Below are 144,179 nucleotides of genomic sequence, written 5' to 3'. Positions count from 1 at the left end.
ATAAAGAAGGTACCACCCAATATCCTTTTTGAAAATCAAATTGATGTTTTACATTTTATATGTTTTCCTATTTTGAAAAAAACTTTAAATCATCAACACCAGATTTCAGAGAGAAATACCACACATAATGTTTTTTTGAACACAATTCATGATTGCAATAACACCAGTGGGAAACAATGCACCATTTTACATTGGTCAATGCATTGGATCCATTTTAGTGCTTTGAGTACCATTGTACAAAGCGATCTCAGCGCTAAGGTGATCGTAACTCCCAGACTTTCACATAGACTTATGACAGACTTAGCACGAAGGTTGTTTTGTACAACGGCACCCTGGTGTCACAAAATACAGGCACATGCACTCTCATTGGCCACATTAATATATGTTACTGAAAAAAAATGTAACATCAATTTTTATGTATAATACCTGAAATTTTCTAGAATTATGTGTAATACCCAATTCATTCAGTTATTGTACATAATAACAGAAATTTTCATGTATTATATATGATATCTGATAATTATCAGGTATTATATATATTAACTGATGGTATGCTAAGGTTGGTCACCATTAAAACATATAATCAGTTTTTACGAATACAAGGGTAACGCTATTTTTCAGGGCATTATTATTTGCAGAAGCCCGAGGTCTTCCATTAACTGCCCGATGAAGGCGGGCAGTTGAAATGACCGAGCGCTTCTGCAAATGATAATGCCCTGAAAAAAGAGGGTTACCGTTATTATAGCTAAAATGGATGGAATTTGTTATCAAATAAAAACAAACAACAATATCGGTTTTGAAACACCTATCCCTACCCTACGACATCACCCAACAACAGGCGTGATAATGGCTCATCGTCAAGGAATATGAGGGCATTATCAAGTTACAGTTGCCCGCTGACTTCTGATAACATGCGGGCGGTTTAATGATAATTCTGTCCATTTTAGCGATAATAGTATATAGTGAAGCTAACTATTGTGGTACATTGCTGTGTTAATAAGGAGACTGTGAAGATCCGGGGTAGAATAGGTCTTCAGCAACCCATGCTTGCCATAAAAGGCGACTATGCTTGTCGTAAGAGGCGACTAACTGGATCGGGTGGTCAGACTCGCTGACTTGGTTGATGCATCTCATCGATCTCACTTGCATGGATCGATGCTCATGATATTCATCACTGATTTGTCTGGTCCAGACTCAATTAATTACAGACCGCCGTCATATAGCTGGAATATTGCTGAGTGCAGCGTTAAACAACAAACATAATATAAGGAATAAAAAGGACTTGTTAACTGTAACATTTAGATGACAAGGATGTCAACTTAGACCTGAAACACTTGAAAAGCAACAGTGATCAAGACTTATTATTATTTCATATTTAATAATAATCATAAGGATATGTAATATATGTTTTTTACCGATTTATCAGTCTTCTGTGAACATAACAAACCACATTTAATTCTTCTATACTTCTCACTTTTTATAGAGATATTTTTTTATCATTCCTTGAACTGATTCTCAAAATATGTCAAGTGTATATTTAAATAGGACATATCTGATTCTCCCTATCCAAAGTTGAGTGAGTTTTTATGTCTGAAAGAAAGTCACACTTCAAAAGCTTATTTCCTTCAAACAGCAACACAAATTAATGGAGAAAGACATTTCACCATGATGTGTAAATAACTAGCATGAACTACACCAATAAGAGATGATATGAATTTGACCGTGTGATGAAACTAATCTTTGAAAGCCTTAAAAAACACCAGTAAACTTAAAATCATCAAAGAAAATAGAGGAGTTTTGAGTCCCGTGTGTCTACAGAATCACAATGTGATACTAAATAACGTGATTAGTTACATTTGAGTACAGAGAGCCTTTATTCAAAACGTGACAATATGATAACAGGTTAATCAATGGCCTCCATGTTGGTACTGAAAGTGTTTATTTTGGAACCTCCTGAAGACCACGCCTCCTCTTGTTCCCCCAAACTAATCAGCTAATGATTGGACAACCTAATCATCCACATGGCATGGATCTTCATAAACTGGCTTATAGCCGTATTACCATAATGGCAAAAGACTGCCAAAGTGTTGGCGCCAAGATCCCATTGGATTAAGCTCCATTAGGTGTCTTGTGCTACATAACACTATCAGGAAATTTCCATGTGGAACGATGTTATAGCTACCAAATATTGGCACTGGCGGTGCCCCCGAGTTGTGGGCCATGTAGATATTTGCAAATATCATCTGACCACGAAATATTAGTAGTCTCAAATAAAGGCGCCTCCAGGAAAAGCAGAATGATTCATGAATGGCTATTTATTACCAAAGGCTAACAGTAATTGATTATACTAACAAATCCTTTATAACATAAACTATTGATAGTTCTACATATGAACCCTTGGGGACATGCACAATGAATCATGAAAGAATATCTATCACTTCTGACTGATAAAAATAAAGAGGTGCAGCAATTGCATGATGAACTAGCATGGTAGAGCACTTCTTGCCATAATCCCATCAACTTAAGACTATATGGTAAGAGAGTGATTCATGAACAAATATTTGTGATTGTTCTGTAAAGTTTGTAATGAAAGATATTGTTCCTCTTTTGACTTGAGGTCAGGTCAGGTTGCGATAAGTACTGGCATTTACTCTGTGTTATATGAGGTCAATGTTAATGGCTGACTTTCATGGTGACCTTGACCTTATTGTATTGGGTAGCAAAGGGAGTCATCATCTGACATCCCTGTGTTGGTTTATTGGCTGCTGCAACAGATTCCACTCTGTTGGCACCACTGAAGCAACAACAGTACATAAAGTATCATACTTCTCAGAGTCATGTCAAATATTTCATGGTTCTACTGAAAGATAAACAGTGACACAAAGTGAGGTCGGGTGAAATGGGGTTTAACATCTCTGCGTTCACGATTATTGCACTTTATAACGATGTGCATACTTGCGTGTGTATGTGTGTGTGTGGCTTACAGTAATAGTCAAGGCTAATGTCGGTTTTATAGTGCAAGCCCACTGAGATATCATGCCATAGTTTTAACATGAATACCCCACTCAGACACAGCATACTGACTCCGAGCCGACCAGTCCTTGTTATATCCCCTTATCCTGAACGCCAGGGAAGTACCATCTTTAAACAGGGATTTATCCATATATGATCAGAGACAGATATTCTGCTCTAAGTATGCAGCAAATGTCATTAAAAATTTCCCATTTGGAATTAAAAAATTCCCATTTCATGTTAAAATGTATTAATATTTATAACTAATAAGTAATCATATGGCTTTGTCGAAGTAACCTGTATTTACTTAGAGCAAGACCAAAAATAGGAGCAAGTTTTAATACTACATTTTATATTATTGCATTAAATGCAATCTCAAAATACCTCTGGATATAAGAAAGTATTAACTTTCAAAAAATCCCATTTTTGAAGAAAATAATGATTTTTCGGAATTTGTCTGCCAGGGGAACATCGTAATGAATCCAAGATACATGCCTGTTAAATGTCTTTTGATATGACACATCAGGGAATCGAACCACCAACCTGCTTCTGAGCTGCCCACGACAGAGGCTCTATCCACGAGACCACAGAGGCAGCCAATAGTGACAAGGTACCTGAAAACCCTAATAACTATGGGCTCATTTCCGTATGATGTAAGGATGTGACCTTTAAGAGAATCTGCAAAATGTAATATAGAGCACAGCAGCTGGTTTATAATAGTCTGTATCAGGCAAACAAGTGGTTGATGGCATGAGAATCACTCCGCACTGTCAGAGAATAAACACACACAATCAACCAGTTTACACATATTACACCTATCCTCAATTTCAAAGTATGGGACAATGGGGATCTATTCAATTTGAGTGAGTGTGTATGGTTTTACCCCGCTTTTAGCAATATTCCAGCAATATCACGGCGGGGGACACCAGAAATGGGCTTCACACATTGACCACAGGTTTCGAAATCCAACTCAGGTCTTCAGCGTGACAAGCGAATGCTTTAACCACAAGGCTACCCGACCGCCCCTCTATTCAATTTGAAGACCCATGGGGTAAAAATGTGAATTTCAATGTATCTGACTGTTCATAGTCGCACAAAATATCAAGACTTGTTTGTCGCTGAGAGACTGGAGTAGTTGTGTCCTGCTTTGACATGTGAATGTCTTGAAGAGGCTACAATGCAGACTGGGATAGAGCTGATCACAAGATTAGGGTCAACCTGACTGGAAGATCAAGCAGATTAGTTCGGTATAATGGTTCCATGAATAGTGTGATCATAGCAAGAAAATCTGTGATTATCTCTTTAGGTGGGACTACAGGCCAGCATATTTGTCTTTGAAGGTGACACAAATATGATTAATGGAAGCTGAACAACACATCCTCTAATATACTGAAACAATATGTCGTAGTCGAACCTCTTTGACCACTTCACACATCAGGACAACATTCTACAAAGACCGTGGCATACGTACAGAATTGTCAAATCTGCTTGACCATCTCACACATCAGGACAACATTCTACAAAGACCCTGGGAAAGTTCAGCAGTGTCAAATCTCCTTGACCACCTCACACATCAGGACAACATTCTACAAAGACACTGGCATAATTACAGCATTGTTAAATATCCTTGACAACCTCACACATCAGGACAACATTCTGCAAAGACCCTGGCAAAAGTTCAGCATTGTCAAATCTCCTTGACTACCTCACACATCAGGACAACATTCTACAAAGACCCTGGCATAATTACAGCATTGTTAAATATCCTTGACAACCTCACACATCAGGACAACATTCTGCAAAGACCCTGGCAAAAGTACAGCATTGTCAAATCTGCTTGACCACCTCACACATCAGGACAACATTCTACAAAGACACTGGCATAAGTACAGCATTGTCAAATCTGCTTGACCACCTCACACGTCAGGACAACATTCTACAAAGACCCTGGCATAAGTAAAGCATTGTCAAATCTGCTTGACCACCTCACACGTCAGGACAACATTCTACAAAGACACTGGCATAAGTACAGCATTGTCAAATCTGCTTGACCACCTCACACGTCAGGACAACATTCTACAAAGACCCTGGCATAAGTAAAGCATTGTCAAATCTCCTTGACCACCTCACACATCAGGACAACATTCTACAAAGACCCTGGCATAAGTACAGCATTGTCAAATCTCCTTGACCACCTCACACATCAGAACAACATTCTACAAAGACCCTGGCATAAGTACAGCATTGTCAAATCTCCTTGACCACCTCACACATCAGAACAACATTCCACAAAGACCCTGGCATAAGTACAGCATTGTTAAATATCCTTGACAACCTCACACATCCGGACAACATTCTGCAAAGACCCTGGCAAAAGTTCAGCATTGTCAAATCTCCTTGACTACCTCACACATCAGGACAACATTCTACAAAGACCCTGGCAACACAGCAGGGCTCAGACCATGTCTTTTCCCAGTCAATAACAAGGAGCTGCTTGGTTTGAAATGTTTCAAACTTCCTTCCATTAAACATTTTCTTGCATTTGTATTTACATGGTAGAATGTAGCCATGTGCCCCCTGCCCACAGAACACTACTCAGGTGAATCTCAGCAACAATGGCAGCAGAGAGATTGTGGATAGGTGATAGCACGTGGCAAGGTTGATGACTGAGACTTTCCATAGCCTCAGCCTGGTCCTGAATCACGTCCTAAACCAGCTGGTGTCTCCTCAGGTAGGTGACGTTCGAAATGTTCACAAAGTGGGGAGGTGAGTGGTGCTGGTTTGAAAACAATTAGTTTCATAAAATACACGAAATAACCAATTTAAAAAAAATCAGGCTCCCCTCAGAAATTAAATGGTTGGCCACATGTATTGAAGGCCTGCATGGGGTACTCACATTCTAGGAGGCACGCTGGAATTGATGGTTTAACGACACTTACCTGAAAAATAAGAAAAATGTAATGTAATATCAATTTTATACCACTGAAAACAGTTAACATACAATTGATACAGTACACAGAGAGACACATCATGTATAAATTTCAACCCCTTCATCCACAAACACAAGATGTCCAGGCTGCTCTGTGACCTCACCAGGGGCAGGAAGGGACAGTTGTAGATTTGAAATTATGTGATTTGGGAGACAGGAGTTGAAATCCATATACCCTAAATCTCTATGAACAACCAACTTCTGAATGTCAATCAAAGAATATTTGTGGACATACAAATAAAACTAGTTGACATACAATTGAACATATTGGTAGATATAGCATTCAATATGGTTGACATACAATCGAATATGGTAGATATATTATTGATATGGTTGCCATACAATTGAATATAGTCAACATACAGTTCAATATGGTTGACATACAATTTGATATGGTAGATATATTATTGATATGGTTGACATACAATTTGATATGGTAGATATATTATTGATATGGTTGCCATACAACTAAATATGGTCAACATAAAGTTGAATATGGCAGATATAAAAAAAGGTTGAACCCCAAAATAGATTTTTTGTCGACCATGCTGGTTGTCAAGAAAACAAGATGTGTTGTGAAAAACAAATTAATTGTTTGGCGCCTTTCATAGAATTTGTTTCCACATTTTGAAGCATTGACTGAAAAATTAATCCTGCTGTCTCTGACATACAGTTTAATATGGCAGATATACATTGAGATAAAGTTGACAAACAACTGAATACAGTCAACATACAATAAAATAGTGTGTTATATTTGGGTGAGATTTGGGTGAGAAATTTGGTTTACCCCAAAAATATATTGGCCATGCAGGATGTTTTGTGAAAAACAAATTTATTGTTTGGCTGCCCTTTTACAGAATTTGTTTCCATGTTTTGGACAGTAACTGAAATAAATATCCTGTTTCTGACAAAAATCCCAGGTCTGCCCCCAGAACACTAAATGGTGGACCCCTGGTACCACCTCACTCTGCTACAACTGCTGCACTCTGGATGCTGCCCACGACAACATGGTCCCTGTACAGTATGTACAACAACGTAAATAAACTGACAGGCGCTATCTGGAAATATACATCCACCTAATGGCTGATAAGGAGGCTCACAGAATCAATATACTCTGATAGTCACAAGAGCAAGGAGCATTCATTTCACATATGTCACGTAAATATCATACAGTCTAGTTATATTGGGAAGTAGTTTATTCTGTGAGTATCTGTCTATCACATGCCAGTATCAATCAATACAACCTTAGTGCATTTCATCCATCTATCCATTCATCCATCTTCAGTGAAACCTGATAATCTGGACACAGTTAATCCAACCCCATCTTATGTATGTAAAAATGTATTTTACTCCTAACCCCTAACCATTCCATTTTGTGGATGATTTCACAGAAAATGCTACCATCTGGATTGATGGGGTATGCATACGGATGTTGAATACTGTTATGCAATAAATGTCAAATATAACACACACACACACACACACACACACACACACACACACACACACACACACACACACACACACACACACACACACACACACACACACACACCATTGACTGTAGTAGTCAGCATCAAGTCATCATGCAGTCTTAAACACACACACACACACACACACACACACACACACACACACACACACACACACACACACACACACACACACACACACACACACACACCATTGACTGTAGTAGTCAGCATCAAGTCATCATGCAGTCTTAAACACACACACACACACACACACACACACACACACACACACACACACACATACACACACACACACACACACACACACACCATTGACTGTAGTAGTCAGCACCAAGTCAGCATCCAGTCTTAAACCTTTTCTAGAGAAATCAGTGGATTTTCCAACATCAAAGACATTCGTTTAATCTGGATATCTGATTCCACCTTCAGAGACATTGAATATTTAATCTCTTAATTCCTCTTCATAAATTCAAATAAAAATTGTCATTAGTTATGGGGAAATGTATACCTTAACTCTTAATTCTTCTTTATATATATCAATAAAGACAGCCCAGAGTATCTCGAGATGGTCTGTTTCAAATTTAAATTCCTCTTTATAAATTCCAATAACCTTTCTCAGAACGGTGTGGATTTCACATTGCTCGATACAGAGACTAGCATTGAATGTCCGGAGCAAATTACTGCCTTATAGCTCTGACAATGCATGTATACTGTTACAAATGTCCAGGAAATCCGGCCATGCATCACACTAATGAAACACCACAATCCAGGCTTACATTATACTCAATCAACGCGCATTACTATACACAGCATCACCAAGCTTGAAATAGACGCTTGTTCATTTCATGTACATTTCAGTTTTTGTCCAGTTTTTCTGGTATGGTAATTAATTTTGTTTCTTGATATTTGAGCTGATTAACGTCTCTCTGATATTCAGATGACAGGAAATCTACTGATGAATCAGCCCAATGCATCTCCTGTATGTCGCTGTACATTGCTGCCAATCACAAGGCACAGCACTGTTATAGCACTGTAGTAGTCTGTGGAGTCGGTGTATATTGCACGTACATACCAGGAAGTGACCATGTCCCTGAAGGTGATTGGATCAACACCAGCTGATTATCAATATATATATTTATGCTTCTTTCATATCAATTCATCTTCCATTTCATACTTTTTATCGTTTCCATATTTTGATGCAGATTATCAGCCTAAATTCTTATTGAACAAAAATGTAGCTATTTGAAAACAAATATTTAGAAAGTGAAAACCGTTTAAAAAGTATAATTACCTAAGTTTAAATCTTCCATGAAAAACTTGAGAAATTTTCCTTATTTCTTTCCCCACAAAACAATGACATTTTTATGTCACAAAAGAACAACAATCTCAGTCTGCAAATTACTTGATTGATCTTAAATGGTTTTAAGTGTAGTCTTAAAGGTAACAAGAAAAGTAGTAGTAGTAGTAGTACGTGTAGTAGTAATAGTAGTAGTAGTAGTAGTAGTTTGTTTGTTGTTCAACAGCACACTCAACAATATTCCAGCTATAAGATGGCTGTAGTCGTAGAAGTAGTAGAAGTAGTAGTAGAAGTAGGAGTAGTAGTAGTAGTAGTTTGTTGTTCAACAGCACACTCAACAATATTCCAGCTATAAGACGGCTGTAGTAGTAGAAGTAGTAGAAGTAGTAGTAGAAGTAGGAGTAGTAGTAGTAGTAGTTTGTTGTTTAACAGCACACTCAACACTGTTCCAGCTATAAGACGGCTGTAGTAGTAGAAGTAGTAGAAGTAGTAGAAGTAGGAGTAGTAGTAGAAGTAGTTTGTTGTTTAACAGCACACTCAACACTGTTCCAGCTATAAGACGGCTGTAGTAGTAGAAGTAGTAGAAGTAGTAGAAGTAGGAGTAGTAGTAGAAGTAGTTTGTTGTTCAACAGCACACTCAACAATATTCCAGCTATAAGATGGCTGTAGTAGTAGAAGTAGTAGAAGTAGTAGTAGAAGTAGGAGTAGTAGTAGAAGTAGTTTGTTGTTTAACAGCACACTCAACAATATTCCAGCTATAAGACGGCTGTAGTAGTAGAAGTAGTAGAAGTAGGAGGAGGAGTAGAAGTAGGAGTAGTAGTAGAAGTAGTAGTAGAAGTAGTAGAAGTAGTAGTAGAAGTAGGAGTAGTAGTAGAAGTAGTTTGTTGTTTAACAGCCTACTCAACAATATTCCAGCTATAAGATGGCTGTAGTAGTAGAAGTAGTAGAAGTAGTAGTAGAAGTAGGAGTAGTAGTAGAAGTAGTTTGTTTGTTGTTTAACAGCACACTCAACAATATTCCAGCTATAAGACGGCTGTAGTAGTAGAAGTAGTAGAAGTAGGAGGAGGAGTAGAAGTAGTTTGTTGTTCAACAGCACACTCAACAATATTCCAGCTATAAGACGGCTGTAGTAGTAGAAGTAGTAGAAGTAGGAGGAGGAGTAGAAGTAGTTTGTTGTTCAACAGCACACTCAACAATATTCCAGCTTTATGACAGTGGTAGTAGTAGAAGTAGTTGTAGTATCAATAGTAGTGGGAGAACAAGTAGCAGTTGTTTTTCATTATCATGAGATGTCTATAGTGCTGATGTCTAGATCAATAAATATTAATTAACAATATCTGTACACAGATACAAACAAGATATTGGTTATCAAATATTGATGAAGGGGAAGATGAATGACTGGTTGGCATCTCGATCCTCTCTACATTGTGTATATTTAGGAACATACATGTACTTCTAAAGATACCTAACTGTGGAACCATATACTCACAAGATTCCGGGTTGAATAGGTCTTCAGCAACCCATGCTTGCCGTAAAAGGTGACTATGCTTGTTGTAAGAGGCAATTAACGGGATCGGATGGTAAGGCTCGCTGACTTGGTTGATGCATGTCATCGATCCCCATTGCGTGGATCGATGCTCATGATATTAATCACTGGATTGTCTGGTCCAGACTCGGATTATTTACAGACCGCGGTCATATAGCTGGAATATTGCTGAGTGCGGCGTTAAACAACCAACCAACCAACCAACCACAACATCAGGTCACCATAAATACAAATGTGTGGGTGGGTGGGTCGGCGGGCGGGTTGGTGAGCGGGTGAGTGAGTGAGTGAGTGACCAAATGAGTGAGTGAGTGAGTGAGTGACCAAATGAGTGCGTGAGTGAGTGAGGGAACAAATGTGTGAGTGAGTGAGTGACCAAATGAGTGAACAAATGTGTGAGTGAGTGAGTGCTGCTTGAAATAATATTTCAGTTCCAATAGTATATAAGCATGTAGATATAGTCATTTGGCCTTGTGGTTAAAGTATTTGTTCATCACAGCAATGATCTGATTCTGATCTCCTTGCTGTGACGTCACTGGAATATTGTTAAAAGTAAGTGAGTGAGTGAGTGAGTGAGTGAGTGAGTGAGTGAGTGAGTGAGTGTTGAACAGTATTCCAGTTATTTCACAGCCTGATATGACAGGAAATCCCAAATTCATGCAGGTCTCAGACATATACAACTTGGGTGAAACCCACAAGCATGGATGTGGTGCTGACAAACCAAGGATCATAATCAGGATGCTTCTGGGATGCAAATCAATACTTGGGTACATCAGACATATGGGCCAATTATTCATATTCATTCATAACTTTCTCTTGTTTTTAATAAAATGCTCCTGGCGACCGTGTGTCATACATTGACATGGATCGTTGTTCATGCTATCATCCACTTGCCCAGGCCTGATGACTGAAGGCAGGCAGCTGTGATACCTGGAATCGTGCTGTGACATAAAACAACATTCACTCGCTCACTGCATAAAGTCATTCTTTCAGTATTCCGTTTTTCTTTCTCCATATTTCTAATTACCACAATGTCTTTAGGAATTTTTGCATTTCTCGTATTATTTTAGAATAACCTTGGGTTCTTATGAAATGCCTTTACTTAAGTTTTTCACACTACCTTACAAAAAGACTGTGAAATTCCTGAACTTCTAAGAAATTCCTTCAATCTTTAACTGCTCTAGTGAGAGAGAATGTACCGTATTCGACATAATAAGCGCCCTGGGCGCTCTCAAAATTAGAAATAGGGGGCTCTTACAAGAATATTATTTTGGTGGAAAAAAAAGAGTTGAAAGATCGTAAAATTCATGGTTTATGCTGACAGCCAGAAATGTTTATATACGACAGATATATGTTTCAAGATTTTTATTTCCCATTATTAAGGATGCATATAACACACGTATTATACACGAATAAATAAGTCTTGTGAACATAGATCAATCTGAAAGGGTGCTAATTGGGATTGTTCACAAGCCAATATATTAGCAAATATCGCCGTGGGCGCTTATTAGAACGGGGCGCTTATTACGTCGAATACGGTATTTCCTTCTTTACTGCGACTGACATGTCTTAACCCGCCTTTCCTTTGATGGGTTCCTCTCTGTCTTTAGCTGCATGCACCTCTGAGGAAATTTGCCTTTGACTGTAAACTGGTACATAAGAAAGGAGAGACCTATGAGCTACCCCCTGAAATGATAGCTGCTGATTGCATGCAGGTCATTTCAATGCCACTCCACAGCTCGCAGCGGGAACAGTCCCAACTGTTGCATAAAGATGATTCAGCACAGGAGGCCATATTCTTGATAAATGTTCTGATCCTGTTCTTGAAGTGACCCCAGAGTATGTCACAAGATCATGTCATCCTGTGTCATGCTGTGTCATGCTGTGTCATGATATATCATCCCATGTCAAATATTCCACTCATGGTTTCATATCCTTAAAATGAAAACAGTCAGCTGTTTATTTTTTTGTTTGTTATTTGTTTCCTGGCAAATAGTACAAGCAGACAGGAAACAACATCACAACAGTTGTAAGTGAAAAAGAATTATAACCAAATTTCTGAATCATTTTGTTAACTTCAAAGCTTGAGTGAGTGAGTGAGTGAGTGAGTGAGTGAGTGAGTGAGTGAGTGAGTGAGTGAGTGAGTGAGATGGGTTCTACGCCACTTTTAGCAATATTCCAGCAATAACACCACCAGAATGGACTTCAATCATTCTATCCATGGGGAATAGAACCTAGGTCTTCAGCATAACAAGCAAACGCCTTAAACGCAAGGCTACCCTACCAAAACATTGAAGACATTTACGAAAATTTGATTCCCATTTTTTAGATAACAATCAAACTTTATATATTTATACTGTTTAAGAATCTTTTTATATTTTCTAATAGGATCATAATATCATGAACTCACTGAAATATACCTCGCTTCAAAGTTAACCTATAATGAATTTATTAGTAATGAACGTTATATTTAATTACACCTACTGCGAAGCCTTCCACTTTATATATTAACTCCATTAATCTAACATCACAAACAACTCAACAAGAACAAGCCATAAAATCTCTCCACAGACACGCGGCAGCTCATCGCCACCGTCTGCCACCAAGAAGACAGGAGTTATCTCCCTTCATCCATCACACTATCAACACGAAAACTTCATCCTTCACCACCAATCAGCTGTGATGGCTTGCTACAGGTGTGAGTCAACTAGTTGGAGGGAAACAGGCAAGGCAATTTCCTGTGGTCAGATTTCTTTTCTTTTTTTCTGATTCATATGCGGCCATTTTGTCTCAAATGCAAACAGATGGGACACGCAATTTAGCCTCTAGGCTTGCTTGTCAGACGCAGTGGAATGAGAAAAGAGTAAAATTTATTTTTCGTGCAGGAAAAATTGGCATATTCATTGAATTTAACACATTGGTAATGTTCCACGAAACAAAATATACAAAAGTGTACAAAACCCGTTAAATAATGCAAAGCTCTAGGCTTAGAATGCGATACTTAATAATTACTTACAAACAACATGCAGACTTTGTTTCAGATCCAGTCAATATTTCAAACACTAAACATACGTTTAAATTTCACAAAAGTTTGAGATAAGTTTAGAAAATTTAATCTTAGCACTGAATGAATCTCGGGTTTTTTTAATTTTCTTCATGAATTTTATAATTTATATAAGTAAAATTACAACCTCAATTCAAGACAACAATTTGAAATTTGAAGTTTTAACAAATAATTACCGTAGATTCAAAGAACACGTGTGTACAGCTGCTTGCTGTTTCCGGTTTAGTTAATGAGAAAATACACAAGGTAATCTTAATCTCTGCATATAAAACAATGCCTAGCAGAACAAAAAATACAATTTAATCAGTAAATCAACATGTCTGCTGATTTTTTTATATCAAATTTCAAATTTGTACTGACCAAGTTTCTTATCACCGGTTTGTTTACTGGAATTCACTGGAGGCTTACGGAGCGATTTTTTCTGTGCATAAAATTGGAACTTTTTTTTCTCCAAAATACTGTGTGTGCATTATACTTGGATGCGCACTATACTCAAGAAAATATGATACTAAAGTACTTACTATATGGGAAAACAATGGATTACTTTTTATGCAAGAGGTGTATTTATTGTGTTTTGTTTTACTGAGTTTCACACATTCATAATGATCTCACGAAACTTACAAAACTATTAAACGTAAACTAGGACGTTTCATTTTCCGCCTTACTGGTCCTGTTTAGTTCTTACTGGCATTTGTATACTTGACCAGTCTCTTTGTCAAACCCTCTCTGTCTTGAACTGAACATATCTTCCAGAAAAATCAGTTGTTAAATTATCTTAATAAAAATATAATAAAAAGGAGCCCAGGGACTCAGTAATCTAGACTTGCCAAACATTATAGACTTGCATGGGCTGTATTGGATATATTTGTATGACAGACTAGGCTTCAACAACACGTTAGGAATCAAACCTGGGCCTTCAGCATGACAAGGGAGAGCTTTAACCAGAAGGCTACCTCAAAAGTGTTAAAAATCCTAGATTAACTTAGTATTAAAACTTGATTACATACCTTTCTTATATCTGCCTTGGATGCCATTTTGTCCTCCAACAGCACCAAAGGTATCCTTGTGTTTTTATTTCTTAATGCACAAATCCTCCCCTTAGCAGTTACAAACACAGGATCTTTTTTCTCAGATGTCACACTTTATCTGAAAACCCCTACCAGCCACTTCTATCCTTATATCAATTGTCCACACACAGTGACAGCATCACAAACAAGCTCACGGAAATGATTTCACTCCAAAAACTTTTACGATGTAAATTTCCCTCAATGAAAGCCTCACAGATGTCTCACAAAAAATCAATTGATAACAAAATCAGTGACAAATATATCCAAGTTGGAGAAATCCCACTGAGACATATCATCCTTTCTCCAGCATTAGGAGCTGTCAATCAACGGTGGACAGATGTTGATATCGACATGCAACAGGCACTTGATTGACACTTGATAAAGTCAGTGACAGCTATCTATCACTAATTGACACTCTTGTCCTTGTTCCACCCTTGACAAAATATCAGTGAAGATGAACACATCTATCCAATTTGCTTCCCAAAAAATGCGCAAAAATAATTGACACCCAGGTCTTGTCAGCTGAGTGGTATAAACACCACCCCAGGTAGAGCTGATCGCTGCTACTCTATTTCTGAGGGGTTGTAAACAAACCCTTAAGACCTCTTACTGCAACACTGGCCGGTGTGGCGTGTTGGGTCAGATGGAATGGTATTACTTTCATATGGATGTGGTTTACCGTGTTGATCTGGATTATGAAATGTACGCCAGCACGGCTAAGTTCCCCCATGTGCAGTGTAGTGGTAATATGAAATTGACATGAGGCCGTGTGTGCATTCATAATCATGTGTATTTCTGTCATTATGAGTGAGTGAGTGATTTAGAAGATAAACATACAGTGTTTTCAATGTAGAGCCAGTTCACCTGTAGATTTAACCTCGCTAAATTGAATTTGGAACCCTGTTTACATATTTACCGTATTCGATGTAATAAGCGCCCAGGGCGCTTTCAAAATTAGAAATAGGGGGCTCTTATTAGGATATTATTTTGGTGGGAAAAAAACAGAGTTGAAAGGTAAATTTCGTGGTTTATGCTGACAGCCTGAAATGTTTATATACGACAGATATATTTTTCCAGAATTTAATTGCCCATAATTAAGGGTGCATATAACACATGAGTGCGTATTATAAGCGAACAAATAATTCATGTGTACATTGATCAATCGGAAGGGGTGCTACTTGGGATCGTTCACTAGCCAATATATTAACAAATATCACTGTGGGCCCTTATTAGAGCGGGGCGCTTATTACGTTGAATACGGTATCTCCATTCTACCATGACTAAATAAAACAAGAACTCTGTCATAAAGAATGATATTCGTAGTGACTGCAAAAATCTGTTTCATAAAATCCAATAATCATTATCATGATACTGAAAGAACTGTGAAACCTCTAGTCTTTCACTTGACAATAAAATCAAATCCCTTTTCAATTCCAAAATTATTCACTAAATTCAAAAGAATAATAATATAAATTCAAGCAGAACAAAATTCAGTTATATCAATATTTCCCTTTCTTTGAAGCTGAGCCATTTTCATTCCACATGTTCCATATGGAGGTCAAGGTCAGTTTCACTGAAATGTACAATGGCATCGTAATCTATATGCAAAGAGCAAACTACCCCAGCTGTTAGAAATCAGGACTAATGGTCTTCTCCATGGGCTCTAATGTAATCTTCAAACACAAATATGTCAATATCACAACTGGTAACATTTGGCCTAAATATGTATTCCAGACTGGGTACTGTCCACTGAACTACATACTGGGGCAGTATTGATATACATTACAGAGGAATGTATAAAGTGGTACCCATAGAAGAAGCAGGTGAGGTGAAATGGGGTTTAGCGTCACGTCCAAGATTACTGCGCTTATAAAGCAACGTGGGTATACGTGTGCATGTGGTTGCTTGTGCTAGTACTGACTAATGCTGATTTATAGTGCTAGCCCACTTAGATACCATGCCGCAGTTTAAAATGAATACCCCACTCAGACACAGTATACTGACTCCGAGCCAACAAGTCCTTGTTTTAGCCCCTTAATGTAGAGCGCCAGGCAGGGTAACAACAAGTACCACCTTTTTACATCTTTTGGTATGATGCCGTCGGGGATCGAACCCCGGACCTTCCTCTCTCCAGGCGGACGCTCTACCACTAGACCACGGAGGCGGTAAGAAGGAGAAGAAGAAGAATGTGGAAACCTCTCCTTCTGATGGAAATGCTGTGTATGCAAAGTGAAATTACTCCATAACCATACTGTTGTCTACATCTAGTGAGTGAATCTTGTTTAATACTGCAGTGAACAATATTCAAGCTTTATCATGACGGCCTGGAAATAATGGACCAGACAAACCAGAGACTGGAAGTTTGAACACAATGCACACTGCTGAGGTATGACGACATCAGCCCGGTCACTCACTTACTCACTCACTCAACGACCCACCCACCCACTTACTCACTCACTCACTCACCCACCCACCAACCCACTCACTCACTCACTCACTCACTCACTCACTCACACCAGAAACCTATGATTGTGGGTTCGAATCCCGGTTCGCCTTGAATATGTTTCTAAGTTTGTCAGCACCATGACCGTGCTCGTGGGTTTCACCGAAGTGGTAAACGTCTGAGACCTGCATCACTTTTGGCTGTCCTCCCACATTAAGCTGACATGCCATGATATAACTGGAATACTGTTAAAAGCAGTGTTAAACCCAACTCACTCACTCACTCACTCCAGCAGCTGATGCGATTCTCAAGTTAACATTACAAGCAGGGTTAGCCCATCATCCAGATACACCAGGTTAGGTCCGTCCACTGAACAGATGAGGTACAGACTGGTGTTCTTCCTCCCACATTAAGCTGACACACCGCGATATATCTGGAATACTGTTAAAAGCGGCATTAAGCCCAACTCACTCACTCATTGTCATTGCTGTTCTACCCCCCCAACCTCAGCCTGCCGAGGGGGCACCAACGCAGGTACACGTAGAGTGAAATACCACCTCCATCTGACGTTCATCTGCAGCAACTGGTTCAGTCAGTGTGACCCAGGTCGATACAAGATGTATACCACACCAAACTGTATCCTTCATCAACTTGCAGACATTGTTCCAGACGGTATTTCAAATATACTCTTCCCTTTCAACGTCCAGTGTTGATATTAAAGGTTTGTGCTTGCTGTCTATAGGATGTTTGTATAACCTACTGAACGTATACACCAGATGACCTGACGAAGGTGTACTCAAGAAATATGTGGTCCGGCAGAGGGGTGGATGGCTAGCAAACATTGTTCTTTAAGAAGAAGATTTACGGTACCATCCTTAACTAACAATTAACTACCTATACCTACATTCATAATGCATATAACATTGTCATCCCTGGAACCTTGTAATGAGCATTTCCAATTACAAAATGTAGCCATGTACTTTAGAACATAATAGATGTTTCACGGTATTCTAATCAGTTGCACCAATATTTGTTGAAACTAATTGCCACTGTGGTCAAGATTAGTCTTGGGTGAGTGAGTGAACAGTATTCCAGTTATTTCACAGCATGATATGACTGGAAATTCCTCTCTACATTGTGTATACGTATGAAAATTCTTCTAAAGATACCTAACTGTAGAACCATATACTCACAACATCAGGCCACCATAAATACAAATATGAGTGAGTGAGTGAGTGAGTGAGTGAGTGAGTGAGTGAGGGAGGGAGGGAGGGAGGGAGGGAGGGAGGGAGCGAGCGAGTAAACAGTATTCCAGTTATTTCACAGCATGATTTGACAGGAAATTCCTCGCTACATTGTGTATACGTATGAACATTCTTCTAAAGATACCTAACTGTGGAACCATATATACACAACATCAGGCCACCATAAATACAAATATGAGTGAGTGAGTGAGTGAGTGAGTGAGTGAGTGAGTGAGTGAGTGAGTGAGTGAGTATTTTTTCAATATGACAATGAGTAATGTGTGCAGTTATTACATATATTTTTTTAAAGAAAAAGCCATGATACAATATATCAAAGTTCAAATCTGGTTGAAACAAAACAAAATCCTGGCCATGACCTCATAAATTCACGTCAAATCAGAAACTTGAAACATTCTCTTGACTCCGCAACAACATTATCCAGGAACACATGCTTCTGCCCCTCTGAATGTCAAACACCTATATCACATAATGCCACTTTATCTATACCGAAATCCTAGGTCCAGTTAAACTTCCTTTGGTCTGTTCAACTGAACAGGAGGCATCCCATCCAAGAAGACACAGTTATGATGGTGCTGTTAAACCACGCCATCTCAGTGATCACTTTCACTTACCTCATGACACTGACAACTGTTGCTGAATGATATACTCAAGTTTTAGCTTAATCATCAAAAAAAGCATCTTGACACTCAAGGCTGATTGATTCATACACCTGTGTTTTGCTTCAAAGAAATCTTGCCTTTGTCTGTCGACCACTAAACAGGTGCTATGTCCATCATGATATGTTCTCCCATATGGGTGTTTTACAAAGTTCAAAGATCACTTTTTCTCCAACACAAATTAATGTTTCAACATTCATGATTGTGGTGAATTTCAGAGTCAGTTGTCAGGAAGGTAGTACAAGCCTTTAGGAAAGGAGTATCATATATTTTGTTTATGTAAGTAATGCAAATATAAATACATACACAATTATGCATTTTAGGTATTGATATGCTTGTTGAAGTAATTACGTATTTTTCAATCTCACATTACAATATTTATAATAAGTGAGAAATTATTGCTAAATGCCACATCAGCAATCTTGCAGCTTTTTGCGGTGAGAAAATGTCACGGAAAAAAACATAATAAAAGTGATGCTGAAAATCACATTCAAGGGTAATAACTGACTGTTCCGATAAAAATCTATCTCATATATATAATAATGATGATGATAATAATAATGATGTTTGTGATTAAAGATGGAATTAATAATATATGAGTGAGTTGGGTTTTGTTCCAATCTAGCCAAGGTGCATGGACACAAATGCTTTCCATCACTTCATACTTATTATGATGATAATAATGACAATGAATACAATATGTAGAATATTGGTGGGCAAAGACAATAATGTTCCTGCCTCTTATGAATAAAATATTCATAGTTGTCCTGCTGGAAGCTGCATAAATATAAAACCAGTTGAACTAAAACCCTAAACTTTGACACTTGCTTACCTCTGCTTCTTCTTTGTTTTTGCGAACATTTTTAAGTCGGACTTGCAATTTGGCAAGAATTGCTGCTTTCTGGAACACATTCATCATGGTCTTTGGTAAATCCACAAAACTTCTAGATTTCACTTTCCGTGAAACAATTGTCAAGCTGTTCGACAATCCTTGGGGTTCTATCACCTGACTTCAGCCAGTATGATTATAAATCTATATTCAGGTGATATCACATGTATCAAAAACATCAGATACATAAACAACGCCAGTCACTCAATGTTGTTAACATGTAATCAAAATCCAAACTGATGGTTATCCAGATAGTATCTTTGAGTAATACGCAGCCCAGCTTGAACAGGATCCAGTCTGATGCTTGTACACTGAGATGTAACCGACGATGTTTATCAAAATATCAAAAATAACAACTTCAGCATCTCATATTGGTAGTGTTAATTACGGCACTAGTCGTCAATATCACTTCCTCCTCCTTGTAAATTTCTCACATGTCGACATGAAACCAATATCCATTTCCGTGAAATACAATCAAGATTTAATCCGATGTAGCAGAAAGGAAAAACGAAGGAAACGTTTTAATCCGTAATTCCACTTCAGGTTTTGCGAATGTTGAAATGTCTGTTGTAATTAATGCCATGGATAGTAATTAATTTCATCAGATTGAAAATGGGAGTGAAATGTACGCTGGCCACTTTCAGTGCTGGTTTATCTTCATCAATCTCAAGCATCTACTTTGAAATAAAGTCTTGCTTAAGACCAGGCACCAAAGAGATGTTGGTACTGGCTCAAAATCCCATAAAAGAAGAGTCCTTTGAGTTCTGAAAATAGCCACACTAAAGTTGACCGTTTCTCAAATCATTTGATCTCCTGCGATTCTTTCACAGCAAAATTCAACAAATGTGAAACTCTACAAATAAACTGAATAAAAATGTTTAAAAGACATTTTCTCAACACAATTTAATCCTTATACGAGCTTTGTTTTCTCCCATGTGAAAAATATCCTGTTTCTAACACGCCCAATTGATAAAAGTGTTTTCATATTGCTTTCGTCTGTAAAAACCAGTGCGTTTGTGACATATGTCTATTTCGCCAATGACATTGTCAGTTTCAAGATGATAAAGAATACGATCGGTTCATTACTATTATTATGCTACAAGGATTTAGAATATGCAATCTGTTATGTAATACATTTGTAACTCATTTCTTTACGAGAAGTTCCATTCTTTTCTGATGATTAATTATGAAATGTATAACATTTAACTCAAAACAATAAAAATTTCATTCATCCATTCCTTATATGGAAGCAACACTCCTTTACATATCAATGTAGAAGTCATATCTACATAGTTAAAAAAACATGTACAAAATATTGCAAAATTATTCTTCATAAACATTTTTACAAACTTAGACAATTTCTTCAGAACTTTACATATTTAAAGGGGGTCTATGCCATGGCTAATTAGCAGTCCAAGGAAATTTGATTTAAACCCTAAAAGACACTCAATGTTTGTCTTATAAATCAAATTTGATCACGATATCAATCTAGCAGTTTAATTAAACAAAGTCTAAATTCATACATTGATGCATTAGACCTAGGAAATAAATGTGGAATTTAAAAAGCAATTTACTGTAAAACAATTATTAAAAGTCACTATTACACATACAGATCATACACTTTTTGTACATTTCCACCAAATTTTTATTCTTTCATATCTCAGCTCATCCTAAGACAGGAAATTTGGGGGAAAAAATTCTTGAATCTACTACATGATAATTCCCTTGATCTTTTGCTGAGCTCAGTTCACTTCATACAACTTTAATCAGTAAACCCACAATCCAAAATCTTGTAAATAGACAAGGAACAAGTTCCAGAAAAAGAAACAACTTTAAGATAAGAATTTCCTGATACTTGAAAAAATACAAAGAAATAAACAGTTGATGTTCATAAACTTTCTTTTTGAAGTCGCATTAGTCATTATAAATCAAGAGTAATTTGAAAAGTTGTTATTTTCATGAAATGGAAATAAAATCATGCAGTGACCCTCTGAGTGAGATTGCGAAATTTATCAAACTTGGTTCTTTTCACACAAAAAGATAGTATCATTAAATCACTCACAAATCTGTCAAGATTCCATCAAATAGAACACATCCGACAGAGTAATCCCATAATGCACCAGCACTCACAGACACGTTGATAGCAAGAGAAATTGATTAGACCACTTCCTGGTTAAAAAATCCTCTTAATGACTTTCCACGGAACCATTAAACACACCTTAGAGTCAAATTGTAACTTATACAAATCTCAACAGACATTTTCAAAGTTTCAGCTTCTAGAAAAATCCTGAAAACCTGAATGAGATTTTGATATTCACCATGATCCAAACACACATTTGTAGATCTTCAACGTAACTGTTCTTTATGCTATTGTCTCAAAACATAAATAAAAAAACACAGCACTCTGATAAAATCCTACACCAGAACCTGTTACCAGTTCCTTGCCCAACACTGAAAAATATTTTCGAAAACTTATCAGGTAATACCAACTTCTCAAATTCAGTCCAGACCATCAAATTAGAATTTCCATTCATGCGAAATAAAAAAAATCCATAAGAAACAATATCCTCTTCAGAAACATCCACCTGTCCTGTATAACTTCCATGAACGCTTCAACATCGCCAAGTCTTCTCTGCTGCCTAGCTCGACCCACCTCCCTATCTGTGAGGGAAACGGTAAAGACACACGCCTCTTCTTTTTACTCATCAAATGTCGAGCATGGACCATTACCTTCCTCATCCCGACTGTTTAGAATAAAAGACGAGGCAGAAAAAGCATGTGATGACATTTCCAATAAAAAACTTCACCAGAAATAACAGAGGATGGTTGAGCGTCCTATCAACACACCTGTGCAGGATTAGATATGCTGAGCTTAATTTCATGTGCAAATAATCAACGTCAGTTTGAGAAAGGTATTTTTTGTGCTGTACATTTTTTTCGGTTCGTCATGTGAACACTGCTTCAATTTGGTTTCAGATTAGTTTCAAATTAAGTTATATTAAATGAAAGTGTAAATTATATTTTGAAATTCAGTTTGGACTGGACATTTTTTAATATGGTTTTCAAATTTTCATTTTTTCTCAGATCAAATACATTATGCTGAGGACAAATAGAAGGATTAAGACAAAATTGACATTATCAATCATAACTAAAGCAATTGTTTTCTGCAGTGGCCTTTGAAATGCACTTGAAAACATTTTCTCTTGTGAAGCATTGATTATTCTTTTCATTATGCAACTGAGTCTCAAAATTGAACAGTTGGTCGAGAAATTTGTATATCAAGCAATTTCTTCAAGATTGAATTCCGTGAAATTATTGGGACATGTGAATCTTATTCAGATGTGAAAGGGGAATAATCTAAATGCAATACAATGTCTTCAGGATGATGTCTTGCATGGATGTAATTGATTTGTTTTATTCAATAGTTTTTTCCAGCAGTATAATAAAAAACTGTGCTAACAAAAAACAAAAATTCTTTCCAAAGGAACACAACTACTAGAACATTAAAACTTTTCTTAAAACATTATTTTTGGAATTTGTTTTAAACATTGACATTTCAACATTCTGAAGTCTTATTTTGGACGTGGAAAGAGTATGCAGTGCATTGGCTGTGCATTAATATCAAGTCACTTATAATATACCGTATTCGACGTAATAAGCGCCCCGCTCTAATAAGCGCCCACGGTGACATTTGCTGATATATTGGCTGGGGAACAATTCCAATTAGCACCCCTTCCGATTGATCAATGTACACAAGACTAATTTATTCGCCTATAATAAGCACTCGTGTGCTATATGCACCCTTAATTATGGGCAATAAAATTCTGGAAAAATATATCTGTCGTACATAAACATTTCAGGCTGTGGGCATAACCATGAAATTTATCTTTCAACTCTGTTTTTTTTTCACCAAAATAATATTCTAATAAGAGCCCACTATTTATAATTTTGAGAGCGCCCTGGGCGCTTATTATGTCGAATACGGTAAATAGTGGGACTTCACAGTGAAGGTTTGCTGTATCCATGGTGACTCAAGCGTGGATTGGCTGATCAAAATGTCTGACAAGTTGGAGTTATCCATCAAGTCTATCAAGTAAGTTTCTGCAAACACATTTGGCTGACAATGAGACAAAGCCAACAGAGATCCATCTTCCCGAGGCAAGGGCATTAACTGACTATAAAAGTCCAGTTTCCACCCTTGCCGGACAAGGCTGGAATTTCCAGACTCGATCGTAGCGCCACCAGTGGCTATTATGAGTTATGTCCCTTCTATGTTCCTCCTATTGACCAATCAAATTCCATCTCTCATAGAACACTTGCATTTGCTTCAAACAAAATGGCAGTGCCCAGTGAAGATGATCTGCTCGATGATCAAGATCTATATTGTAATAAAACGATGATGTCACTTGATTGTGATGTCTTGGTATTCGATGACTTCACAATGGCCTGCAAACCATTGTGCTGCCATTTATATTGAAGCAATATCTCCTAGGAGATTCTGCTTGAACTGACCCAAGGCATATCTGCGGAAGCTATCTCACAAGTCTTTGAAATTACTCCCAAATTTGTCAATGAGTGAGTGAGTTGGGTTTTATGCCACTTTAAACAGTGTTGTACTTACAGCCTGGTGTGTCAACTCACTATTGGAGGAGTCAATGAGTGTGTTTTTATTATCTGCTGACGTGTTACTTGACTCCATTTGCACAACATATGTTGCTTGCACAGAACCCTGCCTGTTTCGATACATTCAAACGGCTTAGTCAGAATAGATCATGACACATACAAACACTTTCATCCCATGTTTTGGATGATAAAGGTGACACCCTGACACCTTGAGAAACCCTGATGCCTGGTCCGCCCAGTGTATTTTGGTTCACTCATCTAGTCTTGGTGACTAGTCGGCGTAATCTTAGGTGGTGGTAGTGAATTAAGAATTGTTGGTTGTTTGTTGTTTAACCGCACACACAGCAATATTCCAGTTATTTGATGTCAGTCTGTAAATAATCTCGCCTTGACCAGACAACCCAGTGATTGATAGCATGAGCATCCATCCACGCAACTGGGTTACGATGACATGCATCAACCTAGTCAGCGGGCCTGACCACCCGATCCCGTTAGTCACCTCTTATGACAAGCATGGGTTGCTGAAGACCTATTCATTCTTCACAGGTCGAATAAAGAATTGACTTCAATCAGTTTTGAACTTATTGTGGTATGAATGGAAAAAACAGTGTGAACACAGATTTCAATTATATAAAGTTATTAACACAGTAACATATTGATGTTATTTCTGATCTAAATATGTCAACAACAATAACTTCCCAGGCTGCTTATTTGATCATGAACACACAAAAACTGCAGACAACAAAGATCTTTACAACTTAATGCAACACAAGCCTCGGCCATTCTATTATCAACCACACAAGAAAAAGTAGTCCATTATTTGGCACGTCCTACTTTTATTTTTTTTATGGAAATATAAATGCAAAAACAGTTGCATGATTAGCCAATCAAATGAAACAGAATCACTTGAGTTTAACGTCATGTTCAAGATTACTGCACTTATAGAGTGACATGCATGCATGTGTGCCTGTGTGTGTGTGTGTGTGTGTGCAAGTGTCCATGTGTGTGTGTGTGTGTGTGTGTGTGTGTGTGTGTGTGTGTGTGTGTGTGTGTGTGTGTGTGTGTGTGTGTGTGTGTGTGTGTGTGTGTGTGTGTGTGTGTGTGTGTGTGTGCATGTGATAAACAGTAGGTACACAGCTAGTCATCTGTAAGAACAATACTTTGATAACAGGTTGTAATATGTTAGGTGAGAGCTTGATAATTTCCTTCCACAGACGTTAACAACAAACATGGCCGACTCCATGTTCCAAATCCCACGACAACTGGGCTCACAAAAGACTTATACACCATGACAGCACGGCAACAAGGAAAGGCTTTGCGTAACCATCAAGGACCCTGTACCGGTCCTTCTCATGGTGTAACATTTATACTAAGTTTTCATGTAATTATAGAACAGCAAGTGATATATATATTAGGATCCAGGGAAAATGCAGATACAAAATATTAGTTTCAATCATAGCTTTTAGATAAAAACTAGCCAAAGAAACAAGAACCCATCCCCCAGACATACTACTTAATAAGACAAAAGTTATGTCTACATAGTTTAATAGATTGTCTTGAACTATTTGCAAGTGTTTTAACTGTCAGATGACACCAGAAAGCGGATTTCAGTTCTAGTTGCCCACTCTTGTTAAAGTCTTCAGTCCATCGACATATTCGGTCAGCACTTTTTCCAACGTTGTTAGCAATTGCTTTATGTCCCAGTACCATTGATCACAACTTAATAACAAGTAAATAAATGTGAAGGTTTGTTATAAAAGCACTTGCTGTGGATGCAATTATTACAAGAAAACTTAGGATAAATGTTACATCATGACACCTCCTAAAATATGCACAGAGGAATTTCCGAAACAATCCCAATCCTGGCTGAGTCATGTGTGTTGTGTGCATTCATCTGCAGTGTCAGGCTGGATATAAACTTCCTCACAATCTGGACTCCATTGTGTGAAGAGTTGGACAAATGCTGAAGTGCATGCTGGGATAGGCATGATGACACGATGATCATCGCTATCCTGTGATCTGGTTGGATTTGTCGCAGATGTTAAAGATTGAATTTGACCACCCATGTGAATGGTATTTTTGTCATTTATCTAAGAAAAGGTGGGACTGAGATTTTTCTTCCATGAGTGCACCAAAAAGGTTGCCCCTCCCAAAAGTGCTCAAGTTTTTAATTGACCTTCTCTGAGAAAGTAAAAAGTAATTTTATAAGAAAATCAAATAAATATTATTCAAATTTAAAACACATCCCTTCCTTAAACCCCATCCCTGAGCCACGGGCACCAGGGGCCCGTAGGGAGTCATTTACGGTGACACAATGACAATGGCTGGGTTCTAATCCCAGATTCTCAAAATTATGATCCTTGGTCTATTTGTTTGTTCAACACTGCACTCAGCAAGATTCCAGCTATATGAGTATGGACCAGACAGTCCAGTGATTGATATTATCAGCATCGATCCACGAAATTGGGACACAAGGACATGCAATCAACCAAGCCACCAAGCCTCGCCACCTGATCCATAGGTTGCTGGGTAGACTTGCACAAGTTTCTAAGACAATAATTATTAGTTTAAATCATAATTTCTAAATTATGTAAATTATAAGAGCAAGTGATCCCTGTCCACATATCTAGACTTGCCTATTGGGAGGATAGAATAGGTACACATCCATTGACTTTGCTTTCAGTGCAGCCTTGGAGCAAGGCTAGTTGCTAGGGACCAACTCCAACTCAGAATCCATGCGTTCCTTGGTCTGTGAGTAACCTGCTTATCTGTGAGATTAATCAAGATGGTAAATGTCTGTGATCTGCGCCACTTTGAGCTCCCCATTAAAACTGTTGTGCAGCACTATTACTGAAATATTGTTCAGGGCGGTATAGCCCCATGATACAACTAGAACACACTCACTCACTCACTCAAGGCAATGTCAAACCAAACTCCTTGTCCCTTAACCTCTATTGCTGACCCCTATTCCCTGACCCCTAAATAACTGACAGGCCCCACACGGTACTTCAGTTTTATGCAACATTTAACTGAGTATTATTCATGACATAAAACAGTTCACTGATATATGTTTCATTCCTGTGTGTAAATGACATAGCTTTGATTAGAAATATTTATTTCCTCATGTTTATTTGAACATGACTGCAATTCAAGTGAAACATGGAACTGATGTCCACAATGGAAGATGGCCGCCTCCGTGGTCTAGTGATAAAGCATCCGCCCAGAGAACAAAAGTTCCAGGGTTCCTGGTCACATCATACCAAAAGACGTTCATAGATGTTACTTGTTGTTACCCTGCCTGGCACTCAGTATTAAGGGGCTAAAACAAGGACTGGTCTCTCTCTCTCTCTGCATGCAAGTATGAGTGTGTGTGTGAGCATGTGTGTCTGCTTGTACTTATCTGGACTATTGCTGACTTTCATCGTGGTTGCCCACCGCAAAACATGCTGCAGTTTAACACGGATACCCAACTCATTATATTGAATTCGAGCCAACCAGTCCTTGTTTTATCACCTTAATACTGAGCGCCATTCAGGGTAACAACAAGTACCATCTTTGAACATCTTTTGGTATGAACAGGGCTTGAACCACCGGCCTTCCGCTAAATTTGTTAAGTAAACCTCTGATCAATGATTCAACACTAAGTCATGGATCCTGTAATCTTACTATTCCAAATATCCAGAAAAAAATTACTCTCTGTAATGTATATTTATTTTCCGTGAAATCTGGTAATGTATAAAACCTAGGAAACTGCATCAGCCATCTATACACCTCGTTCTCAGTACATGAGTGATCAAGTGTTGTGATAATGAAATACATACTTGTTCATTTCCTACAATAACTTTATTCTCCATAAACTTAACCAGGTGAGCAACACGTGGCTCTCGTCAATGGCAGCTTATAGGCAGCCCCACCAAACACAGCCTGTGGATAACCTCAAACAGTCCTTTATGATTATAACATCCATCGAATAATGTTCCCCACCAGAATGTTGAAAGCTGAAGTGCTTACTGATATCAACAGGTTCACCATTGTGGAGTTATCAATACCCCTGTTTTCAGAGTGTAGGATATGAAGCCACTTTATAGTGGTGTCATATACAGCGTCTGACATCCGATTCAACCTGATTACATCTGAACTAGACCCGTGAAGATCCGGAGTAGAATAGGTCTTCCTCAACCCATGCTTGCCGTAAAAGGCAACTATGCTTGTCTTAAGAGGCAGCTAACAGGATCGGATGGTCAGGCTTGCTGACTTGGTTGATGCATTTCATCGTATTCCAATTGCGTGGATCAATGTTCATGATATCAATCACTGGATTGTCTGGTCCAGACTCGATTATTTACAGACCGGCGTCATAAAGCTGGAATACTGCTGAGTGTGGCATTAACAAAAAACAAACAAACAACATCTAAACTAACCATCAAACCCAATTTATGGATAACAACTTCTTTATTTTACTGTAACGATGATGTCTCCAAAACCGAAACGTCGCCATGACAGTAAAATAAAGAAGTTGTTCTCCAAAACTTGTGTCTACTTTGTTATCCATCACCTTCTAAGAAATGTCTATCAAACAATTTAACCATCAGTCAACAAAAAGCAAATATACCACATTATACCTTTATTCATTGTTTTCACTCATGTCTTTACTAATAAAGTCTTTACTCAATGTACCTTTACTCAAAGACAACTGGGAGTTCAACACATCCAGTTTGACACATCCAGTTTTTGAGGACCAGATTGGTCGACACAACCAGGGATTCAACACATCTGAGACAACAGGGTTTGTTTTTAGCCCTCTTGAACTTATTGTCCTGTTGTCTCATCCTATATTAATGTGTGCCCATTCCATATTGTCTCACTCTGTATTTTTCAGCATTCCTCCATACTCTTATCAGTTTGTGCTGAATCAGCTTTTAAGATTAAAACCAAACCTCTGTCACACCAGTCCCCTAATTTCTTGGACATGCCAGAAACCCATGATTGTGGGTTCAAATTCCAGTTTATCCAATTATAGCAATGTTAAATTAATTTATGCAGTACCGTGAAGATCCGGGGTAGAATAGGTCTTCAGTAATCCATGCTTGCCGTAAAAGGCGACTATGCTCGTCGTAAGAGGCGACTATGCTCGTCGTAAGAGGCGACTATAACGGCATTGGGTGGTCAGGCTTGCTGACTTGGTTGATACATGTCATGGTATCCGAATGGCATGTTTCTGTATACACATGTATACCCCAGGTACCTTTCTGTATACACATGTATACCCCAGGTACTTTTCTGTATACATATGTATAACCCAGGTACCTTTCTGTATACACATGTATAACCCAGGTACCTTTCTGTATACACATGTATAACCCAGGTACTTTTCTGTATACACATGTATAACCCAGGTACCTTTCTGTATACACATGTATACCCCAGGTACTTTTCTGTATACACATGTATACCCCAGATACCTTTCTGTATACACATGTATACCCCAGGTACCTTTCTGTATACACATGTATAACCCAGGTACATTTCTGTATACACACATATACCCCAGGTACTTTTCTGTATACACATGTATAACCCAGGTACCTTTCTGTATACACAGGTATACCAAAGGTACCTTTCTGTGTACACATGTATACCCCAGGTACCTTTCTGTATACACATGTATACCCCAGGTACCTTTCTGTATACACATGTATAACCCAGGTACATTTCTGTATACACACATATACCCCAGGTACTTTTCTGTATACACATGTATAACCCAGGTACCTTTCTGTATACACAGGTATACCAAAGGTACCTTTCTGTGTACACATGTATACCCCAGGTACCTTTCTGTACACACATGTATACCCCAGGTACCTTTCTGTATACACATGTATACCCCAGGTACCTTTCTGTATACATATGTATAACCCAGGTACCTTTCTGTATACACATGTTTAACCCAGGTACCTTTCTCTATACACATGTATACCCCAGGTACATTTCTGTATACACAAATGTCCCCCAGGTACCATTCTCTATAGAAAAATGTACCCTAGCATGGCAATATTAACAACGCTTAAGTCAGGATTCTGGGGGATTAAGGTGAACAACACCCTTGCAGCACATTGCACACACGACTGAGTTTACAGCCAAACTGGATTGGTTTCACTCATTGTGGAAATAGTATCATACCTGTGCCATACCAGGGTATATTTGTGTGTAGAGAGAGGTCAATGACCCCAACAGTAGATAATGACATCACGCTCATTGATGTTGACTTGCCCAATGTCAGCTTAATTCTCAACACAGTTCTTTCAAAGATGCTTCTTCTTAAAAGGTACCAGTGATTCAGTGATGATACCGCAGGCTCCAAAGATCATGTCAGTCCGTCAGTGACATAAGCCTCTGGTCTGAAGTCTGTGTCAACTAAAACACCCTATGGTATAAACTAATTCAAGACAATCATGTCATACTCACAACCTATATCACACAGTTCCAGGCATTTCTGCAGAAAAAGTATCAAAACTCTGCCGTAAAAATACCAAAATTCTGCGATAAAATTACCAAAAGTCTGCTGTAAAAACAGAACCATTTCCCCCTCGTAAATTAATACAAAGTTTTAACATGTCAACTTTATGTAGTCATAATACTACAAGAAAGTGAGAATTATTTATTTCGAATTTCGTTTTAATCTAGGATTCATTATTTGTATGTTTGAAACATATGTTAAATGTTTTAGCATCATTCAAGTACAAAATAAGATAGAGAAGCTTGAAAATAATGAAAACTATGGTAGAAGAAGGTAAATTCCATGATTTTTCTGCAGTTCTGAGGTAAGCCTTCTGTGTAAGTCTTCTGCGGTTAGTCATTTTCTGCAAATCTTTCCATAATCACGGAGTCACAGAATTTGTCTAGGGCAGATCACATATCGATAACATGGCTATTTCATTTCTCGTTCATCTCTGAAAACAGGGCAAAGTATTCAAGCACTTAAAGAAAAGCACTGAACTTATAATTTAAAAAATCCTCTCTGCACAGACTAATCAACATTTCTGATGCAAACAAAAAAATTGAAATAAATTTTACATCATACATCCCAAAACCAGGCACCTTACAGTTGTGTTATGAAAACAATAAGCAATAACGAGCAAGCGTTACAAAAACATGTTCTGTATTTTGGCCAGAGGAGCTTTGGGATGTTATTCCCAATCTAACCATCAGCTGATACGGCCAGTTGTTTCAACATGTGGCTATGATAGATTCAGTATTTGTGTTGTAAGAACAATCTAACTCGGTTTGTTATTCTATTTATTCACTACCACACCTTACCACCTTTTGGGCTGGACAAAATTCTCATGAACCATTGGATCAGATTTCAGTAATATTTATTTTCCAAAATAGGCACGAACATGATTCCACATCAAAAGCAGATTTAATGCAGAAAATATTTATATTTTATTTTCTGCCCATATTATATTCCATATAAAATGCCTCAATTTTCAAATAATGTTCATGTACATCAAATATGAGTTGCCCTTGTGTTAAAATATATATCAATATTAGAAGCAAAAAGGAAACAAACCGAATAAAAGAATTTTAGCAATTCAAATATGCCTTCAAATTAAGTTAAACAAAAGATTAAAAAGACCTCCCAAATGAAGTATTACAGGGGGTCTTTTCAAACGTGTGATTATTTATTTTACCGATATCCTCCCTTCCATCGTATAAATGTCCAGGTTGGAAGGAAAACACAGAAACGGCTTCCTGGTAATATTCACAACACAGAAGATGACTACACAAGTTTTAAAGGGTAATGGACTTCTCAGAGCAATAACCTAACAGGAATCTGCAGACAGAAAAACAGGAATCTGCAGACAAAAAATTCAGTTTCTTTCAAAAAGCTCCCCGCCCTTCGTCTGAAGAGGTTCATTTGCCTTGGTGTTGGGCGAAAGGGAAATCAGTAAGCAAAGTGTTAATCATCTGTATCACACCTGACAAACATTTGTTCCCTGATGGTGTCTTTGACATTTGCAGTGTTTCGTGCCAGGGAGACTAAACTGTTTTCCTAGACGGCCGAGTGCGCCTTGGTAAGATTTTATTTACTGATGACGGGGATACTGTTGACGTTCAGTTGGAATGTAGCAAAATATATGTAAATGTTTATTGTTGAAATCGTAAGCTGCAAAGGTGAGAAGACAACATTTATTTTTTCTGAGATGTTACCTGTATCACAAGGTGAAAGTGATGATGCCAGGGAGAGGTGGAAACGGAAGACACACAGTGTACACAACGTGTTGATACCTTTATCATAGGATGAGCTGTCTGGGGGAGGGGAGGTGTGTAGTGTAGGGGAGGGGTGGGGTGCTGTCTGGGGGAGGGGTGGGGTGCTATCAGGGGGAGGTGTGGGGTGCTGTCTGGGGGAGGTGTGGGGTGCTGTCTGGGGGAGGGGTGGGGTGTAGTCTAGGGGAGGGGTGGGGTACTGTCTGGGGGAGGGTGGGGTGTAGTCGGGGGAGGTGTGGGGTGCTGTCTGGGGGAGGGGTGGGGTGCTGTCTGGGGGAGGGGAAGTGTGCAATCTTGGGGAGGGGATGGGTGCTGTCTGGGGAGGGGTGGGGTGCTGTCTGGGGAGGGGATGGGTGCTGTCTGGGGAGGGGTGGGGTGCTGTTTGGGGAGGGGATGGGTGCTGACTGGGGGAGGGGTGGGGTCCTGTCTGGGGAGGGGTGGGGTGCTGTCTGGGGAGGGGAGGGGTGCTGACTGGGGAGGGGTGGGGTGCTGACAGGGGAGGGGAGCGGTGCTGACTGGGGGAGGGGAGGGGTGCTGTCTGGGGAGGGGAGGGGTGCTGACTGGGGGAGGGGAGGGGTGCTGTCTGGGGGAGGGGTGGGGTGCTGTCTTGGGAGGGGAGGGGTGCTGACAGGGTGAGGGGAGGGGTGCTGACTGGGGAGGGGTGGGGTGCTGTCTCGGGAGGGGGGGTGCTGTCTGTTTGAGGGGAGGGGTTTAGTCTGGGGGAGGGGAGGGGTGCTGTCTGGGGGAAGGGAGGGGTGCTGTCTGGGGAGGGGGTGGGGTGCTGTCTGGGGGAGGGGGTGGGGTGCAATGGTTGAGGGTTGAGGGTGAATGTGGAGGGTGAGGTTAAGGGTGAATGTGGAAGGTGAGGTTGAGGGTGAATGTGGAGGTTGAGGGTGAATGTGGAGGGTGAGGTTGAGGGTGAATGTGGAAGGTGAGGTTGAGGGTGAATGTGGAGGGTGGGATTGAGGGTGAATGTGGACGGTGAGGTTGAGGGTGAATGTGGAGGGTGAATGTGGAGGGTGAGGTTGAGGGTGAATGTGGAGGGTGAGGTTAAGGGTGAATGTTGAGGGTGAGGTTGAGGGTGAATGTGGAGGGTGAGGTTGAGGGTGGGGGAAACTCAGCTCCTGTCCAACTATACCAGTAGACAGACAGTGGCCAATGTCTTGTTGACTGCGATTGGCTGACAATGAAAAGTCTTGTTCTGTTTTGTTCTGAGGTATTAAATTTCAACATACAGTGGACTGTGTGAAGTTTGTCTGTGCAGTAAAATCACTCTGTGCTAAACATCAGCAGATCAGTTTGTCATAATGTTTATCTCCCATACAGGTAACATTTAAGGTGTAGACATCTCCAGGTACATTTACAACATAACTAAGGCCATTACACATGCACACCTACACCTGCATGGCACCAACTTGGACCACATGTTGGACCGACGCCAGTTGGCTAAACATGCCATACTGTGTAAACCAACTGGACAACCAATAGGCTGGTATGGTTGAATGCATAATTGAGAGCTATTACTACTTTGGGTGAATATTTCTAAGAATATTAGGCAGAAGAAACAGGAACCTAAATTAGACAACATAAAACCTTTAACATGAGCCAGGCTTTCATGATGAAACAGTCAAAGGGACATAACTCTGTGGTTCCTATCATACCAAGTGTGCCTTCCTGTTCACGGACAATCTTTTTCCTCCGTGAGAATGAGTTTCATTGAGGGAATCAAGATCAACCAACATGAAACATGAAGCAGAAATTTGCATTTGATGATAACACAAATAGACGTTGGCCATCCTACTGTCTTCTGGAGGGTGAAGATAATTTTTGTCTAGTTCACGCAGATTAGTCCACAAATCATTTAGAACTTTACATGATTTGAGGAGAAAATCACTAGACTTTACTTTCCAGATTTGTACTAGTCTTGGGACTAACAGACTAGAGGCCATCTTTTACCCTGATATATAATGTCTTCATATAATCAATTATACAACAATTCAGGTGGCAGTTGGGTAGCCAGTTGTTAAAGCAGAAACCTGGGTTCGATTCCCCACATGTTACATTGTGTGAAGGTCATTTATGGTGTCTCAAACTGTGATTTGACTTGAATATTGCTCAAAGCAGAGTAAAACCCCACTCACTCATTCATATCACTGCAAACAGCTGCAAGATTGCTGACTCAGAGTAAAGCAATACTCACTCACTTTTGTGTATAATAGAGTTGATCACCTTCCTGAGGCAAGGATGTAAACTGACTGAAAGAGTCCAGTTTCCACCCTTGCCGAACCAGGCTGGAATTATGGCTGGACTAACGAGTCTATGCATAGTTCAATCAAAATCGTTAAACGAAATCCGATTTGTAAACAACATGGATTTCAACATGCAGATTTCAGTCGAGGTAGGATTTGCAAACGATGTGTACTGTCAACTGGGCATCGACAGATATTTTGCAAATCTTCTCATCTCTTAAATCAAGGTGCTCACGTGATGTACTTCAGGGGGAAAGACCCGTTTTATCACAAAATAGATCTTGATCATCGATCAGATCATCTCGACTGGGTGCCGCCATTTTATTTGAAGCAAATGCATGTGAGAGGTGAAATCTGATTGGTCAATAGGAGAGGCATAGAAGCAACATAACACTGGTGGCGCTACGATCGAGCCCAGAAATTCCAGCCTAGTTTGGCAAGGGTGGAAACTGGACTTTTAGAGTCAGTCAACTCTTTTGCCTCGGGAAGTTGATTTTCAAGCATTGTATTCTCTGCACCTGATACTGTATGATTATGCAGAATCTGCCAGAACACACAGAGTGATTACATAGTCCAGTCAACTAATCAACTCTAACAACACACTTGGACCGTCTCTTTGGTCCAGTGGTAGAGTGTCCGCCCGGAGAGCGGAAGGTCCGGGGTTCGATTCCCAGCCACATCATACCAAAAGATGTTATCCCGCCTGGCACCTGGCATTAAGGGCATAAAACAAGGACCATCAGCGTGGATTCAGAATACTATGCTTGAGTAAGGCATCCATGTTGAACTGCAGCATGGTATCTCAGTTGGCTGACACAATAAAAACCAGCATAAATCGAGAATGATACTTTCAGCCACACACACACATGCATGCATGTTGCTATATAAGTGCTGTAATCTAGAACATTACCTTAAACCGCATTCACCCTAGCTAAATAGTGGAAACCCACTCTGCACCAGATTCCCCATGGGGTAGTTCATTGCCAGTAATGGATACAGCATCCTTGTCAGATCTGCCTCCGTGGTCTAGTGGTAGAGCGTCCGCCCGGGGAGCGGAAGGTCCGGGGTTCGATCCCCGGCCGGTCATACCAAAAGACGTTAAAAGATGGTACTTGTTGTTACCCTGTCTTGCGCTCGGCATTAAGGGGCTAAAACAAGGACTGGTCGGCTCGGAGTCAGTATATTGTGTCTGAGTGGGGTATTCATGTTAAACTGCGGCATGGTATCTCAGTGAGCTAGCACTATAAATCAGCATCAGTCCGGACTAGTACAAGCAGCCACACAAAAACACACACGTCGCTATATAATAATAATAATGCAATAATCTTGGACGTGACGTTTAACCCCATTTCACCTCACCTCACCTCACCTTGTCAGAGCTACACAGAACATTTTACAGATGCTTCTTTCAAATTTATTTCAAAATGAAAACATATCATTTTTAGCCCATTGTTCGGTGAGTTTCTACTCAGAATATTCTAAATGTGACTATAACACCTTTGGGTCTTAAACTTCAATGAATTATGATTCACTTTGAGTCACTTGTCAAATGGTTAAGATAAGAGCTCAGCAAGCTTGTAAAATTGTCTCCCCTTTGACCAGTGTAGGTTTGCAATGGTTATGTTTGACATTCAACACAGGATTTTGTTTTTTTGTTTCATGGCACAATTGCTATGACTCCATTGTGTATTTCAGTTTATGATGAACCACTACATTTCACACTCAAAAAACCTCTCAAAGTTTTTGTTAACTGTACGTGTTTAGAGACCTTTCTGCAACTGTTACATATGTATCGCAGTCAGCTTCAAATCAGGTTTCGTTCAGTATCATATTGGTGGAGTTGTTCTCTCCTTCACTGACCGGCTAATGACAGGAAGTTTGTAATCAACTTCATTGAAATCAGACCTGTTAGTCCGATAAGATACCTCTCTACGAGAAGACCTGGGTACACCTCGATGGGGGTCGTGTCAGGTGATCTTTCTAAACAGCCAATCAGTGTCAAGGCTTCTTAAACCTTGGTACACGAGAGAAAAGCATTCAAACCAGCATAGCTGATAAATGTATCTCGAAAATGAACTGAAACGAAACATTCTGAAAGTATAAACAGTGGCAACATTATGTTGTTGAGGATTTTTCATACATCCAGTCACCGCCTCCGTGGTCTAGTGGTAGAGTGTCCGCCCGGAGAGCGGAAGGTTCGGGGTTCAATCCCGGCCACGTCATACCAAAACATGTTAAAAGATGATACTTTTTGTTACCATGCTTTTGGCATTAAGGGGCGAAAACAAGGACTGGTCGGCTCGGCGTCAGTATACTGTGTCTGAGTGGGGTGTTCATGTTAAACTGCTGCATGGTATCTCAGTGGGCTAGCACTATAAAATCAGCATTAGTCTGGACTAGTACGCACACACACACACAAACATGCATGTCGCTATTTAAGTGCAATAGTCTTGGACGCGACGTTAAACCCCATTTCACATCACCTTGTGTATCCTGTCATGTCTGAGTGTCATGGCATCTACACCCACAAGGGAGTACCATCAAAAGAATACTTCAGATCCATGTGGATCTACATTTGTTTACAAATTTCCGAATCAAGGTTGTACGAAAACGAAGCCAAATCATTTTGGAACCCTGAAAACTGATCACCAAAAGAACCCATGACGCTTTCTTTTATATTGAAGGTCAAAGTTACTCAGGGTTCTGCCAGACACCTTTTGTGGCTGTGTCATGAGATGTTAACACAGAGAGGTATCATATCAGAGTAAAAGATCTGACTGTAATGAGACTGTATTATATTATTCCTTGACAAAAAGAAAAGATTTTACAAGTGATAATACTTTTTCATTGCAAGATCATCGATAAACATTAACAACTCGCATAAAACAGATATTATCAAGCTTCTTCTTTGATCACACCCATCAGCTGTTCACCGTACGGCCAAATGCGCCTATAATTCCTACCATTGACATATTTCCTTCAACAAGAATAATAATCACAGTGAAATGCTCAGATCTCCCTTATCTCTTTAGAATATTGAAAATCAATAACTGCAATAAAAGATTATTTACATGTCAATTTCTATTGGTGCGGTGTTAATTTCAAAAGCGTCTATCACTTGAAACAGCTGATAAATAACTGCACTGCTGAACAAACCCTAGGAGGCATTGCGTCACCGACTGACCATTATGCTTCCGTTGTAGGAGCGAAATCAACAATCAAAGATGAATCATTACTGCTTGTTGATTATTATGTGAAATTGATGTCAGTATGTTTACATAAATATCCCAAAGTGAGCTTGCTGTTGATACTGGTCGTATATCACATGATCAAATACGCAGAGACGTGTTAAGCATCTTTTTCCTCATGAAATCGACGTGACGGAGATGAGAATTTTGGCATTGATCGATGTTAAAGCAGACATCACAGTCTTGAACATGTTTAACTTTTCCTGGTCTTACAGACTTTTTTAATCAATAAAAAAGTATTTGTTAGTTGGAATGAAAACATACAGAATGGCCTTCTTTCTTGGCAGCTTAATAGCTGTACTTTTTATAATGCAATTATTTTCTAGTTGATGATTAGCGCATCCTTGTTTGAGGAATGTAGGCCTATTTTTGTTCAATTATTCTATTTTCAGCTTTGTAGGTATGTATATAGGTATATATAGGTAATGGATGGAGAGCTGATTTATACAGGTTGTAGGAAAGTAAGGTGTATTTTTGGTGCGAACAATCTGTCATCTTCATTCCTCCTTTCACAGGTAGTGAAGGCACAGGGTCCGCGGGACAGGGGGGTCCGCGGGACAGGGGGGCCCACTCGTCTAAGGCACAGGGTCTGCGGGACAGGGGGGCCCTCTCGTCTAAGGCACAGGGTCCGCGGGACAGGGGGGCCCACTCGTCTAAGGCACAGGGTCCGCGGGACAGGGGGGCCCACTCGTCTAAGGCACAGGGTCCGCGGGACAGGGGGGCCCACTCATCTAAGGCACCACAATTAGCAGTGTGGAGTTCTTTCCCATGGGCACACCTGAAACCTTTGTATAATGGTTGGGGTTCAAATCCTAGTTCGAACTGATCATGTTTCTTGGTTTGTAAGCACCATATCCGTGCTCGTGGCCTTCACCAAAGTGGTAATTATCTGAGACCTGCATCACTTTAGGCTTTCCTCCCACAATAAGCTGACACGCCGGGATACAGCTGGAATACTGTTGAAGGCGGCATTAAACCCAACTCACTCACTCACTCACTCACACATTTGTTCACTCACTCACTCATTCACAATTCACTCACTCACTCCACGACCCGCCCGCTGACCCACTCACTCACTCACTCACACATTTGTTCACGCACTCACCAGCACATTCACAATTCACTCACTCACTCACCGACCCGCCCGCGCCGACCCACTCACTCACACATTTGGTCACGCACTCACCCACACATTCACAATTCACTCACTCACTCACTGACCCGCCCGCGCCGACCCACTCACTCACTCACACATTTGTTCACGCACTCACCCTCACATTCACAATTCACTCACTCACTCACACATTTGTTCACTTACTCACTCACTCATTCACAATTCACTCACTCACCGACGTGCCCGCTGACCCACTCACTCACTCACTCACACATTTGTTCACGCACTCGCCAGCACATTCACAATTCACTCACACACTCACCGACCCGACCGCCGACCCACTCACTCACTCACTCACACATTTGTTCACGCACTCACCCACACATTCACAATTCCCTCTCACTCACTCACTCACTCACTCACTCACTCACTCACTCACTGTCCTGGTACTTCAGATGTAATGACCTCCCTGAAAAACACCCTTACCAAAATAAAATCAGAATGTACTCCCTTTGGCAATGTATGCTAGATACAAGTGCACATCTCCATCACCCACTTCACAAAACCAGTCAGGAAGAGGGGACACCACAAGTCTGCAAAGGAACTGGCTTTGTGCACAGTGGAATAAACTCATTCTGGTTCCAGTGCCTTATGCCAGCCAAGCTAAGGTACATTTGTGTACTCGAAGTTCAGTTTGGGGACATTTCAGAACACAGAAAGGCACCTGGGCTTCTTATCTTCTGCACAACATAAGACATTGACAATAATGTATTTTAATTAACAATGTTAACTCAAAATTGATCCCCTTCCAAATTAGAAGTTGTGAGTTTATGTTTAATTCAAAACCAGGTGTAAGATATTGTAACCAAGTAGTAATTTGCAGGATTTATTTTCATTTGGCTTACTAACACAAATTTAAATTAAAGAAAAAAATTGAGAAGACTATTTTTTATTCTCTGCTTAGTGTTTTAACTGATCAAATTAATGACAAAACTTCACAGTAGAACAATTAGGAGGGAAGTAACCATCTGACTTCTCATTCTGCAAATTATTTATTTTTATTAATTTTTTTAAAATTTAAAACAATATTTATTTCCACTTGGTTCAGTGAAAGGGGGTGGTTAAACAGACAGAGCCTATATAAATATAAAAAAATTATAAAAAGCAAAATTTGCTCAGTTGCCAATACCTCCGTTTTATGGAAATAAATATGCTTATATCATATAAATATCTCTCCCCATCAAAGTTCGAACAAGTTCGATTTTTTAATTTTCTTCTTTACTTTATTTCCTCTGACACGCAAGATCAAGTTTATAAATTTTATTTTAGATTCAATGCGGTATGGGTGAAAAAGGTCAATTCAAGTTTTTTCTTAAAACATGTCCCACCTGCCATTAAAAATCACCCTAAAAACCAATTAAGCTGCCAACATTTTGAGAAAGAAAATCACATCTGTCAAACAGATATGAAGGTGAAATAAGGTCCCTGACATTGACAAGCTATTGACAACCCCAGACAAGCTATTGACAACCCCCAACAAGCCTATGACCTAACATTAACCCTGAAGACAATACTAACCTATTGTCTGGGATGCAATATGCCAGCTACACACACAATGACGTGCTTACACACCTACACTCTCCAACATAACCTGTATACAAATCTTGACAAGTAAATAATTTCTTTCTTTCATGGCCTAATTTCTGATAAGCCAGTGAAATTGACGTAACCTGGGGAGCATTGTGTGTCCAGGCAGCGGCACACCTGACCGGTGGCCTGCACACGAGTGACCATTGACCACTGTAGATGCTGGGGCTTGTCAAGCAGCAGGTAAGCCTATTGTGGCCTGAATTAGCATCTGTGGTGTATTTTGTTATGAAAACATTAGGTAATTCTTAATACAATAAACAGTTTCATGGTTGATTTATCATGAACAAATAATCAGAAGTCTCAGCTAATTTGTCCTATATACATTCACATAGCACAAAAAGGCGAGTTTTTTTTGTTTGGTTTTACAGATACAATCTCATGAAAAATAGCAAAATGAAAATAAAATTAAAAATAATTTATGAGATGTTTCTAATACAGCCAACTCTAATGATATAAAAAAATGAAACAAATAAGTTAACATAAATACTGTTAACATTGCTCCAATTAGAAAGAATTTTTTTTATTCATGGCAAATATATACTATTGTCATTTATTCAATAAATAATGTTATCAACTGAAAGAGTCTTGATTGAAAATCTGAAAATATGAAATGATGTACATTTGACAATAAAATATTTCGTATCTTCCAACGGCTGTCCAAATTGACAAGGGAGATGTGCCTTTAATATCTATACTGATGACTTTACTACTATGCCATGAACAAATCCAATACACATATGGTATAGACAAACGCTTTGTCTCTGAAAATATAGGCATGCCAGAATCCTGTGATCCTGGGTTTGAATCCCGGTTCACCCTGATTATGTTTCTTGGTTTGTCAGCACCATACCTGTGCTCGTGGGTTTCACGAACTTCTACATCAATTTGGGCTTTCCTCTCACAAACCATGAAGGAAATGAACCACTGTTAGGCCAAACTTACTCATCCTGGCGAGCTTACAGTATCAATGCTGGCTGAGTTTGTGTGAAGCCATACCCCAAGTATCATGATCTTCTTTGCTAACACTGCATTGTCTTAGATGTTTTACCTCCATATTACACAATATTAATAAGTAAACCACACACTCTATCAATCTGCAATTGTCGTGACAGCTTTCGACATTTTAACGTTGCCACATTTGACTAGGGGGCTTTCAAGTTTGCATAATGTGTTTATATGGTTACAAATTGAATTTGGCCAAAATCCATCAATATTTGATCAAGCTATCATGGGGATCCCAACAGTGTCAACAGGACAGTTGAAAGGCAAGATGGAGCATGAATGAATGGATGGAGTTTTAACTTACAGAACATCTGTGAAGCCAAAACCAAAGTCTGCAAGGCTCACTTTTTTCAATACTGAAATCTGTTACTTTTCATGATAAAATTGTTGACCTGTTAGGTGTTTATGACAACATTGTAGACATGTACGGTGTGCATGACAACATTGTAGATCTGTAGGGTGTTTATGACAACATTTATGACAACATTGTAGACCTGTAGGGTGTTTATGACAACATTGTTGACCTGTAAGGTGTTTATGACAACATTGTAGACCTGTAGGGTGTTTATGACAACATTGTTGACCTGTTAGGTGTTTATGACATCATTGAAGACATGTACGGTGTTCATGACAACATTGTAGATCTGTAGGGTGTTTAAGACAACATTTATGACAAGATTGTAGACCTGTAGGGTGTTTATGACAACATTGTTGACCTGTAAGGTGTTTATGACAACATTGTAGACCTGTAGGGTGTTTATGACAACATTGTTGACCTGTAAGGTGTTTATGACAACATTGTTGACCTGTAAGGTGTTTATGACAACACTGTAGACCTGTAGGGTGTTTATGACAACATTGTAGACCTGTAGGGTGTTTATGACAACATTGTTGACCTGTAAGGTGTTTATGACAACATTGTAGACCTGTAGGGTGTTTATGACAACATTGTTGACCTGTAGGGTGTTTATGACAACATTGTTGACCTGTAAGGTGTTTATGACAACATTGTTGACCTTTAGGGTGTTTATGACAACATTGTAGACCTGTAGGGTGTTAATGACAACATTGTAGATCTGTAGGGTGTTAATGACAACATTGTAGACCTGTAGGGTGTTTATGACAACATTGTAGATCTGTAGGGTGTTTATGACAACATTGTAGACCTGTAGGGTGTTTATGACAACATTGTAGACCTGTTGGGTGTTCATGACAACATTGTTGACCTGTAAGGTGTTTATGACAACATTGTAGATCTGTAGGGTGTTAATGACAACATTGTAGACCTGTAGGGTGTTTATGACAACATTTATGACAAGATTGTAGACCTGTAGGGTGTTTATGACAACATTGTTGACCTGTAAGGTGTTTATGACAACATTGTTGACCTGTAAGGTGTTTATGACAACATTGTAGATCTGCAGGGTGTTTATGACAACATTGTAGACCTGTAGGGTGTTAATGACAACATTGTAGATCTGCAGGGTGTTTATGACAACATTGTAGACCTGTAGGGTGTTAATGACAACATTGTAGACCTGTAGGGTGTTAATGACAACATTGTTGACCTGTAGGGTGTTTATGACAACATTGTTGACCTGTAAGGTGTTTATGACAACATTGTAGATCTGTAGGGTGTTAATGACAACATTGTAGACCTGTAGGGTGTTTATGACAACATTGTAGACCTTAGGGTGTTCATGACAATATTGTAGATCTGTAGGGTGTTAATGACAACATTGTAGATGTGAAGGGTGTTTATGACATTATTGTAGACCTGTAGGGTGTTTATGACAACATTTATGACAACATTGTAGACCTGTAGGGTGTTTATGACAACATTGTAGACCCTTAGGGTGTTTATGACAACACTGTAGACCTGTAGGGTGTTTATGACAACATTTATGACAAGATTGTAGACCTGTAGGGTGTTTATGACACTATTGTAGATCTGCAGGGTTTTTATGACAACATTGTAGACCTGTAGGGTGTTTATGACAACATTGTAGACCTGTAGGGTGTTCATGACAACATTGTAGATCTGTAGGGTGTTTATGACAACATTGTAGACCTGTAGGGCATTTATGACAACATTGTAGACCTGTAGGGCATTTATGACAACATTGTAGATCTGCAGGGTGTTTATGACAACATTGTAGACCTGTAGGGTGTTTATGACAACATTGTAGACCTTTAGGGTGTTTATGACAACATTGTAGACCTGTAGGGTGTTAATGACAACATTGTAGACCTTTAGGGTGTTTATGACAACATTTATAACAAGACTGTAGACCTGTAGGGTGTTTATGACAACATTTTAGACCTGTAGGGTGTTAATGACAACATTGTAGATCTGTAGGGTGTTAATGACAACATTGTAGATCTGCAGGGTGTTTATGACAACATTGTAGACCTGTAGGGTGTTTATGACAACATTGTAGACCTGTAGGGTGTTTATGACAACATTGTAGACCTTTAGGGTGTTTATGACAACATTGTAGACCTGTAGGGTGTTTATGACAACATTGTAGACCTTTAGGGTGTTTATGACAACATTTATAACAAGACTGTAGACCTGTAGGGTGTTTATGACAACATTTTAGACCTGTAGGGTGTTAATGACAACATTGTAGATCTGTAGGGTGTTAATGACAACATTGTAGATCTGCAGGGTGTTTATGACAACATTGTAGACCTGTAGGGTGTTTATGACAACATTGTAGACCTGTAGGGTGTTTATGACAACATTGTAAACCTGTAGATATATGATAACAGTGTAGAACTGTAGGATATAAAAGGGGAAATGTGTGAGCCCTGAGCAGTGAAAAGATGACTTGTCTGCTATAGTAACAAGGTTTAGTCTAAATCATTGTTCTTTAAACCTTTTTTTGCCTGAGAATTATCTCATATTTCAAGCTCTGTCAGACAGTGAGCTGATCTGCCCAAATTATTAAATCACAACAGAAAAAGGATGTTGAATGATGAATAAATGATCGAACATATATTCTGCCACATCAGCAATACTTCAGCAATATTTTAGCCCAGAACGTTGATTGAAGGGTCAACAGAATCAGCTCAAGCAAAAGATCATAAATTTCCTTCAGGATAGTTTTATCTTTTTAATCCCTCGTATATTCATCTCATTTCATTAATGTGTACCTGTCTTGCCTTTAAACAGGACCAAATTGATAGATTGATTTTTCAAATTACATTACAGAAATTATCCTGCAATGAAAGGCAATGTAACAAGGTCATTTGAAATGTACACCTCAAAATGAAACTGACACATCATTACAATTTAATTAATTAACAAGCATGGATTTTTTTGTCTCAATAAATACAGAAAATGTTGACATTCCAACGACACGCTTTCAGGGTGCAGATTTCTATTTTAATCTGGTTCTAGGCCAAGTCAGCCATAACATTGCAGGCAGATGTCTAAAGTCCTCATGAGTGAGAGAGCAAGTATGGTTTAACGCCACTTTTAGCAATATTCCAGCAATATCATGGCGGTGATGCCAGAAATGGGCTTCACACAATGTACTCATGTGGGAAATCGAACCTGAGTGAACACTTTATCCACTACCCCACCGCCCTTCCTCGTTTCAAGAACAATTTGAGAATTAGTCAGGGTTATAACAATAGGCAATTTATATTGCACATACTTCCACACCACTCAGGGGCATGCTCTTATTATTAGCCCCGTCACTGGATCAGTGTGCACTCAACAATCATTCTCAGCTCCCTGGGGAGAATGCAACTCTTCCTGTTTTTTTGTCAGTAGAAGGTTAACAACCACACTGTCATCTCATCCTACCAGGCACCAATTCACTGCTGGTCGAACAGAGCACATTTTGCACAAAGTCACTCGCCCAAAGAGACCCCACATGTGTTACATCTGCTTCAGTGAGACCCGGGGTACAATAGGTCTTCAGCAACCCACGCTTGCCTTAAAAGCGACTATGCTTGTCGTAAGAGGCGACTATCTATGGCTACATCCCAAGTTACAAATTACATAGGATATGGTTGCCCACTTTACAGCAGGAACCAATTTATCCATTCTGCTTTACAGCGGCGACTCCGTGTCCACTTTACAGTTGATGGTCAGCTTGGCAACAACAGTTGCCCTCACTAAATATTTGGCAATAGGACTTTCCTGGCAACGGTTGCTGCAGGGCAGCTGTTGCTGCATTGGTAAGCAGCGTGGGTTGCTTGGCAACGGTTGTTGCAGAGCAGCTGTTGCTACATTGGTAAGCAGCATGGGTTGCTTGGCAATGGTTGTTGCAGGGCAGCTGTTGCTGCATTGGTAAGCAGCATGGGTTGCTTGGCAACGGTTGTTGCAGGGCAGCTGTTGCTGCATTGGTAAGCAACATGGGTTGCTTGGCAACGGTAGTTGCAGGGCAGCTGTTGCTGCATTGGTAAGCAGCATGAGTTGCTTGGCACCAGTTGTTGCAGGGCAGCTGCTTTTGCATTGGTAAGCAGCATAGGTTTCTTGGCCACAGTTGTTGCAGTGCAGCGGTTGCTACATTGGTAAGCAGCATGGGTTGCTTGGCAATGATAGTTGCAGGGCAGCTGTTGCTGCATTGGTAAGCAGCATGAGTTGCTTGGCAACAGTTGTTGCAGGGCAGCTGCTTTTGCATTGGTACGCAGCATAGGTTTCTTGGCCACAGTTGTTGCAGTCCAGCTGTTGCTGCATTGGTAAGCAGCATAGGTTGCTTGGCAACAGTTGTTGCAGGGCAGCTGTTGCTGCTTTGGTAAGCAGCATGGGTTGCTTAGCAACGATAGTTGCAGGTCCAGCTGTTGCTGCATTGGGTTTGCTTAACAGGAGTTCTGTGCAGAAACAACATGAGAGAATATTTCTAAAAACATTTTAATATATACGTGATAATCTGTACAAGATATATACATATCGAGAGTATTGGCATAATATGGGGACTGGCTCGGTTGCTGCACAGAATATAGTGATGGGTGAAGAATCGAACCCAGGGGGCTAAGTAAGCAGAGGGACATATATGGGTGAAGAATCGAGCCCATTAACCTGAGGGTGAAGAATCGAGCCTATTAACCTGAGGGTGAAGAATCGAACCCAGCAGGCTAAGTAAGCAGAGGGACATATATGGGTGAAGAATCGAACCCATTAACCTGAGGGTGAAGAATCAAACCCAGCAGGCTAAGTAAGCCTAGGGACATATATGGGTGAAGATTTGAACCCACCAGGAGTATGTCGGTGAATTGGGAGCCAAAAAACAATCCGAACGAAGCGTTTGGATTGAATTGACGCCCTGATAAGAACATATTGTATGGAACCGATCAGGTGGAGTAGGGGATGGTATGCAACCTACAAAAAGCATAATATGAATTGTGAAATTAGCAGGGAAGCTAATAGAACTGCATGCTTGAATATTTATGTCTCTGCACACACAAAATTCTCAATTAGCTCACTTTCGGCTGTCTACCAGTACCTCCACATCCACAACCATTTCATCCAATAACATCTCCTGTAGGGCTGGGACGGGTAACTCGGGTACCCAGGCCGGGTGGGTACTGAGTAGGACCCGTGTACCCACAGGACTACCCAGACCCATGGTTAGTCACGTGATACATTGTTTAATGACAAATATTATCAAGAACTCTATGGTTACACTACAAGTCACTAATGTTCGCATTTCTTTCTGACCATGCACCCTTCCTTCTGACTTTTCACGTGGTTGAATAAAGATAGAACTTAAGTCAACTTCAGTGTATGCATAACCAGATCCTTTCATACATGTATCTAAATACATTTTGCAAGTGCTGTGATACAAAAATTCCCAATTGGATATTTCGTATCTCTTGAGACATACAGTGGGTACCCGGGTAGGGTCGGGTAATAGGGGGGTGGGTACCTGGGTAGTAAATTTGGACTCATCCCAGCCCTAATCTCTTATCTTAATTTCAAGTTCCACTATTGTGCATGATCGAGGATCCCAGCCACATGGGGCCTTAAATATTGTTTAAAGCAGATCACGTAAAGACAAATGGCCACGCCATCACTCAACTGACAGAATTCCAAAATAGTTTACAACATACCTTGAAACACACAATACTCATCAATACTAGATACAGTATTGTGTAATATGTCAGTAATAATTCATACATAACCGGGGCGGTCGGGTAGCCTAGTGGTTAAAGCGTTCGCTCATCATGCCGAAGACTCGGGTTCGAATCCCGACATGGGTACAATGTGTGAAGCCCATTTCTGGTGTCCCCTGCCGGGATATTGCTGGATAATTGCTAAAACCAAACTCACTCACTCCCTCATACATAACCCTCTAAAAAATACAAGCTCTTTTCATCTCAAAACCTGGAGTCATCACATTGAAATTGACACCTGTACACTACAATTCAACCAAGTAGAATGATATCCCCATGGAGCTCTTACACTGAAATTGACACCTGTTCATTTCACAAACGTTTTTCGAGTCTCTCGATGACCCAGCTGCCACACAAATTGACCAGTTATCACTACAACACTGACTTCCTCTATTTGAAACTCAGGAGATTTAAATGCCAATTACTCCCACAAGCGTTTAGCACGGGGGAGAGCGGCATGTAGAGGATGATTCAGAGCACTGTGGCTCCAAACATCTAAAAGGCCAGCGAGTCATGATTTTAAAGATAGAATCTCAGATGGTGTATTCAAAGATTCCATTTTGAATCACTGGCTGTGTAGAAATTGGGGGCTTAGTTGAAAGCATGGTAATCCTCAGCTCTCCATAAATGATACCGGTTTGAATCAGAAAAGGGACAACTATATCCGATTCCGTGACAAAAATGGGTTTACTCTTTGAGTCAAAAAGAAAACGAAGATGAAGGTTTTTTTTATTGTTTCAACACACTAATTTTTATTTTATTCAATACATGTAGTCAAAAAAAATTATCTGAAAAATAAATAGATACACAGAGTATAAAATATATTATAGTGAAAACTAAAATTGAAAATATTGAGCTTGTGGCAAAATTATCATAAATGAGCTTATCTTTATATACCTCATTCCAAATGTCAAAATAAAATATCAAATAATATACAGGCGGGGGCAAAGGAGGGAATGCCAATTACAGAATGCCGGCGCCATTTCAGGGAGTGAGTGAGTATGGTTTTACGCCGCTTTTAGCAATATTCCAGCAATATCACAGCAGGGGACACCAGAAATGGGCTTCACACATTGTACCCATGTCGGGAATCGAACCCGGGTCCTCGGCGTGACAAGCAAACACTTTAACGACTAGGCTACCCGACCGGCCCCGGTGCCATTAAAGGTTAACTTAAGTCACACAACTTATTTTGAGCAGTATTTAAATCATTTTAATTGAACACAGAAGTAAACAGTATCAGGCATTATTGCTAATTCCTTATTATTAATCCTTTATTTATTTCCATCAGAACATTTTATTGTCAAAAAAGAAAAGAAATTGGCAAATAAAAAAGTAACAATGCAGGCACAATTGGTAAACAAATGACATTTTCAGTCCAATGCAACAAAACATGATGTGCAGGAAAAACATAACAATGTTCTAAAAAATATGAAAGTACCAGGAACTGTTTTTTCTTTTCACAATTGGAACAGCTGACATAAGTGCAAAGAAGTATAGATGTTTCATTTGAGCCTCAGTTGACTCATACTGTTTTATTAACAGGAACACATGCAGCCATTGTTCCTTATTGAGACCGCTTAGGCCAGGCTCTTTTTATTTTTAGGATTACGGATTTTTCAGCCCTAGGTCCAGGGTTGGAGGAGGGGGAAAAAAAAGCCGAAGCATTTTTTTCAATACAGAATGCCTCTGGCATACTTTATGAACATATTCTGTGCTCAAAAGACCGCCATTTGTGACGATAAAGCCCCTTGTAACAATAAAATTTCTACCACTTACAACACGGACAATTGTCAAGGGAGGCTATTCATGTTCGGCTTCAAGATCAACAAAGATCAATTATGCATCTCTTTACTTGTTTACAAGGGTAAATTCATATGTTTTTTCTAAAAGGTGAGGATAACAAATAAAATAACTAACTACACGGCTATCGGCAGGAAAAAAAAATGGAAATCTGATGTATTTATTTTTACATTTTCTAGTCGGCGGGTCCGTAATCCAAAAAATATAAAGTGCCTCGCCTTATCCTATTTTGTTCGTCTTTCTTGTCAGGTTGTAAGGGTAACTAACGCCATCAATGAATTCATCATTGCCTAACTTGTCCATTATGATACCGTATTTCCTCAATTAAACGCCCAGGCATATATATATCTTTCAGACACACTTTACCCCTGTTGACCCATGAAGATACAGGTCTGAATAGGTCTTCAGCAACCCATGCTTGTTGTAAGAGGCACAGAACGGGATCGACTGGTCAGGCTCACTGACTTGGTTGATGTATGTCACTGTATTCCAATTGCGTAGATTGATGCTCATGATATCAATCACTAGACCGTCTGGTTCGGACTCGATCATTTACGGACCTACATTTCGCTGGAATATTGCCAAGTGCAGGCTTCAAGAACAAACAAACTTTATCCGTGTTAATTAATTGCAAAGATAATAAAGGGAGACTTCCATTCATAAAAACAACCCAACGTTTATTTGAATCCTGGCATTTTATCGATGAAATATAGTAAAAAATGTAACAGTTGTCAGACGTGGCATCCATTCGTCACCACTCGCCCCTTTCCGTGACCTGCAGGAAGACTCGTCCCCCTATCAATGAATCTTATGTGCGAAAATACGACAAACCAGTCAGAATGAGCGTATGACTTCAAGTACTTCCGTCAAAGAATCCCTCAGGAATAATGTTTGACTTTACATATGCCTTGCTTTTAAAAATATACCCAAGATACAGTCATACTGAGTTCAATACTGTATAATACTGTAAGTCCTGATATGTTTAATAGCATCAAATATATATGATATATAAGGGAAATATACGTGAATCATTACGCAACAAGTTGACAATTCGTTTAGCTATGCCCGTTTGGACTTAGACGTAACCCAGTTTCAAAAATGGCCCCGAGAGGGACACGAGTCGCTATTCGGCTTGTCCCAGAATAACACGAGTTGGTCACAAATGGCGTGGCATCTAGAGATATAACTAGTGACAGCAGGACAGGAGACACAGGTGTTAATGAGATAACAGTGGATGAAACAGAAGAGTTTGTGGTGATTGCCAAACATCATGCAGTCATGCAGAAAGATGGCACAATGTCATCATGCAGGAGCAAGTCATCTGAAAAACAGAAAATGAACAAATAAAACAAACAACTCAAAAAACAATTGCAAAATAAAAGTGTAAGCAAACACCAAAAAGGCTGACCTGCTATAGCAACAACAACTTGGTTAAACAAATAAAAAACATCGTACTTGGTCTTTTTAAGGGGTGCTTGGTTTACTGACGATTGCTGCCATAGAAGCAGAATATTGGGAACCCCCTAGACTTGCACAAGTCTCTAAGGCAATAATTATTAGTTTAAATCATAATTTCTAGATGATGTAAATAATAAGAACAAGTTGTCCCTATAAGAGACTGGAGTCCTTACTCTCCACATATCTAGACTTGCCTATTAGGAGGATAGAATTACTACACATCCATGGACTTTTCTTTCAGAACAGCCTTGGAGCAAGGCTAGAAATTCCCCAAAACATCTGTTATAGGACCATGCTAAGGACTCTTGACTGTCTTCATATGTTAACCTAAAAGCAGCTAATTTGCTTTTGCAAGCGAAAGGTTAGTTTGTATGTAAACATAATGGTTTAGAGGATTATATATTATTTTCTTTAAGGACAGCCAGAGCAAAACAAAATGGAACAAATTTGCACCTACTGTTTCGGCAGTTCATATTTAGCATCACCTGTGGAGGCTTTTTGGTTAGCGAGTTGCTGTTTTATTTATAACAGATTTCAACGTAATCATATTGATAAAAGTTTAGTTCGGAAAACAGAAATATTGTAATGAATCCTTTATTTAACCCAAATAATGGAATATGTGTTACAAATATGTGACTACTTGTAATCCAGGATAAGTCAAACCTACCAAAAAACACAAGTAGGCAGTGCACAGAAGTTGGGCAAACATATTTGGTTCGTTACAGGTAGAGAGGGTGTATGCATGTTGCGCACGTGCAGGTCATGACGATGAAACTGATTACATTCTCGTGGACACACGTGTTGTTCATAAAACTATGAAGAGGTCTTTGTGACAAGCTGATACCAGAATTCTTAGCCGACACACACACATATACATCGTACAACTTGTCACGGACCACCCACTACCCCTTTCTTCACAATGGTACGTGCCAATGGGCAGACGTCATACTTGTCATAAGGAGTTAATTGTCCTAAAGAAGGATGCAGAAACGGATATGTTTTAACCAAGACTGGCTGTTGCTCTAAGGAAAAACATAACAATTCAAGGACAGAAAAAATATATGCACTATCCTGATTTATCCGGTTGAAAAGACTAACAATTGTATACAGAAGACTCAAGGTGAGGTGAAATTGGGTTTAACATCACGTCCAAGATTATTGCACTTATATAGCGACATGCATGCACGTGTGTGTGTGTGGCTGCTTGTACTAGTCCAGACCGATTTACAGTGCTAGCTTACTGAGATACCCTGCCGCAGTTTAACATGAATTTCCAACTCAGACACAGTATACTGACTCCAAGCCGAACAGTCCTTCTTTTAGCCCCTTAATGCTGAGCGCAAGACAGGGTAACAACAAGTACCATCTTTTAACGTCTTTTCGTATGACGCGGCTGGGGATCGAACCCCAGACCTTCCGCTCTCCGGGCGGACGCTCTACCACAAGACCACCGAGGCGGTCCAGAAGACTCAAGATGTATACAGGTAGATATGAGGGCAATAAGTAGGTTATCATGGTTAACTTAACAAAAGATTATCACCATTAATTGTTTAGTTCTCAGGAAAATATAATCTTTCTTCTTACTATATTGTTGAGTTATGAGGTATATTATCGCAGATTTAGTAAGTTTTAACTGATCCAAATTGAATGTAGTTTGAATAGTAATAAGGAATGGTTTGGCAATAGTTATGTCTCTTAATAAATTAGCAAAGACAATCATTGACATTCTGGAAACAATGATTTTAAAATCCTCCAAGAATGGAATTACTGCCAGAAATCGTCCCCAGTGCCCTATGTGTGTCACAAGAGCAAATTAAAACGAGGAATCGGTGGTCAAAATACATGACCTTGTTTACTGGGTGTCGTCACTCACTCACTCACTCACTCACTCACCTCATTCAATTTTTCTCTTTCCTCAGTTCAAAATAGTATTTGATTTAGTGTCCCCGATCAAGACATGAAACAAATTCATTTTCATAACATAATTCCTTTGTATTATGCCTTAACCTCTGACATGAAATATCATATTTCACAAATCACTGAAAATGACAACCAGTTATTAAGAAATTGATGTCATTATCCAAAAATACAAAGAAAAGCAACAGAAGAAACAAGAGAATTAATATTTTAAAAATGAGAAATCCCAACCGGTAAAAACTTTTTGGGGGACAAAAATCAATAAATGTGCACATTTCAAATTGTGATGAGGATGGGGAATGGGACCATGGACGACTTTAGGAGAAGGTCAATATGAAGCAAGCGATGTTGCAAAACTCAAGGGTTGTGACAAGACTTAGGACTAACACTTCAGCATTTTCATCTCGTTTTAATCTAATTGACAGGTAACGTGGGAACAAGCTTAAAAGCTAAAAGCACTTTTCAGATGTACTTTCCCTAAAGTCGGAACTTCCTGGTCTCGGAGGATTTTTAATGTTGTGTGAAGAAAATATAAAATGGGTTTATTTGATTTTGCATTTCGGTGGCGCTTTTGTTCCGATTATGTGGTCTTTGAAAACAGGTCAGCATTGGCTGTGGTATTAGGGTCTGACAGAAGCTTATCATCATCATAAGATGGGATTGATGCTGGGAATATCGTGAAAACCTGGGCTTTGAATAGTCACCTCATCACCATCACAACCAAACTATGGCATGGAAGTATCGCTGAAATAAAACTTTGTTATTTGCAGTTTGTTTTTTGTTTTTTAATTTGAAAGTACAAAAATACCTCTTGGAAAAGAAGTAATCATTGAATGAGTGTCATTTTTTATTAATATATACTTGCAATTATGAATAAATCTCCCTTTACTGACATAATTTGAACATGTTTAATTTTAAGAGTCCTTTGTCATCCATGGCACGGGTGCCCAGTCATCTAAGGTGCATTCACTATGCAGAGTTGCTTCCCTTGGGTATGCCAGGCACCTATGACTGTGTTCACCACGGTCATGTTTCTAGGTTTGTCAGCGCCATACCAGTGAACGTCTGAGACCTGCATCACTTCGGGCTTTCCTCCCACATTAGGCTGACACGCCGTGATATAGCTGCAATACTGTTTAAGCTGCATTAAATCCAACTCACTCACTCACTCACTCACTCACTCACTCACTTTGTCATTCACAAATTCAGATACAATCAGAAATGGATGTCCATTCATCTAACATGAAAAAAGAGCATCGTAAATGAAGCAAAATCCTGATAACATCCAAATAACATATATCTCTATTTTAACTCTAGATAAACAGTATTCTATTGTGTAACAGCCTGGGACCTACCTTTATACTAATACATACACCTGTCACCTGTAGGATACCTATATTTAAAAGGATGTAATGGATGCTGACGCAATCAAAAGCTCTCAACATACAACCTACTTAAAACAATGAGATGTTCTTGCAGCATTTTAAAAAAGAAATTCCAAACTAATCATTGAAAATAGGTTTCACAGAAACAAAAAATATTATTCAGTGTTTTCGTAAAATCCATCAAAATCTATTTCCCATCAACGATTCCTCTACAGCGGATCTGTTTAGTATTACCTTCAATTAGATTTGATGCATCACTTCCTCTTTTAACTATCAGTACCCAGACAATAAACCATTCCATTAACTTTTCACCGAAATCTTTTGTTGCCAAGCAAAACAATCAATAAGATAAAAAGATACATAAACAGACTGAGGCGCCATAAACCCACAACAACAACGACATCAAAGGTAAATGTAACGACAACCCAAGTCTTCAATAATCTAAGACCACACTTCAGCTTGCAAGTTAGTGATATTGACGTGCGTACATTTCAGATAGCTCGGTAGGGATTGCGCTGCAAGTATTGATATCGCAGCATTGGTGCTGGTAATTACGGTGCTTATAGCTTCTATGACAAAGGTATTAGCTCTTGAACTTGCTCAGCAACAGGGTAATCAGACAGGCTTATACGAAACACGGCAATTCGGGAAATGACAAGACTGTCGGGTGGAGGTTTCTGATGCATCACAGAATGCAATAAAGGTGTTGATATCGGTGTTATTAGGTTAGATTTTCCTGGTGCCTTATATCTACACTGCAGTATTTCATAAGGTTTATCTTATATATCACATTGAGACAGCTGTGACGGAATTGTAATACACCCAGTCTTCAACATCAGCAGCTCCATCACCTGACTCCATGATATCCCGATTATGAATCACTGTCGCCAATAACTAACAGGTTTTGTAGACTACGTTCCTCCATTATGTTATGAATACATACATCCCATGCTGTGTAATGGTGACGTATGTACTATTTCCAACCAGCTAATGAAATCAGACTGTGTATAATTGAATAGATTTGATTTAACCCAACACAGTGCTTCAACGTTTAGCAAACCATACCATCGCCCGACAAAGGGAATATGTAGAGCAGGTATGGTGAGTGAGTTGGGTTTAACGCCGCTTTTAAGTATTCCAGTCATATCACGGTGTGTATGTGGGAGGAAAGTCCCAAGTGATGCAGGTCTTAGACATTTACCACTTCGGTGAAAGCCACGAGCACAGGTATGGTGCTGACAAACCTAGAAACATAATTCGAAACCCGGGATTCGAACCCACAATCATAGGTTTCTGGCGTGCCCAAGGGAAGCAACTCTGCGCAGCAAATTGCAGCGCCTTAGATGACTGGGGCACCCATGCCCCCGGAGCAGGTTAAGTAGTGAGAGATTGGTCTCAGGACTGTATTGTATATTGCCCACCCCCCCACCCCCTCCTAATTTTTTGTAACATTTTTTCATGCCCTGTCCCTGCTTCCCCCCCCCCCCCGAAACATTTTTTTCTCGTCCCCCAACCCTATAATGAATTTGAAAATCTAGAAATTTAGTGGTGATAAATATTGTCATCCCCCTCCTCATTCGCTGTGTCAATTTCCCCAGATGGGGGAGGGGGCCTATGACAAATTACCCCCAACATGAGCGAGTGGTGTGAAGATGACAATGTGATAAAGCGTTGGAAAATTGACCTACTTGATAGCTAAAGTATTCCCCATCCCGATCTTAATGAATAAAAACGCCACAAGAATGTCCATTTGAAAGCCTGTCATTGTGAAATGAAAATATCTCTGTTATACAATTCAGCATTCACACCATGTATGTTAATTAACCTCTGTAACCTGAGCGCTAATTATCAGGAAAATCACTAGTTTCACTTGAGCCAGACCGTGATTTGATTAATTGATTTGAAACTAGTGACCATACACCACATTTCAGACATATGTATTCCCCGGTATTGGGGGATGGAAGAACACAGTGTATGCAGAAAACATGAAGTACTGACAGTGACGAATCACGAGCAGGGACAAATGTCCTTTTCGATATACACGTCAGTCGGGAACAGTAATTACCACGAAAGCACATTTTGAACCTGATTGCAGTGAGCTGAAAACGGACAAGGAACTGAAGTACAGTTAAATCAGCATGACCATGACATAGACTGTCCCCGGCCCCTGAACCATATTAGTTTCCCTTCTGCCCAGCCCTTTCTGTAATGCAAAATCCTAAATGAAGCAAGTCTAGAATTTTCTCAGGTTCGGAATCTCCCATCTTGGGCTCCTTTTCAATTTAAATGGAGTGATTTGTTTCTTTCACAATTATATATTTTAAGAGACTAAGCGTCAGTCTACCATTACATCAGGCATCAAAATTTGGCCACACATTTATTTTCGTATGGTTCAGAGATTTTATCAGCTAAAAATGTAACTATTAATATATTTCTAGTAAGTAGTTTTGGTTGTGTCAATACAGTCATGAAAATATCAGCAAAATCTGCGTATGTGCAGAAAAGTTTATTATTTTTCCATTACATGTCCATTTATTCCCTCTCGTCAGAAGGGCCCCGAGTCTGTTCTGTGTTCACTTATTTTAGAGTTACAGCTACTTTTTCAGATATTTGTAGAAGTATTTTTTTATTTTCTTAATCAATAAAACATAGAGCTGATGAGCAAATAAAAACTTTAAACAATTTTTGAACATTTTGATTGTTTCTTTTAGCAGTAGTTGTTCGAGATGGAGGATACATTTCTGTGCATTTGTAGAAAAATCGTTAAAGCTGCACACCCAACACAGAAGTTATCACATTCACCGAGAATGCTAATCATCAGTGTCAATATAAGTTGTTTGTTTAGGGCGTCCTTGCAATGGTTCCACTTTCCGAAGAGCTGGTAAGTGGTTAAAACCATTTCCATTAGTTCCGTGGATTACACACATTATCAAACACCTATTGAGGCGCCAGAAGCAGGCGGCTTTCGGTTGACATTATTCTGCCTTGTTGGATACCTGTGTGACCAAACTGCATTCACTACAGTTGAACAGGTCAATGAGGTTACAGGTGCAAGGTCATAACGTAATACAAATTGTTTCGAACTTCTTTGGGGAATATTTTTTTGTTGTGTACGCTCAACAAAACCTCATTTGTTGAGAGCCACCAGCAGTTGTTACAGCACATTTGTGTTCTCACAAAATATCTTAGTTTCACATCGAGAGTACTACACTCATTTTTTGTTAGATACCAGAGAAGTAATTAACTTTGGTATCAAACGAGAATGATTTTGGCATTTTGACCAAGAGACTTCAATTTATTTGTTGACAGGACAAATTGATATAGCTTGATTGCATAATGTCTGCAGCAGCTTGTATAATGTCTGTAGTTGATCGTTCTTAAGATATAACTTATAATGCACAACAAAATTGAATTCTTTTTACGTGCTTGTTTGGTTTAATAAAGTGTAAATCTACAAAAAGTCATGCATGGAAACAAAAGTAACATGACCTTTCATGTGTCACCTTAGCAAGGTCGCAGTCATCCAATCAAACGAATGCAACAAGGTCAGCATGTACGACACACATGTGACAAAGATAAATTAGTATCTCAGCACCTGTCTCTTCACTGTACATGCAAAATAATACTAAATAAAAATAACTAAAGGAGTCACTGTTTAAATGTTTTTCAAAGAATATCTAACTTACACAATCGACAAGATTTGAAATACAGAACTTTTTTATTACTCACTTAAACTTTGCACATCATCTAAAATTTAATATTGGCAAAAAAACGTCACTGGTATAAGGGTGGTATATGAATTGAACATTCGTAGCTAATGCTACAATCAGACTGTTTGGGCTATTTCTAAGATCAATTATAAGAAACAACTAAGATACAGGTTCTAAAATCACATTCTTATAAGCATAAACACAAACATCACCAAGTTAGAAATATCGGTATTCAGCAAAAAAATCAACCTTTATAACATTTAATTCGGTTTAGTGTAGGCAAGGTTAGCCGGAGAGAAGATCAACTCATCGAGTCGATCTGTTATGTCATGTTGCCTACGCGATTTCATATGGGTCAGCAGGTAGTTTATATGCAATGGAATTGAAAGTAATTGGTTACAAAGCACCTACACCCATGCACCAAACACTTAAGGATTGACTGTGTATTTTGTTCAGTTCATTGAGGTATGAATCGAAAAACTGATGTGCAAACTCTATGAATCCGCGTTATATTCTTATAAGAGCTCCCTATTCCTAATTTTGAGAGCGCGCTGGGGGCTTATTATGTCGAATACGGTATTTGTTTGCGAGTCTTGCAATGTATCACAGGAAACAGTAACAACTCAGATTTTAACACTTTAAATAAACTATGTGAATAAGACAGCAAGTTCTGGGATGCATGTATACATGTTATGTCCATCTATCTCTGGAGTCTCATGAAAGTTAGTAATATCTATCGAGACCAGACAAGGTATTGGATAACAACGCCTCAATTTGATTGATCAGCCTCCATTCGAACAGTCTCAGCTGCATGGGATGTTATGACAGAATGTGCAAGACAGACATATGTTTATTAAACAGTGATATCACAAAAGGGTGAGAGATAAACAGCAAACTCCCCAAAGTTTACGTCACACACTACAATTGAGCCCTCATAGAAAATTTTAAAAAATGAATTTGTGAAATTTTGGAAAAAATAGTTTGTGAAACGGCTGGCAAGTACAGACTACAAAGATGCACAGCATTGATGGAAGGGTGGACATTATGACGCTGACAGGAAGCACCCAATGATGGATGACAGAAGCTAATCACACTCACTGGGAACACCAAGGTGAATTCAGTGTGCACCTTGCAGCTCTCTGACAGTGTGCATCAGGAGAGGTGCTGGGACAGGTCGCAGAGTGACTTACGAGCAATAAGGAATAATGAAAGAACTGAAGTGGAAACAATATTGTATGATCAATCTTGTAGCGGACAGATCTATTCCATAATTCTTTGTTTCAGGAAGGTAAACGTACATGGCACTTGACATCTTCCATGTGATATACATATTTCATGCAAATTGTTGACCTTATGTTGATGATGCCGTCACAAATATTGCGTGTCGCTATGATATGCCCAGAACCTACATTGTGAAGCACTGCACGTACATCCCCTAATACAATACATTAGTGTTCTAGTCTTGTCTGTGGAACATCAACCACTCTTCAATATGGACATCAACCAGTCTGCTCTACAGACACAAAATAGTCTGCTCTATGGGCATCAACCAGTCTCCTATATGGGCATCAACCAGTCTCCTATATGGACATCAACTAGTCTGATCTATGGAATCAACTAGTCTGATCTATGGACATCAACCAGTCTGCTCTATGGACACAAAATAGTCTGCTCTATGGATATCAACCAGTCTCCTATATGGACATCAACCAGTCTGATCTATGGAATCAACTAGTCTGATCTATGGATATCAACCAGTCTGATCTATGGATATCAACCAGTCTGATCTATGGATATCAACTAGTCTGATCTATGGAATCAACTAGTCTGATCTATGGATGTCAACTAGTCTGATCTATGGGCATCAACCAGTCTCCTATATGGATATCACCCAGTCTGCTCTATTGACATCAACCAGTCTGATCTATGGATATCAACCAGTCTGATCTATGGAATCAACTAGTCTGATCTATGGATATCAACCAGTCTGATCTATGGATATCAACTAGTCTGATCTATGGATATCAACTAGTCTGATCTATGGAATCAACTAGTCTGATCTATGGATGTCAACTAGTCTGATCTATGGACATCAACCAGTCTGATCTATGGATATCAACTAGTCTGATCTATGGACATCAACCAGTTTTATCTATGGACATCAACCAGTCTCCTATATGGACATCAACCAGTCTGATCTATGGAATCAACTAGTCTGATCTATGGACATCAACCAGTCTTATCTATGGACATCAACCAGTCTGCTCTATGGACACCAACTAGTCTTATCTATGGACATCAACCAGTCTGCTCTATGGACACCAACTAGTCTGATCTATGGACATCAACCAGTCTGCTCTATGGACACCAACTAGTCTTATCTATGGACATCAACCAGTCTGCTCTATGGACACCAACTAGTCTGATCTATGGACATCAACTAGTCTGATCTATGTACATCAACCAGCCTTATCTATGGATATCAACCAGTCTGCTCTATTGAAATCAACTAGCTCAGTGTATGGACATGAACTAGTCTGGCCTATGGACATCAACTACTTGGCCTATCTATCACCTCAGTTTATGGACATTAGCCAGTCTGATTCTGTGGACATAAGTATGAATGTCATATTCCTAACATGTAAATGATTACCAACAAAACGTTTCAGGAAACCTTAAAAAATACCAATCTGTTCAGTTACTCGCCAGACCTCAAAGGATTCAGTGATACATCACAGTGTTGGCAGATCAGGCAAGCCTTTGTGCAGGTTTCATTACAAGACATAATCACCATGCAAGTGGTCGTCTGTCAACCACAATAAATAGCAATGGACAGCGCTAAGCATCATCATGCACAAGCCCCTGCCACAAGGCCATTAACTAACGGAATAGGCTGATCCGGGTCCTTGTTCACAGTTTAACTGTGGCTACTAGCATTTACAACCCGTGAAGATCCGGGGTAGAATAGGTCTTCAGCAACCCATGCTTGCCGTAAAAGGCGACTATGCTGTCATAAGAGGTGACTGACGGGGTCGGGTGGTCAGGCTCGGTAAATTGGTTGATGCATGTCATCATATCCCAATTGCACAGATTGGTGCTCATGATATCAATCACTGGACAGATTGATGCTCATGATATCAATCACTGGATTGTCAGGTCCAGACTCGATTATTTACAGACTGCGGTCATAAAGCTGGAATATTGCTGAGTGCAGGGTTAAACAAACAAACAAACAAACTAACAATACCAGCATTTACTGTCTCATACGACATATACAGCTATGAGGTGCTCTTATGTCAACAAGGTACTCATAAACATTATTGTAATCAACAAAGTCAATTTATCTTACAATTCTTCCTCCACATCCTCTCCCAATATTAATGGTGCCATTATTGGAAGTGGCAAAAATAATTAACTTAGGGTCTAAATTATCTGTGATGGAAAGGCGGTCTTATGAAAGGCGTCAGTTGGTTGTAAATACAACATTAAATATTTACTTGCTGCATTACAACCAATGAGTTTCCCATTCATAATATCTGATTCATTTTGGCAGTAATGAAAAGGATGTGAAATTGACAATGCTGCGAGGTGTTGACATGTTATTTTAAGGAATAACCCTGAATATTTCATACATGATGTTTTTATCAATATTTTTCCAAAACAAGGTTAATGCCAATATTAAAGCACTGATTAACATAGTGCCACTGTAGGTTGCATGGATGCGTTGTCAACAGATTAAAATGTTAACAAAGAATGCCTCTTAAAAATGGTTTCTGTCAGTATTGCTGTTAAAAAATATTCTGCATATTATGAAGGACAAATTTTTTAACAAATATGAAACAAGTAACACACCATAATATTTCTGAAATCTACAATAACTCATGATTTTGTTTTTTTCCCATAATGGTGCTGGCAGTCATATTTGTTTTTTTATTATGAAGCCTTAAGCGAACATGGTACGACACAAGGCGATGGTCACCTGGCCATGGTCACGGTGTGTAATATCAGGTTTGTTCAAGCATCTTAATCAGACCCACCAAGTTTCAGGCCTCTGGTCCTGTGAATGTTTGAAAAAAAGATTGCATAATGATTTCTTGTTTGAAATCAGCCATATTGAAATTGAACTTTTAATGCCTTGAAAAGAATATAGCCTCTATATAGTAAGACATCAACACAAAATTGCAGCAGAATCCATCAAGCCATTTCAGAGAATAAGTTGAAAATGTAAAATGTTGACAATGACGGACAACTTGCAATGAGAAAAGCTCACATGGCCTTTCAAGTTGGTGAACTTATAATATTTATCTACCACTACTCCTGGTTTGTAAGTTTTGAACAGCAATACCAGACTCCAGACTAAAAAAGGCTACAGACGCGCTGATAAATCACAATGCTCTTAAGAATGTCTTATCAAGTTCTGTACGTAAGCAACTGATATTTTACGCCTGTTTCCTAAGGTTCATTGAAAATATGTTTGAAACATTAAAATGTTGATAAATGTTGTTTTAAGTTTCTTTTTTCGGTTTATAAGTTACATAAAACACTTATCCTTGGGTTTTTATGAGATTTAAAACCCAAATCCAAGGGATAAAACCAAGAAGCGGATGTCCCTCGGTTTTATCCCTTGGATTTGGGTTTTAAATCTCATAAAAACCCACTGACCTGTTTAATCCTACACATACAGTAGGAGCTGGCTAGAGAAGTACAGACACATGTAAATTTCACATTAATCACCCAAACCACACTTCAAACCATGAAACCCTTTTTCCACATTTTCAGCTCAAAGCAATATATTTTTTCATCCCTTCACGTCCCCCCCTACCCTCTTTCTTTCATCTGTTTTCCAAAACGATGCCATGAATCACCAATATTGACCACAAGATCACCAATGACACCCAGAGAGCATCAGCCCTTTAATTCTACAGGCCATCAGACCAGCGCTTCACGAGTGCTCAACAAATACCGAAATTTGGAGGGCAGGAAAGCAAACAATGGCCAATTATCTCCAACTTAAAAAAACTTGGGTGTCAACTTCATGTAAAAATTACTGCTAATTTCGATCTGGATATTAAGAGATTAATTTGCATCAACAAGTAGAAAATGATCTTGCCTCTAGAGGATGGAGAATTTGAGAGGATTCAGATTAATCCTGATTATTGGTAAAAGTTACATGAAGTGGTACTCCAGGAATGGGCGATGTTGTGGAACAGCATGACGGTTTACAATTTGTTGTCCCTGTTGCTGTATTTTTAAATATTTATAACTGTCTTCAATCCTGTATTAACTTCGACAGGGATATAACTTTCAACGTGCAAGATCAAATTTGTTTTCCAGGAACTTGTGGCTTTTGTACACTTCTTATTAACAATTTGGAAAATATTTGGTTAGTACCGTATTCGACGTAATAAGCGCCCCGCTCTAATAAGTGCCCACAGCGATATTTGCTAATATATTTGCTAGTGAACAATCCCAATTAGCACCCCTTCAGATTGATCAATGTACACAATACTTATTTATTCGTGTATATATGCACCCTTAATTACAGGCAATTACATTCTGGAAAATATATCTGTTGTGTATGATACGCACATACTTTTTTTTGTATCTTTTCAGGCTGTCAGCATAAAGCACAAAATTTACGATTTTTCAACTCTGTTTTTTTTCCACCAAAATAATATTCTAATAAGAGCCCCCAATATCTAATTTTGAGAGCGCCCCGGGCGCTTATTACGTCAAATATGGTATTTACAATTTAAGATCGTCATATTTACCATCTGATGAAGAAGAGAAAGAAAAATATGCAATTAATTTTATGCTATAAGCATGAAAAAGTAAAATACAGTTTCACCAACACTGAAACACACAACAATTTCAAAAAGAAAGTCCCACAGACTAAAAGTATTTTGACTTGAAAATCTCATGATCAAGGTTTGATCATATATGGACTAAACCCATTTTCACTCATAAACAGGCGATACAAATTAAAGTTCAAATTGTGAAGAACATGACCTTAACCCTGGCATAGGATGGTATGGCCAACCTCGAAACACCTGGTGATATCATAAACTGTTTTACATTTGACAGACTCAGCTGCTAATGGAGTGACGTTATGCCTCGGGTATAAATGCATTGTGGGATATTCCAAAGCAATCAATATCTATTTTACTATGCTTGTGGGATGTGCATGCAATATTGGGCGTTTCTCATTCAGTTACATCAGAGGACGAGTTCCAGAATAGCTCCTACATCGGATTCCATTCTACCTATACTGAAAAAAAACCAGTAAGGGATCATAAATATGTTTATGAAATTGCATGCTCTGTCCTCACTACAAAATAATATCCCAAACAATATTCATGATCCATAACCTTTTTGGTTCAATATATTTTAAATAAGTGATGTCTGATTCCTCAGGGTTTCAATCCAGCAATGATGAAGCAAAGCTAAATGAACCGCAATGTGTTATCGTGTCATGGCAACATGGCATCATGTCGCCCTGCCTGACAGGCACACTATGTTATCTTCATAATTCCTCTCAGCTTTGCTGCAGTAGGTGTTGTGCTATCTTGTCCGATTGAATGGCAAAAAAAGAAATTTCAGTTTTTTATTTGGGCTAAAAATACTGACCTTTCTTATACAAAAGAGACCCTTGAACCAAATTTCTAAAACATCTTTAGACATCAGTGTTCCATCAATCAATCAATAAAATACAAATTTAAAACAAATCATTTTATCCACACTTGTGTATATATGAATTAAAATATTATCTGACGAATTACCTTTAGGTATACATTAACATATAATTAAAAAAAAAAGAATATTGTTGTCAGTGTGCACGATTTTACGTTTCTATTGACTGTTCAAAATCATTGTCAAAGTATCTTGCAACAATCATTGTCCAATGCATATTCACAATAATCTGAGCTAATGCTTGCAACAAAATGGCAACTTTATATCTCATAATAGTGGAAAATATTAACATGTAAAACTAGTTGCTTACTTTTTCAAATGAGTTACATAGCCTGCCGTTTAAAAAAACACAGTTTAGCATAGAGAATAAGATCGATGCAAATGTCAAAATTTTGTATTAGCTGCAGGGTGAGTCTATGTACCTACTTTTCATAGATCCTTCATTTAGTGGTGACACTAGGATACCGAAAAGCAGAAGTTACCGACGTGTAAATATCACATGATTTGATTGGCTGTATGCATTAAACTTGTTGCATTATAATAGCATGTCCTATTTCAAACAACTCCCGTCAAAAGTCTGCCCGACCTGCCTCTTCATACGATGCAATATGTTGCATGCAACAAATTGTATACAACTAGTTGTACTGTGTAAATGACCCTTTAATGAACCCATGGACTTACAAACTGCCCTTGCTGGATTTATTAGTATAAGTAATTAAAATAACCAGGACTTGGCTCCATTGGCTACAGGTTAAGATTGGAACATTATAAAGATCAAAAGTTTATTTAGAGCTCCTGACATATTTAAGGCTGTTGAACAATATCTGATTATTATCAACTTTTTTTCTGTAGCAGGATAACAAATTGGTGATATCCTGTTCTCCGTCATTTCATGTCTCAGTAATTTTGGAGCCTGAGCTTGCATCCAGCATGGCTCTCACATTTACTTCCTCCATATCCTGAAGAGCATCCACGTCTCTCGCAACAAGGACAAAGTCCCTTCCAACATTGACGAAGCCACTCGCAACGTTACACACCACTCAATTCGTGGATTCAATTTGTCATTTAGATGGCGTTATAACTCAGGGCTTAGCCCCATTGGGCTTTGATTATTGACATGTGGCAATTTGACGCAACAATTTAAGCAAGTATAAGGTTGTTCTGAGAATTATGAAAGCTCCCCCTCTCTCAAGAGGCTGTGAGTTGAGATTATGTTTGTGTGTAGAATTGATCCTTCACACATTTTTACTATCGCTCTTCTATTCGGCGATCCAGATAAGTCTCATAAATCATGTCTAGATCTTTTGTTTGCTTCCGTCATTATTTCTATAGATGTGCAATCAACTCTCTGGAATACAAATACATGGATTTTCCAGTTATGCGAATGGCCATTTATATTCATGTTAAATTAATATTTGAGAACAGCGCTGCAAACTCAAGCTTTCAAAATCTTGGACATCTTGGAGGAAAATTGACGAAGGCAACAACCAGACGGAACACTATTTTGGTGCCTTACATGGAATTTCATTTAGACAGATTTCCTACATTTGTAGACTTTAGCTCAATATAATTCTAGGGGAGGGGGGATAACTCACAACATGCCTCATTGCATTGTTGCATGGATGCAAACAGACCCATTTTAGGCCCAAGCTCGTCTGAAATCATACTTCACTCAATTGCTCACTCATCGGTATGGCAACAGAACACTTTGTTGTATTACCGTATTTGACGTAATAAGCGCCCAGGGCGCTCTCAAAATTAGTAATAGGGGGCTCTTATTAGAATATTATTTTGGTGAACAGAGTTGAAAGACCCTTAAATTTCGTAGTTTATGCTTATGAAATGTTTATATATGACAGATATATTTTTCCAGAATTTAATTGCCCATAATTAAGAGACATTATACACGAATAAATAAGTTGTGCGTACATTGATCAATCAGAAGTGGTGCTAATTGGGATTGTTCACTAGCCAATATATTAGCAATTATCACCTTGGGCACTTATTACGTCGAATACGGTAATTCTAATTTGCATTCTGTTTATTATTTTAACTTTAATCATTTGTTTTTTTTCGAACTGATTTAATAAAAAACACAAAAAAGAAAGAAACAGCTTGGTTGGGCAACAGAGTATGAAAGTTGCCTCCCTTAGTTGTGCCTGGATCCACTGATTATGGCTTTGAATCCATGATTTGCCCTGGTTGTGAAAGCTGGTTTGTCAGCACCATACCCATGCAAGGGTTAAATATCTACGACCTGTGTCACTTCAGGATTTCATCTCACATTAAGCTGAAAAGTATTTTCAAGAACAAATTCATTCTTTCACAACATCCCAACAGTATCAATAGCATATGACTCCCAATAGTGTAATCTAATTGACTCGTTATTCCAAGAATTAAATCACATTTACATGGCAAATTGCTATAAAGTATTCAAGGTAACCTATACACACCGTTCCAAAATAAACCACTGAGGACGTTCTAAATAAATTTGACAGGATATCTTTCTTTCACCAATCTCATTAAAATCAGATGTTAGTTCTCGCTACCGCTAAACAAAGATCTGAGGACATCCCATTAGGGATCACGTCAGAACGACCTTTCATCCAACCAATCAGACCGTCGCTTACCAGATCCTGAAAGTGACAGTCGGAATGTGTTTTCTAATCATGCAACCTTGAAATATTTAACACAGGGTATTCAGAACGACAGTTACAGGTTTTATGATTATATCCATACAATCTAAGCCATCTATAAGCCATTCCAGAAAGTTGTTTTGGTCAGTTTTAACTTTTGTAATCGAGAATACGTCAAAATATGTTTCGAAGCGTTGTCGCCAGTTTGAAACTAGTGCCATAAAGTTTGAGAAAGCTGCCTTCTGATTGGCTACAGTCGATTTCTTGTCAGTCATTTCATTGGTCGGTCAATGTTCGGGAAAGGCCGTTCTGACGTGACCCGTAATGGGATGTCCTCAGATCTTTGGTTAACGGTACTGAAAACTGAGATCTGATTATAATGAGATTGTTCTTTCACTTTCTTTTATTATTCGTGTTTTACAGACATATAGAATACAAAACCCAACTCAATGATTTCACACAAAAGTTGAAAGAACCCATTGACCTGCAAGGACTGCAGTCCTTAACACCATCAAAATTCACTTAACTAAAACTCGCACTGCGCGTCCAGCTTCCCACACCATTTTTCCATACTCAACACTCCTAAAGTGTAAACGACTGCACGAGACTCCATTTGAAATTTCAGACCTTACATTTGGCTCTGCACACACCGAATCCCACTTCTTGTTAACAGAATCAGTGTGTACCTGCACAGCATCTTGGGAGATTTCCTTCGTTAGCAAGAAACCTGTCACATACTTTGGGCTGTAGGACGTGAATTAGCTCAACTTAAGTCATGGGGACTCTCTAGTAGTGTGTGTAATAGGTTTGTTTTGAACTTGGAACTGTCTGTCTAAAGTTCCGATCAATACATGGTCCATCAGCCTCACAAGGAATGACTGCAAGATCAGAAATGTGAATAATTTGGTTTCCCAATCGGACAAGAAGTGAAATATGTTTTCAAAAAAGGTGAATTTGTGTAATGGCTTAAGATTTCCCTTGGCCTTTAATGTTGTTGATTTATAATGGAAGTGGCGTTTGTAATGCTGACACCATGTGTGTGGTAATTACATGTTTTAACACCTTGTTTCTGCTTCTGTGGGTATGTTACATGAAGACTTGCAAGGCTGAATGGGCATCGTTGTGTTCAACCATGTCAACAGTGGCAGCATCGCCATTGGCACCACCATGTGTCCAGATTATTGTATCAATCACGACTATATCATCATCATCATCATCATCACCAGCAGCAGCATAACCATTCCTCATCAAATCCACCATCACCAGCATCATCATCACCAGCATCATCATCACCTGCATCACCATCACCATCATCATCACCATCATCATCATCACCAGCATCATCATCACCGGCATCATCATCACCTGCATCACCATCACCATCATCATCATCGTTGTCGTCGTCATCATCATCATCATCATCATCATCCTCATCCTCAGGGGGCGGTCCGGTAGCCTAGTGGTTAAGGCGTTCGCTCGTCACGCCGAAGACCCGGGTTCGATTCCCGACATGGGTACAATGTGTGAAGCCCATTTCTGGTGTCCCCCGCCGTGATATTGCTGGAATATTGCTAAAAGCGGCATAAAACCATACTCACTCACTCACTCATCATCCTCATCTCATGTAATCTTATCAGCAAGGTTTGGTGTTTTGATCCATACATGTACAATCAAAGCAAGAGAATAACCAGTCACAATTATCTGCCCAAACAAATTTCCACTGGGTGTAAAAGCCAAAATAGTAAAATTTACATGAATGGCTCACTGAAATTCAGTGATGACACCAGGTGTTCAAGAAAAAGGTAAGGAAAAGCTGAGTATCTCGTGACAAGAGTCATCCGAGCACCTGTCTGCAAAAGAATGGGACCATTGCCCCAGAAATTTAATGCTTCTTAACGACATACTCCTGGGGATTATAAACCTGCAGTGATATTAATGTCAAAAATCCAACAACTAGCATCAGAAACATTGCACTATCTACACACATTCCCATCTAAATCTGTACAGGAATGTAACAGAAACACAGACATACAATTGATGATGATCAGCAACCAGGGCAATAGCTTAAAAATCAAAATACTCTATTAGTGTCGGTATTTCATGATGAATGCAGTAACTCTACCATCCCTCATCCACAGAGCAGGGAGCTGGCCTTCCATAGCATCTCATTCTGCAATATTTCATTCTTGAAACATGAATCTAGCCTCCTATAACAGGATTAGGCGAGGTGAAATATACCATCCTCGTCAGTGTTATTTACGTTGTCAATGATGCAATCAACGACATGCCATCGATACACATTTGTAATCAAGAAATCAATAGCTGCCGATGACTCACGAGTGACGGAGGCTGGAAGCCGGTGGAAACATTATCTAGGTCCTCGTAAAATTATATCATTAGAGTCTTTCATGAAACACAGAAGATGGGTCTTTTTTGTTCGGCATGAATTACAAAGGATTCTTATCGCTGATGTATTTACAGCATTTTTGTTGCAGTGATCAATCCCATTCACAAAGACTCTGTAAGCAACCTCAAGCTTCTCATATTGTCTTTTAATTCATTACATGTTTGTGATACTTTGTTAAAGATGGAGTAATCTGTTTTCTTGTAATTAGCGAAGGCTTTGTCATATTCACGGATTTATTAAGAAACTTGAACAGCATGGACATGATGACAATATCTTCAGCAATTTTTATGGGTGATTTTGCATTATGTTTTGGTTACCAAGGTATTTATTTAAGGGCTTAGGGGCGGTCGGGTAGCCTAATGGTTAAAGCGTTCACTCATCACGTCAAAGACCTTGGTTCGATTCACGATATGGGTACAATGTGTGAAGCCCATTTCTGGTGACCCATGACGTGATATTGCTGGAATATTGCTAAAAGCGGCGTAAAACCATACTAACTCACTCACTCACTTAAAAGGGCTTTGTTTTATCCTGTGAGGCTCATTAATTAGCACAGGGTGGTTAAAAGTATGATGGTCACCAGGTCATATAATATTCTCCAGGCTTCAGCATAAATGCCTACGACTGAATGAAAACAAACTGTACAAAATCTGAATTAATATTTTTGAAACAAAACAATCCAGATGACTATTGAAACTACAAATTTGCATTTTTTCAAAATGACAGTTGAAACAAGATTGGATCGAAGTTGTCAGTGCTTTTACAACATATTATATCCATAATTGTGTTATTCCTTACATGTCATATTTCTGTTTCTACATTTATGAAACAAAACCAGTCTGGACTAGCAGCCCAGCTCTCACACACAATCCAATACAGTTCACATAACATATTCAGATGTTTCCAGATAGGAATAACAAAGTATGGACTGATTCTTCCAAACCCTGTAACTAATGAATTATTCATGAAATGTTTTAGGAATATTTTCTACAAGGAATGTATCTTATACTGACTTCGTATGTTCAGTAAATGTTCACAAAAATCAAGTCATATACAAGTGATATTGAAAGCATATTTCTTGTATACATGTATTATATACTTATAGTGCAAGGCATCAAAAATTATCTTCAGTGATACCTTATTAACTTTAAGTCATCAGAAACATTAAAGATGTATTGTGTAATCGTATATTGACAAAAAATATTTTTCTGTTTGTTTGTTGTTTAAGGCTGCACTCAGCAATATTCCAGCTATATGACGCCGGTCTGTAAATAATCGAGTCTGGTCCAGACAATCCAGTGATTGACATCATGAACATCAATCCACGTAATTGGGATACGATGACATGCAACAACCAAGTCAGCGAGTCTGACCACCCATTCCCGTTATTTGCCTCTTACGACAAGCATAGTCGCCTTTTACGGCAAGCATGGGTTGCTGAAGACCTATTCTACCCCAGATCTTCACGGGTCAAAATATTCTTCTAGTAAAAGCATGTTACATCGTCCTAACTGATACATAAAGTTGATCTTTATATTTGATATCAAAAGACATGAGTGTGAGATTCTATTTATCAGCCCAAATCATTCTTCCAACTTTTTCAGTTTGTAAACTGTAGTAACCAGTGTCTTGAGTATGTAAACTGTAGTAACCAGTGTCTTGAGTATGTAAACTGTAGTAACCAGTGTCTTGAGTATGTAAACTGTAGTAACCAGTGTCTTGAGTATGTAAACTGTAGTAACCAGTGTCTTGAGTATAAAAAGTATCACTAACCAGTTTCAGTGACAGAGAGATTAGTGATATCATTTGATTATAAGTGATGATGTCATAATGGTCATTGTGATGCAATTTCATTTCAGATATCTTGCCCAAGTGACATCTCCTGTGGAAGCCAGTTTCATATTATCTATAAACTGATTACATGTACGTGATACATTGGCGAAGATGGGGTGATCCGTTTTCTTGTGATTAGTGATGGCTTTGTCATATTCACAGATTTATTAAGTACAGTAAACTACGGTTATAACAAATTTAAAGGGACCACTAATTATTAGTTTGTTATAACCATAGTTCGTTATTAGCATTTCTACCGAATTTCCTCTGTAGCCATTGCATTCAAAGACAGAATTTATATACTTCAAAGGCTATAGCCTAATCACTGTTCTACTATTGTTAATTTGGGTCACGGCGTCAGTTGATCACTGCTTCAATTGTTTATTGCCGTTTTGAAAAGCCGAACATGACTGCGGATGTTTTGATAGGCTGATTGGGGACACGTGAGCAGCTCAGAGATTACCATTTCGTTAGAAACAAAAGCACTGTCGTTGACAGAGTACATGATGAACCACAAAGAAATAGTGCATTATATCCGTCAATTCGTCATAAGCGTGTTCGTTATAAATGTTGCTTACTGTAACTTGAACAGCATGGGCATGATAATATGTTCATTTTTTCTGGAAGATTTTGCATTATGTTTTGGTTACCAAGGTCTTTTTTTTACAAAATAAGGTGCACTGTTCTTTCAAAGAGCTTTGTTTTATCCTGTGATTCTAATTATGTAGTAACAGAAAGATTACTGATGTCATTTGATTGTAACCGATGATGTCACAATGGTCTGCAAAGCACTGTGATGCAAATTCACTTCAGATACCTCTGCCAAGTGATATCTCCTGTGGAAGCCAGTTCTGTAAGATAAAATGAGTCAATGAAGTTCAAGGTTACTGACCGCAATTGTTTTTACAAAAAGGTTCTTCTTCTGTGATGATTATATCCCAAGTCCCAAGCTACTGTGGTAAAAGGGATCAAATATGGCTCCCTGCTCTCCCAAACAGAATACAAGAAATATTTTAAGTAATATTTAACTGATGCCACAATTATTTCATAAACAAACAGTAAATTGACCAAAAATATTTATATTTCTGCATTAATTATTCAGTGCTCAGGGCCCAAAGACGATTCCAAGACTGACAAGGTTAAGCTTCAGTGTAATTCAGTACAATATAAACATACTTTTAACTCCAAACACCCTGGAAGATTTTTTTTGTGTTTGAACATTTGAAATCTTCTTTCAAAATATGTTAAAGGCATTATACTTGATCAGTAAAATTGCATGTTTTTCAGATATTCCATGTTTGTTGAGTTATCTCCCTTGCCAAGAATAGCCATATTGGAACTAGCACGGCTTCCTGCTTCCTGATACTTTTCATGCAGTATGCTGCATCAGGTGTGTATTGGGACGTTGGGATGAGCCAGCACCAAGTAGATGAGCATGCGATCATCTATGGTGCATGAAACCCACACACTACGCTCCCGAGAGCTACACAAGCATGTTTATTTTACAACGCAGTTTCAAATCAGGAGCACAATAGCCAATACCACTGAAGACAGTAGTTTGATAACCATAGTATGTTCCAGCTTGGATGTAAGAATGGGCTGAGTGATTGCTTGACCTTGGCGCAAATTGTCACATTCATCACAGTCATTGTAATTCTTATGTGAGTCAAGAATCTCGTTCAGATCACGTGATTGATTTCTGAGTTCGATCTCCACCTCGTTATTATGTCAAGATAATGGGAATCAATTAGGTCAGTCTCCTTGAAATCTACCAACAAGAACTTCCAACAAGACGTTCGACAAGATCGCTAAGTTGATAATTACAGACGCTCGTGATGAAGAGCAATCAATTTCATGCAAGAAGGAATAGACAATTGAGATTAATTCAAGGGAGATAATGAAATAGAGCCTGCTCATGATGTAATGTCTTGTGATAAGAAAGAGGGTTTTATTAGATTGTGGGCTCGCCTTCTTACACCTTAAGCCAGCTGTTGGCCATAATTTTATCATAGATTTTACACTGAAAAGGATTTTCCTAATGCCGTATTATCCCAAAGACGGAAGTGTACTTACAGAAGCCATAACAATATGAGAAAAAAAACAATTCCTTAATTTTGCATTTACTGAAAGATGTAGCTGATGACACTGGACTTTAAAAAACAAACAGTCTTATTTCTTCATTCTTTTTTCTGTGTTTCACGTTGAATCCTGGGTTTGAAGTTTCTCTGGTTTTCAGAAGGGGGTCCACACAAAACTGATTAACAGGCATGATGGCATTTCCCGAGTTGCATACTTTTACATCACAAGAACATCCGTTAATTTGCACACAAAAGGGATACAACACATTGATTTTAACACTACTGAAAAACAGAGCCATCATTTATTTAGGGGCCAATATACGGAATTCACAACCCATTCAATGAGTTATATAGCTGCTGCACAGTATAAGGTGTTGTAGAAGTGAAGTTTGGAAGTGTAGTTGCTAAGTCAATATTTTCAAATGGTCCTTAAAAGATCAAAGCACCATGCACATTTAAAAATTATTCAAGTTTATAAAAATGTTTGGACATGATCCAGAAAAAATCAGTTGTTTGCCAATGCTTTTAATGTCCATGTGATAACAGGTGCTGTACAGATTACAGTAACAACGCCCGGTCGCCAACAGCATGCAGTCATCCCAAAACCTGGTTTCTCTGATTCTTCGTAAGTCTTGGAATGGGGCTAGTATCAATACAAGAATGTTGGATCCATATATTGGGGTGACGTAAATCCATAGGGGATACTATGTCAGGGCAACCACTGGGGATACTTCAGGGCAAACAGTGGTGATAGTACTTCAGGGCAACCAGTGGGGAAAGTACTTCAGAGCAACCAGTGGTGATAGTACTTCAGGGCAACCAGTGGGGATAGTACTTCAGGGCAACCAGTGGGGATAGTACTTCAGGGCAACCAGTGGGGATACCTTAGGGCAACAAGTGTGGATACTTCAGGGCAACCAGTGGGGAAAGTACTTCAGGGCAACCAGTGGGGAAAGTACTTCAGGGCAACCAGTGGGGAAAGTACTTCAGGGCAACAAGTGGGGATAGTACTTCAGGGCAACCAGTGGGGAAAGTACTTCAGGGCAACCAGTGGGGAAAGTACTTCAGGGCAACCAGTGGGATAGTACTTCACGGCAACCAGTGGGGAAAGTACTTCAGGGCAACCAGTGGGGATACTTCAGACAACCAGTGGGGATAGTACTTCAGGGCAACTATCAGGGATAGTATTTCAGGGCAACCAGTGGGGATAGTACTTCAGGGCAACCACTGAGGATACTTCAGGGCAACCACTGAGGATACTTCAGGGCAACCAGTAGGAATACTTCAGGGCAACCAGTGGAGATACATCAAGGAATACTTCAAAGCTCACTTAGGCAAAACCTGTGGCAATAATTTAAAGAATCCTGCAGTGAATCTGCAGCCTTGTATCTCACTAAGATGGTGAACCCAGTTGCGTGGACTCAATGAGATAATTACATTGTGAAACTTGTGTCTAATCAATACTACCTGATGTAACATGCATCTCACAGTGAGGTACACGAACAGTATGTGTTTTGAGCCAGTCCACAAGTGGTCACACGATCCCCAACTGGTCTCAGCCGGCCAACAAGTGGTCACACGATCCCCAACTGGTCTCAGCCGGGCAACAAGAGGTCAGACCATTCCCAACTGGTCTCAGCCGGAAAACAAGTGATCAGCCCATCCCAAACTGGTCTCAACCTGTCAGCAAGTGGTCACACCATCCCCGCCTGGTCTCAGTCGGACAACAAGTGGTCACACCATCCCAAACTGGTCTGTCGGTAAACAAGTGGTCACACGATCCCCGACTGGTCTCAGCCGGTCATCAAGTGGTCACACCATCCCTAACTGGTCTCAGCCGGTCATCAAGTGGTCAGACCATCCCCAACTGGTCTCAGCCGGTCATCAAGTGGTCAGACCATCCCTAACTGGTCTCAGCCGGTCATCAAATGGTCACACCATCCCCAACTGGTTTCAGCCAGTCATCAAGTGGTCACACCATCCCCAACTGGTTTCAGCCAGTCAATAAGTGGTCAGACCATCCCTAACTGGTCTCAGCCAGTCAATAAGTGGTCAGACCATCCCTAACTGGTCTCAGCCAGTCAATAAGTGGTCACACCATCCCTAACTGGTTTCAGCCAGTCAATAAGTGGTCAGACCATCCCCAACTTGTCTCAGCCAGTCAATAAGTGGTCACACCATCCCTAACTGGTTTCAGCCAGTCAATATGTGGTCACACCATCCCTAACTGGTTTCAGCCAGTCAATAAGTGGTCACACCATCCCCAACTGGTTTCAGCCAGTCAATAAGTGGTCAGACCATCCCCAACTGGTCTCAGCCGGTCATCAAGTGGTCAGACCATCCCCAACTGGTCTCAGCCGGTCATCAAGTGGTCAGACCATCCCAAACTGGTCTCAGCCGGTCATCAAGTGGTCAGACCATGCCCAACTAGTCTCAGCCGGTCATCAAATGGTCACACCATCCCTTACTGGTCTCAGCCAGTCATCAAGTGGTCACACCATCCCTAACTGGTCTCAGCCAGTCAATAAGTGGTCACACCATCCCTAACTGGTCTCAGCCGGTCATCAAGTGGTCAGACCATCCCTAACTGGTCTCAGCCGGTCATCAAGTGGTCACACCATCCCTAACTGGTCTCAGCCAGTCAACAAGTGGTCACACCATCCCTAACTGGTCTCAGCCGGTCATCAAGTGGTCAGACCATCCCTAACTGGTCTCAGCCGGTCATCAAGTGGTCACACCATCCCTAACTGGTCTCAGCCAGTCAACAAGTGGTCACACCATCCCTTACTGGTCTCAGCCGGTCATCAAGTGGTCAGACCATCCCCAACTGGTCTCACAGATGTAACATCCATCCCACAGTGAGGTGCACCAGCAGTATGTGTCTACACCATTCCCTTGTGGTCCCACTATGTCATAATGTGTAGACTCACAGACTTTGATGCCGCCAAGACAAGCCCCGACTGAAACACGATCAGGCTTTCATGTAATTATTTCTCTGTCACCTCTGTTTCATCAGTTCTATAGCAGCACATACGTACATGTAATCACCATCTCCGAGGACATCCACAACCTCGCACGACATGGCCTCCAAAATGGCTTAATCGAATTACCCTTTGTATGTGAGGTTCATCACGCCTCAGTAGCTGAAAATCTCAGCCATATTTCTATGGAACACCAAGAATCATGCATTGTTTGATAGGCATTATTTAGAAGTTGACGGTTGACAAAGCAGACGCAATTTATTGACAACTTCTGTATTTACTGTTAAAGTGACGTTTCGGTATAGATCCTTATACCGTTGTCAAGCAATCGTAAAGGCATGAAACCTTCTATGGATATAACAACATCTTTATTGTTTGTAATGATGTTTCAGAGCTACTTCTTGCCCCTTCATCAGGTGAATACTGAGTTGCTGCTGTTGTTGCATAAAGTGTTTAAGAGGTCTCCTTCTGCCTCAGCAATTTCAGCTGACCTGTCCCTCTTTGGGAGTCTGTGTGTGAGTGGGGTACACATATCTATTGCCAGGTTTTGTATTGATATGATTTCTATTTTCGTATATATTGATATAATTTCATTGTTATCTTTGGCTGCTCTGTTTATATACGTTCAAGCAGCTGTCCATCTCTCAGAGTGAGTGAGTGAGTTTGGTTTAACGCCGCAGTATTCCAGTTACGCCACAGTATTCGTAGTATCACGGTGTGTCAGCTTAATGTTGGAGGAAAGCCCCAAGTGATGCAGGTCTCCAACGTTAACCACTTTGGTGAAACCCACGAGCAGGGGTATGGTGCTGACAAACCTAGAAACATAATCGGGGCGAACCGGGATTCGAACCCACAATCATAGGTTCCTGCCGTGCCCAAGGGACGCAACTCTCCACAGCGAATCGCAGCGCCTTGGACGACTGGGCCACCCGTGCCCTCTCCATCTCTCAGAAATAGAGTTTGGCCTTTTATTTTGTATCTCTTGGATTGATCTACGACAGATAGCGAATGTAACTGCAATTCTTGTTTTAGCCAAACCCACGCTAATACTGAGTAAGCATATTGAGTTTATATAAATTAGACACGCTGAAGTGTTTACACAAGGTAGGATTAATGTACAAAGATAACAATATGGGAAGGAAGTCAATGGGATTAACGGGAGAGAAGTCAATTAACTACAGTAAAAGCAGAGTTTGGGCTGGGTGTGATAACAAAGAACTGACAACAATGGACAAGGGAAACATTATAACAATATAACAATCAAGATGTCCATTCGCAGGTATTGATTGGTCATAGCCAAACAGAGTACACGCTGGGTAGATAGACAGATGCCTTGGTCTCAATTAGCTTCAACCATTAGACTGTGATTATATTTTTTGGATTATGGTTTTGATGGGGAAAAAATTTGTTGGTAGGTAGAAAAAACCCAATAAAACTGCATTGTAGAGGATTTTTTTAATCATTAAAAGTGTGATTTCTATTTGGTTATAAAAAAATATAAAACTTCGTTTTGGTCCTGTGTATGTAAATATTAAAAATCTAACATATGACATCAGCATTTCATTGTCATTTTTATTGTCAAAGAAACTTTTACTGTCAGCTGTATAAAAATCAAGTCCTTGGTTTCATTTAAAAATAAATATTGTGATTATTTTTTTTTTCTGAGTTTTCAATTCTTAATGTAAGGGGGTCCAGAAACCTATGTAAAATGTAATATTTGGGATGACATTTTCTTAGTAAATTTACAGATTCACGCAATGCTAGAGTGAGGCACCTAATCGCCAGCACACAAAGTCAGCGATCTAACCCACTCAGCCACCGAGGCTTCCAAAAATATCAAGTCCGACAACTGGTAGTCCAGATCACTCACTTATTGTACCCCCAGATCCAGAAACCAAGCACAAAAAATGTACTGGGGTGAGGCGTTATATCCTCATGGGGACTAAAAAGCCTTGGTCATCTGTGTCATGAATGAATGCCTCTCCATGGACCCCACCCATCTTCTCGCCCTCCCAGTATAACATGATACCGGTTATCTACTGAAGGGAAAAACAGGACATCAACCACAACCTATTCTAACAAGCTTACGTTTTAATTACAGATTCAAATAAAACACATGGCTGAATATATTAGGCGAAAAACATCACTGACTTTATGTAACTGAAATATAGCTGTGTAATGTGGTGGCAAGGAACCTGTGAATAGTAATTATGTTGGTAATGCAATACTGCGCACATGGTATACCCGTATATTTTCTCAGGTTTGGGTGAGGTCTCTTGTCACTGTTATTCTTGGTCGGTTGTTTGGTTTCTTACTCCAATCTACCCCTTGGGGGCGCCCGGGATCGCGGGACTTTCCCGATGTAATACAAGTACTCCCAAAGGCACATGATGCCAAGTCGCCTCTCACAACAATAACAGTCATGAAATGAATTTATGGACGTCAACTTTGACATCCGTAAATTCTCTTCCTTATGTGTATGACTTCTAAATGCCTTTCAAAGACTTAAAAACATAAATATTCTACAAATCAAACACTGTGTACTAATTTGAAAATGAAATCTGTCCTAAATCTATGGAAAGGTATAAATCATTATATCCCTTTACAAAAATGAAAATCCCAAATTACACATCCCATTATCAATGAGGCTGAACCTACAGGTCCCAATCAACAAGTGTCTGGAAATAGTCCCGATGAGACAAACAGACCCAGCAGACCACCCTCAGACCCACTCATCACGGTCTGGAAGAACAACTTCAAAGTATTCCGGAACATAACTATGTCGGCCAGTGTGGCACTGCAGTGCCTGCCAAGATGGCTGCCACAGGGATGAAATTGATCACCCTGTGGGTGAAATAGATCCTGACACTTCAATCATTTGTTGGTTAGTAGACACAACATATACATTGTTGTACATTTCAAGTTAACTACAACATGTGGTTAATTTCAGGCTGATCAAGGCTGAATGTGTGGCACCAGAATGTATTGGAAGTGTGCAACGTTGTGAAACACAAGTAGATTATCTGTTGGGTGTGAAATAGAGAGTTCTTGGAGTAGACTGTTTTGAAGTGGCATTGAAGGACATTAACACTGTTATCAAGGCAACGTAAATGTAATGTTTTTTCTTACAAGTGTATGACATGGTCTCATGAAGATGTATAGAGTGAGTGAGTGAGTGAGTGAGTGAGTGAGTGAGTGAGTGAGTGAGTGAGTATTGTTTTACACCGCTTTTAGCAATATTTAAGGAATATCACAGAGGGGGACACCAGAAATTGGCTTCACACATGTGAGGAATCGAACCATACTCACTCACTTATTGAAAAATGCTACGGCCAATGGTAAGGTTGTAGCTTTTCAATTATGTAATTATGTTATATAGGTCCGGGATGTTACTAACAAAATAGGTCGTATCAGACCAAATTCTGTTATCGTTCCTCGAAGCAATCTCAGCTATGTGATTATCGTAAGTCTACGTTTAAGAGTGGCAGTTACTACTGTCGTAATTTTAAGACCAGTTGAGGAACGTAGTCCTGAAGTAAAAAAACTGAGAATAAATGTAATTGATTTAACCAATGATCAGATACCGTTGCCATGGAAATTGACAAGTGTATATTTCACATAAGGTTATTCATATACAACCTATTGTTATCTATTTACTCATGTCCAACAAGCACCATATTTACAATCTCCTTCCACAACAAGGCAACGTTCATCTTTATCCTCTTTCAAGGCTTTTCGAAAAGATGTCTTCCATGATAAAAAGATTTCTTCAGATGGTAATAAGTTGATTACTTTGACAGCAAAACACATTACTAGCACAAAGCATCTTTTAAGTCAAGAACAAAAACAGCCTGTTAAGTTCAAGCCAGCCTGTGTGCCGAGAGACCGGACTACAGGAAGACCATGTGATGTGGAAAGACTGCTCAAGAATATCTAGACTTTACAAAGGCAAGTCCTTCAAAGAATTGTTTGTAAAATAGATGAGACGAATCAGCTCTCTGTTGGAGTTCAAATTCTGCTGTCAAGTTTTAGATAAAAATGTCAGTTTAGGCTACATTGTAAATTTTCATACACTACAAATAATAGGTTAAAAAATAGTGTATGATTTGGGGAAGGAGCAAAATCAATGCAATGGGTCATATTTTTCCAAGGTTTAAATGGTGCAAAGTATTCAAATAATGGTTTATTTTGTCAAAAATATATATAAAACAAATGAAATGTATTCAAAAGTGAACTGTTTTTGATATTTTAATAAGAATAATATTCCTGAAAAAATATCTTGCACAAGACTCACTGGCCAAAAGTATGTTCGCAAAATGCACGACATAATTAGAGATTCGCAGGATGTTCACGCTGCGTAGATGTACTCCATCTTGTTATGAACAACGAGAACAGATTGTACAGGTGTGATGTTTGCCTGGCACTGGCAAATCTAACTTGAGTCCTTTGGAATGATGTGTAACTGTCGTCTATCATGACCCCTGACCAGAAACATATGATCATAATTTTCGATGAAAAAGGCAAATCAAGAAGATATATTATTTCAAACTTGACATGCATCAACCATAGAACCATAAAACAACTTTGAGGTTTGAGGTTTCAGTTTTCAGCTTGATGGATTACTACAAAAACTACCAAGCAGTGGAAGGCCAGAATACACATGTCCTTGAAGCAACCAGGGATTATTGTTGAAGGTTATTGTAGAAGAATTGTATCAAAGAAAATTACAAATCCCCCATTAAGGAAAGGTATATACATTTTACCTGACAAAAATCCATTTAGGAGAGATGAGTGGAAGAAGGTCATTCTTAGTGACAAGACACAGATTCAGGTTAGACGAGGCCAGGAAGTTTATGTGGGGGGGAATCTTAGACAAATTCTTAGTGACAGGACACAGATTCAGGTTAGACGAGGCCAGGAAGTTTATGTGTGGGGGAATCTTAGACAAATTCTTAGTGACAAGACACAGATTCAGGTTAGACGAGGCCAGGAAGTTTATGTGTGGGGGAATCTTGTGAACACATGCTGTCTTCGGGTGTGCACCGACCTGGTCCGGATTCCTCGCACATCGAAGATGTTTTGGGATGTTTGACTTATTGTGGAGAGGGAGCCCTACTGGTGTGGATGGCATCATGACCACAGATGAGTGCCCGACATCTTGGATGCATGTTTATGACCTCTGATCACTGGACACTTCTGGAAGTAGGACAGACACATCAGGATATAATGTGCCATGTCAGGTGTCTGTGAGAGAATCAGAGGAAGAGAGACAATAACATCCAACTTTAGAATGACCATCTCAGATTCCAGACCTAAACCTCATCAAAATTGTGTGGAAATTGCAGAGGTCGGATATAGATGTGGTGAAATTGGGTTTAACGCCACATCCAAGATTATTGTACTTATATAGTGACATGCATGCACGTGTATGTGTGGCTGCTTGAACCAGTCCGACTGATGCCGATTTATGATTCTAGCCCATTGAGATACCATGCCTCAGTTTAACATGAATACCCCACTCAGACACAGTATACTGACTCCAAGCCGACCAGTCCTTGTTTTAGCCCCTTAATGCTGAGTGCCAGACAGCGTAACAACAAGTACCATCTTTTAACATTTTTGGTAAGACGCGGCTAGGGATCGAACCCCAGATCTCCGATCTCCGCGCGGACACTCTACCACTAGACCACGGAGGCAGTCAGGATACAGGGATGACTTGCTACAACTTGTCAACAAGCCGGAGCTTGAGCTGTAGTCTTGTTTACATCCAGAGTCTTGTGACAGACAACCAGGAACAATTTGTCACAGTTTACAAGCCTGTGACATAATCTCAAAGTTCTGTCAAACTTACACCTTAGTAATGACTTTATGATGCTTGTAAATGTCTCTTTAAAATATCATAGATCTTCATTACTTCTTGTCCCGACATCACACTGTGTGGACATACTGGGCCAGGTACTGTAGCTCACTGGACAGACAGAACTAATTGTGTTTTAACATAAGCTAAGTGGAAAAGGCCAAACCAAAATGTCCGACGGACATAACACCTTACACATGTCTGGTCTCTACTACATCCATAGTCTGTTCTGTAAAAAAAAATCATGTTCAATAATGCATACATCACTCACATCTGTTGAAATCTGGAATTAGATCAACAGATTTGAGTGGTTTCTCCAACTTAAACCATGTTATGGTTGATACAGAGTTTCTCTATAATTTTGCTCAATGCTTATCGTGTTTACTTGCACAAACTACATGTTCAAAATGGCCAGTGAATTCCTGGCTCAGAATCAACTGCAACCGTAATAAAGTGATATAATTATTATGGTCTGATACTGACAAATATTCTACCCATTTCTGAATTTGACATATTCTTTTTGTTTCTTGTACTGTGTTTTACTGTGACATTTTGTGTTAGAAGTCAAAACATGCAAGTTTTGAAATGAACAAAGCCTATGACTTATTCACATAAACACAGCTGATAACTTTCAAAATGATTTCTAAAAGCTTTGCTGAATTAAATTAATGCAGACCCAATCAAAAAGGTGGCTTATCATACACTGTCCTTTGATATATAACAAATAAGGAACAACCCATTGGATATTCTTGGGTTTCCTCGTTTCAGACAATTCTTGAAATAATTAATAATTATGCTTCAAACTGTTACCCCAAAAAAGGAAATTGTCTCCAAAATTACGTTGTTGCAAGGTGTTTTTCTTTAAAATATCTTCAGGTTCACAGTTTTAATTATTAAAAATATCTGCTGTAGTTGAAAAATATTTAATTTCCATAAAAGTCTCTCCCTCTTCCTTGCCCCCTCCAAATATCAATTCAAATGGTCAGTCCCAACTCTTACCAACTCTTTACTGTGAAACACACGCACTACACTGTGAAACACACTACACTACACTACACTACACTACACTCCAGCACTAAAGTGAATAGTTTCTAAGCATACAGCATTCCCCACAAGAATTTTATCCTGAAAATATCTACCAAGTCCTCCCTAATCAGCATCACTGAAGTCTGAGCAAGTCATTATTGCCTTAACACAATGTCAGAAGGTTTATTTTGGACACAAGCCCTTGTGTCGTGTTCTCTGACATGTAACACATTGTGTTCTGCCCTATTACAGCATCGAGAGAGCATCTTCGCCATCAGGGGAGAAAATCAGCCACTAAGACTTCAAAGTTAGCCTGGCTACATAAATAGCTTGACTGATGGAGGCTTGTTATGGAAGCTGATCATCGGGTCGGCTTCATGGACCCGGTGGTCAATTGTGATGAGGATATACTGACAAAGCAAAGAAGCTGAGTGTAGGTTAGGATTGTGTCAAAGTCAAGAAATGGATGTGATAAATAGTTTGTTGACGAACATTAATGTTGATTGCATAGTTAGCTGGTTCATGTGCATGGCTACATGTGACGATGTGAAGACATTTGCAAAGTTTAAGGTTGAATGATTGAGTAAAATTACTAAATCAGGAGACATTTAGCATGGGCATACATATTGTAGTGTCACACGTACAGGTCATCTTTGGGATGATGAACAAAATTACAAAATGCCATGGTACCAATGGAAAGATTTAACAGATACTAATTAAGTGAAGTAAATTTTCATGTTGATACAGACATTATCTGAGCTAGAACCTCACACCCATTGCAGACATGTGCTCATGGTTAAAGAATATAGTTTGCTTCAATTTTGAATTTTAATGTTGGAAACAAAAATTTTCAATACAGTTGAATACAATTTAAAACTTATAAAAACACTGTTTGTTTGTTTGTTTTTTGTTTAAAGCCACACTCAGCAATATTCCAGCTATATGCAGTCTGTAAATAATCGAGTCTGGGCCAGACAATCCAGTGATTGACATCATGAGCTTCGATCCACGCAATTGGGATACGATGACATGCATCAACCAAGTCAGCAAGCCTGACCACCCGATCCCGTTAGTCACCTCTTACACAAGTGTAGTCGCCTTATGTTCACTAATATATATATGTCTATAAATTGTTTCTGTGTTTTTCTGTCAACTGAAGAATTTCATAATTTCGTCATACCAAATTAATGATCCTTGCGCCAATAGAACAATGTAACAGTGTTCTTAAACAAAGGGATTAGGTCCAATGGATGCCCTATTACGGCCATGTATGGAATCAAACTAATATCTTTTGTTTGTTTGTTTGTTGTTTAACTCGACAGAGGTGCTTTTACACATAAAGAGAAGATTAAAACTTAAAATAAATTTATATATCAGACATGTCTCTAGTTTGATTCATCATGCATAGCTAAAATGCAAATTAATAAAAAATTCCAACTAAGAATTAATACTTCATGGTTAAATTCTGCTGAACTATCCATGGCACTAGTGACATTACAATATGTCACAAATAACCAGAAAATCTCATGCCATTGAACCATTTTCTACTGCAGAAACTAGGCTGCGCGTGTTGACACTGTCACCTCAGGGACGTGAAGAAATGAGATTGACAACACACGACCAGTACCAGGCTTCATATCACAGCCATAAACGCTGCAGGACAAATTGATCAAAAAACATTTCAGATACCAATATAAGGTCATAAAGAAACCACATCAGGCCATTTGCCATCAATTACCATATTCATCCCAATAAGCGCTGTGGGCAATTTGTAATGCCAAGTTATTTGAATTTCAATATTCAAACATTTTGAACACTTGATAAAGGCATGTTATATGAAATGTCAACATTTTCACAGTTTTATTTTAATCCAACTGTTCTCATACACAGTCATTGACAGAAGAGGTAAGTTATTGAGAACCAAGTATTGATGACAGTTGTCCTGTGATTCCAAGTACATGGTAAGTATCAATGCCAGTATTATTATTATCTTGTGATTTCCAAGTACACATTAAGTATTGATGACAGTACTATTATTGTCCTGTGATTCCAAGTACTGGTTAAGTATTGATGCCAGTACTATTATTGTCCTTTGATTCCAAGTACTTGTAAAGCATTGATGCCAGTACTATTATTGTCCTGTGATTCCAAGTATTTGTTAAGTATTGATGCCAGTACTATTATTGTCCTGTGATTCCAAGCCTGCTGAAATGCTGAATCTTTCAGCATCTTAATCGCCCCCATTGGCAGCTGATGACATAAATATACAGACCCCCCATGCTGAGGGCAAGTGGTTCATACAAAGGTGAGCTAATGAGTTTCTTATCTGCCAGGGAGGAAGACAAGAGATGGAGAAGAGGCAGTACAAGACGTCGCTGTGAATGGAGACGTAACTTGCTGACTACACAACAGACAACGGAGATCTCACTAGTGGTTGGTTGGTTGGTTGGTTGGGTGGGTGGGCGGGCGGGCGGGTTGGTGAGTGAGTGAGTGAGTGAGTGAGTGAGTGAGTGAGTGAGTGAGTGAGTGAGTGAGTGAGTGAGTGAGTGAGTGAGTGAGTGAGTTTTAACGCTGCTTGTAACATTAATCCAGTTATATCATGGCGTGTCAGCTTAATGTGGGAGGAAAGCCCGAAGTGATGCAGGTCTTAGATGTTAACCAGTTCAGTGAAACCCACTGTAAGCAATAACATTTTGTTAATTTTTGGAAGTCTTTTAATCCATGAAAGTGAGAGTGGTTGGGCAATTAAACATTTTAACTAGTTTTATTTTATTGTATGATTATGTCTTTTGGCCTTTGTCAAATACATTAACCAGAAACTATATAATGTGTCTCTTTATTGGTGACAATAAACTTTGATTCAATCTGGTATGGATTTCATGTTGAATAACAGATAACAAAGTATGTTCCATAAAGTACCCCAACACCATGACCGTCGAAACTCCCATTGTTTTCTGTTAATTTTTGGCCCTTTTTTTTTAATACCATGAATATTCCTACCTTGTGTTTGTATTTTGTGAGCTTAACTAGAATTATCAGTTGAATATATACCCATTTGACAAATATTTTAAAGACATTTAAACACCATTAAGGTGTTGCAGCATAAAGACATGAGAAAACCAGTCTGTATTGCTAGGGATGACTCTTTCACATATTGTGAAATCCTGATATATTTCTGACTAATATAGAAAGCCCATATTCTCAAACTTTCCACCATACGGTATTGGCTGTAGCTTTTTTGCCATGTGACTCAAATGAAGGATTCTCATTGGACAAGAGCCTTTCATAGTGTTTTAAGTATCAGTAATGAAAAGTGTCTATAATAATCAATTTACTTACACATAGACACAGCCACAGACGCATTAGCAGGTTGTAATGAGAGTATTTCAAGATTTCCCCTTTCATATGAAAATGAACATTATCTGTAATCGTTCCTGTTTTAATGGAATTGGCAGATATCCACAGCTATAATTCACACTATTACCATCAAGAAATGCCAAAGGATATGCGATAGGGCTGAATTTAGCATCATAATGAGCATTACGACAGAAAATGAGAAGAAATTGTAACACAAACTAGTTCTCTTTTCTTAGTTATTTCAAACTCCTGGAACATAAAGAATATTAACAAAAAAGTATCACACACTACTTTTTTACACAAAAGTACCAAAAATACTTCAACATATAAAGATTAGCACAAAAAGTATTCAAACATAAATCAACTGATCTTCCCTGGCAAAACGTGATTGAATCAAATTAGTTTGGGTTTTTTCACAAAAAAAAGATTCTCTGAAAAGTGGCTCTAGGGATAAAATGACATCATCATGTTGTCATGACAACAAAGGTCATCAGTCAGTCATACAAAAACAGAAGTCTTGAGTCACAGCTGACCAATATCCCATACTCTCTCCTAAAATAATTACATTAAGCCCCATGCCACCATAAAACGACATTCATATCAACTGACTGTATTTTCATCACAATGACTTCAGGAAAAGTGTACAACATTACTTCACAGAGTGTACAACAGACGTAATTCCCAACTAGCAACAGGATATGACATCTCGCATTATATGGCCAAATACATTGATTTCTGTCCTCAAACTTGAGACTCATTTCTTGCCAGATGGTTGTATCATCATCAACCCAAGGATAAATTATTTTCAAATGAACCATCCTTGAAACATTCAGCAGGCGACCTTCGATTTCAACCCCGGAACAATCACTCGCACGCAAACCCCTAATCCTTGCGTTGCAAGCAAGTACGGGAATATGATCAATGATTGTCTTCTTGCATATGATTGTGAGTTTTTCTCCTTAATTAATCCATCCATGCCCTCAAACCAAAACAGATGCACAGGGATCAATTAATTTATGATGGGTTATGGTATTTCAAAAGTTGGACGAACTTGCAAGAGAAGTTGATCAAAGATCAAAAGAGACTCGCATCTAAGAATCACGCAATAGCATATCACTGTTGCACTGTTGTCCAGATGAACACTAAGCACTGGTCTATTTTTTAGTTTGGAAAATGTAACATCCAGTTTTTCATTCTGTAGGCTATTAATGCAATGTAGTCTAGGTGGCCATTTATAAACCTACTGCCACCTTTGCCTATAGTTTTGTACCTGTAGGTATTTTGCTATCTGATAGTAACCTTGTGTAGGGCTGGGACGGGTAACTCGGGTACTCGGGACCGTTAACTCGGGTACTCGGGTCTGGTAACTCGGGTACTCGGGTCGGGTAACTCGGGTACTCGGGTCGGGTTGGTACTGAGTAGGACCCGGGTACCCACAGGACTACCCTGACCCGTGGTTAGTCACGTGATATATTGTCTCATGACAAAAATTCACTATAACTACATGGTTACACAAGTCACTTATGTTCACATTTCTTCATGACTCTGAATGCATTCCTTATGACATATATATGTTTGAACAAAGATAAACCTTCAGTCAACTTCAGTGTACATGCATGACAAGATTGTTTCATACGTGTTTCTAAATACATTTTGCTCGGGCTACTGTCAAACTATTCCCAATCGGACATTTTGTACCTATCTCTTGAAACCAACAGCGGGTACCCGGGTAGGGTCGGGTAATAGGGGTGTGGGTACCTGGGTAGTAAATCAGGACTCGTCCCAGCCCTAACCTTGTGAGAGGTACTACTTTCACATGAGATGTGCTGAGAGGTTTTACATTTGAAATGTAAGACCTGCTTTGAGGTTTTACAGTTCAATTGTTTCAACAGCCTTTTCATATACATCAAATGTTGATTTTTGACTGGTTAAAAGTCACTCTTTTTTCACACGAAAATTCCATGATGTGAATCGAACTTGCAAGCTCACACATCATGTTGTACGCTTGAGTGGGGAAATTCATAATGAGGCCAAACCAGTTTAATACCTTGTTGTATGGGGTTTTTATATATAAATAATATAAAATATGCGAAGGCAGGAAGTGAAAACATAAAAATATTTTTCCTCAATGTGTGCGATGCTGTACGTGCTTCTGGTTTCAGCAATGATGGATAAAATTACAAATATTATTGTTAGATTTCATGTTCTGCATTATTTTGCTACTGAATTGTTTTATCAGGAGGATGTAAGTTTAGCGTATGATCACATATTGTCAACTAGTGTTTCTTCAACTAAATACATTGTGCGTTGGGCCACGTCTTCATGTCTCATCTATGGTTGTCAGGAGCTTGTCAATGTCCGAATGTTTATCAAACAAAATCATCTACAAACTCAATGAATATGAGATAATTTTGACAAAGATTTAAACATCTATGTAAGTATTTCCAGTAAGATATTACAAAAGAATTGTAATAGTATTGCGAGATCTCGATGCATGTGGAGTTGTTTGTTTACCGATGTTGCCAGGATCATGTCTGTTTGATCCAGTCGATGATGTAATGATCAAGATTGTTTTTATTGATAATTAATTAAAACGAAAGTCGCTAATTTTTAGAAGTTAAGAAACTTGAGTGTTTTTCTTTCATCAAAGAACTAGACGTTATGATCAAATGAAAAAGATTATTACATTATAAAGAAAATATCGGACTACATGCCACTTGACATGAAGTGCCTCAAGTCAACAATGGCTGTTACAGGTGGTTGTGTGCTTAGAAAATTGACTGATACTTTTATAACTAACAGGATTTTCTTCTTGAGGTACTGTATATGACCACAGATAAGCCGACCTCGTAGATAAGCAGAGGTATTAACTTGACCATTGAAATATGAAAGAACATGATATGACCAGTAGATGAGCCGAGCCAGGAAGTGAAAGGCAACAACACACCGCGAAGTCGGACTGCAAGACTATGCCGGTATTCGCAGATATTCAATAATATAAGATGAAAAATGGTGTAATTATATTGAAAAAGTCATTATAATTTCTAATAAAGATTCAACAAACCAGTCATCCACTCATCCACACTGTTGTCTTATTTTAACCTCATAATGATCGTTATGTTGCCATCAACAACGAGACGCCATTTTGTGAATCGGTGTGTATAGAATTATGAACCCGTGAGAATATGTCTCAGCTAGAGCGAAGACTCGCAGTATGAATGCAGCATCGTAAGCATGGCGTTTTCGTTTCGAACTCATGATGAGAATGTCAGTCATACCATACATAATTTAAATGATACGTAAAGCTTACATGGAAAATAGTTGTAGCGAGTTTTATTAGGGGTGTCATTATGCTATTCGCATGTCAAATGGGTTTGACAGTAGCAACATGGCTAGTGACACACTCTGTTGAATGGGTTCGACATTAGCATTGAGAGCTTTAAAGAAATATTTAAAAGTACTGCATTGTACCCATTATTGTATTTTCTTGTATATGATAGACAACTACCATGGGTTAGAGTTTTTGGGACCATATATTATCCTTTCAGTTCAAGGCAAGTCTTCACAGAAAATGATAACTTATCATGTGAGCATGGGTAATATCTAACATAGTTAACATGGCAATGAAACGGTAAATCTTTTAAGGTTTCTAGACATGTGTTACAAGACATGAATAATCCCTGTTATAGATATATTACAATATTATTTTTTTCAGATGTCTAATATTTGTTTGTTTGTTGTTTAACGCCGCACTCAGCATTATTCCAGCTATATGACGGAGGTCTGTAAATAATCGAGTCTGGACCAGACAATCCAGTGATTGATATCATGAGCATTGATCCACGCAATTGGGATCGATGACATGCTTCAACCAAGTCAGCGAGCCTGACCACCCGATCCAGTTAGTTGCCTATTACGACAAGCATAGTCGCCTTTTACGGCAAGCATGGGTTGCTGAAGACCTATTATACCCCAGCTCTTCACGGGTAGATGTCCAATAAGTGACAAGGTGACCTGTAATTCAAATAACTGAGTTGGTCAGGCCTTTGATTATTATTTTCTATCATATCGATAGGGGCACTGATATAAGGGGAATTATGTTTGGAGGTGGAGTGGTAGAGCGTCTGCTGGGAGAGGGGTAGGTCGGGGTTCGATCCGCATCATACCAAAGGACGTTAAAAGATGGTACTTGTTTTTGCCTTGCCTGGCGGTCGCATTAAGGGCTGAAACAAGGAATGATCTGCTCGGGGTCAGTATACTGTGTTTGAGCAGGGTATTCATGTTAAATTGTGGCATGGTATCTCAGTGAGCTAGCATTATGAAATCGCCATTAGCCCGGACTAGTACAAGCAGCCACACACACACACACACACACACACACACATGCATACACATTAACATATAAGTGTAATAATCTTGAGCGTGACATTAAACCCCGTTTCACCTCACCTCTAAGAAATATCATCAGGTATAACAATGATTGGCTAGTTTACAGCTATTTTGTCAGTTAGAATTGTTTGCAAAACAATACTGTATCAATGTACTGTCACAAATAATTGATTATGATGTCATAAAATCTAAACTATGAACTGTTACGTTTGCCTATGTAAAGCAAAAAATGAAAATTTTCAGAGCATGTGATTGTACGACACAATAACTCCTATCTCCCGCAATAATCCACTGCAGTCCTGGAATCTACATATGCCACACGTCGGGGATGGTAACTTGGACATCTGTGAAACAGAGAATCTCACCCGAGTGTCTTTTGATATCAAATATATCAACACGAGTTGATAAAAGTGGAAAAATTCTGAGGCTTGATAGTGTTGAGTGTTGATATATTTGATATCAAAAGACACTCGAGTGAGATTTTATTTATCATCCAACATCATTCTTCCAACTTTTTCAATTTGTAGACAGTAATTAGCAGTGTCTTCAGTGTAAAAAGTAATGCTAACAGCTTCAGTAGCGGAGCCATTATTGATGTCATTTGATTGTGATGTCATGGTAACCAGTGACGTCACAATAGTCTGCAAAGCATTGTGATGTAATTTCATTGCAGCGATATCTACAGTGTAGATATCGCTTGATCTAATCCAAGAGATATCTCCTGTGGGAGCCAGTTTTGGATGATAAATTGAAAAGACTTCTGCTATGGTATCCGTGTGAGTGTGTTCCAACTAATAATACCTCTGTGCATTATTTAACAGTGGAAGTATTATCCAATGCAAAGTGCCTGTTCCACAGCGAGGAACAGCAAGCATGAATGCACATATTGATTCTACTGCACTGTACTGACATAATTATGTAAATTCTGACCTGAAAAAGTTACTTACTTACTTATGTGCTAATATACATAAAGTGTAACAGTGTTGTTCTAATGACAGGTGTTCTGTACTGATATACATGAAGTATAACAGTGTTGACCTAATGACAGGTGTTCTGTACTAATATACATGAAGTATAACAGTGTTGTTCTAATGACAGGTGTTCTGTACTGATATACATGAAGTATAACAGTGTTGACCTAATTACAGGTGTTCTGTACTGATATACATGAAGTATAACAGTGTTGACCTAATGACAGGTGTTCTGTACTAATATACATGAAGTATAACAGTGTTGTTCTAATGACAGGTGTTCTGTACTGATATACATGAAGTATAACAGTGTTGACCTAATTACAGGTGTTCTGTACTGATATACATGAAGTATAACAGTGTTGACCTAATGACAGGTGTTCTGTACTGATATACATGAAGTATAACAGTGTTGACCTAATGACAGGTGTTCTGTACTGATATACATGAAGTATAACAGTGTTGACCTAATGACAGGTGTTCTGTACTAATATACATGAAGTATAACAGTGTTGACCTAATGACAGGTGTTCTGTACTGATATACATGAAGTATAACAGTGTTGACCTAATGACAGGTGTTCTGTACTAATATACATGAAGTATAACAGTGTTGTTCTAATGACAGGTGTTCTGTACTAATATACATGAAGTGTAACAGTGTTGACCTAATGACAGGTGTTCTGTACTAATATACATGAAGTATAACAGTGTTGTTCTAATGACAGGTGTTCTGTACTAATATACATGAAGTGTAACAGTGTTGACCTAATGACAGGTGTTCTGTACTAATATACATGAAGTATAACAGTGTTGTTCTAATGACAGGTGTTCTGTACTAATATACATGAAGTGTAACAGTGTTGACCTAATGACAGGTGTTCTGTACTGGAAAAGTAGACGGTTGGTTGGATGGATGGATAAGTGGATGGTTGGTTGGGAGGATGAATGAAAGGATGGTGGTTGATTGGGTGGATGGATAAGTGGATGGTTGGTTGGGAGGATGAATGGAAGGATGGTTGGTTGGGTGGATGGATAAGTGAATGTTGGTTGGATGGATGGATAAGTGGATGGTTGGTTGGGTGGATGGATAAGTGGGTGGTTGGTTGGGAGGAGGAATGGAAGGATGGTTGGTTGGGTGGATGGATAAGTGAATGTTGGTTGGATGGATGGATAAGTGGATGGTTGGTTGGGTGGATGGATTACTGGATGGTTGGTTGGTTGGGTGGATGGGTAAGTCGATAGTTGGGCGTATGGTTGGGTAGGAGGATGGATGTTTGATTGGATGGATAACTGGATCACTGGATAGTTGGTTGGGTTGATGGATAGTGGATAGTTGCTCTGGTTGATGAATGTTTGGTTGGTTGGGAGGATAGATGGATGGTTTGTTGGGTGGATAGATGGTTGGTTGGGTGGATAGATGGTTGGGTGGACAGTAGTTGGGTGGATAGATGGTTGGTTGGTTGTGTGGATAGATGGATGGTAGGATAGATGTTTGGGTGGATAGATGGATGTTTGGGTGGATAGATGGATGGTTGGTTGGTTGGATAGATGGTTGGTTGGGTGGATAGATGGATGGTTGGTTGGGTGGATAGATGGTTGGGTGGATAGATGGATGATTAGTCAGGTGGATAGATGTTTGGTTGGTTGGGTGGATGGATGGTTGGTTGGGTGGATGGATAAGTGGATGAACTGATAGAAATGTGATCAGTTTGTGGTTTAGGTGGGTAAATGGGTGAGTAGGGAAACTCTCATCACTTAACCCCCCTCCTTCCCTCCCAGTGTCTATTTGTCGTTGATCTAGAAGTACCACATGGAAATATTTTCGTATGAATTTCACATCACTGACAGTATTGATCATTGCATTGTCGTAATCCACAGATGCTTCATGGATGCCCTAATGGAATCTGGCTCACTGTCACCGTCAAACAAGCATGTATTATTAATGAGCCATGACTGTGCAGTGTTAATGTGGCTGCACTGCACAGTGGTGCATGATCCACATACCAGCATGAAAGGAATAGGATGAAATGGGATATAGATTTTGATAATGTGATTCTTTCCGTAGATGAGATACATGTTCTGTTATGCAACTCTGAATGAGTGATTGAACATTTACGCCATAGTTAGCAGGTTTACAGCCACAGAATGGCAGCCCGCTTAATCAGGGTGGGATTCATAAACAGGTGATCAGCTAAGCATCGACCCCGTCACTGGGGTATGATGACACACTAAAGCAGCCAGTTCACAGCTAGAAACTTCCCATTGTGACCATTATCAACATCTACTGTCCACAAGCTATAGTAACCGACCAATCAACACTCTTGTCACCATCTAATATCCACAAAAACTAGCCCTTGTGAAATTCCAAAAACATTCGAGACACCAGTTACTATCCATACCATTTATTATTATTGCTATTGTCAGCATCTAATCAACAATGTAATCAACACTCTAGTCACCATCTACTATCCACACAAGCCATTGTGACCGACCAATCAACACTCTTGTCACCATCTAGTATCCACAAAAACTAGCCCTTGTGAAATTCCAAAAACATTCGAGACACCATTTATTATTATTGCTATTGTGAGCATCTAATCAACAATGTAATCAACACTCTAGTCACCATCTACTATCCACACAAGCCATTGTGACCGATCAATCAAGACTCTTGTCACCATCTAGTATCCACAAAAACTAGCCCTTGTGAAATTCCAAAAACATTTGAGACACCATTTACTATCCTCACCATTTATTATTATTGCTATTGTGAGCATCTAGTCAACAATGTAATCAACACTCTAGTCACCATCCACTATCCACACCAAATGGTATTTGTGATCATCCAATCAACATTCAAGTCACAATCTACTGTCCATACAAGCTATTGTGAGATCCAATCAGCATTCTAGTCACCATCTACTGTCCACACCATCTGGCAATTGTGACCAATCAATCAACACTCTAGTCACCATCAACTATCCACGCAAGCCATTGTTACCAACCAATCAACACTCTAGTCACCATCTACAATCCACACAAGCCATTTTGACCAACCAATCAACATTCTAGTCACCATCTACTATCCACACAAGCTATTGTGACCAACCAATCAACATTCTAGTCACCATCTACTATCCACACAAGCCATTGTGACCGACCAATCAAGACTCTTGTCACCATCTAGTATCCACAAAAACTAGCCCTTGTGAAATTCCAAAAACATTTGAGACACCATTTACTATCCTCACCATTTATTATTATTGCTATTGTGAGAATCTAGTCAACAATGTAATCAACACTCTAGTCACCATCCACTATCCACACCAAATGGTATTTGTGATCATCCAATCAACATTCAAGTCACAATCTACTGTCCATACAAGCTATTGTGACATCCAATCAGCATTCTAGTCACCATCTACTGTCCACACCATCTGGCAATTGTGACCAATCAATCAACACTCTAGTCACCATCAACTATCCACGCAAGCCATTGTTACCAACCAATCAACATTCTAGTCACCATCTACTATCCACACAAGCTATTGTGACCAACCAATCAACACTCTAGTCACCATCTACAATCCACACAAGCCATTTTGACCAACCAATCAACATTCTAGTCACCATCTACTATCCACACAAGCTATTGTGACCAACCAATCAACACTTTAGTCACCATCTACTATCCACACAAGCTATTGTGACCAACCGATCAACACTCTAGTCACCATCTACTATCCACACAAGCTATTGTGACCAACCAATCAACACGCTAGTCACCATCTACTGTCTACACAAGCCATTGTGACCAACCAATCAACATTCTTTAATACCCAAGAGTCCTCTGGATTCCAGTGATGCTAGTAATGGAGCACTTAACATTTTCGATCTTCTTGCAGGGTGTCAGAATGCTTCTGAAGTTTTATGGCTGACATTCGGTAATTATATTTGCTTTACTTTTTGCTGCAGTGACAAGCGGTGTCTTGGGAAATCTACCGTGTCCCTGGTTTGACAAATGATGTCAGAAAATTTGATATACTTTCTCTTTCAAAATTACCTCACTTTCGCTAGAGGTCCAGATATGCTCAAGTTTCGTTTATTAGTTTCACCAATTCAATTAACAAAGAGGCCTGTTTCACAAAGTGATCTTAGCGCGAGAACCACCATGCATGTAGTTCTGCTAAGATACCCCTTGGGAGGAGCCCTGGAGACAAGGGTATCAGAAATCAGACAGATCAAACCCAGATTGGTAGGTACTACTGGCGCTCTCAGTGATCCAGATTGGTAGATACTACTGGAGTTCTTGCTGTGATAATGCCATATATCATGTTCATAGATTAACACATACACAAATCACAGCAGTGGTTAGGGAAATGTTTTCTTCCTGCTGACTTGAACCTACCCACCTCAAAACATACAGATCACAGATACCAGACATAAAGCCTTTCATAAATATAAATACGCATCTTGAAATTTCAAAATATTGTCATAGTGCCTTGAAAATATAACAAATTATCTTGAAAACTCAGTTTTGTATCTTGCAAATTCAACATACTTTCTTGAAAACTTATCTTAGTATCTTGCAAATTCAACATACTTTCTTGAAAACTTATCTTAGTAGCTTGCAAATTTAACATACTTTCTTGAAAACTTATCTAGTATCTTGCAAATTCAACATACTTTCTTGAAAACTTATCTTAGTATCTTGCAAATTCAACATACTTTCTTGAAAACTTATCTTAGTATCTTGCAAATTCAACATACTTTCTTGAAAACTCATCTTAGTAACTTACATATACAAGTAATATAGTTGTTAGAATGACACAAGTAGACTTTAAGTACCAGAATCATAAAACACTTTTTTTTATATTTTCATTTTAATAAATGACTGTTCTACATTTAACCTTGGCTCATCGTGATGTAGCTTTTCTGTCTGTCCTCCATCTTGACACAGCAGCCCATTGTGTTGTCTCTGTACAGATGTTGATCATTTACTTTTCCAAATTGTGTTTTTAACTACTGCAATACTATACTATGAACCCCCTGCCATATTTTTGCAATTTTGCCATACAAGTCAGACAAACAGTTTGTGAGATATTACCAAAAAGGAACATAAATGATATGTGCTAAACAGTAAAACTGAACAATACCAGAGTGAAACATTTATTTACCAGGATGTTTTTGTTTGTTTATTTATTGTTTAAAGACGCACTCAGCAATATTCTAGCTATATGACGGCGGTCTGAAAGTAATCAAGTCTGGACCAGATAATCCAGTGATTGACATCACGAGCATCGATCCACACATTTGGGATACGATGACATGCATCAACCATGTCAGCAAGCCTGACCACCCGATCCCATTAGTTGCCTCTTTCAACGAGCATAGTCGCCTTTTATGGCAAGCATGGGTTGCTGAAGATCTATTCTAACCCGGATCTTCACTGGTATACCAGGATGTAATGAACCCTGTATTGACGCAATGTCTTGTTGATTAGATTAAGCATCAACAGGTCAGATGTTATCCTCGGCACCTGTTTTGGCTCTGATTTCGTAAAAAAAAGGCCGAGGCACTAATTACGCTGATTATGGCACATATAACCATCATAATTATGGATCCACATATCATCATAATTTTTTCATTTTTTACCAGATCAATATTTGTGACCAACCATGAGATACGGGACCTTGTGGGTGAAAAAACACATTTTGACTTTTTATTATTTTTTAAAACTACAGTATCTTCGGAACACAGAAATACAATTCGCAAGCTTCAATTTATATTTATCATAGAGATACATGGCATCAAACATTTGACTCATTTTTCCACTTATAACTGTTTATGTAATACCGTATTCGACGTAATAAGCGCCCCGCTCTAATAAGCGCCCACGGAAACATTTGCTAATATATTGGCTAGTGAACAATACCAGTTAGCACCCCTTCCGATTGATCAATGTACACAACACTTATTTATTCGCGTATAATATGCACTCGTGTGTTATATGCACCCTTAACTATGGGCAATTAAATTCTGGAAAAATGTATCTCTCGTATATAAACATTTCAGGCTGTCAGCATAAACCATAAAATCTATCTTTCAACTCTGTTTTGTCCACCAAATAATATTCTAAAAAGAGCCCCCTATCTCTAATTTTGAGAGCGCCCTGGGCGCTTATTACGTCGAATATGGTAATTGCATTTTTAGACATAATGTCTGCTGAATTGAAAGTAGACATGTCTGCTGAAAAGTTGTGAAATAATGCGTTTATTACATTACAAACTAACGAGATATTTTCGTACAGTCCGCACACATGGCGATCTTCACTGAATTAGTTGACGTCAAACGTCTTATGACGTCACAACACAATTGTATCCTAGCACACATAAGGTTCCTTTCTTCCTGGTGGGTCAGATTTATATCTCAACCTCTCCATCACACAAATTCTGCACATTTATTCAAACCAAATTAATTCCTTCAAGGTCACCCAAGAATCAGCTTGTACATATTTCTGCAAACACACACAAATCAAATGCAGAGCCACGTTTCTTCCAGATCAGAGTTATTTTTACTTTGTAAATCATCCATTTAAACCCAACTTTTCCTTAAATAACACATCATTCTGTCAAATTAAGTCTTTTATATCATCTCATCATGATTAATCATTCAAGGATTATTCTTGTCAATCGTTATGTTTTTCTTGGATTAATAATCTCCTTTTAAATATTTTCCAAAGGCAAGATCAAAAGTGTCAAAAACAAACCTCAACTGAGCTAAACAGTCGTGGATGATTCCATTGCATTTCAATCCAGAATGGTCACAGGCGCTAACATGTCACTTTCGCAAGGCAATAAAACCAGATCGGCATTTTCCTTCTCTAGCCTAGGGAACTAATCAAGCCATTTCACTTTTGTCCATTGGGACAATAATTAAACAGCTTGTCTTTTGGGCTGGCAATTTATGTCTTGAGGTTAAATGTTAAGGAAATAAAATATCAATATTGTTTTAGATTGAGGTTTCAGAGTTTTGCACCTCAAGCTTTTGATCTGAATATATGGGCTTCTATGCATTATGATATGACAGCTCTTTTTTAAATATACTTTTCTGCATGAAGACAAATTCTGTTTTTTATGCATATAACAAATTTATGGGTTCAGGGATTACGCAGAAGCAAATATCCACATTATTGTTAACAGAGAGGTTTAAGTTCTGTGGTGACACACATGACTATTTGTAGACGTACTGAATGTTTGTTATGTAATGCTACACTCAGCAATATACCAGCTAAACGATCGTGGTCTGTAAATAATCAAGTCTGGACCAGACAGTCCAGTGATTGACATCAAGAGCTTTGAACCACCACTTGGGAAACAATGACATGTATTCACCTGATTGGCTAATCCATTTAGTTACCTCTTATGGCAAGCATAGGTTGGTGGGGACCTATACCCTTACCAGGAATACCTGTGTGTTTGTAGAAGTGTCGATGCAGTGTGATTTGTGATGAAATTTGTTGATGTTGAGTGACAGTGATTTTTGGATGAATGGTGGGGGAGTAGGTGGTGGGTGTTTGAGTGAGAGGATGGTTGAGTGAATGAGTGTTTTATCACTGTAGATCTGATAAAAGTGGGAGGAAGTTTGTTTGTTTGTTGTTTGTTGTTTGTTGTTTACGCCGCACTCAGCAATATTCCAGCTTTATGACGGCGGTCTGTAAATAATCGAGTCTGGACCAGACAATCCAGTGAATGACATCATGAGCATTGATCCATGCAATTGGGAGGCGATGACATGCATAAACCAAGTCAGCAAGCCTGAGTGAGTGAGTGAGTGAGTATGGTTTTACGCCGCTTTTAGCAATATTCCAGCAATATCACGGCGTGGGACACCAGAAATGGGCTTCACACATTGTACCCATGTCGGGAATTGAACCTGGGTCTTCGGCGTGACGAGCGAACGCTTTAACCACCAGGCTACCCGACCGCCCTCAGCAAGCCTGAGAACCCGTTAGTCGCATCTTACAACAAGCAGGGAGGAAGTCAAAAGTGATGAAAGGTAAAGGTTTTTTAGCCATTGTGTACAAACCCACAATTCTTGTGGACATTTTGCTCATATCGCTCCATAATTTCATAAATCTGTCATGTATGACAGTCGAGACATAATTGGCCAACAGTGTTGGTGAAGGAGTCGGTAATCACATTCACATACATACGTGCTTGTCATCAGACATGTCAGCCAATCATTACGCATGACACACTACCCCCACGCAAACTCGGTCATCTGGTCAAGAGGTTGACAGTGCCATATTGGTACCCATCATTCATCGTACACAGCTTCCTGGGGAGGGGCAGCTAATAAAACACCAGTTTGGTTGTAGGTCGTAAAAAAACGCAATTTTTTGGGGAGTGTTGTGAAAAATATGGATGATCATATCAATCAAACATTGCTACAAGTATATTTTAGCACAAAACAAATCAAAAACAATCCTAGGTCTACATTTTACAGTTAATACCTAATTTACTTCCTATCTTTAAAGTTAAAGAACAACAAACAGCCAATAATTATCTCATTTGTAGACCACTTTTTTTTATGCTGCATTGTGAACGATCTGTGGTTAAAATTGGTTCAAGCTGTTTGGTAAAAGACAAATGCTATGGAAAAAAAACAACAGAAATTTTCTAACACCCCAAGTAAGATTTGTTCTGCCAACTGGCTGAAGGCCCTATTGATCTTACTGCCCACTGACTAATGGCCGCCCGTCAAGACCCTCAACTAATGGCTGGACCCTTGGGAACAACCAGTCATAAACATCTCAAGAAGCAACACACTATCACAACATTACATCAGCTGAATTTAATAAGATACTTTGCAGTAAAGAACACAGTTCTAATAACTAGTACAACATGTGACATTATAAGACATTCTTCTTGTTTTTCTTTTCTAATGGTACCGGTATACTTCCACTGTACATGTGTCAGTTAATAAAAATGCATTCACATGCTTTGGGGTCTATAAGAGAGTATATACTCTGGGGTCTGTAAGAGAGTATATGCTTTGGGGTCTGTAAGAGAATATATGCTTTGGGGTCTGTAAGAGAGTATATGCTTTGGGGTCTGTAAGAGAGTATATGCTCTGGGGTCTTTAAGAGAGTATATGCTTTGGGGTCTGTAAGAGAATATATGCTTTGGGGTCTGTAAGAGAGTATATGCTTTGGGGTCTGTAAGAGAGTATATGCTCTGGGGTCTGTAAGAGAGTATATACTCTGGGGTCTGTAAGAGAGTATACGCTTTGGGGTCTGTAAGAGAATATATGCTCTGGGGTAATATGCTTTGGGGTCTGTAAGAGAGTATATGCTTTGGGGTCTGTAAGAGAGTATATGCTTTGGGGTCTGTAAGAGAATATATGCTTTGGGGTCTGTAAGAGAATATATGCTTCAGGGTCTATAAGAGAGTATATACTCTGGGGTCTGTAAGAGAGTATATGCTTTGGGGTCTGTAAGAGAATATATGCTTCGGGGTCTGTAAGAGAGTATATACTCTGGGGTCTGTAAGAGAGTATATACTCTGGGGACTGTAAGAGAGTATATGCTTTGGGGTCTGTAAGAGAATATATGCTTTGGGGTCTGTAAGAGAGTATATACTCTGGGGTCTGTAAGAGAATATATGCTTTGGGGTCTGTAAGAGAGTATATGCTTTGGGGTCTGTAAGAGAGTATATGCTCTGGGGTCTGTAAGAGAGTATATGCTTTGGGGTCTGTAAGAGAGTATATGCTTTGGGGTCTGTAAGAGAGTATATACTCTGGGGTCTGTAAGAGAGTATATACTCTGGGGTCTGTAAGAGAGTATATGCTTTGGGGTCTGAATGAGAATATATGCTTTGGGGTCTGTAAGAGAATATATGCTTTGGGGTCTGAATGAGAGTATATACTCTGGGGTCTGTAAGAGAGTATATGCTCTGGGGTCTGTAAGAGAGTATATACTCTGGGGTCTGTAAGAGAGTATATGCTCTGGGGTCTGTAAGAGAATATACGCTCTGGGGTTTGTAAGAGAATATATGTTCTGAGGTTTGTAAGAGAATATATGCTCTGAGGTTTGTAAGAGAATATATGCTCTGAGGTTTGTAAGAGAATATATGCTCTGGGGTCTGTAAGAGAATATATGCTCTGGGGTTTGTAAGAGAATATATGCTCTGGGGTTTGTAAGAGAATATATGCTCTGGGGTCTGTAAGAGAATACATGCTCTGGGGTTTGTAAGAGAATATATGCTCTGGGGTCTGTAAGAGAATATATGCTCTGAGGTTTGTAAGAGAATATATGCTCTGAGGTTTGTAAGAGAATATATGCTCTGGGGTCTGTAAGAGAATATACGCTCTGGGGTTTGTAAGAGAATATATGCTCTGAGGTTTGTAAGAGAATATACGCTCTGGGGTTTGTAAGAGAATATATGCTCTGAGGTTTGTAAGAGAATATATGCTCTGAGGTTTGTAAGAGAATATATGCTCTGGGGTCTGTAAGAGAATATATGCTCTGGGGTATGTAAGAGAGTATATACTCTGGGGTTTGTAAGAGAGTATATGCTCTGGGGTCTGTAAGAGAATATATGCTCTGAGGTTTGTAAGAGAATATATGCTCTGAGGTTTGTAAGAGAATATATGCTCTGAGGTTTGTAAGAGAATATATGCTCTGGGGTCTGTAAGAGAATATATGCTCTGGGGTCTGTAAGAGAGTATATACTCTGGGGTTTGTAAGAGAGTATATGCTCTGGGGTCTGTAAGAGAATATATGCTCTGAGGTTGGTAAGAGAATATATGCTCTGGGGTCTGTAAGAGAACATATGCTCTGAGGTTTTTCAGAGAATATATGCTCTGAGGTTTGTAAGAGAATATATGCTCTGGGGTCTGTAAGAGAATATATGCTCTGGGGTTTGTAAGAGAATATATGCTCTGGGCCCTCTAAAAAAAAACAATCATCTGCCATACTGTAATATAACTGAAATATTGCTCAAAGTGGCGTTAACACAACTCACTATTAACAAAACAAAGCAACTGTTAGTACAGGGGTGCTTAGTTAGTGAAGTAGTTAAAGCGTATTCCAATGAGGACTCGGGTTCAGTCCCCACATGGGTACAATGTGTAAAGCCCATTCTTAGATGAAATATCAAAGATGAAGACCAATGAAGATAAAAATTTACCCATTTTCGGCAAATGTAGGATTTCATAAAATCCACTAACCTATTTCTTTTTTATTTTCATTTGTTTACGTAGTCGGAACATTATTTTAAAAAGAATTACAAATAATATCTGTCATCACCCATTTCCTGATGATGGTGGCTCTCTGCTCACTAACATGAGGAAATACCTGTTTTTGAAGCTTCATATGAATAACACATACGTTGAAGGCTGCCATGTCAGTATTCATTCAAAAAACTTATATTGTTTCAGCAACATAATCTGCTACAAGGTTCGTGATTGGTCAAATCTAAGCACGTGATCTAAGGCAGCCAATCAAATTACAGCAACGGTACTGTCCTTGTGTATGATAATTTTCAGTCTTTGACGAAAGGTTTGGGTTAAATCATGTTATTCTGAACGTTTTAGTGAGTGAGTGAGTAAATACTTTACGTCACATCAGCAATATTTCAGCCATATCGTACGAGTCAGAGCGTTTTAAGTATGAAATCGCGATCTATATTAAAATATGGAACTTCATGGATGCATAGTGCTAGGTTACAAGCTGTGACAAAGATTTCTTATGCATATATCTTGCCATTAAAGACATCGTGCCTGAGCCGAGAAATCGTGGCGACGAAGGCCGAGATGTCATTTGAATTACATTTCACACAATCGCACACAAAGATGGAAATAATAACTTAGATGTCAGTTTGGCAACTTTTATTTATATTTTTGTTGATCTTATTACTTTGTATAATATATTTAAAGATTTGCCTGAAACGTCTTTATATTGCTGTTTGACATGTGCGATGAGGACCCGTTGTCGGAGTGTGTCCGAGAATTTCATTTTCAATAACATTGCGGGAAATAGATCTTGTGAATAATTTTTTAACCTATTCATAAAAAATGATAAAATCAAATGGAATATGTATTTCAGACATTGTGAAATGTGATAGATTTAATAAATGAATGTTATGACATGTAGTTTAATAAAATTATAAACTATTTTGACGTGACTTGACCAGTCTACCCTGCAGTGTCTGGTGACTCATGGCTTCTTGGCCGGTGTACCGGCCAACAGTGTTGAAAGAGTTAAACTGGTCACCACTGCGCTTTGAGCTGACTAGCTTTGATGGTATCATAGAAGGATCCCAGAGAGGAATATCAGAGTGACTTCCCTTTGCTTTACGCTCGACGAGGAAATGAAATCTTTTTTTGTTTGAACTTTTTGACAAAAAGATTGGCGGTAATAAAATAAGGGTAATTTTCATTTTTATTTTTTTTAACATTTGGACTTTGAAAGAGCGGTGCATCCATAAACCAAGAAATAAAAAAAATTTCGCCTTAAGGCCATTAATTTTTTTAATTTTTTTAAATAGTTGTAATTTCAAGATGACATGTTGAAATTTCAAGATACTAAATTGAAAGTTCAAGATATATACTAAGTTGAAATTTCAAGATAGATATCTTGAAATTTCAAGATAATACGTTAAATTAAATAATACATTAAATTTTAAGATTTTAACTAGAAATTTCAACTTATGTATCTTGAAATATCAACTTAGAATCTTGAAATTTCAAGAAAAAAAGAAAAGAACAAGTGGCCCTAAAAGGCTTCCGTACATTATGGTGAGACCCCCACATCTGCAGGAATCCATCAAGAGGGATGCCATGTTCTCCTGTCAACCTCTCTGATCCACGAGGGGAAGCACTGTAGGTCACAAGTCATAAACTTCCCCTTAGCCATTCCAGACACAGGAAGAGGCATTAATTGGGATATTAGCATAAACAACAGAGGTCGAGACAAGGAATGGACGGAGGTCAACAAAGTGATGGTTCAGCAACAGTTGGAATATTGGAAGGGAAAACAGCATTGATTTGGCTGGTGTTCCAGTTGTCCTCTTCAGAACAAACAGTGGACCATAGAGTCGTCCACTTGTGATCATAACAGTCATGATATATGTGTGTGGTCAAGACAGCTTAGTCTCTCTCCCAGAACCCGAGAGAATAAATGAAAATACAAATCGCAACAATCAAGTATTGTTCTGTACTCCATTTGGGTGGTTTTCATTTTGTATTTTGTAGATATATATTTTTGAAATAAGAAAACTTTATTTCTGGGACAAAATGTTAGTCTAAAGACAGCCATGACATATGTGTGCATCTTCCCGAGGCAAGGGAGTTAACTGACTATAAAAGTCCAGTTTCCACCCTTGTTGAACTAGGCTGGAAGTATGGAGTTATATTTTGGCAGGACTAATCAAAATTACGTAACAAAATCAAAATCCAGTTCAATCAAGGTACTCACGTGATTTGATGACTTCGCAAAGTAAGACCCGTTTAAAAGGTTTTGTTTATTGATTAGATTGTCTTGACTGGGTGCTGCCATTTTGTTTGAAGCAAATGCAAGTGATAAGAGAGGTGGAATCTGATTGGTCAATAGGAGGGACATAGAAGGGACATAACTCATAATAGCCACTGGTGGCGCTACCATCAGGCCAGAAATATCCGCCTAGTTCGTCAAGGATGGAAACGGGACTTTTACAGTCAGTAAACTCCCTTACGTCATGAAGATGATATGTGTGTGTGGTCAACATAAAAAATACAAGTAATGTGCATTTGTCAAAACATTATTTTGATGTGTCATTGTCAACAATCAGGAAAACCAGGAAAGGGTTTTGGTGAAAACAGTTTGTGCTATGTTTGCCATGATCAGAACAACTTAATAGTAATTTAAATTAAACTTAAACTTGGTCAGAGTGGACAGAATTTGAGTTAAATAACAAAGCAAAAATTAAAAAAACATTAATAGTGCCTGAACACTGACACACAATATCGGGAAATTCATACGTGCCAAGAAAAAATATCTTTCAATTTTTAACAACATTTCCTCATTTAGAGATGATGAATTTTGTATGAATTTGGCAAGGCCTGAACATTCATTAATCTCACAGCACAGTGTATCATGATTGAGGCAACAGATTGACTTCTCATTACAATCTTGTATTAACAGTATAACGATATGGCCTCATTAAAAACCAATACTGTTATGTATGACTCAGTAAAGACTGCTTGGGATGAGTCTCGACTGACACAGTGCAATGTTACCTACACCTGTGACAGGCGGTCTGCAATAAACAACACTCCACCTCACAGCTGACACATGTACATTTCCAACATAAATGTATCATTTACCTTGTTTATTGCTAATGTCCTGAATATCAGAATTTGAAAAGTATAACATATTCCTGTTAGTATTTCAAGACATTCTTGTCATGAACCCATTTTTTTCATCAAACAATATTCTCTTTCTGTTGGATTTGAGTTACAGTTGCTTAAACAATACTCATATTTGTATTAGGCTGAAAGCTGAAATAGTGCACCAAGTACAATATAGGAATCTCTAATCATGAATATTATGGTAAGCATGATAAGTACCAATATACTATTCCAGGAACAGGAACGCATGAACGCATAAACGCATTCTAATGTTATTATGGCAAAGAAGCTGCTGTTATATAAAAATTCATTATCTCACATTATGTTGAGACAACACAAGGGTAGATCCAGCATAGTTAAAAGGGAGGGATCCAAAACATCATAATCCTCTCTCAGTCAATTTTTCTGCCTACAACATACTACGTTTAGATTTCAAATGAAGGGGTAGGTGGGGAGGACCACATGGACCCACCCTCTGGATCCGCCTATGCATCACAAGTCATAATGAGACTGAATTATTGACAAGGTATGATATTGCCAAAATATCTATGGTTTACAGAGAAATTAATTAAAAGTTTGTGAATCGACACGCTTCAATACCGAATGAAGTGATCAGTTAGCATATAATAATTGTTGACCTTAAAATTTGGAGGTTCGATAAATTATACATCCTTATTTAGCGGTTGAATTGAAATGACTTTTCAATAACTTATTTATTCACAACATTAACATCAGATGACATGCCAAAGAGGAGTTCATCATCATCATCATCATCATCATCATTATTATACATTTACACATCTTTTTAAAACTATCATGATCAGGAGTACATTTTTGTTGAGAACAATGCTATAACACTGTTACACACATGAGAGACTGACATGAGAACTGTTATCAGTGTTAAACTGACCACAATGTATCTCACAGAGCCAGTGTCGGCCAATGTCTGTGCTCCACTACTGATGACCACAGCAGCTGCTTTCCCCAATTGGCCACAATCACCTGGAAGGGAAATGACCAGAACAGGCGCACATTTCACTTGTAATGATGACCTGTCACTCACCCCGGGAGTTACAAGCACCTGCTGCCACTCGTCAATTACACCTGATGCATTTCTCACCTGTGTGATGATGGCTGCCGAAAGAATGGAATATCAAGGACAAAGTGATGTGTTCAATGTAATTATTTTCAGGAATTTATCAAAATCAGATAAGATTTCAATCCTTAGGCAAGATGTCAATTTGACCGTGGGTAACATATATATGATGTCTAAATATCTTCCAGCATTTGACAGAGGAAAAAAGTAAGAAATATCAATTAAATATACTGCTTTATTCAGTGATTTAAAAATACAATTCAGCTATTTTAGAATTTAAATAATACACTATTTAAAATATCATAATATGTTAACACACACTTTCACATGAAGGTAATACTTTCATGGTCTTATCGGCAATATAATCGAACACATAACAATTGAAAGATGCGATATACCTAACTTTTCGCTAACAGTGTAGCAATTACCAAGATTTGATCAGGCAGCTGAAGTGAGTGAGTGAGTATGATTTTACCCTGCTTTTAGCAATATTCCAGCAATATCACGGAGTCACCAGAAATGGGCTTCACACATTGTACCCATGTCGGGAATCAAACCCGGGTCTTCAGCGTGACAGTTTTTAAGGCTACCAGCCCGCCCCTCGGGCAACTGAAGGATTTTTAACTCTTCTGTAAGAAACGAGAGGCAACATGACATCTTGTGAGCATTGAGGAAAGCATTACAACATAAAATCAGAACGATAGGTCAGCCATAGTGAAGACATAGTGACTTCTATGCATTTCCAAAATGACAGTTGGTCATGTGATGACGACCCTGATTCCAGCTTAAAATAGTTCCCTAACAACCTATGCTGGCCACTAGAGGCCACCAGTGGATCAGACGGTCGCGCCCGATCACTTGGCTGATTGCGTGTCATTCTCCCCTGTGGCATAGACCCATGCCTATAGTATCAATCAGTGGTTTGTCTTGCTCAGACTCCATTATTTACAAGCCGCTGTCATATCGCTGGAATTTTTCTGAGAGTTGCATTAAATAACAAACATACAAAAATATTAAAATAGATACAATACTTGAAACTTATGACAGAAGATCATACCCCTCATGAAAAAATGTCATTCCTCAATCAAAGGTTATAAACACAGGAAACAGATCCTGTCTCTAAAACAAATTTTGAAATAACACATAAAATGTACGGTACTACTAATTTTGTTTCATCACTAGAGTTTTCAAAGTCACAGTTGTCACAATTTCTTATCATTTGGGCAACACTGGTTATATTATGTATTTTAGTTGTTGTTGTACTTTGTTTGATTTTTTAAGTAATGTGAGACAATAATTACAAATTAGAAAAATAAAACTGAGACTAATCCAATATTTCATTTGCTTGAAATACTTACTGTTATATCTCATCAGAGACCATATAATAGATCTATTATATGGTCTCTGATCTCATAGATATTCTCAGATGTTAAACCATATGTTTGAATCAAAATTCCAGTGAAACATTTAGACTATTTTTTCAAACACCTTCACCAATATATCCCACTTCTCTAAGAAAAAAAAGTAATTAGTTGACAGAATATTGTTAGGCAACCATTAGTCGCTAATTATAGAAATGGGCTGCAAATAACAGATGCAATCTTAACATGACATCCATAGTGCCCATATTGTCAGTCATAGCTGTCGAAATAAATACCTACACAATTATCACAATAAATCTTTGACATTTCACACCTAATTTCTTTACATATCTTAATGTAATTATGGCAATTCCATATCCCGTCTTCATGCCAAATGTGGACAAAGATCATGATCTCTCACTTCCTGGTTTAACCTTATCATCTCGCTTGGAAGCATGTCTCCGCTCAATCTGGTTTGTCTATTTCTTATCATCGTTCATTTCGCCAGCATGGCCACCCTTGTCTACATTACATAACTGTCAATCATCTGCTGTAATATGACACAATGAACTGCAACAGGCAACCAGCCTCTCTCCCAGGGGCTATGAAATTCTTTATGTCCTCCCTTCTTGGCAGACTCTCCCCGAGGGGTCCATCTCAGCCCTAGGGTGGGGTCGGAATCCTTACCCCCTTCCTGAACCCTTGCTGCTGTTATTTAAACATAACTGTCTTAACGAGGGATTATCCCCTAATTAAGAATGCCTCATTAACTCAGCTTTGGTTCCTTAATGCAAAGACAATTATGTACTTACATACATCAAAGGTTGTTGCAGAAATGGATCATTTCTGTAGTTATGGAACTAACCAAAAGTGTGACTGTGACATCAGCAGTGAGATGAGCATTTCACAACCATCTCGTCAATTTCGTCATGTTCATTAGCGAAGACTTCAATTTTGTTTCAAGTTCCCCAAAAATATGTATTTGATCTAAAACTACTTTTATACCACATTCTTTGATCAGAATGGGTTTTACTGATTTAAAATGACATAATTGGTTTTAGTCTAAGGGAAACCGTTTTCTTGCTACCACTAAAATCAAGTCCATCTTGCCAACTATAACCTTATTTCACATAACTTCAAACACAAGTTTGCCTCCATGTGTACAGGGAATTCATTTTATGAAAAATAAACAAAAAACCTTATTGGACATTGTCAATTTGGACAAATTATTGTAATTTTATCACATGTTTAATATATTTTAAAGGCTTTCTCCACAAATATTGAAACTGATTAAATTTCTTTTTATCAAAGTCTTTGAAGTTAATACTTTAGAACAATAAATAAGTTATATAAAAGTTTAATATCAGAATTACCAAAACCATTTTATCAAACAATTGATACCAGAACATGGTTTTGCAAGACACATCAACTTATTTAGTTGTGACAATTCCCCAGCTAAACCCATCCCTATGATAGACCAACTCAAATCTTGAAGATTAAGTACTCTTCACTAAATAGACATCTAAAGATAAACAGACTTAATGAATAGAGAGAGAACAGCATGTTATGTAAGCTGAGAGAAGTAAGTACATTGGCCTTCTCTGAAATTGTCACACAATGTAATACACCAGCTATCACTGCCCAAGGGGACAATAAGGGGTCAATAAAAAGGTGTTGGGGTCAAATCAAGGGACCCTCAAAAATGAAGTGTTAGACAGTTAATAAGGATCATCCCCATAACTTCAAAGGGTTGGTTTTGTGTGAGTACAATGTTGATAGTTACTGTTACTGCTGATGACAATAGATTGAAGGGTGTTGATTTCACAGCTGATTGATGAAGTACATTGAAGTGAATCGCGATGCTCCACTGACCTGATGTGGAAAGAGGATAGATATATAATGGTTGAAATAAACTATCCCTTTGTGTGCGTGAAGGTTATTTAAAATGTAGTTACCTTATTCGACGTTATTAGCGCCCAGGGCGCTCTCAAAATTAGAAAAAGGGGGCTCTTATTGGAATATTAGTTTGGTGGAAAAAAACAGAGTTGAAAGATACATTTCGTGGTTTATGCTGACGGCCTGAACTGTTTATATACGAGAGATATATTTTTCCAGAATTTAATTGCCCATAATTAAGGGTGCATATAACACACGAGTGCGTATTATACACGAATAAATAAGTCTTGTGTACATTGATCAATTGGAAGGAATGCTAATTGGGATTGTTCACTTGCCAATATATTAGCAAATATCACCGTGGGCGCTAATTAGAGCGGGGCGCTTATTACGTCGAATACGGTAGTTGATGAAATAATTAAAATGGTATCAATTAATAGGGTTTGGATTAAACAGTTATTTGAATGAAAATATTGTGATACGAAATTAACTCTTTGGTATGAAATTTAAGTAGAGACCTTAAAACTTTAATTACACAATTTCTTTATTACAATTAGTGTGACGTTTTGGTGTTTACCCTGTCCCATTAGTCATTCACTGGCTTCCAATCATCTCAATCAGCTCTCTGTGTCCATCTATCTATTTACTGTATAAACATTGATGTTAATAAGTATATATACCTATGTTGTTCAGCACTATCCGTGTGCGAAATACGCATCAGTCGGAAAGCGCACGTTAAATCTCCAAAGTAAGTAAGTAAGTAAGTAAGCACTATCCATCACTTGCTTGATAAAGGTGTTAGGATCTACACCGAAACGTCGCACTAATTGTAATAAAGAAGTTGTTCATACATAGTACTTGTCTTTCTTCATCACACCAACTTCTAAATGCCACTGAAAGAAGTTTCAATTACACAGATACTTATTCCTATTCCTCAAAAGAAACATTAGCCAAGCTAGAATAATTAATAAAAACTGAAAATGTACATGTGCAACCTTTTTTTGTGTTGACAAATGTGAACTCTTTCGAAGTCAATATTTAACATTTTTGGTGATGAAGCAAAATAACAACTTAGGCTTTGTACTTTTTTTTGCTTGGTCAACTGATTTGCCGAATTTAAAAATACAAAATTCAGAAAAAAAAAAATTCTGAATGACAAGGTTTTTTATGCTTCTGATGGGAAAGATCACATTGACAATAAAAATAATCCTGGGTATATTTATTTGACTAAAAAAGAATTTTTTTAAACAATACAAATCATCATTACAAGTCAAATATAAATGTTAAACCCTAATCAACTGTCAGACCAACCAATCCATAAAACAGAAATGCTGCTGTTATTGTTCAGATCTAAGTGAGTGAGTAAGTATGGTTTAACGCCGCTTTTAGCTTTTGTTGAGAACATGATCTTCAAAATGCCTCAAGAAATAGATACACAAAACATTAAACAGACAAAAAATACAAAGAACAAAAAGACAAGGAAAGCTGGATGTTGGCTTTTTGTGAAAAATTTAAACAGACTGTCTTTGAGACAAACCAGAATTCGATCCATTGAACGATTCATTCACCACTAAACTATCATGAACAATTTAAAAACTCAATATGATTTTGACATTTTTTGAGTCTCAATGTTTCCAATTGAAGATTACAACTCCTTCAAGCCTGCAAATTGCAAAGTTTTCATCATAAATACACAAGATCCTTCAGAAGATGTAATTTGATCAACAGAAAAATATGTAACAGCTATTTTTTTCTACATTACAGAATCAATAATGCCCTATCAACCTATGACTCATTTAAAAAGAATATCATCATGCAACATCAATATGATTATATCACAGAAGAATATCCTTCATAAACAATAATAATGGCATCCGATTCACTGTGTTCCTTGCATGGTGTGCTGGGCAAGAAGTCACAACATCATCTTTGTCTGGCAGAACACATCAAAGCGTTCCATGTACACCAGAATCGGTTGCCAGGAACTGTTTTCCTGTGTCCTACATTGACACTTGTCAGTCTAGCAAGGAAGTCAATGTCACTCAAAGAAGGGCGTCAATTTCCTCCAACAATCAGAAAAAAATTTATGATCAAATACATGCTTGTTATAATTTAGACTGAAAACACCACTTGTTTTGAATTGGGCTTGAAAATGTTATTTCAACTTTCTTTCAAAAACAAACTTCACAGGTTTCAGTTGAAAGCATGTCAAACATTGAAAATTTTACTTAAAAGGGCGGTAATTAGTCTGAACTAGGAGAAATCAAAATAAATTCTTGCGCAAAAGTTGAGAAATACGGATATTTTTTTCTCTTTCAGTGTAAAAATGTAAATTCTTAAGCAATGATGAAATAGGTCTTAAAATGTCTGTGCATTGAATGGACTCACAATTTGTGTTTGTTCAATTTCAGTGTTGGGACCCCTTCCAATTTAATCCAATGTTCCAACAATTAATTAAAATAAAATTATGAAAATGATAAATAATTGAATACCCCAGCTGCTGTTTGTTGCAGATTTAATTAAGGAATATGGATCAATTAATCTGATCCAGTGATGTAACTGTCCATTAGCCAAAGGTCGCATGAGTTGAACCAGGTCAGTGTAACACCAGCTCAGTGAAGTCATTCTGGCTTCCTTCATGTCCATGAAAAAGTATTCATGCTTGCCATGGTCAAATTTAATCATTTTAACTCAAATTGTTGATTCCATTTTGAAGAATTTGTACAAACATGTGCTTAAAAAGTGATTAAAGCACCTCACAGAAATGGTCATGTTAAATTTCTGTAGCAATTCATGGATGCAGAGAATATTGTCATAAATATAGAGTAATACTTACTTTTGTTTGACGTAATAAGCGCCCAGGGCACTCTCAAAATTAGAAATAGGGGGCTCTTATTAGAATATTATTTTGGTGAAAAAGACAGAGTTGAAAGATAAATTTCGTGGTTTATGCTGACAGCCTCAAATGTTTATATACGAGAGATACATTTTTCCAGAATTTAAATGCCTATAATTGAGGGTGCTTATTACACACGAGTGCGTATCATACGCAAATAAATAAGTTTTGTGTACATTCATCAATCGGAAGGGGTGCTAATTGGTATTGTTCACTAGCCAATATATTAGCAAATATCGCCGTGGGCGCCTATTACGTCGAATACGGTAATTGAAGATTTTTATCCAGAAAAACTGATTAAGGTTTACCTTAGAATAATATCTCAGATATATATATCAACTTGTGTACACATCAGTTGTTTATATTCTGTGAAACTCTAAATAAAGTTATCTGATCCTGATGTAAAGTTAAACCCTTCACTTTATCATCAAATTACTGTCACGTTAGGCTGCAAACAGCTTAGATAATTAAATACTGCACAGTGATAGATGAAACTAAAAGCCCTGAAATAGACCGTTACAAAAGGTGCAAATATCTCCATCACTGTATGTAATGATGACATGTCCGTCGTAGCCGACAGGCGTCTATTTCTTGACCAGAAGGCTAAGCCCCAATGAATCATGGGATAGAGAATCTGTCTGACTGCCAATACTTTTATCTGTGTCTGAATTAGGTTTCCTTGTGAAATGGACAACACAAACATCACAGACAGACCTCAGGAAATGTTTTTTAATTCAGGCTGACACTTTCTCTACCTAGAAATCTATGTCTTCCTGAAAATGGGGAAAATGTTTTTGATAGCACTCTGGTGATGGATTTCCCAATTTGAAAGACAGACATGCCCTTTCACGGCCTAATCCCCATTACCTGGAACATACATTGTGAACTGTATGATGGGGATCTTGAGTCATGAGGGATAGTAATCCCCTTACAGTGGTAACATTCACAGAGAAAGGTATCGCACATTTCAGTATGCTGAGAGTGAGAATACACTAGGATGTGTAGATGCTGGTATGAAGAAGAAGGAGAAGAGGAAGTAGGAGGGGGAGAAGGAGAAAAAGATGGATGGGGAAAATAATAAGAAGTAGTAGAAGAAGACAGGAAAGAAGCAGAAGCAGAAGAAGGAGAAGAAGGGCAAGGAGAAGAAGGATAAGGCAGAGGAGATGGAGGAGGAGGAGGAGGAGAAGGAAGAGAAGGAGGAGTAGTAGATTGAAGATAAGGCACATAAGAAGGCACAGAAGGATGAGAAGAAGTAGAAGGCAGAACAAGAAGGATGAGGTGAAGTAGAAGGAAGATGATGAGGAGAGGCAGAGAAGAAGGATAAGAGTGAGTGAGTCCTAGACAAATGTGAGTGAGTGAGTGAGTTGGATTTAACGCCGCTTTTAACAATATTCCAGTAATATCATGGCGTGTCAGCTTAATGTGGGAGGAAAGCCCGAAGTGATGCAGGTCTCAGACGTTTACCACTTCGGTGAAACCCACAAGCATGGGAATGGCGCTGACAAACCTAGAAACATAATCGGGGCGAACCGGGATTCGAACCCACAATCATAGGTTTCTGGCATGGCCAAGGGACTCAACTCTGCACAGCGAATCGCGGCGCCTTAGACAACTGGGCAACCCGTGCCCCCAAGGAGAATAAGAAGGAGAAGGAAGAGGGTGGGGAGAAGGCACAGAAGGAGGAGAAGAAGGAGAAGGGACAGAAGGAGGTGGAGAAGGAGGAGGAGAAGAAGAAGAAGATTTTACATTATTGTGTCACTGTATCACAATTCATACAGAAAACATAGATAGAAATGTATTTTATTTCAAGTGTGACACAAGGCACCCTTAGACAAGTTTAGATGTGCCCAGTGGAATTAAAGCATGATAACTATGGAATACTTTGGATCCAGATTCGAATTTTGTCAATGTCATTTTACCAAGACTAGATAATAAGAAGTTGTAATTTTGAAAGTTTGTTCCCTTCCTTTGCTACCCTTTTTAATTTTTGAATCCTGAAATTTATTTAGGAATCATACTGTGCATTAAGTATGTTCATATTTTGTCACGTTTGTTTGTCATTTCATATGATAAACAATGTTACAAAGTAGAGCTAAATAATACGGTTTCTATGTGTGCCCATCAGGCACCAGGACCATGCCATGACAATTTTAACCATGAAATTGGCAAAACAAATACACAGAATATACAAACCTGGTGGATGGAATCTTTCCAATCTCAACAATTCATTATTTGAAATTTAAACAAATCATTGAAAAAAAACAACGTACACATATTATTACTGATAAAAGGAAAAATGTTATAAACAATTAACATAGCTCATCTTAAAAATGAGTACTTTGTACAAAACATTTTTGAAACTAAAACAAATTTATGTTTTTTCTGGTATAAGATAAGTTTGAGATAAAAATGACTAAAATCGCCAAACTCTTGTAGTCAAGGAAACAAGACTATGGTAATTAGTACTGTACTTGTGTACATCATAGGAACTCTCCAAATAACTGGCTGCTAATAAAAAGCCTGATTGTTCCCATTAAACTTAGAATTACAGCTAATCCTTGGAGACTTAACATCAAGGTATAGACAATATTGTCCTCATGTAAAAACAAAGAATCTCATTTGAATGACTTTAATTACTTTACAACTTTGACTCGATAATTAGTTAAAACAACACACTCTATGATGGTATTATCATGTGATTGTAGTGTCTGATTGGTTAAACGACTACTTCACTTTCGACTGCTATTTGTATACCTAGGAATACACATTGGCAAGTTCATTAAGTCACTAATCTGTGGAGTAAAGTATCTTTTAACCAATCAGACAATACAATCACATAGTTGGGGCTTATGACTTCAGTAATGGGGGCCCCAAAACTGTATAGTAACATTATGCCTAAACCCAGAAAGACTTATGCTTCACAGAGACAATCTAAAATGATGTTTTTGATAAAACATGCTGCAGAGTTCTCAAAATACATATTATTTGCTAAAATAGGAAACTGTCTCTGTCATTTAACTTTATTTCAAGATTTAATAATCAAAAAGATCATTAAAAACGTTTCTTAAAAGAATATGCAAGTAAGGCCTCAATATATGTAATTTGGTAAAAAGTGTGCATTTTGTTGCTTTTAAAGTCAATAAATATAGTGGAACATCAATAGAGTGTCAAAGATAGCATGAATATTCTTGTTGTATAATTACTGATCAGCTGTCCTAGTACAATAAAATTGCTCCATAAACAAAATCAGTTTATTATTTTTATGTATTTCCCCATAGTCTTATATTTTGTCTAATAATTCGCATACCATCAGTACATAAGTTTGGCTAGTCTGTCTTACAGACCCTGATACAAATATATCAAATACAGCCCATGCAAGTCTAGATTACTTCAGTATCAGGCAAATGAAGAGAATCTCTGGGCTCCATTTTATTATATTTTTTTAAAGAAAATTTAACAACTGTTTTTTTCACATTGTCACACAAATACCCCTGAAAGAAAAAACAACGAATGTCACAGTTTTCTCAACCAACTGTCTGTTTTGAAAGGATCTTGCCACGCTGTGTTTACAACTGTTGCATCGAAATTCCGGCAACACGGACAGCTACCGTGACGCATGACAGCGCATGGCGCTTGAAAACCTGTGATTGTACGGGTGTAAACAATGAACAAAGGTACTCTATACCACTGATTTGTTTATCCCAAGATGTTACTCTATACCACTGATTTGTTTATCCCAAGATGTTACTCTATACCACTGATTTGTTTATCCCAAGATGTTACTCTATACCACTGATTTGTTTATCCCAAGATGTTACTCTATACCACTGATTTGTTTATCCCAAGATGTTACTCTATACCAATGATTTGTTTATCCCAAGATGTTACTCTATACCACTGATTTGTTTATCCCAAGATGTTACTCTATACCACTGATTTGTTTATCCCAAGATGTTACTCTATACCACTGATTTGTTTATCCCAAGATGTTACTCTATACCACTGATTTGTTTATCCCAAGATGTTACTCTATACCACTGATTTGTTTATCCCAAGATGTTACTCTATACCAATGATTTGTTTATCCCAAGATGTTACTCTATACCACTGATTTGTTTATCCCAAGATGTTACTCTATACCAATGATTTGTTTATCCCAAGATGTTACTCTATACCACTGATTTGTTTATCCCAAGATGTTACTCTATACCACTGATTTGTTTATCCCAAGATGTTACTCTATACCACTGATTTGTTTATCCCAAGATGTTACTCTATACCACTGATTTGTTTATCCCAAGATGTTACTCTATACCACTGATTTGTTTATCCCAAGATGTTACTCTATACCACTGATTTGTTTATCCCAAGATGTTACTCTATACCACTGATTTGTTTATCCCAAGATGTTACTCTATACCACTGATTTGTTTATCCCAAGATGTTACTCTATACCACTGATTTGTTTATCCCAAGATGTTACTATATACCACTGATTTGTTTATCCCAAGATGTTACTCTATACCACTGATTTGTTTATCCCAAGATGTTACTCTATACCACTGATTTGTTTATCCCAAGATGTTACTATATACCACTGATTTGTTTATCCCAAGATGTTACTCTATACCACTGATTTGTTTATCCCAAGATGTTACTCTATACCACTGATTTGTTTATCCCAAGATGTTACTCTATACCAATGATTTGTTTATCCCAAGATGTTACTCTATACCACTGATTTGTTTATCCCAAGATGTTACTATATACCACTGATTTGTTTATCCCAAGATGTTACTCTATACCACTGATTTGTTTATCCCAAGATGTTACTCTATACCACTGATTTGTTTATCCCAAGATGTTACTATATACCACTGATTTGTTTATCCCAAGATGTTACTCTATACCACTGATTTGTTTATCCCAAGATGTTACTCTATACCACTGATGTGTTTATCCCAAGATGTTACTATATACCACTGATTTGTTTATCCCAAGATGTTACTCTATACCACTGATTTGTTTATCCCAAGATGTTACTCTATACCACTGATTTGTTTATCCCAAGATGTTACTCTATACCACTGATTTGTTTATCCCAAGATGTTACTCTATACCACTGATTTGTTTATCCCAAGATGTTACTCTATACCACTGATTTGTTTATCCCAAGATGTTACTCTATACCACTGATTTGTTTATCCCAAGATGTTACTCTATACCACTGATTTGTTTATCCCAAGATGTTACTCTATACCACTGATTTGTTTATCCCAAGATGTTACTCTATACCACTGATTTGTTTATCCCAAGATGTTACTCTATACCAATGATTTGTTTATCCCAAGATGTTACTCTATACCACTGATTTGTTTATCCCAAGATGTTACTCTATACCACTGATTTGTTTATCCCAAGATGTTACTCTATACCAATGATTTGTTTATCCCAAGATGTTACTGTATACCACTGATTTGTTTATCCCAAGATGTTACTCTACACCACTGATTTGTTTATCCCAAGATGTTACTCTATACCACTGATTTGTTTATCCCAAGATGTTACTCTATACCAGTGATTTGTTTATCCCAAGATGTTACTATATACCACTGATTTGTTTATCCCAAGATGTTACTATATACCAATGATTTGTTTATCCCAAGATGTTACTCTATACCAATGATTTGTTTATCCCAAGATGTTACTCTATACCACTGATTTGTTTATCCCAAGATGTTACTCTATACCAATGATTTGTTTATCCCAAGATGTTACTCTATACCACTGATTTGTTTATCCCAAGATGTTACTCTATACCAATGATTTGTTTATTCCAAGATGTTACTATATACCAATGATTTGTTAATCCAGAAATTGATAATATAGAACATGATTTCACTTGGAATGTTTCTGTCCATACTAACAGGGTTTCATTGCATGCAAGAATCTGAGATCTGTTTGTGGGTGAAGGTGTTTTTTTATTTTTTAAACAGTTATCAAATATATTCTACTTACATAACTCGATTAAACATTTTACACCACTTGTATCTTATAATCGTATAATACATCTTTATAAGGTTAAGACCTTGACGAACACTTATTGGACAATAATTATATTGGGTAAGACAAATGAAAAGTGAAACATTCCCATACGTTGCACCAATAAAAATCAACCACACTCATATACAGTAAACTACGGCTATAACGAACTCAAAGGGACGACCAATTTTGGTTCGTTATAAACATAGTTCGTTATAAACATATATACAGCAAATGGCCGGGACAAAAAAAAACAGTTTGTTATGTCTGCCAGGTCGTTATAAGCATGTTTATTATAAACGTTGTTTACTGTACATTGTAAACAAAAGAATGATCACATTCCCCCACTAAATCCAACCCCCACAGAAACTAACCAACCACACACACATTATGAACAGAGAATGTTCTCAGACTGTACAGATATCAAAATCATTCAGGTGAACTTTAAAGTTGTATTCTGTAACCTTGATCTGTTGGAAATGTCATTGGTATCATTAAGTGTAAATGCAGGAAGGGGGTTATCAATGATACTTTCATCTATAATTCAATTGTGATATATGATGTATCATCATTTACATATCGCTGCTTTATCATAATATGAAATAGGATAACTGCATTTATGGAAAATATGACACTGGTCCTGTATCAAGACAGGTCATACTAATTAGCACTGATCATATTTTTTTAGTTGAAGTGCACATTCCTGATTCCAGTGGGATTTGTGTGTTTCATTGTATGAACTTTCTGTGGATTTAAAAAAAATACATTTTCTTTATGGTTTTTTAATTAATTGACTTCACTTGATTTCATCAGGTGTAAATTAATAAAAAAAACTGATTATAATATAACCTTGTAAAAAAAAAATCATTTTCATTGGTATATCTCACTATTTCACTTACCAAAAATGTATACAAGTTTTATTTACAACAAATAAAAAATAAACGTGTCGCTGTTGTTCAACACAAACAGCAACCGCTAAAACAGTCTGCTGTCAGTCAGAGCCCGTCTTTAAATGACTGTACATCGCAATCAATAATGTGTTGACATCTATTCCAGTGTCACTCTGACCGTTTCTGACGTTCATAACAAACGTCACATTGTCACACAAATACCCCTGAAAGAAAAAACAACGAATGTCACAGTTTTCTCAACCAACTGTCTGTTTTGAAAGGATCTTGCCACGCTGTGTTTACAACTGTTGCATCGAAATTCCGGCAACACGGACAGCTACCGTGACGCATGACAGCGCATGGCGCTTGAAAACCTGTGATTGTACGGGTGTAAACAATGAACAAAGGGGTACTTACCCTAATTGTTTCCTCCACACTGTAACTGGGGGTTTTCTGGGGGTGACCCCCCGAGGACTGGCTTTGCTTACAATGAGCCATGGTGACGATTTTCCACTTGCGTTTTCATAACTCCGATCGCCAATCAGCACAAACAACAGGTACCTCACAAATGCAGGTTTTCGCTATAAACACACGATAGAGACACATACATCCAAATCTTGAATAGAAAAAGAGCAAATGATAGACTCTAAATGCACATCTGGTATATTCGCCCCCTAAACGATGCTGGCGATGCTTCTCACAGTAGGGAAATCCCTCGATCGCTCTACATCCTAAATTCACAACATTCACGTTGGGCTCTTGCTAACCCACATGTAGTAGAGGCGTCTGAGTCATTGAGTGCGATCTCGCATAAATTATGAAAATTGATTTTCTCAACGAAGGCGTGTTTTGCTTGATCAGTAAACCTCAACAATTCTGAATTCATCGCCGGTGTGTTCATTAGTGATAAGTATATGTGTGGGTTTTTTAAATATTCAATTACATACGTGTTGGGTTTATTGCATGTTTTGTGAATACATTAGTTTAGTAATATTATTTCTGTACATGTGATCGAAATTATTATATAGGCCTTAACCGCGTATGTGTGTGAATTACATAACACAAAAAAAAATTAAATAGGAAGGTGTGTTGTTTGCGAAGAATATATACTTGGGTTTTACAGTAACAGTAACTTCTATTGTCACCCTTGTGCAAATGATTTTGATTATTGCCCTGTAATTGAACTATCCTGTGGCAAATTTCACACATCTGCGACATTTATTGTACTTCTTTACAGCAACACCTGTATCGTCACAATACGTTTACGATCTAACCACAAAACCAAAAATAACACTGAGCCCTACGTCACGGAATTCTGTGTTTATATTTGGCCACTGCACAATTTGGCGGGTGTTTTCTTCCCGACAATGCTTTTCCCGCAATATTTTGTGCGCGAAACACTTGCCTGAGCGTATGCTACGTCTTAGATGCTAATCAGCCGCTTATTGACAGTCGTAAATACATACGATCATGTGACAATGCTAGTGTAGACATGTTTTCCCTCGCGACACACATAACGCTATTCACTCACATGTTCCGCATGGACATGTTTTCATAACTTGACCTATGACCTACCGTGTCAGACTGTGTGATTGGATAACTGTATCGCTAGCTGTCAATCAAAGTAGGGTGCCTTTCTCTGATTGGTTAATGAAAAGTAGGCGGGTTTATAGTTTCTAAAAACGCACTATCTCGCGCCAAATATTTGTAGTGGCTCGAATCGATTTCGCACAAAAATTATTTATCCACGGAGGGTGACAAGACATATCGAGCCCCTCCACCCAAGGATACCTCAGCAAAGCAGGAAATAATTTGGAACGGATCTACACACGGGGATTATCCTATTCCATCCTACACAGTAACTGTTGTCAACAATTGCAAATGCATATGACAGTTTAGTTCGAGTTCGTGTACAGGCAAGTGAGATATTTCACTGCAAAAACAAAGGTGTGTTGGTGATTCATTTTTCCATGTTGTTTTCCATAATTGCTCAAAATTGACAAACATGTATTATTAGCACCATCATATGCCACCATGTCCTTTCAATCGTTTTAGATCGAGTAATCATTATGTTTAGACATGGCTGATGTCATAACTGTCAATGTACAAAACCATTTTTTAGAGTGATCATACAGAGAAGCGTACTTGTATTTTATGTAACATATAAGTAATCACCACTCGATATGCCTTATGTGCAACTATACGTATTTGTAATAAGTTAATTGTTATGATTTCAAATTTTGACACTTGTACAAAAATAGCCACAGTTCATATTGCACCATTTGGCTCGCGACCGGTATTGACATGTTCAAACACCGTGTGACCTAATTTTAGGAAATTCAGGACTGCTATATCATTTTTTTATCGTTTCAATGCATATATAATCTATATCTTTCGAAATTATCCCGTATCGCGATGATTTACAGCTATTTTCAAATAATTTTTACTCCAAAATGTAACCGGGCACACCCCCGCCATTTTACGTATCCACGTTCCGGGCCGATAGGGCCCGTCGTGGGTTACTATCACGCGCCAATTTCGAACGTGCAGAAATCGTACAGACGAGCCAAAATAACGCGGAGTCTGGGTGCTCTCACCGGTGTCGTATGGGGTTTCACTCGGTAAGTAAGGTTAAATTTTGTTGTTTAGGTGCATATTGAGTGTCCGGGTAGGTCTTATATCTATGTTAACTTTGGAAAGGCTCAAACGGTTGTCGATTTCAGGATTTATTTACAGTTAGACGAGGACGCCGGTAACTGGGGCAATGTTTTGATCTCCGATTTCTCTTGGTCCCAGCTTCCTATGTAAATTAGATATTATAACGGTTTGCCTAATCATATTTTACTATTCAGATGTTTAATAGCACTCTTGAGTGTCTGTTTGATTTAATTAAAATCAGGTGGAAAAATTATTTCGAATATTTTAACCCCTTGAATTTTAGCGGGAGAATGGGCGCGCCAGTTCAGTTGTCAACATCGGCTTGATCACTTCACCACCTGTTGACAACCTGCTTTGTTTAAACATTCTTTCATTAATTTTCAAGTCACAGTCCTATCAATATGTATTCTTCATAGCAAATGACTGGCACAGATTGCATAATTAGATTTATGACCTCAGTCCAAGTGTAGACGACCCACAATAATTAATCACGGATTTCACACTCTGTTGCACTCGTCATGGCATTTTCCTTCTACACTGACTATACAGCTCTTCAGATCAGTCTGAATATTTTAATGATTTTTATTCGCAAATAAAATCACCTGAAAATATTGAGTCTTTTGAACATGTTTTTGAAGAAAAATACAAAATGCAATTTAATGTTTTGTTAGAGATTGAATCTAGAAGATTGTGATATTGTTTATAACATGGTAATTTCAATATCTGTAAAAAGATGGCTGCTGTAATAGCTAAAGGAAAATACTCAAAACACTGTTTTTTAACACTGTTCAAAATTAAGCATGAAAATCAAGGGGTCATTATCATAGCTCTAATGTTCAAAGTTAAATTTAAGTGAGTCCCATGATTCAAATACTAAGAAACATCAAGAACCCCATTAATTTTGAACACTAAATCCATATAGCCCACACTAATCACCTTAATAGTCTAATGAGTTTCTTATTATAAGTATAAACTTCATTACCGTACCTTAAAGAACTCTTTCCTATACTTTTAAGTTCATTCAAACATCCCATATCATATGATCAATGACCAAAAATGACACAACTGTGAAAGTTTTCGTAAAAGAACTATGAAATTAAACGTTGTATGTTTCTGTTTCAGGAATGGCAGGATTAACAAAACAGTTGCTGTCCGCAAAATTAAGGGCATCAATAACAGAAGAAGATGAAAGTGATGAAGAAATGGCATCATCCAACGTGCCTTTTAGTCAGAAATCACACAGCAGTGATATCAAGTATTGTGATCACAATAAAAGTCGAACATCTATCATTAACAAAGAAAATGAAAACAGTCCCAAGAGAGTATCTTCCCCAAGATCAAAGATTCGTATTCCACTCGAAGATTCCGATGTCACTGTGGATAATGCCATGGACAATATTGACACTGATCAAAACAATAACAGTCAGCCAGTGACACCTACCAAACCCAAAGAAGAGGCTGAGGCTCCCTTGACCCCAACAGCAAATCTAAAGATGCTTTTTAGTGCTGTTAGTCCAGAGATTAGAAAAATGCAGAGTAAATTGAAAGAAGAGGCTAATGCTCAACAAGTAGCCGAAGAATCAAATCAAGATGCAAATGACTTTGACAATGAAATATTATGTTCGTCTCAAGAGAGTGACTCAGGCAAACCAACTACAGGATCAAGAAAAGAAAAATCTCTTGGACTTTTGTGTCAAAAGTAAGATGTCATGCCTTTTAACTGATAGATAAACATGAACTATTCTATTGCGATAAGTCTTTCATTATGTATAAATTAACACTATAACATTGTACAAAGAAGCCTTAATTTGTGGATTCGAATTGTCATTTATGGTTGGAGTTTTGTGATGATAAATATTTATACAAATCAATATGAAGAGATAAAACTGTTTACTTAATATGGAGAAAGTACATTAACCAAACTAAAATGATGCTTGATAAGTTTCAGATTTCATGTCATGGAAAATAGCCTAAAGGATTATGAGGGTAGACATGAGTCCATCCAGATCATAGATCTGAGAATGGAACATTTAGAGAAAACTGCCAATTCTTATAGCTTCTTCACCCATCCTAGAACCCTGTCACATGGCTGGAATATTGCTGAGTCAAGTGTTTGACCAACAAACAAAAATAATCACTTGTCTTAGACTTGTATCTGTGTTTTTTTTACAATGCTTTCTGAATTTTCAGGTTTTTACAAAAGTATCCGGAATATCCAGATCCATCACAGAACTTTGAAATATGCCTCGATGAAGTTGCCAAAGAACTCAGTAAGTACTATCTTTGCAGGTGCTGAACTAAACAAGGACAAGGAATTATGATTATTTTTATATATTCCTTAGTTGACAATCAAAATGTGTCAAGTGTACAGAATTATGTTATTTTTAATTTGAATTGACATTTGGATAATGCCAAAGTCATCTTGACTCTCCTTTTGAACTTTCAGTCAATAAAATATTTATCAATGTCAATGATATGTGTATTTCAGGCGTCGAGAGAAGGAGAATCTATGACATCGTCAATGTGCTGGAGAGTGTCGAAATTGTCAGCAGAGTGGCTAAGAATAGATATGCATGGCATGGAAAGACCAACCTTGTCACGACACTTGCAAAACTTAGGGTAAGTGTTATTGTGAAAATGGCTACGGGTGTAGTTCAAACAAAAAATGTCTACATACATGTATGTTAACATATGGTTAAGATGAGGACAAGTCATTTATATTCAATATAATCAGAGCCTGAAAAAGAAATTGACATCACAATAATGTACATTATATTTTCATATTTCTGTAGGCTCTGGCTGAGACTGAAGGTTTTGCAGAGCAGATGGACAAACTGAAGGAACTTGAATTAAACCGAGAACTTCAAGATGGGGAGACTTGCACAGTAAAACTGCCAGTTGAAATTGGTGACAAGGGTAGGTTTGAATCATTGCTAGTTTAATTTTAAATATCTGTTCTCAACAATCAGTTTTGTCTGTTTAAAAGATCTGATATATATAAACAGATTTACAAAGTTTTGCACCAAATAACACAATTGTTTTGTCAAAACACACTTGTTTTGTAAACTCCAAGTGAGCGATGTATTGATGTATTGTATTGAAACTGGTAATCTATTATTCAGCATGATAATCTGGAAATCATGCTTATTTCAAAGTTACCTCAAGGTTCCTCAATACTGAAACACCAAAGAATGGAAACTTAAACACGGGTCCCTTTCAATTTTATCACTCACAAAATATTTTATATGAAGAAATCCCAAATATCAAAACTTAATAATTCTATTCAATCTGCTTTATTTTGATGTGATGTGCAAAATTGTTTCTGATTGCATGATCCAACTCCTTGACAGATCTTCGATTATTTCCCTTAATTGGAACACCATGACTTGCCAAAAGATTACCTGAAAGAGAATGTGTCTGTGTGGAGATCTATTCCTGCTGTAAGTGATAAATCTGTAGTGTCATATATCACGCCTGTTTCAGCAGTCCGGAAAGACAAATCCCTTGGCATCATGAGTCAGAAGTTTCTCATGCTGTTCCTCGTCTCCAAACCAAAGACCGTCAACCTGGATCTCTCGGCTAAAATACTCATTGGCGACCCTCTCATTGACAGGACTGAGAGTGCCAAATTCAAAAGTAAGAAATCTCCTGAGGTCCATCAAACAAGTGCTTAGGAATATAGTGTTCCATTCTTGACCTGTTAAGTTTTGGGTCTGTTAAGGCTTTGAGGTTATTGTGGGTCGTCATCTGTTAGGCCATTGTAAATAATTATTAGATTTGATCCCCAGTTGCCTCACATCATTTTATTGTTTCCAAGTATCTACCGATGAAAACATTGCTATGTGTATACCCTTCTTTCTTTCCTTGATGAAAAATATACAGAGTCCAACCATTTATGATTCATATTAATCTCATCAGTCATCAGTTAATGCACACAGATGCTTTGAAGAGTATGCATAAAATAAAATGCCTCTCGCCTCACAATATTGAAAAGGAAGTGGATGAAAATCTAAAACCTACTTTATTGTGGCCTTAAATAGAATTTGTGTTTTACCTGTTCTGGTAAAAATATCCTGTAGTGTTTTGAAGGCACAGGATTAACACTGATATATGTACTTATATGTACAGGGAGTGATTGAGTGAGTAAGTGTTGCTTTAAGCCGCATCAGCAATATTCCAGCTATTCGTGGCTATATATGTACAGGGAAGATCTTAGTATGTTGTAAATATCAAGTAATAAGTCAAACAGCTACATTACCATATATGTTTGTCACATTAACTTTCATTTGTTTTTCTTTCAAGATTATCTGTGAGTAGATTTTTATACAATGCATTTATTTGAACATTGTTTCTTGTTTCCAGCTAAGATCCGGCGTCTGTATGACATTGCCAATATCCTCACTAGTCTTGACCTTATTCGTAAGGTCCATGTCACGGAGATCAGAGGTCGTAAACCAGCATTCAAATACATCGGCCCCGATGTTGATAACGTCAGTGATGTTGGTTGTAAGTATTATTTTGTATTGCATTTGGAAATCACAGTTACATATATACTACAAACTATAAACAATGAATTCTTGTGTCTTCATTAAAAAAAACACATGAAAACTTGGCATTGTACTTGACGCTTGTCAATTTCATACTTTCAGTTTGCTGCACTGATGGATGTCATCGGCCCAGTTCTCGCCACTCAATGCTTGACTGTGTTAAAAATGCCAATGGTAAGTACACACAGATGTCTATGAGTTCCATTTTTAATGTAAATGAAGTTGAATTTTGACTAAAATCAAAGGGCTTTCTTCCTTCATGCCAGATATTAGTTTTAAAATTCATCTTTGTTAATATTAGTGCAATGCTAAAATGTTTTGTTTTTTTCCTGATTTTTTTTAATGAACATAAAAACAGTAATGTTGCATTATGAAGTTTTGAGTTGGACATGTTTTCTCATCTTAACTCCTTTCTGTTTTCCAGTTGCCAACCTTGTAAATATGTACAGACCCATTCATCCATGTGTTCCTATACAGAATCCATCTGTGGTTGCAACATTAGCAGGTAGGAATTGCCACAACAGTAGACAGGGACACTTGCCCCTGATGGCCTGTGGGTAGTCACATTTTGATGCAGTGCATGAAAATATTAGTGGGGGGGGTTGTGTGCTTGAGGTTTGCTCCTGTATTATTTGAATGTTTGGACCCCTCAATCTCAGATATTCAACATTAAGGTTATGACAAGGGTCCCAGCAGACATAAAAAAATTGCAATACATGTCGCGATATGTTGTATAATTCTAAAACAATCAGAAACATCAATGTATAAATTAAAGAGTTCATATACAGAACAATACAAGACACATAATCAGAAGTACTTCTCAGGAGCTCAAAAACTCATAACATGAGGATATAATTTTCAAATATGTTAGATATTGATGATATTACTATCTGTTCAATATATATCTGAACTTCATTTAGTCATTCCATAAAGTGGTTGGATATATTTTTTAAATGAAAACCGAAAAAGTATCACTACCACTTATAAAATTGCCTTTTAATGACAAGCATGGGTTGCTGAAGACCTGTACCCCGGATCTTCATGTGTCCTTAAAAATATGTGTTAAACAGTAACTATTGAGATGAAGATGTTCATTAGAGGAATACATAATTGAAATAAAACTTTACTACCAGTCTCAGGCAAAACATTTCTCTACATGCCTGATGAAAATGAACTATTATGCGTGTAAAAGGCGACCAACGGGATCAGCCGGTCAGGTTCGCTGACTTGGTTGATGCATGTCATCGTATCCCAATTGCATGGATTGATGCTCATGAAGTCAATCACTGGAATGGAGGGTCCAGGCTTTGATTATTTACAGACCGCCATCATATAGCTGGAATATTGCTGAGTGCGGCGTTAAACAACAATTTTTTTAAAAACAACAACAAATAAACACATTTTTAAGAAACCTATTGTGCACAAACCAACGTCAGAAAATTGCATTATGTGTGTTATTTTATTTCCAGAAGCTAAAACCAAAGTCAGCAAATTGAAGCAGGAGGCTGACAATGCTCCCCGTCGCTTTTCTCGCCATGCATCTTTCGAACAAATCTGCCAAGTTGCTGAGAAGGAAAGATCCAAATTATATGGATGTTCCTCTGAACCCTCTAGTCCTGTTAAAAAACTCAACTTTGATGGTAGGTATTTCAGATTTTTTCCTTATGAGGCTGAGAAAAAGCTGTCAATGACTTGTCAAAAAATAAATCATTTTAGTGTGTAACTGCTTGCTTCCTGGTTCTTAGGCATCTTTTGTTTTGTGCAGAATAATTATCCTGCAAGAGTGTCTTAGAACCAATTTGTTTACTCATGCAGTCTTAATAATGGTATGTGGTCAAGGGGAGATAATCCTTATGGACAACCACTGTGTGACCCACCAGGGGAAAAAAGGGACCTTGTGGGTGCTAGGATACAATTGTGCTGTTATGTCATAAAGAAAGATGATTGACATCAACTTCCGTATTAATCGTCATGTGTGCTGACTGTACAAGAATATCTTATTTTTTCTGTCATTGGTTTGTAATGTTATATGCACATTATTTCAAAGCATTTCGGCATACATGTCTACCTTCAATTAATCAGACATCATAACATAAACTGCAATCATTACATAAACAGTTATAAGTATGAAAATGGGACTTTGCAGAAAATGAGTCCAAATATTTGGTAATAATCTCTGTAATAAGTAAGAATTATAGTTGATGAACAGTATTTTTGTTGTCCAAAGACACTTTTAAAATATAAGAAGTAAGAGGTCAAAATGTGATTTTTCTCCCATTAGGTCCCTTATTTCATGGTTGGTCACATATTTTGATTCAGAACAGTGGAAGCTTAATCTTTGAAGTACAGTCATTTTTTAAATCAATAGAGGGTTATTTTTTCCTCTTTTTGCAATTGCTTTTAGAAAATAGGACCTGAAATTCCTTTTATTTTTAACTAACAATAGTTTAAATGATGATGTAGCACATATCATATATGCATTTCTCAGGATGATAATGTATTTTTGTAACCCATTTTCAGAAACATTTGAAGATCCATTGCCTAAACCAGAGTTGAAAAAGAGTCAGAGCATGCCATTAACGGTAAAGAAACCATTGCTCATAATGAAAGATGGACAGCTGACCATTGTCCAGGATTCTTCAGAAAAGAATAAATCCAATCCAGGGACTCCACTTACTTCACAAACAATAAGCCTAGCCAAAAGTTCCGGCAAGGCCAATGCTTTTATATTCAGGACAAAGCCTTTGAATCCATCAGAGAATATGAAACAGCCAACAATGATTCCACTGACAAGAGATCAGATTGATGCTGTGTTACGCTCTCTCAAAGTTCCAGTGCCCATAGAGAAGGATACTTCTAGTCTTAAAGATGCTTCAACTCAGTCATCCCCTAATACACCATCTACAGGTAAATCTCAACAGACGACAATCTTAGAGCAACGGTCATCGTCTCCAGATTGCACCCTTGCAGCCATGAATGAAACTACCCCTCAGGCTCAACCGGATCGCCGTGGCATCAAGCGGACATATGTGGCCGTAAGGAACGTTAATACTGTTGATAAAAGGATTCGATTAGCCATTCCAACACCACCATCAACAGAGGAGGAGTCCGGAGCCAGTTCATCGGACAGCTTCTCCCATACTCCTGATGGAGAAGTGGATGCAATTAATCAAAGATGTGCCAAACGCAAGGTCGCAACAGATAGGAGGGCACTTCATCTTGCTCCTGAATTCCGTAACTCACCTCCCATGTGCAATGTTCAGAGAAAACCAACTCCAGATACATTCAATCGAATCACAGCATCAGAACTGGAGCTGGCTGCTCCTTTAGCTGATGATGAAGATTCTCCGTGTGGAAAGCTATCCCCAAGGGAAAACAGTAAATGTCATATACCCGCTCAGACTGTTTTACCTACAATGCAACGTGTAACAATCCAACTACCCAATCAGCAACCAATGTCTGTGTTTCATGTCCCCGTGAACGGTCAGGACAAGATGCCCAAAGTCTCCCCCAAATCCTTGCCACAATCCCCACCCCTTCAGGGCTTTGCTCCAACCCAGCCATTGCAGATTGTTGGAGGGATACCAGTAACACCAAATGGTCAGCCAATGGGTTTCATGGTACCCGTCACCTTTAGCCCACCCTTGACCCCATCTAGTCCCACAATGTTCACCATGCCCACCTCACAAGCTCAACAGAATATGACCTTCACCTCTGTACATGTTATGCAACCTCAGGTCAAGGTCACATCAGCTTCCATTCCATCTTCTGTAATATCCTCGCCACTACAAACATTTTCATCTATCCAATCACCACAAGTCCGTATGATCATACCCCCAGAACAACCAATTACCACCTCAGCAGGAACTTTCATCCACAAAGACGGATCTCTTTTTACCCCAATAGCATTTGCTCAGGACACTAAAACTGCAGTACGAAAGCTGTCTCTGTCTGATTTGTGCTAACAAATTGTCAATGGAATTTTATGAATGAATTTGTACAGACTTGAAGTATTTACTTCTTGGAATTTGTATTGATGAAATAGTATTTATCCCTATAGTATTTTAGACAGTGAAAGTGCAAGCTGTAGTTCTAGTTTTGGCATGAAAGATGCTTTGATATTAATCTGGTGCAGATATAGATGCATTTATTTTTAGATGAAATGTAGTTTAGTAAATTATTCCAGTTATTTAATCAAATGCTGATCATTTAGTCGCTAGATTGTACTGTGATAAATCAGTGGGCACATACATTGTTCAAACCTGGGTGCACAGCAAGACATGTCAGTGTGTAAATGCATTACAGTATTTGTAGTTTTCCTACATTACAAATCAATGTTTTACATATCATTCCACATTGTTAAGTTACACCTTATTTTTACCAATTTCTAAGTATTGAATTTTCTTTTAATCCATCCTGCAGTATTCCAAAGATGTGATTTATTTTTTTAATTTCATACTTTTTTTTTTTTTTAATCAATTATAAGTTTATTTTAGTTTCCATTTCTTAATCATCTCATTTCTTTGGTTAATTTCATTTGACATTAATCTTTAACATGTGTTCGTTGCGTTGTCAATCCATTACCCAGTTTTGTTATCAGAATGAATGACATAAAATGTATGTTGTTTGGGATACCTGTACTTGTGTGTTTAAAGTTGTTTTGTTGCCATGGTTACTGTTACTTTGATCTCATGTACATTACCAAGCCATTCCGCTGTTAGTAAAATAGCTGAGATTCTGCTTACAAGTGTGCTAACGGACAATTAATGGAGAAGGCAAGAAAATAATTCCATATTTGCAATACATAATGCAATGAACATTCTTTTGCAGATCGTAAAAGAGAAGAAAGTAAACATTGCAATGTGTTTAGTAGTATGAATTTTGAATGAACTGACAAGGGCAACTGCATAATTTGTGTAGGGGATTTTGAAACAATTGGTTTTCTTAGGGTTTTCTTACTTCTATCAGGTATTAGAGGCAGCTGATTTTATTGTTATTTTACACAATATTTAGTTATTCAGGACTCATTCAACATTGATATCAACATGTAACCACCAAATGGGCAGCACATTGTAGAAGAATCAACCCGAATATATTTTTTATGAGAAAATGAACCTAGTGCAGCATATCAGAGTTCTCATGCTACTGTCACCTTGACTTCACACCTCACAGTAGTGTGAAATGGCAATTTGGCAAGTGTTGTGGTTTTCATGACAAATAATATTGGTTTATTCATAGATATAAGAGATGATATATGGCAATTTCAAACTCTACTCTTACTAAACCATAGACTTAAAAAAATATTTATTGTTTTATTTATTTATTCATTTTTTAAGATTAATAATATTATTCAGGCTGGCACAAAGAAAATTGGGTAGTTTAATATGAACCATAAACTCTTTTCTTCTGCTTCATCCATGGTCGTTATTCCAAGCTTTGTGCTTGGCCCCAAGCAAGTCAGTGTTACATTATGCTAGTCGTGCCATTTCCAGATTATAATATATTGGTGAAATATTTTCATGTCCATTTCATATTTATGTTCATTGCAATGCCTTTTGCTAAGGCAAACATGGCTTGCTCAATGTGTCAATTTCATATACAACAATACTCTTCATTGTGACATTGTCATAATAGTACATGGTGTACTGTTGTTACCAATTGTTAAATTTTATTTTTCTCCGTTGTGTGCCACATGGAACTTGGTTGTAACGAGAGTTTGTTGTGTATAGAGTCAATTGTATATATACTGCAAGACAGATTGTATAATAAAATACAATAATCAAATATGCAATGATGTGATTTTGTTATTTATACATCAGGATCATGCAGCATTAGAAAGTGGCACTAGTCCTGTAGTCCTTGCCAATCTGCCCAATAGATAAGGTATCATAAGGACTAGTAGAGATTAGCCCTTTTTAAAGGTTTTGGTATATGTTATCATTATAAGGACTAGTGGACTAAAACTAGTGGTTTCTAAAACGCTGAGAATGGGATATACACGAAGAAACCTGGACTTCAAATATTCTTTACTGGTCACCATTACCAGCTATTAATTATAACACTGACACATTCCTGGGACAATACCTAATTGGGAAACAGTGTTGACACCAATTCTTTGTCGATAGCCATTTTATTTTATTTTTCTGATGTCAGTTTTCTTTGGTGTTTTGTAAAAATATAAGGCTTAAGTAGATCCTTGCCTTCAAAATATTTTTTAGGACTATACCTGTATTCGAGATTGGGGGTTCATCAGCTAGTCTGTCATTTTGGTCAACGGTTGTGTATTTCAGGATGTGAAGACATGAAGGTTTTATGGATAACAACTTTATTGTTTGTAAGGTTTCAAGGCTACTTCTTGCAACTTCATCCTGGTAACTTCTAAATGCCTATCAAAGACTATCAGGATGGTTCCAGTAAGGTAATGGTGATATTCTTTGGATTGGAGTAATATTGAATCAACAATATCAGATTCCATGTAAACAATATTCGGAAACCAGCTTGTTTTACTGGGTTAATATTTTGGTGGTGTGAGGTTTGCTTGAGATCTGTGGTATTTTAATCTGGGGACTGCTAACTATTTAACTTTTAACATAGGATTGTGAGGAGGAACCCATTTAATGCCATATTCAGAAGCACCTTCACAACCAGGCAATGAATAGCCATGCTTCAATATGTTCTGATAGACACATGCTGGTAAACTGTTGATACCAGAAGATGTTATCAGAATGATTATCCACCGCTCCAACGAAGTTGGCGGGGGATACTGAATGGGTTCCGTCCATCTGTGTGTGCGTGCGTCCCGAAATCATTTCTGGAGCATAACTCAGAAACCGTTAAATATTTCTCTACGAAACTTTGCATGTCTATCTCATGCTGAACTGGTGCCTTTTCTATTTAGGAATTTTAGAAATTTATATTTTTTACGTTTCCATGGCAACAAGTTGGACTTTGGTTCTATAAGGTTGGTGTTCGTTTCCGGAGCGTAACTCATAAACTGTTAAATACTTTCTTACAAACTTTGCATGTCTACTAGGCACATACTGAACTGGTGCCTTTTGATATTTAGCACTTTTAGAAATTTTATTTTAGAATTTCCATTGCAGCTATTTTGACATGGGCTTAGAGAAATGTTGGGTCAGTTACCTGGTTTGGGACCATAACATGTTAAAATGGGCAGGGGATATAGATGACTTTGTCCACTATAGACTTGTTATTTTACATCATTCATAACAGAAACTGACACTTGTCTTGCAGTCAGAAAAAAATATCCTCAATGATAAGTGTGTCATGGGACTTGTAGCAATTACTGAAAGGATGAGATAGAATAATGACGCTTTTGATCCACTTGAAATGTCAAATTAAAAGCTCAGGAAAACTTTTTAAATACTGGAATGAAAATTATGAGACATTCAAATGGCTGACAAAACCAACCACTTTCTTACATTTGCAAGTTTTGGATTTACCAAAATCAAGTATATGGCTGAAATTGTGAAAATGACAATTTTCAAGAGAAAATCCAACTATAAGCAAATTTGTCACTCAAGGTGAATATATTACCATATTTTGTTCTGCTTTTATCAACATCTAAGCTTGGGTCAAGGACTTATGTATTTTCAAATATTTGAAGAAAACTTCCTGAAAAAAAACTCAAAAATAAAACTTCCCAACACATTTTAGCCTATCCCATTCATTTGGAATTAAAAGTTGGAAACTTGGAAATATTTTGAATTTTAAAGTTTGAATTTGTTTTAATGTCAACTCTTACTTTTTGTTAGAGAACTAGGATATATTTGCTCCAATCACATGGTTGCTCGTAACGATTTATCAAATACTCCACCTGTTTACCAGTCTTTTCACGTCTGTCGTCCAACAACCCCTATAATTAATTTCACGAAAACTTAACTACCCATTGATGGACAAGCTGGCCACGCGACAGTCTGTTTATTATATCATAGTATTGTTGCATCCCGCTCGTGCAGAGTGGCGCGTGGTGCACGTGACGTAACACCTGACGACAGGCGCTCATTTCAACAGTATGTGACCATCAAATGTTGACCATGTTCTGTGTGATATCATCTATAACAAGCCGGACTCGTTCTCGGACAACGGACCAAACTGACCAGTAATCATAGATCAGCATCTTACAAAGGTTACGACCGCCAGCGGCTATCGGCTTACTCAAAGTCTGCCTTGGGGGTACACATTGAACGCTGGGTTCTCTCTGTGATCTTGCTAATTGAACAACTGTGACGATGAAGACGCGAAGGTTCAGCAGGTGATGGAATACCTCTATTGTATGAAAAGACAGATGGACTGTTGCTTACGGAATGAACTCCGTTATTGCTGAGTGGACTTGTAAATCGGATTTACTTGAGAGGTTTACCGCCTCTGTTGAAAAAAGGTGGGAATAAAGCTTAACAGTTTTTTTCGGATTTACAGTTATTGTTTTGTCATTATGCAATGTTAAACGGATGAACAAGAGGCTGTTTTGAAGTGCGTTTAAACAATCTCAAAGGGTTGGAATAATTGTGGGATTTAGATTTACAAAAAGGTTGAATAATCGCGATTGTTTAATGGAAGCACTAAATCATTTGATCCATGAGTCGTGTACCATTTGTCAAGGACTTATTGGCACTCAGTGATTAAAGTTTTAGTTTTGAAGAGCGTCACGGGACTACTGCAGTAAGACTTTAAGTCTTAAGAACAAATGATTCTGATGTTTCTCTCCGAGCAGATTCCACTCAATGTGGAAACAATCTGTAAACTACCCTTAGTGCGATATGTCATGTACTGCCTTAGTGACGTCATATATGTTTCATTTCGAATAAATAATATGAATTATTTTCCTCCCGTGTTTTCTCAGATTAGAATGAGATGGCATAAAAGAACATGCGTTCATTTAAGGATGGCCTAATTCTACTCTCTGGACTCTGAAGATAGTTTTTCGTCAGGAATACTGAATTAATAGACAAGACGTTGAAGGCAATATTCATAACAAATTTACTTTGAGGTTTGTTCCAAGTTTGAAATGTGTTGAGTAGGTGAAACATGGCGCCATATGTTGCTCAGGTTTGTCCTAGAAGTTAACAATTCGCTTTTTTAACAGCCATTTTCGAAGTGGCCATAAATTCCCCCAGTGACCACAGCTTGTACAGAAGTGCTTTGTTGTGAGAGACACAGGTGGTCGGATACTGTTGGCCATTGCCATGGCGTGGGGTCCATTTTAACTTTCTGAAAGCCGGCGACTTTCTTTAGAGGCAGAAAGAAACCATGGTTATAGCTCTACAAAAGAGTCCTCCTGACTAGGGCTGTGCCGGACAAAAGGCTAATGCTATTCTCAGTACTGCAAACAGGTACTGGAAATAATCCCAATATTCTATATAGACGGCCGAATTTAATGAGAAAATTAAGAGGTAAAAGAAGTGTCGAGACTACTTTTGTTAACAAAGGTAACAATTTCTGTATTACACCTAAAATAATCCATGTGAATGGAAGTCATATGGATCAATAAATACTTTACATTGTGTTTTCATGTTATTTATTTATATCTACAAACACCAGCAGATAACCGCGCTATCTCGAAGTCACGTGACCGTCGCTATAAAGAGTTAACCCGTTTTTCGGTTATCTTACACCAACATGCCTTGACTAAAGTAATATCGTCTTAAACGATGTATCGAGTAATTGGAGTTCGAGACAAGCGGGTGCCTTCCTTACTTGGACTATAAAGTAACATCGTCTTAAACGAGGTATCGAATAATTTGAGTTTGAGTTAACGAGGGTTCCTTGGATACTGAGTTACAACAAACACTCCACATCAGTTTCTGAAAAGGGCGTGTTGAAGAACGAATGTCAGCAAGCGTCAGCCTTTCGGCTACAAAATCCTTTCGGTCTCAAAGGAGAACTAGAAAAGGGTTCGAATAGTAAAACAATTTGGATTTTGACTGCCCTTCAGTAATTTTAAGCATGCTAATGTCACTCAGCTGTCAATATTTAAACACTTGTATCACCATGACTGCAATTTGTGGCCTTTTTATCACCAGGAGACTGTCAGAGACTCAATACGGTAGCCCATTGTTGGCGGGGCTGGCCGAATGTGATACCCATGCATTGGAGCAGATTATGACCCCTTCCATGCGAGTTCATCGCTAATCTAAAGTTAGAGGGATGAGTAGAGGCGGGATACTTTAACGGAATTAAAGAGCAACCACTGTGGTATTGTATTTTAAATCTGGATTAAAGTTGTAATCTGCAGGTCTTTACAAAATTGAATTATTGCTACCTTGAGGTCGTGTATCTTATACATTTGGACAATGGACATGGCGACATCATGTTAAATAGGTATGTAATAAGCTCTTGTGTGATAGCGTATTGGTTCTGTCGTGTTAATATGTATAATATTGCTGAGTGCGGCGTTAAACAATAAACGCGGTCCATGTGTTTTTGACTTAGCGCTCCATCTTAATCACCAAGATATGATGAGCTGGAAAGCCCACGCATTGGATGATACATGAAGGGTATCCACCCCATCCTTTGTTTGGCTCAGATGTTAATCTGAGATCTATACTTTACAAAAACAGATCACACAACAGATTAAAATAATTTTTAAAAAAAGAATTCTAAAATATATCACTAATTTAAAAAATGTTAACATCTCTGTATAGTAGGATGATATATTCCTTTATGCCACAATGTGAATGGATGTCGTAGGAATGGCAGTAAAAGAACTCGACTCCGGGCGATGACATTTTAAAAATGCTATTATTGTTCTAGATTTTCAACATTATAAAATAAGAAACGAATTTTTCTTGCAAATAACGAGGTTTGGCATTCGACTTTGAACGTTAAAGCGTTTCATCTTTCAAAAGAAGACTTAAATGTACTATTAAATGCCATTTTCAGGTCCATGATGCATATTGTAAATTGACCTCTCAAACGAGACACAGACAGCGACTGAACCTTCTTGGTTGGAGGTATTTAAAAAAACACAAAAAAAACCAAAAAACAACCAAACAACTCCCATATAAAGTTCGTAAGGTTTCTAGCACATTATTTAACACGTTAAATAGAACCAGTAACCATTGTTAAAGATAAAATAGAAAACAATATCATCATGTGTTTGGATTACAGAAAGTGCTCAAACAGCCAAAGATCAACGGTGAATGGTTTGACTATCCCAAAAGGTTTATATAGTTTCATTGTTAGGTCATTAATGAAGCCAATTTTATACATTACTTGATTAACATGACATAAGTCGAGGTAAAAAGTTAAAGAAGGTAACTTGTAAATTAATTACATATAAATTCCATATTAACAAATGCATAATTTGGGCATACACAAACCCAACACTTGTACCTTACAACACCGCCCTTGGCTTCAAACACAATAAAACACTCGGCCTACGAACTTTCATTACGCCTTTCTTTGCATGTGCTCAGCTCCGTCAATGATAGATCATCTTGATCAGAGGGTCGCCTACGGGGTATTTCAATACCAGGTTAAAGTGCAATAAATATGACAATAGTGACATTGACACTTTTATTACAATGTTATCTGACTAGCATATGACATATAGTGCGTTCATTACTCTGTGTATATTGTTTGTTTTAGCACATAATTGATCACAGTTAATCCTCTGGGGAAGGTTCAAGGCTAGTTTGCCGTATATATATACTGGTGTAGAACATGTACGTCGGGATTGACGGAAAACGTAAGCTATTTGCATGCAGCTTATAAACCTTTATCTAGATAACAAGCGACCTCCTCTGCAACATTTAACGTTGAAATATTGTTCATTAAGGCCATAAACAGATTTATCCGTTTTCGGAATTTCATCATCTTGGGCGGAACAGTTTTTAAATTGGTTTCCGGATTCCGACCAGGGGATATAAGCAAGAATAATATCAAGAAGCACCGTTTGGTTATGTTTCGCAGATGCAAAACCTATGTCTTCGCCAAAATAGATGTGGATGCAATAGGTGCCAGTCGGCTTAGGGAGCCACTCTTCCCAGTGGATGGTGGTCGTGGAACCCACACATTTACTCTTGGCTGCAATCCACGTATATGCGCATTTCAGACATTCATTAAGCAGTGTTCACTCTGTGAAGAGTTCACCTGCACATGTCCACTTTAGTCAGACTGGCTATGAATATACAATGTCATTTAGAAAGTGGTCAAATGTAACAAATGTTATATTTGGGCTAACACCTTAGTAAAGTACAGATTCTTGTACTTTTTTGGGTTAAGTCCCGTCCGGGATTCGAACCCACACTTGCCAGAGTGAGGCCCCTAATCGCCAGCACACAAAGTCAGCGACCCAAAAAAGTACGAGAATCTGTACTTTACTAAGAAAGTGTTATCCCAAATATAACATTTGTTACATTTGACCACTTTCTAAATGGCATTGTATATTCATAGCTTTCGGCCATGGGAGCCGTGCCAATTTACACTTGTCAGAGGGGTACTCAAAGTACGTGATCTAGACTACCAGATGTCGGACTTTCATTTTTGTGGAAGCCTCATTGGCTGAGAAGGTTAGATCGGTGACTTTGTGTGCTGGCGATTAGGTGCCTCACTCTGGCAAGTGTGGGTTCGAATCCCGGACGGGTCTCAAGGCCAAAAAGTACGAGAATCTGTACTTTACTAAGAAAGTGTTATCCCAAATATAACATTTGTTACATATGCCTGACTATAACCAAATATGCAGTGAATTGTAGCTCTTAATCCTATATAACAACACCCAGGGTGAGGGCGCTGTGAGGTTAAACCAATGGACGAGACAAGTTTGTTAAGTCTTACTCTGCACAAGTGGAAAAAAATGTTCAAATAATGATTTAAAAAAAATGAAATGTCACAACAGCATGTGTAAATATGGCTAAAGGGGTGTACAGTGCCACATCAAGCACACATATATTGAATAAGTAAGGTACTACCAGTTGACGTCACTGGGAAATGACCGAGTCGGCTCGAGTGTCCTCGACAGTTTTTCTATTGTCATCCGTGCTATTTCTTGTTAGAAAGGCGGCCTGTAAAGAATAATCCTAAGCAAACGATCCAGTGATTGATATTATGAGTAAGTGAGTGAGGCTTATCATGCGTAACGATGCACACCTTTGGGGTACGATCACTTGTTTCCGCTTAGGACCAGCATAGGTTGCTGGGGATCAACTCTAACCCGAAATCTCCACAGGCAGACCAGCATAGGTTGCTGGGGATCAATTCTAACCCGGAATCTCCACAGGCAGACCAGCATAGGTTGCTGGGGATCAACTCTAACCCGAAATCTCCACAGGCAGACCAGCATAGGTTGCTGGGGATCAATTCTAACCCGGAATCTCCACAGGCAGACCAGCATAGGTTGCTGGGACCAACTCTAACTCTCCATGGGCAGACCAGCATAGGTTGCTGGGACCAACTCTAAGCCGGAATCTCCACAGGCAGACCAGCATAGGTTGCTGGGACCAACTCTAACTCGGAATCTCCATGGGCAGACCAGCATAGGTTGCTGGGACCAACTCTAAGCCGGAATCTCCACAGGCAGACTAGTATAGGTTGCTGGGACCAACTCTAATAGAATCTCCACAGGCAGACCAGCTTAGGTTACTGGGGACCAACTCCAATCAAGAATATCCACAGGTAGACCAGCATAGGTTGCTGGGACCAACTCTAACCCAGAATCTCCACAGGCAGACCAGTATAGGTTGCTGGGGATCAATTCTAACCCTGAATCTCCACAGGGAGACCAGCATATGTTGCTGGGGATCAATTCTAACCCGAAATCTCCACAGGCAGACCAGCATAGGTTGCGGGAACCAACTCCAACCCGAAATTTCCACAGGCAGACCAGCAAAGGTTGCTGGGACCAATTCCAACCCGGAATCTCCACAGGCAGACCAGCATAGGTTTCTGGGACCAACCCAAAATCTCCACAGGCAGACCAGCAAAGGTTGCTGGGACCAACTCCAACCCGAAATCTCCACAGGCAGACCAGCAAAGGTTGCTGGGACCAATTCCAACCCAGAATCTCCACAGGCGGACCATCATAGGTTGCTGGGACCAACCCAATATCTCCACAGGCAGACCAGCATAGGTTGCTGGGACCAACCCGAAATCTCCACAGGCGGACCAGCAAAGGTTGCTGGGACCAATTCCAACCCGGAATCTCCACAGGCAGACCAGCATAGGTTGCTGGGACCAACCCAAATCTCCACAGGCAGACCAGCATAGGTTGCTGGGACCAACCCAAAATCTCCACAGGCAGACCAGCAAAGGTTGCTGGGACCAACTCTAACCCAGAATCCCCACAGGCAGACCAGCATAGGTTGCTGGGACCAACTCTAACCCTGAATCCCCTCGGATGATTAAACTACTGCCACTTAGTTAACCAATTTTTCTTCATAATTACGCTCTGATTAATCTTTTTGTTAGCTTTTGCAGTTATGTTTATTGGAAGTGTACTGTCAGTATAAAAGTTTGTGTCGATGAAGCCTGCTGTGGTTTTGGCCATTTTGCTCAATCTTATCCTTTCTTATAAATGTTACAATCCTACAATACATAGAGAACACAGAGAGTTATTTATGTATAATCTGTAATAATGTTTTAATCACACAGCTTCATATATCTGCTTACATTGTGTATCAAATTAACAAGCAGATATTTTACTTGTGCACCATCAATGAACATACAATATTTTTCATTATAAGATAAATATTAACGTGTTAACTATATATCTTGATAATAACATGATGCCACTAACAATGAACATACAATATTTTTTATTACATGATAAATATTAACGCGTTAACTATAAATCTTAATAATAACAAATGATGCCACAAACTTGAACCTTGGAATAAATGCTAAACTTAATTTCTTTTTTAAATTCTTTTTAGATCGGTGTAATTGGAGGTTACAGTGACTGTCTCCTCATCCCCACTAGACCGTGCATACTGTCAACTTGACATCAGTGTTCAGACAGTACTTTGTGTTTCTCTTCCCATCACTACAGCGTGAAGACTGAGTCTGACAGCTTGTATCCTTGCATGCTGTCAATCTCACAACAGTGTTCAAACAGTGCCAGTATATATTTCCTCTTGGTCGGATCATTTTTGTCTCTCTTTTCAGTCCGATAAAGAGGGAAGAATGAGTGATCCGTGCATGATGTCAATATTGTAGGAGCGTTCAGGGCTGTCACTCGTGCCCTCTTGTCTTGTTAGAACGCTGTCATCCTGTTAGTGTAGCCTGACAATACCATGCATGCTGTCACTACAGCAACAGTGTTCAGAACGTGCGCCATCAGACGGCCCTTTGCTTCACAGGGACAGATGCACCTCAAGGTGGCAGTCATACCGAATGCTGGGGAGGGTACTACCAGGGAAGTTATCCCCCTTCTGACATCGACTCGACCTTGAACCCTGTCAGCGAATACTGAGTGGGTCCTACTGCCATGCCACTGTAATAAGCCACCACTTGACTCAGGGAAGGAAACCTCAGAAGGCTCGACTTCCCATCAACGTCAGTAGCGCCTAAAACATCCTTGGCATGGCTGTCAACAACCATCCAGCCACCAGCAGGGTTCTGCAGCAAGGCCGAGCTTCTGCCATCAAAGGTGATAATGGCTCCCTGACAGTCCTGGGCCTTAAACACCCTCCCCACAGCATCCCCAAACTCCCTGAGGGGCTGGCCTGGCATCCACTCCCAGGTCAACTGACTCGTTAGGGAGTTCGAGTCCATGCTGCCAGGGTACAGAAGTCCCTGCATCTCGCAGACTCGGCCGCACCGGACAGGCCATCTCGACTGGGAGTCTTCAGGCTCCTCCATCATCTCGTCTGCTGCAAGATGTTTGCTGAGAGGAGCCCAGCTTCCCATGGTGTCGAGGATGGCGTCATGAAGA

General features: G+C 38.5%; 3 protein-coding genes and 1 long non-coding RNA gene across 7 annotated transcripts in view; 1 reads left to right on the top strand and 3 right to left on the bottom strand.

Annotated features, from left to right (window-relative positions):
• Positions 1 to 31,280: 31,280 nt before the first annotated feature.
• On the bottom strand, positions 31,281 to 46,070 carry LOC124110318 (vegetative cell wall protein gp1-like). Its single transcript, XM_048383807.1, has 5 exons — positions 45,974 to 46,070; positions 38,598 to 38,843; positions 33,088 to 33,795; positions 32,637 to 32,885; positions 31,281 to 31,297 (listed from the first exon to the last, which is right to left on the bottom strand). Exons 1-5 carry the CDS (start codon positions 46,068 to 46,070, stop codon positions 31,281 to 31,283), a joined length of 1,317 nt encoding a protein of 438 aa, XP_048239764.1.
• Positions 46,071 to 49,703: 3,633 nt separating this feature from the next.
• On the bottom strand, positions 49,704 to 121,860 carry LOC125373468. Its single transcript, XR_007218374.1, has 2 exons — positions 121,500 to 121,860; positions 49,704 to 51,134 (listed from the first exon to the last, which is right to left on the bottom strand). It is a non-coding gene; the product is annotated as an uncharacterized LOC125373468 (long non-coding RNA).
• A 913-nt stretch (positions 121,861 to 122,773) lies between these two features.
• On the top strand, positions 122,774 to 134,078 carry LOC124110333 (transcription factor E2F8-like). Of its 3 annotated transcripts, none has more exons than XM_046469604.2 (11): positions 122,774 to 123,029; positions 124,863 to 125,439; positions 125,931 to 126,010; positions 126,229 to 126,359; positions 126,533 to 126,656; positions 127,227 to 127,376; positions 128,103 to 128,246; positions 128,390 to 128,461; positions 128,712 to 128,792; positions 129,757 to 129,927; positions 130,808 to 134,078. In XM_046469604.2, the coding sequence occupies exons 2-11, from the start codon at positions 124,865 to 124,867 to the stop codon at positions 132,250 to 132,252; spliced, it is 2,973 nt and encodes a 990-aa protein (XP_046325560.2). In that variant the 5' UTR covers positions 122,774 to 123,029; positions 124,863 to 124,864; the 3' UTR covers positions 132,253 to 134,078. The 3 variants fall into 3 exon arrangements, with proteins under 3 accessions (XP_046325560.2, XP_046325558.2, XP_046325559.2); XM_046469602.2 differs by having other exon boundaries at positions 127,224 to 127,376; XM_046469603.2 differs by lacking the exon at positions 122,774 to 123,029 and adding an exon at positions 123,620 to 123,703 and having other exon boundaries at positions 127,224 to 127,376.
• Positions 134,079 to 142,873: 8,795 nt separating this feature from the next.
• Positions 142,874 to 144,179, bottom strand: part of LOC124110332 — a 6,378-nt gene continuing 5,072 nt past the window's right edge. The window contains exon 4 of one of the 2 annotated variants that reach the window (XM_046469601.2): positions 142,874 to 144,179. This exon is cut by the window's right edge and continues 123 nt beyond it. In XM_046469601.2, the coding sequence (XP_046325557.2) occupies positions 143,666 to 144,179 (514 nt within the window). In that variant the 3' untranslated portion in view covers positions 142,874 to 143,665. The other variant, XM_046469600.2, reaches the window with a different exon arrangement.

This window comes from Haliotis rufescens, unplaced genomic scaffold, assembly GCF_023055435.1.
Source record: "Haliotis rufescens isolate VD_foot unplaced genomic scaffold, xgHalRufe1.0.p SCAF_5, whole genome shotgun sequence".
Taxonomy (NCBI): Eukaryota; Metazoa; Mollusca; class Gastropoda; order Lepetellida; family Haliotidae; genus Haliotis; species Haliotis rufescens.
Note: the sequence above shows the minus strand (reverse complement) of the source record. Positions and strands in the feature narration are given on the sequence as shown.

Coding starts and splice junctions, on each gene's coding strand:
- LOC124110333 (XM_046469602.2), top strand. CDS start 124,865: ATGGCAGGATTAACAAAACAGTTGCTGTCCGCAAAATTAAGGGCATCA. Junction 126,360..126,532: donor CGACACTTGCAAAACTTAGG/GTAAGTGTTATT, acceptor ATATTTCTGTAG/GCTCTGGCTGAGACTGAAGG. Junction 129,928..130,807: donor TAAAAAACTCAACTTTGATG/GTAGGTATTTCA, acceptor ACCCATTTTCAG/AAACATTTGAAGATCCATTG.
- LOC124110318 (XM_048383807.1), bottom strand. CDS start 46,070: ATGCAGCAACAGCTGCCCTGCAGCAACCGTTGCCAGGAAAGTCCTATT. Junction 33,796..38,597: donor AGGAATGAAGATGACAGATT/GTTCGCACCAAA, acceptor TTTCATTGTCAG/CCAATCGCAGTCAACAAGAC. Junction 32,886..33,087: donor CAGCACCCCACCCCTCCCCA/GTCAGCACCCCT, acceptor CCCCTCCCCCAG/ACAGCACCCCACCCCTCCCC.